The sequence below is a fragment of the Scyliorhinus torazame genome, chromosome 10, assembly GCF_047496885.1.
Source record: "Scyliorhinus torazame isolate Kashiwa2021f chromosome 10, sScyTor2.1, whole genome shotgun sequence".
Classification (NCBI taxonomy): Eukaryota; Metazoa; Chordata; class Chondrichthyes; order Carcharhiniformes; family Scyliorhinidae; genus Scyliorhinus; species Scyliorhinus torazame.
The window spans coordinates 34015218-34159396 of NC_092716.1; the positions used below are offsets into that span (position 1 = coordinate 34015218).

The 144179-nt window shown below is 47.2% G+C and overlaps 1 protein-coding gene across 1 annotated transcript; it reads left to right on the forward strand.

Annotated features, from left to right (window-relative positions):
- Positions 1 to 63176: 63176 nt before the first annotated feature.
- On the forward strand, positions 63177 to 100263 carry LOC140430457 (uncharacterized). Its single transcript, XM_072517937.1, has 6 exons — positions 63177 to 63605; positions 85872 to 85979; positions 87026 to 87165; positions 91075 to 91171; positions 96741 to 96865; positions 98188 to 100263. Exons 1-6 carry the CDS (start codon positions 63521 to 63523, stop codon positions 98362 to 98364), a joined length of 732 nt encoding a protein of 243 aa, XP_072374038.1. The 5' UTR covers positions 63177 to 63520; the 3' UTR covers positions 98365 to 100263.
- Positions 100264 to 144179: the final 43916 nt, after the last annotated feature.

The window sequence follows — 144179 nt, forward strand, 5'->3', positions numbered from 1 at the left end:
TGGTGATAGTGACCACATTTCGATTATGTTTACTTTAGTGATGGAAAGGGATAGGTATATACCGCAGGGCAAGAGTTATATCTGGGGGAAAGGCAATTATGATGTGATGAGGCAAGACTTAGGATGCATCAGATGTAGAGGAAAACTGCAGGGGATGGGCACAATGGAAATGGGGAGCTTTTTCAAGGAACAGCTACTGCGTGTCCTTGATAAGTATGTACCTGTCAGGCAGGGAGGAAGTGGTCGAGCAAGGGAACCGTGGTTTACTAAAGAGTCGAAACACTTGTGAAGAGGAAGAAGGAGGCTTATGTAAAGATGAGACACGAAGGTTCAGTTAGGGCGCTCGAGAGTTACAAGTTAGCTAGGAAGGACCTAAAGAGAGAGCTAAGAAGAGCCAGGAGGGGACATGAGAAGTCTTTGGCAGGTAGGATCAAGGATAACCCTAAAGCTTTCTCTAGATATGTCAGGAATAAACGAATGACTAAGGTAAGAGTAGGGCAAGTCAAGGACAGTAGTGGGAAGTTGTGCTGGGAGTCCGAGGAGGTGGGAGAGGTGCTAAATGAATATTTTTCATCAGTATTCACACAGGAAAAAGACAATGTTGTCGAGGAGAATACTGAGATTCAGGGTACTAGACTAGAAGGGCTTGAGGTTCATAAGGAGGAGGTGTTAGCAATTCTGGAAAGTGTGAAAATAGATAAGTCCCCTGGCCGGATGGGATTTATCCTAGGATATTCTGGGAAGCTAGGGAGGAGATTGCTGAGCCTTTGGCTTTGATCTTCAAGTCGTCTTTGTCTACAGGAATAGTGCCAGAAGACTGGAGGATAGCAAATGTTGTCTCTTTGTTCAAGAAGGGGAGTAGTTACCCCAGTAACTATAGACCAGTGAGCCTTACGTCTGTTGTGGGCAAAATCTTGGAAAGGTTTATAAGAGATAGGATGTATAATCATCTGGAAAGGAATAATTTGATTAGAGATAGTCAACACGGTTTTGTGAAGGGTAGGTCGTGCCTCACAAACCTTATTGAGTTCTTTGAGAAGGTGACCAAACAGGTGGATGAGGGTAAAGCAGTTGATGTGGTGTATATGGATTTCAGTAAAGTGTTTGATAAAGTTCCCCACGGTAGGCTACTGCAGAAAATACGGAGGCATGGGATTCAGGGTGATTTAGCAGTTTGGATCAGAAATTGGCTAGCTGGAAGAAGACAAAGGGTGGTGGTTGATGGGAAATGTTCAGACTGGAGTCCAGTTACTAGTGGTGTACCACAAGGATCTGTTTTGGGGCCACTGCTGTTTGTCATTTTTATAAATGACCTGGAGGAGGGCATAGAAGGATGGGTGAGTAAATTAGCAGATGACACTAAAGTCGGTGGAGTTGTGGACAGTGCGGAAGGATGTTACAAGTTACAGAGGGACATAGATAAGCTGCAGCGTTGGGCTGAGAGGTGGCAAATGGAGTTTAATGCAGAAAAGTGTGAGGTGATTCATTTTGGAAGGAATAACAGGAAGACAGAGTACTGGGCTAATGGTAAGATTCTTGGCAGTGTGGATGAGCAGAGAGATCTCGGTGTCCATGTCCATAGATCTCTGAAAGTTGCCCCCCAGGTTGAGAGGGTTGTTAAGTAGGCGTACGGTGTGTTAGCTTTTGTTGGTAGAGGGATTGAGTTTTGGAGTCATGAGGTCATGTTGCAGCTGTACAAAACTCTGTTGCGGCCGCATTTGGAGTATTGCGTGCAATTCTGGTCGCCGCATTATAGGAAGGATGTGGAAGCATTGGAAAGGGTGCAGAGGAGATTTACCAGAATGTTGCCTGGTATGGAGGGAAGATCTTATGAGGAAAGGCTGAGGGACTTGAGGCTGTTTTCGTTAGAGAGAAGAAGGTTAAGAGGTGGCTTAATTGAGGCATACAAGATGATCAGCGGATTGGATAGGGTGGACAGTGAGAGCCTTCTTCCTCGGATAGTGATGTCTAGCACGATGGGACATAGCTTTAAATTGAGGGGAGATAGATATAAGACAGATGTCAGAGGTAGGTTCTTTACTCAGAGAGTAGTAAGAGCGTGGAATGCCCTGCCTGCAACAATAGTGGTCTCGCCAACACTAATGTTATTCAAATGGTCATTGGATAGACATATGGATGATAAGGGAATAGTGTAGATGGGCTTTAGAGTGGTTTCACAGGTCGGCGCAACATCGAGGGCCGAAGGGCCTGTACTGCGCTGTAATGTTCTATGTGCGTGCAAAGTCCCTGAATTCCCTGGAGATGTACTGAGGGATGCTGTGTTGACAAAGTGTCTCTTGAGCTTGTCTATGGCTGAGTTGCTCTTCGTGTCTGGCATGTGCCAAAGTAGGGGAGCTATCCCACAGACTACTGGAACGATAGCCTGACATAGTCATACTGACTGAATCGGACACCAGGCACAATCACTATCAGAGGTGGAGGCACAATAGTATAAGGTTGGGAGGGAGTTGGCCTGGGAGCCCATTACATTGAACCCCATGAAGCCTCATGGCATCAGGTCAAATGTGGGCAAGGAAACCTCTTGTTGCTTACCAACTGCTGCTCCCTTCAGCTAATCGCTCAATAATCCATGTTGAACACCTCTTGTAAAAAACACTGAATATGGCAAAGGCACAGATTGTACTCTGGGTGGGGACTTCAGTCACCCCACACTGTCTTTGTAGCACCACTACTGACTGAGCTAGCTGAATCCTAAAGGATATAACAGCTAGACTGGGGGCAGCACGGTGGCGCAATGGTTAGCTCTGCTGCCTCACGGCGCCGAGGTCCCAGGTTCGATCCTGGCTCTGGGTCACTGTCCGTGTGGAGTTTGCACAGTCTCCCTGTGTTTACATGGGGTTCGCCCCCACAACATAAAGATGTGGAGGGTAGATGGATTGGCCACAGTAAATTGCCCCTTAATTGGAAAATAATAATTGGGTACTCTAAATTTTGAAAAAAATTGAAAAAATAAAAATATTTTTAGACTGGGTCTGTGGCAGTGATGAGGTCACCAACAAGAGGGAAAAACCTACTTGACCTCATCTTCAACAATCTACCTGTCACAGATACATCTGACCACAACAATATCGGTAGAAGTGACGATTATACCGTCCTTGTAGAGACAAAGTCCTGTCTCCATATTAAGCTCCACAATATTGTGTGGCACTACCACAATGCAAAATGGGACAGATTTCAAATAGATTTAGAAACTCAAAACGAGAATCCATGAGATTCTCGTGGGCCATCAGTAGCAGCAGAATTGCACTCAACCACAATTTGAAACCTCAAGGCCTGGCAGGGGAGGCAATGGCGTAGTGGTACTGACACTGGACGAGGAATCCAGAGACCCAGGGTAACATTCTGCGGACCTGGGTTCGAATCCTACCAGGGCAGATGGTGTCATTTGAATTCAATACATATTTGGAATATAAGTCTAATGATGACCATGAAACCATTGTTGATTGTCGTAAAAACTCATCTGGTTCACTAATGCCCTTTAGGGAAGGAAATGTGTCATCTTTACCAGGCCTGGCCTACACATGACTCCAGACCCACAGCAATTGGTTGACTCCGGAATCGAACCTGGGACCCTGGAGCTGTGATGCAATTGTGCTATCCACAATGCTACCGTGCTGCCCATAAATCAATCCTGGTTCAATGAAGGGTACAGGAGAGCATAATAATAATCTTTTATTCGTGTCACAAGTAGGCTTAGAGTAACACTACAATGAAGTTACTGTGAAAATCCCCAGGTTGCTACACTCTAGGTACATGGATGGAGAATTTTGAATGTCCAATTCACCTAACAGGTCGTCTTTCAGGACTTCTGGGAGGAATCCGGAGCACCGGGAGGAAATCCACGCAGACACGGGGAGAACGTGCAGACTCCGCACAGACAGTAATTCAAGCCAGGAATCGAACCCAGGACCCTGGCGCTGTGAAGGTACTGTGCCAACCACTGTGCTACCATGCCGCGCATGCCAGGAACAGTACCAGACATAACTAAAAATGAGGTGTCAACGGTGTCAACCTGGTGAGGCCGCAACACAGGTCTACTAGCATAAACAGTGGAAGCAACATGTGATAGACAGCTAAGTGATGCCACAACCAATGGATCAAGTGAAAGCCCTGGAGTTTGCCACATCCAGTCATGAATGGTGATAGACCACTCAAAGTGGTGCACAGAGGGCACCTGACCAGAACCCGAGTGAGCAGGTTCTTCCCGGAGGTGGAGGACAAATGATAGCGGTGCCAGAGGGGCCCGGCCAACCACACCCACATGTTTTGGGCTCGCCCCAAGCTTGCTGGGTTCTGGGCAGCCTTCTCCGATGCAATGTCCAAGGTTGTGGGGGTGAGGGTGACGCCATGCCCAATAGTGGCAATCTTCAGGGTATCGGAGCAGCCAGAGTTACACATGGCGAAGGGGGCCAACGCCCTTGCTTTCGCTTCCCTAATCGCACGCCGGAGAATCCTGCTCGGCTGGCGATCGGCAGCACCACACACAGCTGCAGACTGGCTCGCTGACCTCTCGGAATTTCTCCACCTGGAGAAGATTAAGTACACCCCCGAAGGTCAGAGGAAGGCTTCCTGGATACTTGGGGGCAGTTTGTCGGTCTGTTCCAAAACCTGTTCGAGGCCAACAACGAGGAGTAACTTAGTAAGAATTTTTTTTAAAACACCAAGTTAGAGGAGGTACCAAAAGAGTGCGCAACCCAGGGGGCAGGGGGGGGGGGGAGGGGGGGCGGAAGGAAGGTGGGGAAACCATGAGAGACTCCACTGTGTCCGGAAAATAAAATAAAAACATAGTCGAAGCCAGGAGGGCGGGGGGGGGGGGGGGGGGGGGGGTTGCAGTGTACAACTCTTGGGTATCATGTACGGTACTCTTTCAGAGGTTGGGTGGCGTTGAGTGTAGGGGGGGGGGGGGGGTGAGTGGACTCTATAGGTCAATGGTGACCATGGGCGGTCCCGGACTCCTTTTTCTTTTTCTCCTTTGTTTTTTGTTTCCACCGTGGGAGGGTTTGGTTTATTGGATGCATATATTGACAGGTGGGCCGTTGTTTGGGGTGGTGGGAGGATGGGATCATTGGTATTGTTAAGGGGATTGATTTTGTATTTGTTACCGTTTACTATTTGTGGGTGGGGTGTAAATTTTGAAGGAAAATGTGAAAATGAAGAATAAAAACTTTAAAAAACAATAAATAAATATGGGAAATGCCAATAAAAAGATTTGTTCAAAAAAAAAGAAAAGAAATTGGCAGTAGGAAGTCCTGCATTAGTAACCTTTGAATGTAAATAAAAGATTCCCTTTGTAACTATGTACACCATTGTAAATAAGGAAACGTGATTGTGAAAACTATGGTCACAGATGCGGGGACAACCTGTGATATATATGTTTTTGATGAGCTTGTTGGTCTTGTTCTGTTTTTTAAATTTTGTGGTTTGTAAATTTGGATATTGTGTTAAAATTCCAATAAAAATACTTTTAAATAAAAGTGAATGGTGGTAGACAACTCAAAAGCAAACTGGAGGAAAAGACTGCACAATATTCCCATCCTCAAATATATGGGAGCCCAGCATAACAGTGCAAAAGATAAGGCACTTGCAACCACCTTCAGCCGACTGAATGATCCATCGGGGCCTCCTCCAGAGGAGGACATAATAAATGTCAGCCTTTAGCCAAAGCACGAACCAGCTGAAGGCATTGAATACTGCAAAGGCTGTGAGCCCTGATAATATTCTGGCATAAGTTCTGAGGACTGAACACTGGCATCTACCCAGCAATATGGAAAGTTGCCCAGGCATGTCCTGCTACACAAAGTAGGACAAATCTAAATGGGCCAATTACCACCTCATTGGCTCCTTGACCTTATGCCAATCATCTTTAGCTCCTTCATCAATGTCATTCCTTCCATCATAAGGTAAGGAGTTGGGATGTTTACTGGTGATTGCACAATGTTCAGCACCATTTGTGACTCCTCAGGTACTGAATCAGTCCATGCTTAAATCAGCAAGACTTGGACAACATTCAGGTTTGGACTAATCAGCAGTAAGTATCATTCGCTCCACAATAGTGCCAGGTAATATTCATCTCTGACAATAGAGAATGCTGCTTGACTTTCAATGGCATTACCATCACTGAATCCCCTGCTATCAAGTTCCTAAGGGTTATGATTGAACAGAAACTGAACTGGACCAGCCAAATAAATACTGTGGCTACAAGAACAGGTCTGAGGCTGGGAATTCAATTGGGGTAACTCACCTCCTAACTCCCAAATCCTGTCCACCATCAATAAGGCACAAGTCAAGAGTGTTATGGGATACTCTCCAGTTTCCTGGATGAATGCAGCTCCAACAACACTCAAGAAGCTCAATATCATCCAGGACAAAGAAGTCCACTTGATCGACACCCAATCCATCATCTTCAATTTCATTCCTCCACCATTGGCACGCAGTGGCAACAGTGTGCATCATCTGCAAGATACACTGCAGCAACTCACTAAGGCTCCTTTAACAGCACTTTCCAAACCCACAAGCCCTACCATCTAGAAGGACAATGGCAGCAGATGCATGGGAATGCCACTGCCTGCAAGTTTCCCTCCAAGCTACACACATTCCTGATTTGGAACTCTCTTGCTGTTCTATCACTGTTGCTGGTGTTATGGGCCAGTGTTTAAAGAACCCCAAAGTGTATCATGGAGTTCACCTGATCCACAACTTTTAATAGATTGTGGTATGGGGAGCACACGGCCCACTCTACAGGTCTAGTACAACAGAAATGGAAAAGTATTTTTTAAAGCAAAACAATGTTTATTCTATGAACTCAAGTTAACCTTTTTAAAGCATACAGTGAACCTCTTAGCAATCATCAATTCAAATATAACCCCCAAAGAATACAACATTAAGTAATCCGTACGCTGTCCTTTTAACATCCAGAAGACTTAGCAAAAACCGTTCAACAGAAGCGCATCAGGTTAAAGTCACAACTGAGAGCAGTTATTAGTTTTAAATCACGAAAGGATCGATTTACAGTCTTTAGAATACAGAAAGAGAGTCTCATACACCTCCTGGCTGTGACTGCAGCTATCCAGCTCTGAAAACGAACCTGCAGGAAACAGCCTAAAATGAATGTAACAAGCTGACAGACAGCCCAGCTTCACCCACACACTGACATCACTGATAAACACCCATTTCTTAAAGGTACATTTCTTAAACGCTCATTTCTTAAAGGTACTCTCACATGACACCTCCCCCCAAGAAAAAAACCCCATCAACTTCAAGATGGTTTCATTTTTCACCTTTTCACCATCCTTGAAGAAATGCACACAGTAAATATACTTTTTTGTTTCAAAAGACAACACATGCAAACAGGTATAATAATATAGTCCATTTTTTTCATTCTTCTTCCTCCAACTGAAATCCTTCTCGATTGACAGTCTCTTTGAACAAGAAGGTCTCTGCACGATCCATCCATTTCTCTACACCTCGGCATTTCTCTGTAAAGTCAGATACTTTAGTTCAATTTGAACACAGAATTCCTTGTAATTCTGGAACACAGGAGCATTGGTTTTCACAGCTTTCAGGCAGTCAAATGCATGTTGAAATTCCGCTGTCCACTGAATTTTTCGAAGTTTCTTCAGCAAGTCTATCAGTGGAGCAACCACACTACAAATTTTTGCACAAATGTTCGATCAAATCCACTCATGCCAAGAAATCGCATTATTTCTCTTCGTCTTGAGGGTATGGCGGAAACTCCTCAAGGAAAGAGACTTGGGCTTTTCCAAATTCACTTTTGGCTAGGTTTACCACCAAACCCGCCTCCTGAAGTCGATCGAAAAACTCGATGTTTTAAATGTTCTTTCCATGTCTGGCTGAAAATTACTTTCCATGTCTGGCTGAAAATTACCAGATCGTCGATGTATACCGCACAATTGGAAAATCCTGAAACAACTTTGTTAGTTAACCGTTGAAATGTAGCTGGGGCGTTTTTCATGCCAAATGACATAACTTTGAATTGGTAGATACCATCTGCAGTCACAAAAGCTGAAATCTCCTTCACCCTTTCGGATAAAGGTAACCTTTAAGAAAATCCAATTTGGAAATAAAAGCTGATTGTCCCACTTTCTCAATGCAATCCTCCAAACGTGGGATAGGATAAGAGTCCGTTCTTGTAACTGCATTAACCTTTCTATAGTCCACACACAACCTTTGGGTACCATCTGGTTTAGGTACCATCACTATGGGTGAGCTCCATTGGCTGCAACCCACTTCAATTATGCCATTTTTAAGCATACTCTCAATCTCTTTGTTAACCTGTGCCAATTTTAAAGGGTTAAGTCTGTATGGAGGTTGTTTGATTGGAACAGCATTTCCCACATCTGCATCATGTATAGCCATTTTAGTACTTCCCAATTTATCTCTACAAACTTGCCCATGTGATATCAATAACTCTTTCAGGTCAGCTCATTTTTCCTCTGGAAGGTAACTCAACAATTTATCCCAATTTTTAAGAACATCCTCGTTTTCCAATTTAATTTGAGGTATGTCAAATTCACAGTCATCTGGATTTGGTTCGTCACTTTGAGTTACAATCATTAAAACCTCCTCCTTTTTCTCTCCTTTCCTTTCAAAGTACCTTTTAAGCATTCACATGACACACTAGGTGAGTTTTTCTTCTATCTGGTGTTTTTACCACATAATTCACCTCACTTTATTTCCTTTCAATCTGATAAGGTCCACAAAACCTTGCTTTTAAAGGTTCACCTATCACTGGTAATAACACTAGAACTTTATCTCCATTGGCAAAACTACGAATTTTGGATATTTTGTCCACGACCTGTATCACCACATTTTGTGCAACTTTTAAATGTTGACTTGCCAATTCACCTGCTCTATTTAATCGTTCCCTAAAATTTGACACGTAATCCAATAATGTAATTTCCGATTTCTCACTCACCAATTTTTCCTTAATCAATTTAAGTGGTCCTCATAACTCATGACCAAAAATTAGTTCAAAAGGACTGAATTTGGTTGACACATTAGGTGCATCCCAAATTGCAAACAGTACGAATGGAATTCCTTTATCCCAATCCTCTGGATAATCATGACAATAAACCCTCAACATTGTTTTTTATATCTGATGCCACCTTTCTAACGCTCCCTGCGATTCTGGATGGTACGCAGTTGATTTAAATTGTTTTATTCCTAAGCTATCCATAACTTCTTTGAACAACCTTGAAGTAAAATTTGATCCTTGATCCGATTGTATTTCTGTGGGTAGTCCATATCTAATAAAGAATTTAAGTAATTCCTCCACAATCTTTTTAGCTGTAATGTTACATACTGGAATGGCCTCTGGAAACTTAGTAGACACATCCATTATAGTCAAAAGATATTGATTCCCCCTTTTTGTTTTAGGAAGCGGTCCTACGCAATCAATTAGGACCCTTGTAAAAGGTTCCTCAAATGCTGGAATGGGTATTAAGGGTGCTGGTTTTATCACTGCTTGAGGTTTCCCTATCACTTAACATGTGTGACATGATTGACGAAATTTAATTACATCTTTATGTAGCCCAGGCCAATAAAAATGTTTCTGGATTTTAGATTGAGTTTTCCTTATTCCCAAATGATCTCCCACTGGTACCTCATGTGTAACTCGCAACACCTCCTTTCTATACCCTACCAGCAATACTACTTGATGAACGTCTGCCCACTTTTCATCCGCCTGCATATGTAAATGTCTCAATTTTCTCATCAAGACATTACTTTTACGGTAATAGCACTCTGGTATACACTCAGATTCCTCTTCTGAGTATGCTTTCTGATACATCCGGTTTATTTCTACATCTTTCTGTTGTAACTCTGCCAATTTTCCTCAACTAAAAATATCCACCTCATCCTCCACCTGCTCTTGTTCTTTTTCAACCATCTGATCAAAAATAGTTTCTGGTAATTGCACTTCAATGTCATCTTCACTCTTTGATTTCTCCTCTTGTCTTAATCTGTGACTTTGCGACCTTGTTACTACACAATCCGGAAAAATCCCAGGATATTAGTCCTTCAACACTTCAGTTGTCTGATTTTCCACTGGCTTATCAACCACAGTAGGCATCACCCCCACCTGCGATCCAGCTATATCATTACCCAAGATAAACTGTATTCCTGGACAAGATAGTTTCTCTAATACTCCTACTACCTCTTCACCACTCTTCACTGGACTTTCCAACCTTACCTTATATAACGGAACGTTACTCCTCTCACCCTGAATTCTGGCAACATTCTTCCCAAATGACATAACTCCTCATCTCTTACCATTAAAGATTGACTAGCTCCCGTATCTCTTAAAATTGTGACTTCTTTACCTGCTCCTCCTGATACACATGAGTAAACTTCACCCACCAAGTAAATTCTTTGAAGACATCTGGCACCTTCTTATCAATCACCTCTTGATCAGGCTGTGCAATCTTTTGCACCTCCTTCGCTTCACTTGGGCTTTCCTTTACCACTTTAACAAACCCCACTGTCTTATCCTGTTTTACCACATCAGCCTTGCCAATGTTTTTCTTTAACCACCAACACTGTGACTTTACATGGCCTAGTTTATTACAGTGATAACATTTGAAATTGTTCATGTCTCTTCCACCCTCCTGGATTTGTTTTTTAGTCTGAGGTACACTCTCCTTATTATCTCCCATCAGATCACCTTTACCTTTACCACTTGAGTATTTCTCATGCCCCCAGTTTCTATCCCTCACAGGCTGAAACTGATGTCCGAAACCAAACTTTGATTTATGAACTAATTCATAATCATCTGCCATTTCTGCTGCTAATCTCGCAGTTTTAACCCTTTGCTCTTCCACATGAGTTCTCACTACACCAGGAATTGAACTTTTAATCTCCTCCAAAAGTATAATTTCTCTGAGAGCTTCATACGTTTGGTCTATTTTCAAAGCTCTTATCCACCTATCAAAATTACTCTGTTTGATCCTTTCAAACTCCATGTATGTTTGACCAGGTTTTTTTCCTTACATTTCTAAACCTTTGTCTGTAGGCTTCAGGCACTAGTTCATATGCACCTAATAATGATTTTTTTCACCTCCTCATACGTCCCAGATACCTCCGCCGGTAGTGATGCAAACACTTCATTAGCCCTACCTACCAGCTTTGTTTGAATCAGTAATATCCACATGTCCTGTGGCCATTTAATTTGTTTCGCTACCTTCTCAAATGAAATGAAAAGGCTTCCATCTCCTTCTCATCAAACCTTGGCAATGTTTGGACATATTTAAATAGATCCCCACCATGCCTCCGACTATGACGCTCCTTCTCACCATCCATATCAATATCCTCCAACTGTACATTTCCCTTTACGTCTGCCAATTTTAACTGACTGTTATGTTTCATAGCCATTTTCTGAAGTTCAAACTCTCTCTCTCTTTCCCTTTCCTCTCTATCTATTTCCCTTTGTTCTGCTAGGGTTATTCTTTCTTTGTTTCTTTCTTCTCTCTCCTTTTCTTTTTCCCTGATCTGTATCTCCCTTTCTCTTTCTTTTTCTCTCATTGCATATTCAAGCTGCTTTAATTCTTTTTCATGTTCAAGTTGCTTAATCTGCAACTGGATCTTTGCCATTTCTAATGAGTCAAACTGTATCTTTAAATACTTAGCCACAGCCATAATTATCTCATCTTTTCACATTTTGTCAGGTAATGTTAACTGCAATGTTTTTGCCAAATCTAACAGTCTGCTTTTAGTCTATGTCCGTAAGGTACTGTGTGTGACCGTCTCCACTCCCAAAAACTTCAGAGCCTCTGAAAGAGCCAATGTCCGCAACACACTCCCTACTTAAACTAAAATACCACACCTGAAAAACAACCGTAATATGCTCACCCCTCCCCTATCTTTAAGTTCACTAAGCCAATCCAATAGATAGACTTTTATCCCCCTCGAGCCCCAATTTGTTATGGGCCAGGGTTTAGAGAACCCCAAAGTGTATCATGGAGTTCACCTGACTCACAACTTTTAATAGATTGTGGTATGGGGAGCACATGGCCCACTCTACAAGTGTAGTACAGCAGAAACGGAAAAGTATTTTTTGAAGCAAAACAATATTTATTCTATGAACTCAAGTTAAACTTTTTAAAACATACAGTGAACACCTTAGCAACCATCAATTCAAATATAACCCCCAAAGAATACAACACTAAGTAATCCTTAAGCTGTCCTTGTAACATCCAGAAGACTTTTTAAAAAACCTTTAAACAGAAGCACATCAGGTTAAAGTCACTACTGAAAGCAGTTATTAGTTTAAAATCAACAAAGGATCGATTTACAGTCTTTAGAATACAGAGAGAGAGACTCATACACCTCCTGGCTGTGACTGCAGCTATCCGCTCTGAAAACAAAACTAAAACACACCCTGCAGCAAACAGCCTAAAACGAAAGTAAAAAGCTGACAGACAGCTCAACTCCATCCACACTCTGACATCACTGATAAACACCCATTTCTTAAAGGTACATTTCTTAAACACCCATTTCTTAAAGGTACTCTCACATGACACTGGGTTAAAACCCTGGAACTCCATCCCTAACAGCACTATGGACTGCAGCGGTTCAAGAAGGTGGACCCCACCATCTTCCCAAAGGCAATTAGGATGTGCAATAAATGCTGGCTTTGTGCCACATCACGTGAAAGAATAAAAAAATTCAGTCCTCTTAAAGGCAGAGTTTCCAAGTTTGCTGGCACTAATCAAACAAAGCCGGCATTGTTGTCTAGGGCACTTTTGCAGGATGGAAGACAGTTGCATCGAAGGACTTTCTGTATGGTGAGGTAGCCAGAGTCAGCCACTCAATAGAATGCCCTTAAGTTCCATTTCAAGGATGCTTACAAGCTTGACATGAAGGCCCGAGACATTGATTATCGCACCTGGGAATCATTACCCGATGACAGAGTAATATGGTGGCACTTCCTGTGGGCTGGCACAGTGAAAAATACTTTTCACTGTACCTCTGTGTACGTAACAATAAACAAATCCAATCCACCACAATGACCAGTGGCTACAGCAACTTGGCAACAGATGCAAATGCCAAAAGCAATAACCCACAATGACACTTGGTAGTCTCATGTGCAGCTAGGGGCAGAAGCTGCCTCTCAAGGACTGGCCTCATCTGCAAAGCTGAAATGGATTGCTTGCTGCCTGTATGTCATCTTTCATAGATGGAAGGAAACTGAACTGCAGCTATCTGGGATGGTAGATTAATATTGACATACCTGTCACTAATGTAGTTTGACTTGCTGTCAGATATTGATTAACCTGCTATGAGTTGATGACAACCAAACCGCCCTCTAATTTCCCTGCACTGTGCAGAGCCTGTTTCCTGATCTTTGTGGTCTCTTTAAGACTGCGTCCCCAAGCATGCACACATCCTGAAAGGACTGCTGCATCTCTTAGCCTGTTTGTTCCCTTCACAACACATGTGTGACAGTCTTGCACCCATGCAGCTGAGAGGGAGCATTGATTGCAACATTTTCAACTTACAACATATGATGCAAATCTTAAAGCAGTGCTATAATTGTTGCAGTGATATATTAGTGTCAGATTTACACAGCTAATAGACCTTATTCCAAACAAAGTGTCTGGCAACAGAAGTCAGCATCAGTTCAGTTGCGGCACTCTTTCCTTTGAATAAGAAGGTTGTAGGTTCAAGTTGTCCAGAAACTTGTGTAGATAATTCAAGCCAACACTGCAGTAGAATATTGAGGGTGTACCAAATTGTCGGGAGACCTGCATCCCTCTCAAGGGAACATAAGAATTCTCGGCTAATTTTCAAAGAGAAGCAGCAGTGTTCTCTCCGTGTCTTGGCAATGTTTATCCCCAAATCAACTCGACTGAACAGGTTACCTGTAAAGCATTTTAAATCCCGACATCTCAAGACCAAATGGTTTCAAGTGTGTTTAGCGCGGTGTGGTTTCCCCCGCCGGCATCGCAGAGAATCAGGCATGGGTGGTCAGGCTTTTCATCTGCATCCCATTAACGAGATGCAAATGGAGTTCACACCAGCCTCCAGCGAATTTCCTGATTCGCCATGGCGGGTATCAACGGAAGGTCTCGCTATAAAATCATGCTGGCATAAAACTGATTTTTGGGCCTCCCGCCGAATTCCACCTCCCTCCCCAACTGCCTGCCATTGAACCCACTGGCGGGGTCTTGGGAGGATTCCTCCCGATGTGGTGTGCAGATATCCGGATTCATTAAACAATGCCCGGGGCTAACTCCAGAGTTCAGGATGGAGGCCGACATAAACCCTGGCCCCTGGAATATCACAGCGGTGGGTGTGGGGAGAATCTGCAGGTGGACAATCCTGAATCCGTCCCCTGGAGGAGGTCCGACTTCCGGCCTCAGAATGTTCCCAGAGACCCAGCTTCATTCTCAGGAGGTGCACCTTCTTCCTTCAGTAGTAGGTCAGCGATGTTGGGTGCCTTAACAATATGGCGGAGAGTACGTTCCACCAGGCGTGCCTCGCCACGGATACAGCGCAAAACAACCGGTTGGGTAATTAGTGAGGTTGGGGGTCAGGAGGTTTGGCGTATTTCCCCACCGGCCACTGCAGCGGGACAAACTCCACGTGTACGTCCCCCGCCACTAAACCTTGGGCTGGATTTACCGTTCCCCAACGTCGATTCCGTAATCGCCGACCGGGTGGAGAATCCCTTCTGACGCCGAAATCGGGGGCGGCGCCTGTTTGACGCAGGTTTTGTACCCTCCGTCCCCCCCAAAATGGCGTCGTCGCACTGCGTGCCGCACGCAGTTGGGATGGTGTTAGCGCGTGACCTGAAGGCCCTCCCCTGATGCTCCGCCCCCGATGGGCCGAATACCCGAATACAGTTAACGAGTGGTCTCAGCGGTCAGGAACCCAGCGTGGCGGCTGCGGATGTGTCCAGCGCCGCCACAGTTAGGCGGGAGCCGTGCTGCCGGCCGGTGGGGATTCCGCGAGGGCTGGGTGGACTGGCGGGGGGTGGCCAGGGGGACACTACCTGGCAGGTCGGGGCCGGGCACGGCTGGCACCATGTTTTATGGCGCGACCGCTGCAGGTCGTTGCCGTGCACAAGTGCGGCCATGGGCCCGGCCATTCTCCAGCTGTTTTTATCATGGGAGCCGGGTGTTTTACGCGGTGAGGCTGCTAGCCCCTTACCGGTCGCAGGATCAGTGAGGGATAGGTGCTGATTTTTTTGACATAAAACGCCATAGATCCTCCGGACGTAGGCTCAAAAACGGTGAAATCCAGCCCTTCCCGCAGTTGGGAAAATACCAGCCCCTAACTTTTGGATGTGGTGTGAAACTGAGGCCCCCTCTTTCAGATCTTCAGGTAGATGTTAAAGATCACATGGCGCTATTTCAAAGAAGGAGAGAGGGATTATCCCTGGTGCCCTGAACAATATTTATCCCTCAATCGACATCACAAAACCCGGTTCTCTGACCATTGTCATCCTGCAGTTTGTGGGAGTTTGCAGTGTTCTGATTTTCCCCTGTTTTCCGCTATTACAACAGGGATTACATTTGAAAAATACTTCATTGACTGTAAATTATTTTGCGACATCTTGAGGCTGTGAAAGGTGCTATGAAAATGCACGTCTTTCCTTCTTTCCAGATAGTTTCTATAAAAACAGTGACAGATATTTCCACACTACAGTGAAGAGGAACCATGGGGAGAGGAATTCTCCCATCCCAGCCGCAGCAGGTTTGGTGGCGGGCAGGAGCAGAAAATCTAGCAGGAGCCAAAAACGACAAAAACCCGCCAACGTAGAATCACGTTGCAATTCACCCAATGGGGGGTGAATGACGGGTCGGTCTTCCCGCTGGCATCCCGTCAGGCCTTCCAATCTTCCCAGTGGAAAATCTCGGCCAGGATTCTCTGAGCCCGTGTTGGCTCGGAGAATCGGAGTTGCTGCCGAGACGGACCGCGATGCCGGTCTGACGCCGGGACGTGATTGTACGGCGACCAGAGAATCGCCGCCAGCTGCGCGTGCGCGGTCGATGAGGCGTCGGTCGGGGGCCGTTGAAAGAGGCCCCCGCGGCGATTCTCCGCAGTCGACCAGCCGAGTTCCTACTGCCGTGGGTCACGTATGGTTCCACCGGGCGGGAACCCGGGGTCGCGACTGCACACTCTTTGTCCTGGTGGGGAGGGGGGGGGGGGCGGCGGGGCGATCAGTCACTTGGGGAGGCCTCCACGGCGGCCAGGCCCGCGATCGGGGGCCACCGATCGGCAGGCACGTGCTACCTTCCTCTGCGCTGGCCCGCTGTGTGGCTCCGCCATGTTGCACGGCGCCGGCCCGCAAGCAGCTGTCGCACGCGTGCGCGGACCCGCGGCGAGCAGTGCAGGGCCGCGTACGTCAGCTGGAGCAGCGCGGAGCACTCCAGCGCTGTGCTGGCCCCCTGTGGCCAACAGAATCGCCAAGATGCCCGTTGACGCCAGCGTGAAATACTCCATGTTTACACCGGTGCCAGATTGAAATGAGTGTGCTGGACTGGTATTTAAATATGGCGCCGCGACCTTCGAACCTACCAGCTGACGCGTGCGGATGAATCAGCTGCCAGCCCACCAGGGGATTCAGAGGATGTGTGTGTGTGGGTGCATGGGTGTCTGTGTGGGGACATGTGGGTATGTGTTTGTATGGATGAGAGGTGGGGATCTGTAGAGAGGGATGTGTGGGTGTGTGTGCGTGGTGGGGGGGGGGGGGGGGGGGGGGTCGTGGGTGCCTTGTGTTTGGGTTTACGTGTGTTTCAGGGGGTGTGTGGGTGTGCGTGTTCTTTTTTCATGTGTGTGTTCCTTTGTAAGTGTGTGGGGATGTTTCTTTGTGTGTGTGTGTGTATATATATGTGCGTGTCTATGTGAGTTCTCCATGTGCATCTGTGTGTGTATGTGTATGTGCGTATTTGTGCGTGTGCATTTCTTTTTCTGTGTGTGTATGTGTGTGTGTCTCAGTGTGTATGTATGTGTACATGTGAGCGTTACTGTCTAGGTTAGTAAAATTGCTTCAAGAAACAGTACTCCAGATGTAGGAAATATAATTACAGAAGAACAATTAAGAAGTAGAACTTTATATCTATTTAATGTTTATTTTGTTGCCTAATTAACTGCCAATCAACAAAATGTCATATTTACTGCAACTAGGTTTAGCCTTCTATCTTAACTGTTGGACCTGGTTGGTTAACATCCAATAGAGAGGACATAGACATAGAATTTACGGTGCAGAAGGAGGCCATTCGGCCCATCGATTCTACACTGGCCCTTGGAAAGAGCATCCCACTTAAACCCACACCTCCGCCCACACCCGTAACCCAGCAACTCCACCCAACCCCTTTGGACACTAAGAGCAATTTAGCATGGCCAATCCACCTAACCTGCACGTCTTTAGACTGTGGGAGGAAACCGGAGCTGCCGGAGGAAACCCAAGCAGATAGGAGGAGAACGTGCAGACTCCACAGATAGTGACCCAAGCCAGGAATCGAACCTGGACCCTGGAGCTGTGAAGCAACTGTGCTAACCACTGTGCTACCATGCCACCCATCACCTAACCTGCACATCTTTGGACTGTGGGAGGAAACCGGAGCTCCCGGAGGAAACCAACGCAGACACGAGGAGAACGTGCAGACTCCGCACAGACAGCGACCCAAACCGGGAATCGAACCTGGTATCCTGGAGCTGTGAAGCGACAGTGCTAACCACTGTGCTACCGTGCCGCCCAGAGTAGGAGTCTGCTAACTAGATGGTAGAATTACTTTTTTAAAAATGTATTTTATTACAAACATGTATCAAACCAGGTTACAGCGAATAAACACCCCGGAAAACATGAAATGAAATGAAAATCGCTTATTGTCACAAGTAGGCTTCAATGAAGTTACTGTGAAAAGCCCCTAGTCGCCACATTCCGGCACCTGTTCGCGGAGGCTGGAACGGGAATTGAACTGTGCTGCTGGCCTGCTTGGTCTGCTTTAAAAGCCAGCGATTTAGCCCAGTGTGCTAAACCAGCCCCTAACATACTTCCCAACAATCAATTACACAGTCTGTACAGATTTGTCCCCTTTTTCACGCCCCCCCCCCCCAATGAAAAACCCCTCAAACACGGTCACAAACATCCCACACCTTTTCTCAAACGTCCCTGAAGAGCCCCTTAACTCATACTTTGTCTTCTCTAATCACAAGAATCTTACAGGTCACCCAACCAAGCCGCTACTCCCGGTGGCGATGCCGACCCCCACTCCAGCAAAATTCGCCGACATGCAGTCAGAAAGGCGAAGGCCAAGACATCGGACTTCCTCCTCTCCATGAGCTCCAGCTTCTCTGAAACCCCAAATATCACTACCAAAGGTTCTGGGGTCCATCTCCTCCTCCACTACCCTGGCTAAGACCATGAACACACCCGCCCAGAATCCTCCCAATATTTCGCAATCCCAAAACATGTGTGCGTGATTCGCCTGCCCACACCTCTCACACTCATCTGCTACCCCCTGAAAGAACCCACTCATCCTTGCCCAAGTCCTGTGCACCCTGTGCACCATCTTAAACTGTATCAGGCTCATCCTTGCACAAGAGGAGATCCCGTTTACCCTTCGGAATGCCTCACTCCATATTTCCCAATTGATCTCCCCTCCCAACTCCGTTTCCCATTTCTCCTTGATCTTCACCAACCACTCACCTCCCTGCCCCCCCAGCCACTTGTATACTCCAGCAGGATGTATCCCGGCAATCTAGGGAACCCCCTCCAGACCTTTTGCGCAAAGTCCCTAATCTGCAGATACCTGAACTCACTCTCCTTCGGCAGTTCTATCCTCTCCCTTAGCTCCCCCAGACTGGCGAATCCTTCCTCCAAATACAGATCCCTCACCTTGACCAGCCCCACTTCACTCCACCTCCAGTATACACTATCCCCCCCCCCCCCACCCCCCACCCCCCAGCTCAAACTCATGATTCTCGCACAGCGGCATTAGCACCAACATCCCTTCCACCCTAAAATGCCTCCTCAGCTGATTCCATATCTTCACCGTGGACTGCACGACCGGACTCCCTGAATAATTACTCGGAGCCATTGGCAACGCTGCCATCACCCATAGCCCTCAAACTAGACCCCTGACAACATTCCTCCTTCATCCTAACCCACTCTACCCCTTCTCCTTCCCACCACCGCCGCACCTTGTCCACATTCGCCGCCCAATAGGTTCGGCAACGCCAACCCCCCCCTGTAGCAGGGGAGAGGAGTAGAATTATATTTGGGAAATAGGTCAACAATATTCTTTCCTACTTTTGAAAATATTGAACTCAAAGAAATCGACATCAACAATCATTAGTCACCATTAATGTTACACATCTTCCAAAGCACTTCATGTAACAGTACAGGAGATGGCGCACTCTGAACACTTTTCAGCAGGTTGGCTCAGCTGTTCTCAGCAGCCCACAGAATATCAAATTTGAAAATATTTATAAACCTGCAAATAAAGTCATTATCCATCGAATTTAAATTTGAAAAAGAAATCAAAATACTTTTCAATGTGTTTGCTACTTATTTGTTACTGTCTTGCGTGATTGATCCCGCCTTACACAAATCAGCCTGATCGTGTGAGAGAGCTTACAGCCAGTATGACAATACCAAACTACCAAACAGTACTTTTGTGTGCCAATGGAACAAGTTGTTCAGAGACTAATGACTTCTTAAAAATTTATATTTTCCATTAGTCACGGATGTGCATGTCCCAGGCAGGGACAGCATTTATTGCCCATTCCCTAATTACCCTTGAGAAGGCGATAGTGAGCAGCTTTCCTGAACTGCCACTGTCCACATGGAGTAGATGCGCACACAGTGGGGGAGGAAATTCCAGGACTTTGACCCAGTGACAAAGGAGGAACGGCGATATATTTCCGAGTCAGGGTGATGCACGATTTGGAAGGGGTGCATTGCCCATCTAGGCGACAGATGTTGAGGATTTGGGAAGTGCTGTAGGCGAAAAATTGGCAAGTTCGTGCAGTACATCTTGTCCATTGGACGCACTGCAGCCACGTTGCGCCAATGGTGGAGGGAGTAAATGTCGGTAAGTTGACATTATGGTGGTGGTACAGCCCATCAAATGTTACTCACCAGATGCCTCAATGAAGAGGAAAATTGGACAGTGTGGAGGAGCATTCGATTGCATCGGTTTCCTGCCAGGCCAATTTACTTATCTTTTGGCTTTACAAAAAGTGGGCAATGCAAACCACATGCCAGTAATGATCTTACTGCGTTCCCGTGACCGGAGTGGATTATTGGACAGCATCTTTGTTTTCAATATGATGCACAATGGAGCCCTTGTTGCAGGGTAGCCCTCTGATTTCCTTTTACAGAGCAACAAAATTTCAACTTTCATCATTAGCTAAATAAATAAATAAGATCAAAATTTAATTACAGGTGAGGAAGATGATTTGGCCCAGCCTATTTCATCCAAGCAGAGAGATCCTAACAACACTGGCACCTCGGACCCTCCATTGTAAAATTCTTTCTTTCCCTTACTCCAGTTAGAGGTTTATTCCATATATTGATCATTCTTTCTGTGAAGAAGACTGTCCTGATGTCGGTCCTTTGATTATCTTTTTAACAACTTGAGCATTTGTTTCCTAAGTGTACTCCCACAAATTAATTAGAAGTAATAATTCTGTATTAACCTTTCCTGCACCCTTAATGATTTATAAATCAGCATAACAGCACCTCTGACTCCTTTCCAGGTGGAAAAATGTATCCAGTTTTTCCTGGGGAGGTTGTCTTTCCCACTGCTTCCACAGCTTGTTTCTCGGTTTTCAGAACCGGAAACCACCTCATTCTGTGGTCTAACCAGGGGCAGTTATTTGGGACGCTGGTCATTTTGAACAAATGAATAGTTACTAACAAATACACAATTCAATGTGAGAAGATCAACACTCTGTTCTACGCGCTCAGCAATATGCACAGCTTCTCAACTATTCCAACCATTAAATTGTAAGACAATAATGATATGTGAAAGAAGCAACAAATTTGATGTTGCCCTTCATTAACAACAAATTCTGTTTATTTTTAGTGCATGCACAGAGACATTAATGGCCATTTGGCACCCATATATTAATGTTATCAGCAAAATGCCCTGTCAGTGCTCAAACAAAGAATTATCAGGATGTGATCTTCGTAGAATCCCTGCAGTGCAGAAGAAGGTCATTCAGCCCATCGAGACTACCGACCCTTGGAAAGAGCAGCCTACTTAAGCTTAAGCCCATGCCTCCACCCTATCCCCGTAACTCCACCTAACCCTTTTGGACACTAAGGGACAATTTTAGCATGGCCAATCAACCTAACCTGCACACCTTTGCACTGTGGGAGGAAACTGGAGCACCCGGAGGAAACCCACTCAGACTCGAGGAGAAATTGCAAACTCCACACAGACAGTCACCTGAGGCTGGAATTGAACCCGGGTCCCTGGAGCTGTGAAGGAACAGTGCTAACCACTGTGCCACCATGCCACCCGGAGTAGTTTGCAGAAAGTATTGACCGAGTTGGTTGCTTCACGCAGATATTACTAATCATCTTCCGCAAGAAAGGTAGGTTCTCAAAATTTCTTCAAATTCAGGCAATTTCTATGCAATGAATACCAAAGATTTTGGAGATGGGATTTTTAGAATATTCTCCCAGCATTTTTGTCATTAGATTAGTTTGACGTACGGTGTTACTGTGTTCGAAGTAATGGGATTACATTACAATGCAATAAATGCCCTGCTTTGATTCTCCATTGGCCTAGTTAACAGGAGAACAGGAACGAGAAAGATTATAGTCTCCCGAGTAAAACCAAGATGCCCAAGGAAAGGGAATGGGAGATCAAAGGCAGACAAGGCAATATTTAAATGACAAGGTACCATCTTTGTGCTTTCTTGAAGGCTACTTTGAAAAAAAAGTATTCTTTTGGTTCATTTTTAAGATGATCAAGCTTTTACTGTAGGCATCAGAATTGGATAATGTAAGTGTTGAAAAGCAGACAGCCTTTCTTTGTGTCTATTTTCTGGTTCTGTAATACAAACAGCAAGCATCTCATAACGATCTTGTGCTTTAAAAAAAATGGAATGTTTAGAAATGGATTATGTTTGAAACATAATACTTTCACAGGTAAACAATTTTGCACCTACATGAGGCAAATCAAAGGGATTATATAACACTGTGATTTATGTATTCTATCTCTGCATATAAAATTAACTCTCAAGTGGCCTGCAATGCAGAGCTGATAAATCTTGGAGCCTTCTACCATTGTATTTAGAGTGTACAATTATATGCAAGGAATAGATTTTAACCATCTCATGCTGGATGATGGTCACTATTTACTAATCAGTCTGACGTTCAAATAATATCCAGATTTTTCATTTTTATCAGCTGGGTTTGTTTCATAATAATCTGAAACATTTTCAAAGTAAAAGAGTGCATTCCCTCCCCTCCCGCCCCCCCCCCCCAACCCCAGCTGCCTACACCCCCCTCCCACCTAATTAGGTTCAGCTTTTGCATATTTCTGAATCTTAAATACTTTGTTAATACCCACCTGATTTTTGTTTTTACAAAGCATTGCATTATAATATTCAGCATCTTTTCTTGCTACCAAATTAAGCATCTCAAAAAGTCAGATTGGTACATGTGACAGACCATCATTTTGGACTATGATAGTTGATGATTGTCCTGCGTTCCATTCATTGGCTGACAGTGATTCAGAGGATGCGCTAAAGTGTGACAGTATGTGTGGCTTTGCCAAAAAGCAATTTTGTCCTGATAGTGCTAGTTTGAGAATTAGTTTCCTAATTCTACTCCCACAAATTAATTCATAGTAATATTCTGGATTAACTTTTCCTTAATGCTTTATTTATCTGTATGATTATCACCTCAGACTCCTTTGGAATGGAGTATCTGTAATATTTAATGTACAATATATGGTGACTTCATTTGATTGCAGGAGTTTACATCTTTGTCTTCTGCACCATATAAGCACAAAATATCATTGTATTTATTTAAAAGAACATTCAGTAAAAACTCATTCTTTGTGCACGCCAATCTCTCATTTTGATCCTTTAGGCCGGTTCCAGACCTCTCTAACCTGGGTAGCAAGAATAAAATAAAAATGAGAACATGGGAGCCATTATCATGTACAGGAGAAGCTGAGAGTTATCCTTCTGCAATAGTTTGAAACTCCTACGGAACACATAAACATGTTTTACTTTCCCTCTTTTTTTTTTTGATTTGCTGTTTTGTAAAACACCTCAGAATCTGGAGCCTAATTGCTTCAGGGAGTGAAATATTAACAACTTTTTTGTGGCTGGCATAAAGAGCATTGTGAACTACAGGAAAGATTTCCATCTGCCCATTATAAATATTTGGCTTGCCGCCGAAATAGGCACTCTAGTTCATGTTAGCAAATTGCACAACGGACTCCCAGAAGAAAAAAAAATTACGAAGGGCAGATGGTTTTGTTTTTAGTTAGGGCATCATGATCGGCAAGGGCTTGGAGGGCCGAAGGGCCTGTTCCTGTGCTGTACGTTTCTTTGTTCTTTGTTCTAAAATACTCCATAACAGTTAGAAAGTTAATTGGCCTCATAGTTCACAGTCCCTTGTCCACTCAGGCATATCGTTAAAAGTATCTGAAAGTGCTTGTATCAATTCACCTATTGGTTTAGCAAACATTTCATCTGCTCCCCTTTCCTGAGCTCCCTCCTCTATTCCCACATTCTCCAAGATTGTTGCTGATTCAGCCACTTAATTGGCTGTCAGGTGATGCACCGAAAGCCACGGGGGGGGGCACTTCCTAATGCGTATTGTAATAAAATCCTGTTTCAGGTAAGCACTTAGAACAACACTGAGAGTCAGGAAATCTCATGTGTGATTTTTCTAAATACACTCCAAACAAAAGATCAGGATAAAGCTGATAGTTGCAATCGTCTTGATTTATTTATTGTTTGCTGAGAGATGGTATAGTGGTAATGTCACTGGACTAGCAGTGCAGAAGCCTAGTGATCTGGTTACAAAAGTCAAATCCCACCACAGTGGCTGGGAACTTTAAATTCAGTTAATTAAAAGAAAATCGGGCTTAAAACGTTAGTGTCAGAAACGTTGATTATGAAACTACCAGATTGTTGTTAAAAGCCCCATCTGGTTCACGAGCACACTTTAGGAGAGGAAATGTGCTGCCCTTTACTCTCTAGTCTATATGTGACTCCAGAGCTCCAGGTTAGGTGGATTGGCCATGATAAATTGCCCCTAGTGTCCAAAATTGCCCTTAGTGTTGGGTGGGGTTACTGGGTTATGGGGATAGGGTGGAGGTGTTGACCAAGGGTAGGGTGCTCTTTCCAAGAACCGGTGCAGACTCGATGGGCCAAATGGCCTCCTTCTGCACTGTAAATTCTATGATTCTCTATGATTCTCAGAGCCACAGCAATGTAATTAACTATCCTCTGAAACAGCCTAACAGTACAGCCAGCATTGACTTAAGTACTGGATTTGGACATAACAACAGAACGTCAAGCTCAGTTGCTCAGACAAAGTCCACCGCACTAACACTTGCCACAATTGGGAGCACTGTCCCACAGATGAGCCAAACAACAGCCTGACATAGTCACAATCACACCCTTCAGCAACATCCTCTATCACCATCCCTGTATAAGTCATGTCCCCTGGTGACACGGTGATATACAGTCAGGAAGGAGTGGCCCAGTGTCTCCTCAATATTGACCCTGGACCTCATAAGTCTCATGATATCAGGGCAAGCATGGGCCAGGAATCTGCCTGATAATTACAACCTATTGCCTTCCCTCAGCTGATGAATCAGTGCTCCTCCATGATGAATACCACTTCAAAGGGACACTCGAGGGTTACAAGATTAACTCTGAGCGGGGATCTTCAATGTCTGTCGCTAAGACTAACTTAATAGCACCACTATTAATGAAGTTGGTGGAGTCCTGAAGGACAAAACTGCCTGACTGGGTCTCTGACAGGCGGTGAGTGAACCAACAAGAGAGAAAACATAACTGACCTGGTCCTTACCAACCCACCTGTCACAACCCATGACTGTATTAGTACGAGTGACCTCCTTCTGGAGACAGTCTCATCTTTACAAAGTTTCATGTTGTGTGATATTACAACAATCCTAAACGGAATAAATTCTTAACAGATCCAGCAGCTCAAAACTGGGCCACTGTGATGTGTTGTTGGCTATTCTCAACAGCAGAATTGTATTCAGCCACAGTCTGTAACCTCATAGCCCTGCATTTTCCCCACTCCACCATTACCATCAAGTCAGGGCATCGGCCTTCATTCAATGAGATGTGTATAAGAGCATGTCAGGAGCAGCATCAGGTGTACCTAAACATGAGGTGCCAATTTGGACGATACATGACTACAAACATAAATTCATAAAATAGTTATATATAGTATACAAGGAGGCCATTTTGCTCATTGTGTCAACCCCATTTCTCTGTAAGATCTGCTCAGCTAGCCTCACTTCCACGCCTCCCTTTTCCGACAATTATTTCTCTTCAGATAATTATCTAATTTCCTTTAGACAGCCCTGATTGAATCTTTCCCCACCACATGCTAAAGCAGTGCATTCCAAAACTATTTTCTTAAATGTTTTTTATTGGGTTTTTGAACATAGTATATTTACAGTTATGTACACAGAATGAAATATAAAGGAAAAACTTTTAGGATATTGTGCACCAGCTCAAAAACAGCAACTCTGTACAGTTAGCAATATTACGTTTAACAAATAAGTAGACACATGTTTGCGGGAGGGGGCGGGGTGGGGGGACGGGGACTGGGGAGGTATATATACATTTGGATGCCGGAGAAACATTTACTGTAGTTATGTCCAATACAGAAAGGGCAATACGAGAATGGATCTGATGTTGGTGTTGTTACTTGCTTCTCCCAGACGGTTTTCGTTGACGTTTTTTTTTTCTTTTTTATAAATTTAGATTACCCATTTAAGGGGCAATTTAGTGTGGCCAATCCACCTACTGTGCACATTTTTGGGTTGTGGGGGCGAAACCCACACAGACACGGGGAGAATGTGAGAATGTGCAAACTCCACACGGACAGTGACCCAGAGCAGGGATCGAACCTGGGACCTCAGCGCCGTGAGGCAGCTGTGCTAACCAATAGGCCACCGTGCTGCCCTTGTCGCTGACATTGTTGTTGCGCGTTCACCTCTGCTTCGGCCGTTCGTCCCGTTTTTCGCCCGTATTTTCTTGCTCTCTGCTACTGTATTTGTCGAGTTTGTTGTCATTTCCCGTGCTTTCCTTCCGGCTTTCATTCCCCCACCTTCTCCCCCTCTCTGGTTCCCCTCTATTGTTCCCTGTCCCCTCCTTCTTCCCGCTTCACCTCCCTTCCCCCTTCTGCCCCCCTCTCCCCCCCCCCCACCCCTTCTCCTGTGGTTCACCTTTCTTTTCTCCTAAGTTTAGCTGTTCCTGCACCCCCCCCCCCCCCCCCCCCCCCCCCCCCCCTCGCCCATCCCGGGTCCTTCCCACCATCTCACGCCTTGGCTACTTTCCCCTGATTCTTGGCTATTCTTCTGCTTGTTCGTTGGCCATAAACAGGTCCCGGAACAGTTGGGTGAATGGCTCCCACGTTCTGTGGAAGCCGTCGTCCGATCCTCGGATGGCAAATTTAATTTTCTCCATTTGGAGAGATTCTGAGAGGTTGGACAGCCAGTCTGCAGCTTTGGGTGGTGCTGCTGACCGCCAGCCGAACAGGATTCTACGGCAGACGATCAGGGAGGCAAGGGCGTCCGCCCTCCTCCCATGAATAGATCTGTCTGGTCTGATACCCTGAAGACCACCAGCCACTTTCGGGCATGGCTCCACCCTCATCCCCACCACTTTGGACATTGCCTCAAAGAAGGCTGTCCAGTACCCATCAAGTCTGGGGCAAGACCAGAACATGTGGGCGTGGTTGGCCGGGGCTCCTTGGCAACCCTCACATCTGTCCTCCACCTCCGGGAAGAACCTACTCATTCGAGTTCTTGTTAAGTGGGCTCACCTGTACTACTTTTAGTTGCGTCAGGCTGAGCCTTGCACATGTGGATATGGAGTTGACCTTATGCAGTGCTTCGCTCCAGAGTCCCCACCCTATTTAAATCCCCAGGTCTTCCTCCCATTTCTTTCTTGTTGCGTCCAGTACGGTCTCGGCCCTTTCTACCTGTCGTTCATACATATAGCTACAGTTTCCTTTATCTAGGATGCTTGCGTCCAGTAACTCTTCCAGTAATGCCTGTCATGGCGGTTGTGGGTACGTCCTTGTCTCCTTTTGTAGGAAGTTTTTGAGTTGCAGGTACATTAGCTCGGCTGGAATTCCTCCGTCAGTTCATCCAGTGTTGTGATCCTGCTGTCCGTGTATAGGTACCTGACTGTCAGTGTCCCTCTGTCCTGTCCCCACTTTGTAAAGGTGGCGCCAGTCAGCGCTGGTGTGAACCTATGGTTGTTGCAGCTTTGTCCGACATTTTGGTAAGGCCAAATTGCTGCCGTAGTTGGTTCCAGGACTGGAGGGTGGCTATCACCACTGGGCTGATGGAGTGTTTTTTTGGGTGAGGATGGGGCTGCCGCTGTGGCAAGGGCCCAGAGGGAGGTCCCCTTGCAGGAGGCCTCCTCCGCGCGCACCCACTCAGCTTCTGGCTCCTTGATCCATCCCCTTATTCGCTCGGCTGTCGCTGTCCAGTGGTAGAATTGTAGGTTTGGGAGGGCTAGCCCTGCCCCGGATTTTGTTTTTTGTAGGATCTTCTTTGGGATCCTAGCATTCTTCCCCTCCCCCATACGACGGCCATGATTAGTTTATCTAGTGCTTTGATAAAGGCCTTGGGGATGTAGGTCAGGATAGATCTAAGTAGGAAGAGGTACCTGCATTCCAAAACTTAAACCACACAGTGTAAAAATAGTTTTCTTCAGCCCCCATTGCTTCTTTTGTCAATCACTTTACATCAGCATCTTCTGGTTCTCAACACTCCTGCCAATAAGAACAGTTTGTTTTCATTCTGTCTGGGTTCCTCATGATTTCAAATCTTTCTATCAAATCTCTTCTTAACCTTCCCTAAGGAAAACAACCTTAATGTTATATTTCCCTTTCATCACTTAGATAAGTAACAACTGCAAGGATTCTTTACATGTAACTACAATGCAGAGGTTTGCAGCCTTGTGGCGTCATGTCAGCTTCCAGGATCAAACTGATACAGAAACCCGCGCTTGCTAGTGTGATGCCTCACCCTGGTCCCTGATTGGTTATACAGGTCACATGGCCCTCTTGGTGGATTGCCGCTTAAAAGGAGACAAACACCACACTCAGCTTCTCCAAGCTATCCACGTAACTGAAGACTCACATCCCGGGAACCATACTTGTAAATCTTTCTTGGACGCTTTCCAAAGCTTTCACAAGCTTTCACATCCTTCCTGAGGTGTGGTGCTATACTCCAGTTCAGGCTAAACAGTGTTTTATAAATGTTCATCAAAACCACCTGATTTTGGTACTCTTATACCTTTATTTATAAAGTCCGGTGTTTGACTTATTAACCACTTTCTCACCCTTCCCTATCACCTTCAGTGATTTGTGCACATATACCTCGAGGGTGCTCTGTTCCTGTTCCCCTTTAGAGTTGCATGTTTCCTTTAATATTGTTGTTCCTCCTCTTCCAACATGTTAAACATCAGAAGCAGCATGCTACAGCCAAGTGTTAAGTAATCCCACAGGAAAAGGATCATATCACATTTCTGGAGTTCTGACACATCCAGTCATGAATGGTAGTGGGCAATTAAATAACTATTGGGAGGAGGAGACTCCATGAACATTCCCATCCTCAGTGATGCTGGAGGTCAGCATCTGAGTGCAAAAGACAAGGCAGAAGCATCTGCAATCTCTTCGGCCAGAAATGTTGAATGGATAATCCATCTTGGATTTCTCCTGAGGTCCTCAGCAACGCAGATGCCAGTCCTCACCAATTTAATATACTCCACGTGATATAAAGAAATGACTGAACACACTGGATGCAGCAAAAGCAATGGACCCCAATAACAGTGGTAAAGATTTGTGCTTTGATACTGGGTGTGCCCCTAGCTGAGCTGTTCCAGTACATTACAGCATTGGCAGCTACCCAACAGTATTGAAGATTCCACAGGCATGTCCAGTCCACAAAAAGCAGGACAAATCCAATCTGGCCACTTACCACCCAATCTGTTTCCTTTCAACCATCACTAAAATCAGTGAAGGCGTGGTCAATTGTGCTATCAAGTGACACTTGCTCACCAATAACCTATGTTTGGGCTCCACCAGGATCACTCAATTCCAGCCGTCATTAAAGACTTGATCCTAAAATGGACAAAAGAGTGGAGTTCCAGAGGTGAGGCGAGAAGGATGCCCTTGACATCAAGGCAGCATTTGACTGTGCATGACATCAAGGAGCCCTAGTAAAGTCAATGGGAATCAGGGGGAAAGCTCTCCACTATTTGGAGTCATACCTAGCACAAAGGAAGATGGTTTTGGTTGTTGGTGGTCAATCATCTCAGCTACTGCATCCCAATCATCACTGCATCCCAATGGTCTCAGCTATTTCATCAATGAACGTTCCATCATAAGGTCAGAAGAGGGGATGTTAGCTCATGATTGCACATTGTTCAGTTCCACTCCCAACGCCTTAAGTATTGAAGTTGTCCAACATGACTCCGGGATTGTCTTCACCATAAGGACTGCAATAGTTCAAGAAGACATTTGGGGATGGGCAATAAATACTGGCCTTCCCAACATATCCTGTGAATGAATAAGACATAATATAGTGAGCCACATAAGGAAATATTTGATCAGATGACCAAAAGCTTGGCCCAAGCGCACATTCGGGGTTCCCACAATATATCAAATCATTTCTCACATTTTGGCAAATGTCAGGATGTCTGCTATCACTTCTGCTTTCATAGATTATCATAGAATTTACAGTGCAGAAGGAGGCCATTCAGCCCATCGAGTCTGCACCAGCTCTTGGAAAGAGCACCCTACCCAAGGTCAACACCTCCACCCTATCCCCACAACCCAGTAACCCCACACAACACAACAGCTTTATATTTTATGATGTCATTCTTTCCTGGGAGATCATCTTTAGTGAACGCCATCATTCTTAACCTGTTGCTCATTGGGGTCATGGACATAAAACTGTAAAATGTTGGTTTCAATTAGCTGGTGAGAAAGAAAACTATAATATTTCCATCATGTGGGTTGTCTTGGCTGGTGGTGAGAACTGCTGACTTTTTTACAAGACAGATACATGAAAATATTGTGATGGTTGCTGTGTTTAATACTGCTGATCTATCAATAAGAATGTTGATTATTATTGTAAGCATAAATCACCCCAGTAATTAACGTCAAGCAACCGAGTCTCTTTAAGGCTTAGTTGTCAACACTATTCATTCTTTCCCGAAGCTATCTGGAACTATACCAAAATATATTGTAACCCAGAGACAGCTTTGAACTCCAAGTGCCTGGTAAACAAAAGAGTGATATCACGAAGCTTTACTTTTAAACTGAGCTAAACCCTAAGCTTTCCTTCACCTTTTGCATCTGAACATTGTTATAATATTATGATGTGCAAAAAGAGACGGTATAATGATATCATGTTTCTATTTCATCTGTGCAACAATTCACAGCCCAATAGAGGAGTGAATTGGTGCTGCTTAGGGTATGCTAATTATACATAATTAATTTATGTTAATCAAGTCAGCGAAAAACTAGAGTTCCCCTAGGTATCGAAAGTCCTGTCACTGGAACCATGGAGAGTATAATTGTTATGTCATTATAAATGATTCTTTACCAATTATACTAATTGAACTTGATATAGATGTGTGCCTTTAGGTTAATCTGAAGAGAAGCATTCTCTACAATTCAAAAATGAACCAATTCAAAATATTCTGAACATAATTGAACAAAGGCAAAAACATATTAATATCTCTGTATATTGACATGTCTGTGGTAAGCCTAAGGTTTCTGAGCTCTGTGCGGTTCCCTTTTACATTTTTATCAGCCAGTTAAAATTTAAAGATGGTATTGCCACAGGTAAGTAGGATCACCATTGACCTAATTATAATGGATAGCATTGTGTGATACAACAGAGGCATTCAGTGCTCCTTAAACTCTACTATATCAAACTGGATCACTAATCAGTCTATTAAATAATGTCACTTAAACCAATCTCTCAAACTCCATTGCACTGAGGATATTTGGCTCTATAATATATTCCCAAGCCACACTGATGTTAAACATGTTAAAGACTTCACAATTAAAGACTGGCAATGAACAAGTTTCAGTTTGAGAAGTAACCTGTCTTCATTTTTATTCTTTGTTTTGTGTGTCCTCCCTCAGTCAGTACCCAGGTGAAAATGTTTTGTCGAGAAAATGTAATTATCGGCCTGTATTACAGTCAGCCTCATTTTCTGTCCCTCAAAATGAGGACGACATCTGTCAGGCTTCGTGACTTGGCAGGTTGATCCTGAAGCCCATTCAGGGTAGAGAGGAGGAGAGTTGCCCTGGGGGAAGGTGTGGGCGGTTTTCCAGTCTGGATTCCGCACTTTCCCCTTTCTGCTTTTATCGCTTCTCTGCAAGCAGTTTAAGGAGCCAGTTTGAAAATGAAGAATGAAATGAAAATCACTTATTGTCACAAGTAGGCTTCAAATGAAGTTATTGTGAAAAGCCCCGAGTCGCCACATTCCGGCGCCTGTTCGGGGAAGCTGGTACGGGAATTGAACCTGCGCTGCTGGCCTTTCTGACTATGTTGTGGCTTGTTGGATGAGACGCTGCCACATAGTACGGCAAATGGCAGGTTCCTTCCATGCACCAATGTCAATTTGTACCTTGTTCAGTGAGGCCTACATGGTGTCCTTAAAACATTTTCTCTATCCTCCTTGAGATCAGGTGCCATCCTTAAGTTCTGAAAAAGAGGATCTAATTCAGAGGGCAATTATTTGGCCTGTAGATGCAGTGCCCAGAGCAACAAGGTTGATTTAGTGTGATCACTGCTGGAGGAATTGGTCTCAGTGAGAATGCCAGAGTATGTTTGCCTTTCCATTCAACTATGAGCACCCTGCAGAAACACAGCTGGTAGTGCCCAACGTGTCTTTGGAGGTGACCCAAGTCTCACTGCCATATTGTCCCAACAATAGCATTTTAGACTAAAGCCTTTGTCTTTTTATGAAGATCTCTGTTTTTGAAAACCCGGTTGTGCAATTTTTGGAAGGTTGTGCGGGCACAGTTGATTCTGAGCTTGATGTTCTCTGCAACAAAGACCTTTTGAGAAAAGTAGCTGTTGCGATAGGGAAAGTGTTCATGATTTCTAAAGTCTCCCCATCAATAACAATAGCTGGAGGCGTAGGTGCTTGTCCAAGGGAGGACTGGTGGGGGATTTTGGTCTTGCTGATGTTGAGTATGCAGAGATGAAGAGGTTGAGGATGGTCTGAATGTCGTATGTAAGAGAAGCCACAACTGCACCATTATTAGCATGTTGTAAGTCTTGGTTGGATATGCTGGAGGTCACCTTAGTCTTGCCTCTCAGCCTCTTGAGGTTGAAAATCTTCCTACTGAGTCAAAACTCAATCATGACCCCTTGTGAAAGTTGGTGACGAATAAGTTCCATGCCCCCAGGCTTGGGTAGATAGTGAAGAGAGTTGGTGCAATCACACAAGCCTTCTTGGTGCTTACTTACGTCAGTTGGCTGGACATCTGGTTTGTGATTTACAGTGAGGCCAACAGCATGGGTTCAATTCCCATACCGGCTGAGTTTATCCTTGAAGGCCCCGTCTTCTCAAACTTGCCCCTCGCCTGAGGTGTGGTGATCCTCAGGTTAAATCACCACCAGTCAGCTCTCCCCCTCAAAGGGGAAAGCCGCTTATGGTCGTCATGAAGAGCGAAACAATCATGACACTGCACAAATTGGAAGGTGGTATCATTTCCCAGATCTTTGTAAAATGGCCTTAAAGTATGAGTGAGAGTTCATGACCAACAGCTTTATAAATCTCTGTACAAATGTTATCTGGACCATCGGATTGTTGTTCTTCATCTGTTGGATGGCTTTTTCTATCTGAGCAAGTGTTGGCAACATACCCAAATTTGATCTCTCAAGCTGTTGAGTGATTATTCAGATGGTTTTGTTCAATACTATTGACAAGGTTCCAGTGATGCTTCTTCCAATGGTCTCGGATGGCAGCTTCATCTTTGAAAGTGGAACAGCCAGTTTCTTAGGAGCTTGCAATGTATGATATCAATGTTGCTGTTCTCGGTAAAACCTGGGGCGTCATTCTCCGACTCCCCGCCGGGTCGGAGAATGGCCGTTGGCCGCCGTGAATCCCGCCCCCGCCGAAGTCTCCGAAGGGAGAAAAGTCGGCGGGGCGTTAATGGCGCCGCTGCCACGGAGAATGTCACGGGTCTGCGCAAGGCAGCCGATTTTCGGCCTGCCGATATTCTCCCTTCCGGATGGGCCGAAGTCCCGTCGACGTGATGACCGTTCACGTCGACGTGAATCAAACCTCCTTTTCATCGGCGTGACCCGGTGCTCCAGGCTCACGCCGACCAGCGAGGAGGTGAGTGACGGCCTGGGGGGTTGGCTTTGGGCAGGAAATGGCGTGGCCGCAGACTGATTGCGTGAGGAGAGGTGTGTCTCGGCTTGTGTGTGTGTGTGTGTGAGGCGGGGGGGGGGGGGTGGTTAGAGTAGCTGGGCTCCGGGGGAGTGCCGGGAGGGGGTCCGTGCCGGGGTGGAGGTTGGGGGTTGGGGGGGTCCGTGCTGGGGTGGAGGTTGGGGAGGGGGTCCGTGCCGGGGTGGAGGTTGGGGGGGGCGTCCGTGCTGGGGTGGAGGTTGGGGGGGGGGTCCGTGCCGGGGTGGAGGTTGGGGGGGGGTCCGTGCTGGGGTGGAGGTTGGGGGGGGTCCGTGCTGGGGTGGAGGTTGGGGAGGGGGTCCGTGCTGGGGTGGAGGTTGGGGGGGGGGTCCGTGCTGGGGTGGAGGTTGGGAGGGGGGGTCCGTGCTGGGGTGGAGGTTGGGGGGGGTCCGTGCTGGGGTGGAGGTTGGGGAGGGGGTCCGTGCCGGGGTGGAGGTTGAGGGGGGGGTCCGTGCTGGGGTGGAGGTTGGGGGGGGTCCGTGCTGGGGTGGAGGTTGGGAGGGGGGGTCCGTGCTGGGGTGGAGATTGGGGGTTGGGGGGGGGGGTCCGTGCTGGGGTGGAGGTTGGGGGGGGGTCCGTGCTGGGGTGGAGGTTGGGGGGGGTCCGTGCTGGGGTGTAGGTTGGGAGGGGGGGGTCCGTGCTGGGGTGGAGGTTGGGGAGGGGGTCCGTGCCGGGGTGGAGGTTGGGGGGGGGTCCGTGCCGGGGTGGAGGTTGGGGGGGGGGTCCGTTCTGGGGTGGAGGTTGGGGGGGGGTCCGTGCTGGGGTGGAGGTTGGGGAGGGGGTCCGTGCTGGGGTGGAGGTTGGGGAGGGGGTCCGTGCCGGGGTGGAGGTTGGGTGGGGGGGTCCGTGCTGGGGTGGAGGTTGGGGGGGGTCCGTGCTGGGGTGGAGGTTGGGAGGGGGGGTCCGTGCTGGGGTGGAGGTTGGGGGTTGGGGGGGTCCGTGCTGGGGTGGAGGTTGGGGGGGGGGGTCCGTGCTGGGGTGGAGGTTGGGGGGGGTCCGTGCTGGGGTGGAGGTTGGGGGTTGGGGAGGGGGTCCGTGCCGGGGTGGGTGATGGGAGGGCAAATGAGTTGGTCCACCTGGCCAGGTGCCAGCCTCCAACAGTTGGACCCATGCGGTCCATGCCACCTGGCTGGGGGGAGGAGGGGATATGGGCAATGATGACATGTCGTCGTTCCCCTCCCCCCCACCAGGCCGTCATGTTTTCAGACCATCCAGCGATGTTGGCCGCCGTGGTGGCAGCCGCTCATGTCTATGTTGCCCTGGATGAGGAGGAGGAGGAGGAGGAGGAGCGTGCCAGAGAGGCGGCGCAGGCTGCCGCAGAGGGGCAGGCGGCAGCCGCCCAGGCTGGAGGGACACCTGACCGACAGGACGAGGAGGGGGAGGAGGACGTCGCGGCCCCACGGCAACGGAGGCACCCGAGGGCGCCCCGTGTGTACCGGCCCCGGCAGTCATACCAGGACCTCACGGACCGGGAATGCAGGAGGAGACTCCGGATGAGCCGGGAAACCGTGGCACACATCTGCCACCTGCTGGCACACCTGTCACCGCATGGCACTGGCGGGGGACACCCTCTCCCCGTGTCCGTCAAGGTTACGGTGGCCCTGAACTTTTATGCAACGGGGTCATTCCAGGCACCGAGTGGCGACCTGTCTGGCATATCGCAGACATCGGTGCATCGGTGCATCCAGGCAGTGACAGATGCCCTTTATGCCATGGCGCACCGCTACATCCGCTTCCCCGTGGACCGGGCCAGCCAAGATGCCCGGGCCGTGGGCTTCTCTGCCGTTGCCGGGTTCCCCATGGTCCAGGGCGCGATCGATGGGATGCACGTCGCGGTGCGGCCACCTGCAGATAACAGGGCCGTGTTCACTAATAGGAAGGGGACCTATTCAATGAACGTACAGGTGGTCTGCGACCACAGCATGATGATCCTGCACGTCTGCGCCCGTCACCCAGGCAGTGTACACGACTCATTCGTGTTGTCACGGTCATCCATCCCCGGCATGTACGAGGGACGCCATCCCCGGCTGAGGGGCTGGTTGCTGGGCGACAGGGGCTACCCATTGCGATCGTGGCTGATGACGCCTATACGGAGGCCACGCAATGAGGCGGAGAACCGCTACAATGATGCCCATGTAGCGACAAGGGGAGTGATCGAGAGGTGCTTTGGCGTGCTGAAGATGCGTTTCAGGTGCCTGGACCTCTCTGGGGGCGCCCTCCAGTATCGGTCAGATAGGGTCGGCCGCATCATTGTGGTGTGCTGCGTCCTGCACAACATAGCCCAGCAGAAGGGCGATGTGCCGCAGGCAGAGGAGGGCGGAGTGGAGGAGCAGCAGGAAGAGGCCCAGTCCTCCCCAGATGAGGGGGATGGGGGCAATGGTCAGGGCAGACGGGGTAGACACAGGCGGGTGGCTGTCCACCGTTACCGGCTGACCCAGCGGGCACGGGACAGACTGATAGACGCCCGAGTCACTGACTAGATGGGCGTGGGAATCGGGTAGTATGGCCACAGACCGCACACCATGACAACAGCCGACCACCCACTCCCCCCACCCATCCACCCACCCAGCACCCTCACCCCCCTCCCCAACCCCACACACCCCACCCGCATGCACACCACCCCCCCCCAATTGCCGATCCACCGGCGGCACAACGGGCCGGGCTCACCCAGTTGCGGGTGGACGCGTGTCTATCGCAGGCCATGGAGGATGATGACAACCCGCCTCCGATGAGTTCCTGGCTCTACATCGTTGGACTATGTCTGACCCATGGCCACAGTACCACCATCCACCCGGACCATCCCTGCATGCGGCTGTGACACTGCAGCGCACGGTCCCGTCCTCTGCCCGGGGGATGTTGATGGCGGTCCAGGGGGAAGGGGGCAGGCTCACCTGGGGCTGAGGTAAGACCACCCGTCACACACACACTTGCGCTCAACGTACATGACACGCCCGCACACTTTGGACAGAGCACAAAGGCAGTTTCGGTAGGTGTAACATTGACTTTAATAACCAAAGGAGTTCATGCACGTGCCCTAGCCCCTAAAACTCATCTGTGCCCTGCACCCGTGCCAACTTACTCAGTGTCTAATTGTTTGGCCTTACGGGCCCTTTGACTACGTCTACGTGGTTCCCCAGACGGTACAGCAGAACTGGAGGTGGACTCCTGTGATTCCTGCCCTCTGACACTGGATCCCTTTGGCGGCCGTTTCCTGGGGCGTCCTGGCCTAGATGGGCCAGGCTGCGGCCCGGGCGACTGGGATGGCGAGCTGCCAGCCTGTCCTGCCCGTTGCCCACCCGATGCACCTGGGACGGAAGGGGGGGAGTCCGAGGTGTCGCGGTGTACCGGGACCTCCCCTACAGAGGGAGCCGGGACGGACCACACCACCTCCTCCTCCCTCGGGGTGCCCGATGGCCCCCAGGCCTCTACATGGGTGGGGGATGCGAACGGACTGGCCATCCGACGCGCCCCCGACATCTGGCGCTGCCAGTCCTGGAGGCCCGTGCTGGTATCGACAGGGGTCTGCAGGTTTGCAGCCATGGAGCCCAGGGGGTTGTCGAACCCTGTCTGTGACAGTGCGACGCCGGCTCGCACATGGCCACTGGCGCCGATGCCCTCAGCGATGGCCTGCAGAGACTGGGCCATGGCCTGCAGAGACTGGGCCATGGCCTGCAGAGACTGGGCTATGGCCTGCTGAGACTGGGCCATGGCCTGCTGAGACTGGGCTATGGCGTTGAGCGCCTCTGCCATCTGGCACTGGCACTGGCTCATGGCCTTCTGTGAGAGGGCAGCCATTTCCTGGGCCACAGACGCCGCCTGCACGGAAGGCCCCAGACCTCGCAAACCGTTCCCCATGTCTGACACCGTCGCACCCATTGCCTCCACCGCGGACGCCACCCGTGCGGTGTCAGCCTGGGTGGCACGCATGACCGGGACCACTCCCAGCTCCTGGACCCGGGTGGACTCCTCCACCTGCGACCGCAGCCGCCGCAAGCCACCGTCACCCTATTCGCTCGTCTCCGTGTCGGTGGTTGCATCGGATCTATGTGTGGGTGTGGTAACTGCAGGAACCCGGGATCCTTCTGGGCGGCAGATGTTCGCTTGGCCTGGGCTGCCCTCCGACCGCCCGGTCCCTCTGCTGCTCCTACCTCCACCTGCTGTACCGGGACGGCTGTGTTGTGCGCACCAGTGAGTGTACCAGACGCCTCATCACTAAAGTGCCCAACCGTGGTGAGTGTTTCTGCGATGGTGGAGGGTGTTGGTGACAGCAGTGGCGTTGTGTCGTGCTCTTCGTCCCACTCTGAGTCCATGGCACTTTGGGGTGGGGGTTCGTCTCCACCCATCCACTCTGAGTCACTGTCCGGTATTTCGTCTTCCCGGGTAGGGGTGTCCTGGGTAGTGCTGTCCCGGGTAGTGCTGTCCCGGGTAGTGCTGTCCCGGGTAGGGGTGTCCCGGGTAGTGGTGTCCCGGGTAGTGGTGTCCCGGGTAGTGCTGTCCCGGGTAGTGCTGTCCCGGGTAGGGGTGTCCTGGGTAGTGGTGTCCCGGGTAGGGGTGTCCTGGGTAGTGGTGTCCTGGGTAGTGGTGTCCTGGCTCGGGTGTGACGGGGGCCTGTGGCTGCCCCCCTCATCGCTGGGTGGTCGCTCCCGCACGTGACGGTGGTGTCGTCTCCCTGTTGCTCCAGGTCTCTCCGTCTCCCGTGGTGTGCGAGGGGCATCCTGCGGGCGTCGCATGCTGGAGGGTCCGGGTCTCTCCATCTCCCGTGGTCTCCGAGGGGCATCCTGCGGGCGTCGCATGCTGGAGGGTCCGGGTCTCTCCGTCTCCCGTGGTCTCCGAGGGGCATCCTGTGGGCGTCGCATGCTGGAGGGTCCGGGTCTCTCCGTCTCCCGTGGTCTCCGAGGGGCATCCTGCGGGCGTCGCATGCTGGAGGGTCCGGGTCTCTCCGTCTCCCGTGGTGTGCGAGGGGCATCCTGCGGGCGTCGCATGCTGGAGGGTGCGGGTCTCTCCGTCTCCCGTGGTGTGCGAGGGGCATCCTGCGGGCGTCGCATGCTGGAGGGTGCGGGTCTCTCCGTCTCCTGTGGTCTCCGAGGGGCATCCTGCGGGCGGTGTGCATCTGCGGGGATGGGTGCCTGGACGTTTGGTCCTGCGATACACAATGATGCATGCATGGTTAGACATCAGGCAGTGATCAGGTGATACGGGGAGGGGGATATAGGGGAGGGGGGATATGGGGACGGGCTGTTGGTGGCTCACTTGCTCGTGGTGCCCCGACCTCTGCATCAGCAACCTCCCGGTCCTCAGGTCCGCCAGCCAGTTCCAGGGCCCTTTCCTCGTGTACGGTCAGTGGCCTCTCATCAGCGGGCCCTCCTCCAGTCCTCACATGCTCCCTATTGTTGTGTGCGCGCTTCTCCTGTGGGGGGGGGGGGCGGGGGTGGTGGCAGGGGTAAAAGGCAACAGTGTTAGGCAGGTATATGAATGCACGCCATCGGTTGCGCGTGCATTGCAGAGGTTAAGGTTAGGGCTGGATTCACTTGGGGATATGGGGGATATGGGGGAGGGGGGATATGTGGGAGGGGGGATATGGGGGAGGGGGGATATGGGGGATATGGGGGAGGGGGGATATGGGGGAGGGGGGATATGGGGGATATGGGGAGGGGGGATATGGGGGAGGGGGGATATGGGGGATATGGGGGGATATGGGGGAGGGGGGATATGGGGGATATGGGGGAGGGGGGATATGGGGGAGGGGGGATATGGGGGAGGGGGGATATGGGGGAGGGGGGATATGGGGGAGGGGGGATATGGGGGAGGGGGGATATGGGGGAGGGGGGATACGGGGAGGGGGGATACGGGGAGGGGGATACGGGGGAGGGGGGTATATGGGGGATATGGGGGAGGGGGGATATGGGGATATGGGGGAGGGGGATATGGGGGAGGGGGGATATGGGGGACGGGGTATGGGGAGGGGTGATATGGGGGAGGGGGGATATGGGGGAGGGGGGATATGGGGGATATGGGGGAGGGGGGATATGGGGGAGGGGGGGATATGGGGGAGGGGGGATATGGGGAGGGGGGGATATGGGGAGGCTCACCCTGCCTGCTCTGACGAGGTCGTTCACCTTCTTGTGGCACTGGGTGCCTGTCCGTGGTGTTAGGGCCACAGCGGTGACGGCCTCTGCCACTTCCCTCCAAAGACGCCGGCTGTGGCGTGGGGAAACTCTGCGGCCGTGCCCGGGATACAGGGCGTCCCTCCTCTGCTCCACCGCGTCCAGGAGCGCCTCCACAGCGCGTGACTCGAACCTCGGGGCTGAGCGACGGCTAGCCATCCAGTCGGGTGTTGCGGTCGGGTGTTGCGGTCGGGTGGGGGGGAGCTGCGCGGCCTTATGAGCCGTCACGCCGTGCAGCGCGTATGACGCTGCACGGCGTGAACCATTGCGCAAGCGCGGATCCCGTCACGTCGCTGCTAGCCCATTTCGGGCCGGAGACTATCGGTCCATTTTTATGACGTGACGCAAGTGGGATTTGCGCCGTTTTTTGCGCCGATCGGCGGACTTTCCGCCGATAACGGAGAATTTCGCCCCTGATTCCCTGCTGAAGGCCACCTGAGAGAGGAAGTAGGAGAGGAAGCGGATGTATTTTTGCTGGAAGAGGTACCCAGAGAAGGATTGTCATATCCACTGAGTTGGGTTCACCATCAAAAACAGAATCACAGATATGTGTACAGAACTTCCAGTTGGCATTATTGAATGGCCTGAAGCCCTACATATTCAGCTTAGTGACAACCAATGGGTCACAATCATTGGTGTTTATGCTCCCACACTCATTTCCATTGGCAAAACTAAAGAGCTCTTTTACACAGATCTAGATTCTGTCCCAAAACACGGAAAATTGATTCTCCCAGGAGATTTTAACGACAGTGTTGAACGCAACTACACTGTATGGGAGGGCACTGTTGGAAAAGAAGCAGAGAAATAAAATACCAATAGTTGGATCCTCCTCAGAATGTTCACCATCAGAAACAGATTCTACCATTGGAAGATAAATACAAGAAAACGTGGAAACATCCCCAATCCAAGTATTGGCACCACCTGGACTACATTATTGTCCATGCCTGGGATAGGAAGAATGTGTCCATCACCCGAGCTGTACGGGGTGCAAACTACTGCTGGACAGGCCAGTTTGTACGCTCCCCCCTGAGCATACACCTTGTACCCAAGCAACCAGGATCTCCAAAGAAATCCAGCAGATTTAACATTCACATTCTGCAGGATATAAAAACAAAAGAAGAATTCCAGATACAACTCTCTTCCTATCGTGTTCTCACAGGCTCTAATGATACCAGTTCAAAAATGGCTTTGAGACATGCATCCAGATCATTGGGCTTAACCTTGCAGGCACCATGACTGGTTTAACTTGACTGGTAATAACATTTCTAGCTGCAGCCGATGAAGGGCTACCTCAGTGTGGCCCAAAAATAACTGTTAAGGGCCGGTGGTCAAACAGCGATGGAGGTGTCACGGTAGCACATTGGTTAGCACTGTTGCTTCATAGCGCCAGGGACACGGCTTCGATTCACGGCTTCGGCTTGGGTCACTGTCTGTGTGGAGTCTGCACATTCTCCCCGTGTCTGCGTGGATTGTCACCCCACCAGCCTACACATTTAAAGGATCATAATCTGCCAGTTCTGCCAACTCCAGTACATCTTCCCCTCACGCCCCCTGTCAGCATTCCACAGGGACCATTCCCTCTGATATACCCTGGTCTACTTCTCCATTACCCCCAACACCTCACTCTCCTCCCATGGCACCTTCCCAACAGCAGAAGTTGCAACACCTGTGTGATAAAGCCAGGGGAATCCAACGAGCTTCTGAAAAGTCCTTTATTTCAGCAACAGCATCATACATACACAGGGTCCAGTTCCCTTTCACCGGGTCCTCATTCCTTTTTAGCTGGCTCGACAGCTGCCTGCCTTTTATGCTAGTGTTGGGTTAACTCAGTCCAATTGAACACGGGGAACAATCATCCCCAGGTGGATGAGTCCTGTGCAGGTTATTACACCCCTCCCCCCCCCCAAAGCCCGAAACCCCTCACAAGGACGGCCATTTAAGAGGAGTGGATAGGAGAGGACCAAACGGGTGCAAGCCCCACAGTGACCAGACAACAAACCTAAAAAAAAAATGGTTCGGATAAGGTTCCACCGAGCGGGGAAGCAGGACAGGCAGGCGTGAATTCCACCAAGCATTACGTCTGGCCCACCACCCTCACCAGTCACACAGGGGGCGAAGCTGCCAACAGCCGAACCCGGGGACGGCGCGCGCCACAGCATCGGACCCATCAACCCAAGACCCAATCGGCGTGGCATGCTTTCCAGCCACAGAGGGAACAGGGGGGGGGAACATCAGACAACGTCCACCTCAAAGTCCCGCTACTCCCCTTAATTTTTAATATTGGGCACTCTAAATTCTACCCCCAAAAAATAAAACACCTACCAAAATGCCCAGAGAGCTGTCGCCCCGACATTCTTACAGTACACAGGCAAATAAATGCAGCGCAAATAAAAAAAAAAAAGCATGGTTCCGTGTAAGCTTCCACAGGACCAGAAGTCACATATGGAATGTCCAGTCAACTCCACACCAGAGTCTTCAGGCACAAAACCTGCAGTCGCACAATGACTGTCAGGTCGCAGGCAAAACATCACTGTTGCAAATCCCACAGTACAAGCTGCCGCAGAACAGTCTTCCAAACACAACGCTGCACTCACGACCAGAATGACGTTCCAAAACGGCGGCGGCAACTCGAGAACGGACTCCCCGATGGACCACTCTGCCAGCATCAGGAAACAACAGCAGACAGAGATGGACGAAACGCTACGCGACCCACACCAGAATGATACCGCATCTGGTACTGCCGGACACATCAGACTCCAGATCACTCCCAGCGGACACACTTCACAAGCCGGCAGAAAAAAAAACTCAACCCGGCTCTCGCCTTCCATAACATTAGAGGCTCTAAAAAAAACCCCACAGAAACAAACTCAGTACCGTAGTCCACTCTTTTTTTAAAAAAAAATTCCCGGGAGGTAGCTCAGCCGAACAAGCAGCACGCCGACAGCTCCAATTCATCCTCGTCGCCAATGTGATAAAGCCAGGGGAGTCCAACGAGCTTCTGAAAAGTCCTTTATTTCAGCAACAGCATCATATATACACAGGGCCCAGTTCCCTTTCACCAGGTCCTCATTCCTTTTTAGCTGGCTCTACAGCTGCCTGCCTTTTATGCTAGTGCTGGGTTAACTCAGTCCAATTGAACACGGGGAACAATCATCCCCAGGTGGATGAGTCCTGTGCAGGTTATTACAACCTGCCCCTTCACCTCCTCCCTGCTCTCCATCCAAGGGCCTAAACACTCTTTTCAGGTGAGGCAGTGCTTCAGTCTGGCCTATTGTATTTGCTGCTTCCAATGCGGTCTACTCTACATTGGAGAAACTAAACGCAGACTGGGTGATTACTTTGCAGAACACCTGCATTTCGTCTGCAAGCAGGACCCAGACCTTCCTGCTGCTTGACATTTCAACTCACCATCCTGCCCTCATGTCCACATGTCTGCCCCTGGCCTGCTGCAATGTTCCAATGAAGCCCAGTGCAAACGGGAGGAACAGCATCTCGCCTTCCCATTAGTCACGTTACAGCTGTCCGGACTTAACACTGAGTTCAGCAATTTCAGACTGTGAACTCTCTCCTCCACCTTCACCCCATTTCTATTTCTATCAATTTATCTTTGTTTCTTCCAACGATCCATTTCTCCCTCACCATTGTCTCCTCGCTTCCCACCCATCTTGCTAATCTAAAGAATGCTTTCTGTCCTAGATATTGCTTCCTGTATTATATAAATTGCCTGCCTTTACCTCTGTAAAGCGGGGACAATTGGAATGACTGTGGTCTCTCCAACCCCCCCCACAAACTTTGTGTTTAATTAAAGGACCTTTGGCGAAAACTCGAAATGCTGACTTATAATTTCTTCGACATAAAGGCAGGTGGTTAAGCTTCTGTTCATCGATAGCCTCAGGAGTTAGGAAGACGGCAGCCCTCTTCTTGACCTCCATTTTAATAGGTTGCCCATTCAACTTTGACACTACCCAAAAATAGTGTGACTCACCCTGGACTGATAGCACAATCAACTTTAATTTTTCATCAGAATGAATTGTTTTAGTTTCATTGTGGTTGTTATTCTTTTCTTCCACATTATGAATTTTCTTTGCTGAATTTGGTTTGTTTCTTCCTTCGGCTGAGTTCTGTGTCTTCCTTTGAGTGTCCTCCTCTGGAGAAATTATTTTACCCTTGCTGTGTGACCAGTTCTGCTACAATTTTTATGCTGCTGTCCTTGCTCCAGTAATCAGCCTGTGAATGGCCCATTTTGCTCAGTGATGACCTGCCTGGTGCTGGGTAGACTTCTTCTGACCAGCAGCCAGTTTATGGATTCTCGTGCTCGCACTGAGCCGAGAAACCTCCTTAGTCGCCAACTCTTTTGAAACAGCAATGTCTAATGCAATTTTCAGACCAAGATTACATTTCATTAAATAACATCCTTGAATGGCCTCATTTTTCAAACCACACTCTAATTGTGTCATCTAATGAATTGCCGGATTCACAAAATACTACAAGTCATTTGAGGGTCGCAACGCACTGCACAATATGTTCACCTTCTAACTGACTCCTTTGATGAAAATAAAATCTCTCTGCAATAATCAAGGGCTTTGTTGATTAATGACCTTCAAATATCTTCACCGTTCTTGATGTATATTATCTCTGAGGATCTCTGGCTGAACTGAACTTCTTAGCAAATTAAAAAGTTTTGCTGCCAATTGTACTTAAAAATACAGGGACCTTAATCTCTTCTGAAATGCTGTTGGCTTTAATATAATAATGGGTCAAATGGAAGTACCTCCTCGAGGTAGTGGAACGGTTTGGGCTAGGAGCAGAGTTCACCGCCTGTGTGAGACTCTTGTACAACGCTCACAGGGCGAGCGTTTGAACTAACATCTCCAGCTCTGAATACTTCCAACTACAAAGAGGCACAAGGCAGGGATGCCCACCGTCCCCGCTCCTGTTTGCATCAGCAATCGAACCCTTGGCGATAGCCCTTCGGGGTGCAAAAAACTGGAAGAGCATCCAAAGAGGAGATAGAGAGCACAGAGTTTTGCTCTATGCAGATGACCTGCTCCTATACGTCTCAAAGCCACAGAAATGAATGAAAGCAATCATGCGGATCCTAAAAGAGTTCAGAACCTTCTCAGAAACTCAACCTAGGCAAAAGCGAGGCATACCCAGTGAACCCAAATGGGGGAAGGACAGAGTTGGAGGGACTCCCATTCAAAATAGCACAAAACAGGTTCCAATACCTGGGGTTCCAAATAGCCAGAGACTGGACACAGATCCACAAATGGAACCAGACCAGCCTGGTGGAGGAAGTCAAAAAAGACCTATAGAGGTGGGACGCACTCCCACTCTCCCTGGCGGGAAGAGTGCAGATGATCAAAATGAACGTGCTGCCGAGGGTCCTCTTCCTGTTTAGGTCTATACTGATCTTTATCCCCAAGGCCTTCTTCCAGAGCCTAGATAGCTTAATTATGGTATTTGTGTGTGTGTGTTTTTTGGGGGGTGGAGGGGGGCAAGAGTCCAAGAATCCCCAAATCAACACTGCAAAGGAGGAAAATTAAGGGAGGTCTGGCACTGCCAAACCTGCAATATTACCACTGGGCAGTACATAAGAACATAAGAACTAGGAGCAGGAGTAGGCCGTCTGGCCCCTCGAGCCTGCTCCACCATTCAATGAGATCATGTATGATCTTTTGTGGACTCAGCTCCACTTTCCAGCCCAAACACCATAACCCTTAATCCCTTTATTCTTCAAAAAACGATCTATCTTTACCTTAGAAACATTTAATGAAGGAGCCTCAACTGCTTCACTGGGCAAGGAATTCCATAGATTCACAACCCTTTGGGTGAAGAAGTTCCTCCTAAACTTAGTCCTAAATCTACTTCCCCTTATTTTGAGGCTATGCCCCCTAGTTCTGCTTTCACCTGCCAGTAGAAACAACCTGCCCGCATCTATCCTATCTATTCCCTTCATAATTTTATATGTTTCTATAAGATCCCCCCTCATCCTTCTAAATTCCAACGAGTACAGTCCCAGTCTACTCAACCTCTCCTCGTAATCCAACCCCTTCAGCTCTGGGATTAACCTAGTAACAGCAGAAAGAGTGAGGGGATGGGTGCAAGGCCCAACTCGGAGTGGGTACAGATGGAGAAGGCCTCCTGCAAGGGAATGATCCACTGGGTCCCGGCCACGGCAGCATTCCCATACCCCTCAGTGAAATACACATCGAGCCCAGTGGTAATGGTGGTATTGGCCACACTGAAAACATGGGACCAGCTAAGACCACATTTCGGGCTGACCGGGATCTCCCCCATGATCCCCATCTGTGGTAACCACAGATTCCCGCCAGCCATACTAGACGCAAAGTTTAAAAAATGGAGACAGGACGGGGACGCTGACAGTTAGGGACTTCTACATAGGGCACGCTGAATGAACTGGCGGAGGAATGGGAATTGCCAACAGGACAGGAAATGAGACAACTACAAATAAAACATTTCCTCTGCAAAGAGACAGGAGGCTACCCCAGGGCCCCAGAGACTACACTATTAGAGGACCTGATGAGCATGGACAGTAAGGAGGGGGGACTCTGTGGGGAAATATACGAACAGCTACTGGGCAGAGCCCAAACACCACTAGACGAGACCAGACAGAATTGGGAGGATGAACTGGGGACAGAGGTGGGGTGGGGACTCTGGAGTGAAGCATTGAGAAGGGCCAACTCCACCTCCTCCTGTGCAAGGCTCAGACTCATGCAGTTTGAAGTGGTGCACAAAGCACACCTGACCAGAACCCGAATGAGCAGGTTCTTCCAGGAGGTGGAGGATAAATGTGAACGGTGCCAGAAGGGCCCGGCCAACCAAATCCACATGTTCTGGCCATGCCCCAAACTTGCCGGGTTCTGGATAGCCTTCTCTGAGGCAATATCCAAGGTTGTGGGGGTGAGGGTGAAGCCATGCCAAAATGTGTCAATCTTCGGAGGATCAGAGTAGTCAGACCTACACATGGGGAAGAGGGCTGACGCCCTTGCTTTCGCTTCCCTAATTGCACGCCGGAGAATCCTGCTTGGCTGGCGATCAGCAGCACCACCTGTAATGTTCCTTGTATTGTTCTCCAAGATAGCCACAGTCGTAGTGTTTACAAAGAACCTTGAGCTATATATTTAAACCAAAGGTAGTTTATTTTACACTACTTGAAATATTTCACAAACTCTACTCAGTATCAGTTAACAAAATAATAGTATTAAATTTATGTTACAGTAATTAATTATCTCTCTAATACAACCAACACTTTAACTCAACCTCACACTATTTTTCTCCATCAGCTTCTCCCAGAATGCTTAGAGACGCAGCCTTTTATACACCTACTCAGTGATGTCATCTAGTGTTGACATACATGAACATCATCTTGTTAACCCTTTACTCTCCTTAGATTATACATATCATTACACAAGGCTGCAGACTGGCTAGCTGACCTTTCGGAATGTCTCCACCTGGAGAAGATAAAATACGCCACGCGAGGGTCGGAGGAAGGCTTCCTTACTGCATGGGGGCAATTTGTCGGTCTGTTCCAAAACCTTTTTGAGGCCAACAACAGCCAGTAGAGGAAGAACTGGAAGGATCAGATAGGGGAAAAAAACAAAAGACAAGGAGCAATGCCAGGGATGCATAACCGAGGGGGGAGGGGTGGAAAAGGGGGCAGAGAGTCTGCGACAGGCAAAGAGGGACAACACGGGGGAACCCAAACCGTCCCCCCCGCTCCGCTCCCCCTCCCCCACTCATCCACAAAAAAAACCATTGCTGAAGCCGACAAAGGGAGAAGAGAAGGGGGGGGAGCAAGGAAAAGTGGGAGCACCCCCGGATCGACCAGGGGAGACGGGGAGTGGTTAGGGAAAGGGAGGCTAGGTGGGGTGCAGGGGGGTAGATACGCCGAACTAGACGGCAACAACCTGTAAATAAAGTAAAGTAACAAAGCCTTTTTGCGTTACAATGAACAATAAATAAACACGATCGTCAATGTGCATAAAGCTGAAAATGGCAATAAAAAAATTTAAGAAAAAGATTATCTCTGCACATCTCTTCTTGGACATAAAAGATATATGGCTGTGTGATTACGTACAGGAGAAGGCCACTTGGCAACTCAAGCATCTTACAAAAGAACCGGAGTGGGCCATTCATCCTCTTGAGCTTGTCCTGCCATTCAATTAGATTATGGATGATCACTTTGTCGACTCCATTTAGCTGCCTGCCTTGCCTGACCCTTGCCTCATCAATCTTAAGTTTGGAAAATGTCAAGTGACCCAGCATCCACAATCTTTTACAAGTTCCAGATTTCCATTACCATCTGTGTGAAAAGGTTATTTCTGATTTCACTCGTAATTGACCTAACTGTAGTTTTAAGACTAGGCCCTCCTGCTCTGCATTTCCCCACCAGAGAAAGTAGTTTCACACTAAATACACTGTTAGAGTGCGGCACGGTGGCGCAGTGGTTAGCACTGCTGCCTCATGGCACCGAGGACCGGGTTTCACATTCTCCCCGTGTATGAGTGGGTCTCACCCCCACAGCCCAAAAGATGTGCAGGGTAGGTGGATTGGGCACGCTAAATTGCCCCTTAGTTGGAAAGAAAATATAATTGGGCACTCTAAGCTTTAAAAAAAAGAAAAGAAAAGTACACTGTTAAATTCCTTAATTATTTTAAATACCTCAGTTAAATTACTCCACAACCTCCTTAAACTCAAGGGAGTACAAGCTAAATTTATACAAACCATCCTCTCAATTTAACTCATTAAGTGCTGATGGCAAACTGATGAATCTAATTCTTCAAAGACTAATATATCTTTCCTAAAATCTGGTGCACAAAAAAATGAATGCAGTATTTCTGTGTCGGGCTTCATCCATTGAACATATCAGTTCTTCATAAATATTACAAGCTCAAAAGTGGCTGAATGGGTGATCTGAGTAATCTCTAAATTTTAGTTTTAGTACTGAAACATTTTAGTTTGCATTATCGACAGTTATACCACATCCAGGGGTAAGCTGAAGAAACGGAGAAATAGCACGGAACGTGTCCCAACCTAAAGTAGTAATCAGGGTCCTTTTATTTTATTTATTTGTTCAGCGGATGTGTATGTCACTGACAAGACTGACATTTATTGTCAATGCCTGCATTCTTGAACCACTACAGTCCATGAGGTGCAGCAGAGGCAGTGGCCTAGTGATATTGTCACTAGACTAGTAATCCGGAGATGTAGGGTAATAGTCTCGAGACCTGGGTTTGAATCCCACCACAGCAGTTAGTAAAATTTGAATCTAATAAAAATATGGATTTAAAATTGTAATGATGACAATGAAACCCTTGTTGATTGTCGCAATAGCCCGTCTGGTTCACTAGTGTCCTTTTGGGGAAGGAAGTCTGCCATCCTTACCTGGCCTGGCCAACATGTGACTACAAGGCCACAGCAATTTTGTTGACTCTTAAATGCTCCACCTGTGAAATGGTTGAGCAAGCCACTCAGTTCAAGGGCAATTAGTGATGGGCAATAAATGTTGGCCAGCCAGTGATGCCTACAGCCCATGAATGAATATAAAGGTACACCCACAGTGCTTTTAGGAAGTGAGTTGCAGGATCCTGACCCAGCGACAGTGAAGGAAAGGCAATGTAGGATGGCAGGTGGCTTGGAGGCTTTCAGCTCTTGGTGTTCCCACACATCTGCTGCCCTTCTCCTGTGGTAAAGTTAATGGGTTTGGAAGCTGCTTTAAAGGAGCTTTGGTAAGTTTTCATTGATGGGACACACAGCTGATGGTAGAGGGATTGAACGCTCAAGGTGGTGAATGGGGCACCGATCAAGCAGCTGCCTTGTCCTGGATGGTGTCAACTTCTTGGCTGTTGTTGGAGCTGCACATATCCAGTCAAGTGGAGAACATTCAATCACTCTCTTGACTTGTGCCTTGTAGATGATGAACAGGCTTTGGGAAGTTAGGAGGTGAGTTACTTACCACATGATTTCCTGCATCTTTCCTGCTCTCATAGCCACAGTATTTATATGGTTGGTCTCATTAGGCTTCTGGTCAATGGCAACAATTTCTTTCCCTCCCACCAACCAGAATATTGATGGTGGAGGATTCAGTGATGGTAACGCTGAAGAAAGTGAAGGGCCGATTCTCTCTTGTTTGAGTTTGTCATTGCCTGACACTTCTGTGATGGGAATGTAACTTGCCACTTATCAGTACATGCCTGGATGTTGTCCAGGTCTTGCTGCATATATACACGGACTGCTTCATCATCTGAAGAGTTGCGAATGGAACTGAACATGGTGCAATTATCAACAAACATTCCCACTTCTGATCTTTGTGTTGGAGGGCAGATCATTGATGAAGCAGCAGCAGAAGATAGCTGGACCTAGTGCATTACCTTGAGAATTCCTCTACTGATGTCCTGTGGCTGAGACGTTTGGCCTCAAACAACCACAACCATCTTTTTTTATGCTAAGTATGATTCCAAATAATGGAGAGTTCTTCTGCTGATTTACATTGACTTTAATTTTGCTGGGGTTTGTTGATGCCACACTCGGTCAAATGCTGCCTTGATGTTAAAGGTAGTCACTCATCTCTGGAATTCAGCTCTTTTGACCCGGTTTTCTGGACCAAGGCTGTAATGAGGTCTGGAACTAAATAGCCCTGGCAGCCCTGCGTCTGGGGGCAGGTTTTTGATATCCAAGAATATTTTGCATATTATAAAGGACAAACCATCTGAAACAGGCAGGTGCTTTGGGCGCACAGCAGTAGGCCAGCTCAAAATGCCACTGACTATGTTGTTGGGATTAAAGAGCAGTTAGGCTATCAACCACATTTTGAGAGTGTTACTGCCCCATTATTTCCAGGCAAAATTAAGCTCCAACGATTATATCCAAAGTTAGATGGCACTAGATTTTGGATGCTCACTGTCTGCCACCAGATCTATTGGACCAACAAAATACTCACATATCGTACAAATTCTGAAAGTCCATTGACTTCGGAGGGAACTGAATGTTGGTGGGAGGGGCTATAAATTTCTACCCCAATCTTTGTCAACAGCAAGCGGCGTGATATAATGATCTGGGGATGATAGTTTACAGCAGTTCTTTGGATGATGGCACTTGTTTTAAATCTACTTGTTCCCATCTGCAGCATGACAACATGATCTGGTCATACGAAATTTGAAGTTTGATTTTCTTCTGTGGATGAAATTGTCAAAACACTCTTGTCTCAGAACCGTGCTCGCGAGGAATTTGTTGCTTGTTAAATGTAAGTTGATTCTACAGGCGAATGCTACCATTTCATTTCAGGGATTTGATTTTTAAAATGACAATTGTCTTCATTCAAATGGTTACTCCGTGGATTCCCATTGTCTCTGGGGTATGAAGGGTGACATTTGGCAATGTTAAACGATGGTGACGTGCTATGTATGGCCTTTTTTCCACGTTGCTGAGTATTCAACCAATGTTTTTTTTTAAGAGTACCCAATTCATTTTTTTCCAATTAAAGGGTAATTTAGCACGGACAATCCACCTACCCTGCACATCTTTGGGTTGTGAGGGGCGAAACCCACGCAAACACGGGGAGAATGTGCAAACTCAACACGGACAGTGACCCAGAGCCGGGATCGAACCTGGGACCTCGGTGCCGTGAGGCAACAGGACGAACCCTCTGCTCCACCGTGCTGCCCCTTCAACCAATGTTGAAGGTATTTCTGTTTTTTGCCACATTGAGTGGCAGAGATTTGTGGAGTTAGAAACTTGGAAAAGTTCAGTTTTCGTTTGTGCTGCATCATTTTTAATTCATCCTTCCTCAGTTTCTCTTGCCTCGTATTTTCTTTCATTTATGTTATTTAAGGATATCTATGGCTTTGGCTATGTGTTGTGGATGTCATACAAGGTTGCAGAGATTTACATATTATTGTGTCCACAGAGGAGTCCACACGAGGGGCTTAAAGCAACTGGTTATTTATTGTATAAGTAACTATTTACATGTTGCACACGGGTACCAGTCAAGAACAAAGAACAAAGAACAAAGAAATGTACAGCACAGGAACAGGCCGTTCGGCCCTCCAAGCCCGTGCCGACCATGCTGTAAAAAGCCTTGGGATTTTCCTTAACCCTATTTGCCAATGACTTTTCGTGACCCCTTCTAGCCCTCCTGACTCCTTGCTTAAGTTCCTTCCTACTTTTCTTATATTCCACACAGCATTCGTCTGTTCCCAGCCTTTTAGCCCTGACAAATGCCTCCTTTTTCTTTTTGACGAGGCCTACAATATCTCTCGTTATCCAAGGTCCCTGAAAATTGCCGTATTTATCCTTCTTCCTCACAGGAACATGCCGGTCCTGAATTCCTTTCAACTGACACTTGAAAGCCTCCCACATGTCAGATGTTGATTTGCCCTCAAACATCCGCCCCCAATCTATGTTCTTCAGTTCCCGCCTAATATTGTTATAATTAGCCTTCCCCCAATTTAGCACATTCATCCTAGGACCACTCTTATCCTTGTCCACCAGCACTTTAAAACTTACTGAATTGTGGTCACTGTTCCCGAAATGCTCCCCTACTGAAACATCTACCACCTGGCCGGGCTCATTCCCCAATACCAGGTCCAGTACCGCCCCTTCCCTAGTTGGACTGTCCACATATTGTTTTAAGAAGCCCTCCTGGATGCTCCTTACAAACTCCACCCCGTCTAAGCCCCTGGCACTAAGTGAGTCACAGTCAATATTGGGGAAGTTGAAGTCTCCCATCACCACAACCCTGTTGTTTTTACTCTTTTCCAAAATCTGTCTACCTATCTGCTCCTCTATCTCCCGCTGGCTGTTGGGAGGCCTGTAGTAAACCCCCAACATTGTGACTGCACCCTTCTTATTCCTGATCTCTACCCATATAGCCCCACTGCCCTCTGAGGTGTCCTCCCGCAGTACAGCTGTGATATTCTCCCTAACCAGTAGCGCAACTCCGCCACCCCTTTTACATCCCCCTCTATCCCGCCTGAAACATCTAAATCCTGGAACGTTTAGCTGCCAATCCTGCCCTTCCCTCAACCAGGTCTCTGTAATGGCAACAACATCATAGTTCCAAGTACTAATCCAAGCTCTAAGTTCATCTGCATTACCCGTAATACTTCTTGCATTAAAACATATACACTTCAGGCCACCAGATCCGCTGTGTTCAGCAACTTCTCCCTGTCTGCTCTGCCTCAGAGCCCCACTGTCCCTATTCCCTAGTTCTCCCTCAATGCTCTCACCTTCTGACCTATTGCTCCCGTGCCCACCCCCCTGCCATACTAGTTTAAACCCTCCCATGTGACACTAGCAAACCTCGCGGCCAGGATATTTATGCCTCTCCAGTTTAGATGCAACCCGTCCTTCTTATATAGGTCACACCTGCCCCGGAAGAGCTCCCAGTGGTCCAGATAACGGAAACTCTCCCTCCTACACCAGCTGTTTAGCCACGTGTTTAGCTGCTCTATCTTCCTATTTCTGGCACGTGGCACAGGGAGTAATCCCGAGATTACAACCCTAGAGGTCCTGTCTTTTAACTTTCTGCCTAGCTCCCTGAACTCCTGCTGCAGGACCTCATGCCCCTTCCTGCCTATGTCGTTAGTACCAATATGTACAACGACCTCTGCCTGTTTGCCCTCCCCCTTCAGGATGCCCTCTACCCGTTCGGAGACATCCTGGACCCTGGCACCAGGGAGGCAACATACCATCCTGGAGTCTCTTTCACATCCACAGAAGCGCCTATCTGTGCCCCTGACGATAGAGTCCCCTATTACTATTGCTCTTCTGCGCTTTGACCCTCCCTTCTGAACATCAGAGCCAGCTGTGGTGCCACTGCTCTGGCTGCTGCTGTTTTCCCCTAGGCTATCCCCCCCGACAGTATCCAAAGGGGTATACCTGTTCGAGAGGGGGACAACCACAGGGGATTCCTGCACTGACTGCCTGCCCTTTCTGGTGGTCACCCATTTCTCTGCCTGCACCTTGGGTGTGACCACATTTATATAACTGCGATCTATGACACTTTCTGCCACCTGCATGCTCCTAAGTGCATCCAATTGCTGCTCCAACCAAACCATGCGGTCTGTGAGGAGCTCCAGTTGGGTGCACTTTCTGCAGATGAAGCCATCCGGGATGCTGGAAACCTCCTGGACCTGCCACATCTCACAGTCAGAGCACTGCACCCCTCTAACTGACACTGCGTCAATTAATTAAAATAAAAAAATGTTTAAAAAATTTTTATATATTAAAAATTTGTTTTTTTAAAGTTACTGTTAACTATCTGTTTCCTAGCACTAGATTTCTAATATAAATGCGAAAACTAAATATAGTACTCTCCGATCTCTGGCTTAGATACCCCTCTAAATTATAATTAAGTAATTATGTTTAATTAGTTACCAATGCTTAATTTTTTTAATTTAGTGTAGATTCCCAACCAGCCACTCAGGTCACAGCTTTTCTGTGATGTCACTTCAGTTTCCCCCCGACACACACAATTTGAAAAAGGTATAAAAGTAAAAATGAGTAAAAATCACTTACTTACCTTCTTACCTTCTGAGTGTCTTAGATGTTCTCAGGTTCTCTCCCTGACAGAGACTGCTCCTCCTCCTCCGAACGGCTCCCGAAACTAGGCCGCGATCTTTTAAAATCTCCGCTCTGACTCGCAGCTCCTGTGCTTTTTACATTTCCCGCGCTTTTTAAATCTCCCGGGACCTCTCTGCTCTGCTACCACTCAGGCCAAGCTTTTATACACAGTGTCCATAACTCCGCTGATGGGACTCCCGCCTGTAGCGGGGAAGCTCGTACTCAACGAAACTCACAAGGAGACTAATTGGTCCGATCCCATAGGTCTCTTGCGGGTTATAACACATATTAACCTCAAATTAAGGAAAATGTTTGGCAGTTATATATTATCTTGTGAATTCTAATTTGAAGAGTTCTAAAACACCTCTGTGCTTCTGGATAGCAGCTGTTTGCCAAAATAAATAATTTAAAGAGGTGTCAATGCTTAGCACAGATTTATTTACACAGTGTTTTTTTGAAGACAAGTTTACCAATCAGAATCAACCTGCTCCAAATTTTGCGAGCAGACAACCGATGCGAGGGGAAGGCAAGTTCACACTAGCAAAAGCTATGTGCGCTGGTGCATCACTATGTCAATGCTATGGCATGTTCATGCTAGAAGAGTGCCCTTTGTCATGTTACCATGTTGATGCAGGGCCAGGTTTACAAGGCAACATTCAGTTATCCACGCAACCAAGCCACTGTCTGCAACACCACTAATTTGATATCGCGGCAACCAGCCATTACTGCAGGCGCTGTATCTGGTGCCTATGTCATGTTATGTCCAAGCTGCGACAATAGCTATATCTGTTAGCTTGCCACTATGTTGACAGCAGGACATAAGATGTAAGCAATCCTGCTGATGCCAGGCAAGCTCACAGGGTACTCTTATCTGCTGCCACATCACCATGCTAAACACATGCAGAGCAAATTTCTAGAAATATTGCAATAATATTGTTATCTTGATTTTTATGATGGTAAAATATATGATTGAAATTGTGATGACATAATTGTAACCCTGGCCCAATGGCATTATAAATTAGACAAATAATAGTACACTGTCTTCATTGGTCAGTGACACGCTAACCAGAGATTTATGACACGCTTACAAATAATTTTTTTAATGGTTGCAATATTCAGATGCCATTTCACATGCAAATTGTTTCCTCTATTGCTTCTGGTGTGGGCCCCAATGGATGCCATTTTGGGAGCTCAGTGTGTACAGGAAGTAGACAGAGTGAGACATTGCTCAACATGTAATGCTGATTTGACTGGGGTGGGACCAATTACAAGTTCTTCACTCCAGCTGATGTCCACTCTTAACCACGAAGGACAAAACGTGACTTCCAGTAGCCGGGATGTCACTCCCGCCCTGTGCTACTTATAAGGATCATCAACCATTTTCAGATTAGTTGCTGATTGCTTTTGACTGGTTGCTGTGGAGAAAGTAGAAATATTTTGTCATTTGCACTGCTCCTTAAAGTTGGCATGGTCTGCAGGGAGTGGTGTGGCATGTGCTAATGGTCTCAGCTTTCACTTCAAGGATTCTGCTCAGGTTATTTCCTCGCAGTCGTGGCACCTAGTCTTTTTATTCCCTTTGGCCTGCTGCATGACAGGATGAATGAGCAGAGTGGCACAGAGGAGGACAAGGTGTTCATTGAGGGAGGAGGATGAGGAAGAAGAGGGGGAGAAGGGCTCTCAACTTTATATACACAGAATATTGAGGGAGCAATTCCGCTTTCTCAGCCTAAGCCAAGAACAGTGTATGCAACATTGTCGTTCCACTCAGGAGGTGATCACTAAAATCTGCTACTTATTGCAGAGACATGGAACTTCAAAGTAGTAGAGGATAGCATTGCCAGTAGATGACTGTGACCATAAGCTTCTTTGCATCAGGTTTCTTCTAGGCTGAAGCAGAGGATGTATCTAATACCTTACAGTTCGCTGTCCACTGCCACATCAGGGAGGTGACATCTGTCCAGAATGCAAAAAGAGGGAAATACATTGCATTCTACTTTTCACAGTGAAGCAGATGGAATGTGCACATTAGCTGATGTCCCCATCCTTCTACTGACTACACACACTGGGCGGGATTCTCCATCCTCGTTCGCTCGGCGACAGGAGAATCCCGCCCGAGTCAATGGATTTTTCCATTGTCGGGGTCTCGCCAGTGGGGTTCTTGCAGCAGGCGAGGCGGAAGAATCCAGTCCACATTACTTTGCAGGCACTGCATGTGAATTCAGAGAGACATCACAGCCACAAAGGGATCCTTTGCAGCTGGTGGGCGACCAAATTCAGTGCACCGTGCAGGTAAATGTCTTCAGTTGCGGCAGCAGCCATAGTGCTTGTATTCAACACCAATCTGCTGTATCATCAGCATGTGAGTCACCATGCATAGAAACATATCAAATTATGAAGGGAATAGATAAGATAGAAGCAGAGAGGTTGTTTCCACTGGCGGGTGAAACTAGAACTAGGGGGCATAGCCTCAAAATAAAGGGGGGCATGTTTAGGACTGAGTTGAGAAGGAACTTCTTCACCCAAAGTGTTGTGAATCTGTGGAATTCCCTGCCCAGTGAAGCAGTTGAAGCTACCTCATTAAATGTTTTTAAGGAAAAGATAGATAGGTTTTTGAACAGTAAAGGAATTAAGGATTACGGTGAGCGGGCAAGTGGAGCTGAGTCCACAAAAAGATCAGCCGTGATCTTATTGAATGGCGGAGCAGGCGCAAGGGGCAAGATGGTCTACTGCTGCCCCTAGTTCTTTTGTTCTTATGCAAAACCAGAGCAAGGAAGTCGAGGGCTATCCACTGACCTTTTGGTTCTTGATTTGGTGTGCAGGTCACACGCACAGTGGGCAGCATGTGTATAATGAAAACCATGCTGCCACATAGAATACGATTGAGCAGCCAATCGGTGTGCTTAAGACATGCGTGGGCTGCCTGGGACGGCTCAGAAGAGCCGTGCAGTTCTCTCCACGACAGTGAGCCATGATGTGAGTCAGGAGTCAGTGAGTCAGGATTTGAATATAGGAATGGGGATGTTTTACTGCAGTTGTATAGAGCATTGGTGAGGCCACACCTGGAGTCTTATGTGCTGTTTTGGTGTCCTCATCTGAGGAAGGATGTTCATTCTATAGAGGGAGTGCGGCACAGGTTTACCAAGCTGGTTATTGGGATGGTGGGATTGTCATATGAGGAGAGATTAAGTCGTTTAGGATTATACTCATTGGAGTTTAGAAGAGTGAGAGGGGATCTCATAGAAACTTAGAAAATTCTAACAGGATTAAACAGGGTAGGGTCAGAAAGAATGTTCCCAATAGTGGGGGTGTCCAGAACTAGGGGTCATAGTTAGAGGATAGACTGAGGTGAGGAGAAATTTATTCACCCGGAGAGTGGTGAATCTGTGGAATTCACTACCACAGAAAGTAGTTGCAGCGAAAACGTTGTGTAATTTCAAGACGGAATTAAAGATAGCTCTTGGGGCTAATGGGATTAAGGGATATGGGGGAGGCAGGATGAAGGTATTGAACTTGATAATCAGCCATGGTCATAATGAATGGTGGAGCAGGCTCGAAGGGCTGAATGGCCTCCTCCTGCTTCTAGTTTCCATGTATGTTTCATTGTGTCTCGGGCAGGAAGAAGACGAGAGGGAGATGGAAGGGGAGGAAGAGGGGGAAAGGGATCAGGCAACCAGTCCATCTCCTTTCTGGCTGGATTAACTCTGATTGGTTCATCTGACTCTAGTACCACTGGATATAATCCCAATTCTCCATTTAACAACAGTCCCACACTTGACCATCCATCTGTTACAAAATATCCCAGCATTCTCTTGATCAGAACGCTGAAATAAATAACACCGAAATAAACTTTCCAATATTAACTTTCCATTCAGAAGTCAGCTAATCAACTTGAGCACTCCGTTTTTGACGATCTTTGGTGTGCCTTTACCTGTTCCAGTGTTCCTAACTAATGCTAGTCTCGAGGTTGTAGCATGGCTGGTGGATTGCACAGACGGCTGAACTGCTATGAGTGCCTGCAACCCCTTTGAACATTAGGATCCGCAGCAATGATGGCAGCCTTCTGAGCCTGCATAGCACCAGGCTGAGTGTTCATCACTTCAGTCGGAGCTTCATTGGGCTGGATTTTACACCCCCCACCAGGTGTGTTTTCAGCATGGTGGCTGAGGGCAGGTCTTTCTTCCCATTCCAGCGTGTTATGGGTTCAAGATGGGCTTGTTCCAATCATGTTCGGCTTCCAGCCAATTGTTCTTCCACCAGGGGTATGTGTGTGTGTGCGTGTGTGGGGGGTGGGGGGGTTGGGGGGGGGGGGGGGTCAAAGGTCAGTCACCCGCCCCATTAAATGCAGCCGATTGTGTGGCTTATGCTCATGCTGCAATGAAAGGTGAGACATTGACTGTCAGACACTGCGATATGGTTAGGTTCGCAGGGTGGGTTTGGTTTCATTTTAGTTTTGGAGAAGCTGAAATCACAGCAGGATGTGTATGAATCTCTGCAAGCTTATGAATGTTCATTTGGGGTTTTTGAAGTGGTAACTGCTCGCAGTAGTGAATTTAAACCTGATGTGCTTCTGTTAAAAGGTGTTTTTTATGTCTTATGGATGTTAAAAGGAAAGTAAAGATTACTTAGTGTTGTATTCTTTGGGGGTTGTATTTGAATTAATGGTTGCTAAGATGTTCACTGTATGTTTTAGAAAGGTTAACTTGAGTTCATCGAATAAACATTGTTTTGCTTTAAAAAATACTTTTCCATTTCTGCTGTACAACACCTGTAGAGTGGGCCGTGTGCTCCCCATACCACAATCTATTAAAAGTTTGGGTCAGGTTAACTCCATGATACACTTTGGGGTTCTCTGAACCCCGTCCCATGACAATGCACATCAATATTTCTCACCACTCTATCAAGGTCCTCGTCTCAGTCCTCTGCAACGGAACCACTGTGCAACCTCACCCTCCAGAAGCTGGCTGTCTCTGCCATCCTTTCCCTCTGCTCTGGCAGCAGGCCACTCATGTCCCGTGTCGCAACCGCATAGAAATCTCCCCTACAAGCTTCTTGAAAATTATTTGATGGGGTGTGAGCAACACTGGCAAAGCCAGCATTTGTTGTCCATATATGAATTGAATGGCTTACCAGGCCATTTCAGAGTTAATCACATCACTGGAGGTCTGGAGTCACATGTCGGCCAGACCAGGTAAGGATGGCAGATTTCCTTCCTTAAAGGACATTAGTGAACAAGATGGGTTTTTACAGCAATTTTATGTTCCAGATTTATTAATGAAATTCAAATTCCACCAGCTGACATAGTGGGATTTTGAACCTGTGCAGCCAGACCATTAACCTGGACCCCTGGAGTATTAAATTAGTGACATTACCACTATGCAACCATCCCCCCCTAGCTGTCCTCTAATGTACGTGCAGTATTAGTATATGAGCTGGTTACTGAGAGGCTCAGAATGAGTGATATCATTTTGATGCCATCAATCTCTTCTTCCTCTCTCACTCCTTGGTCCCTCACCAATGCCTGGCCAGGTCACAGTTCTTGAGTCTTTGAAAGGAGGAAAGCCCGTTGGTTGTGATGAGGGAAGTGGATGAAAGCCTTAGGCCATGTGCAGCTTGAAATCCAGAAGCCAGTTTGATATGAGTGGGCAGTGAGATGTGGGAAGCAGGGTTAGGTGTGAGCACAGAGTCATCTTCAATAGTTCCAGCCTTGCAACTGGTCCCGCTTCAGTGCAATGATAGCGAGCACCATCTCTTCCATCAGGACAGACAGCTGTGCCTGCCCCATGATGCCTGTCCCGTGTCGGTTATCTTCTGATGCCTCTGGTTGTGCAGCACCATGTCCTGCCAGAGAGGGAAGTGTGTCAGTGAGTGTGGTACAATCCGTTTGGGTGAAATGCCTGTCATGGTTAAATCGTTTGCAATGTTTTGGAAGCTGTGTGATGTGTGTGGGCAGCTTGCCACAGTGCTAAATGGGTGAGGTGAAGCTATGAATGTGACGCATAAGTTATGGTTCATAGAGATTGTTGGAAGATGAGTGAAAGGAGTGTGGTGAATTGAGCAATGAGTGAGGCTGTTGATTCATGTATAAGGATATGGCATTCAAAAATGCATCCATCAACCTGACCACTCAAATGAGTTGATTACACTTCTTCCTGAACTGCATCCAGGTGCTCTGGGTTACATTGCTTGCATCAACAGTGATTGCTTCCTTACCCCAGTACTTTGGTAGTCTGTCTGGGGAGCCTCTTGTGGATCGAGGGCCTCCCTCCTGCCAGCTCATTCACCCACCCTACCCCAGCCATTGCTCCTGCCAGAGAAAAGCTCCCCAGCAACCGCCACCCACCACCCCCCCCCTCCCCAATGTACACACACATTTTAAAGGGTGCAGTACTGCAGACTAACTTTAAGTGAATTAGTTATAGTTCTTTGGGCTAAAGGGATCGAGGAATATTGGGGACAAGGTGGGATCAGGGTATTGAACTTGGTGATCAGCCATGATCATAATGAATGGTGGAGCAGGCTCGAAGGGCCGAATGACCGTCTCCTGCTTCTATTTTCTATGTATGTTTCTATGTTGTGTTAGCCTTGGATGAACTTGGGCCCCCTGCTGAGACATGCAGCCAACTCAACAGCACATTCAGTATTGAGCTTCAGCAATGATGGTTAAAATTAGCAGGCAGTGCCAGGTATGTTTACCATCTCCAAAAGGAAGGGGGGGTTAATCGCGCATCACCATCCCAATGCCTGTTTTTGAAGGCTATCGAATTTTGCCCCAGTGTATTTGATTTTTGATTTGATTTATTATTGTCACATGTATTCGTATACAGTGAAAAGTACTGTTTCTTGCATGCTGTACAAACAATGCATACCGTACATAGGGAAGGAAATGAAATGAAAATCACTTTTGTCATAAGTAGGCTTCAATGAAGTTACTGTGAAAAGCCCCTAGTCGCCACACTCCGGCACCTGTTCGGGGCGGCTGGGAATTGAACCGTGTTGCTGGCCTGCCTGGGTCTGCTTTAAAAGCCAGCGATTTAGCCCAGTGTGCTAAACCAGCTTCTGGGAGAGACTGCAGAATATAATGTTACAGTTATAGCAAGGTGTAGAGAAAAGATCAACTTAATACGAGGTAGATCCATTCAAAAGTTTGATGGCAGTAGGGAAGAAGCTGTTCTTGAGTCCGCTGGTACGTGACCTCAAACTTTGGTATCTTTTTCCTGACGGAAGGAGGTGGAAGAGAGTATGTCCGGGGTGCATGGGGTAATTATGCTGGCTGCCTTTCCGAGGCAGCGGAATTATAGACAGAGTCAATGGATGGGAGGCTGGTTTGCGTGATGGATTGGGCTACATTCACAACCTTTTGTAATTTCCTATGGTCTTGGGCAGAGCAGGATCCATACCAGGCTGTGATACAACCAGAAAGAATGCTTTCTATGCTGCATCTGTAGAAGTTGGTGAGTGTCGTAGGCGACATGCCAAATTTCCTTAGCCTTCTGAGAAAGTAGAGTCGCTCTGAGACAGTAGAGTAGGCTTTCTTAACTATAGTGTCGGCATGTTGGTGATCTGGACACCAAAAACTTGAAGCTCTCGACCCTTTCTACTTCGTTCCCATTGATATAGACAGGGGCATGTTCTCCACTATGCTTCCTGAAGTTGATGACAATCTCCTTCATTTTGTTGACATTGAGGGAGAGATTATTGTCATTGCACCAGTTCACCAGATTCTCTCTCTCATTCATGCACTCTGTCTCGTCATTGTTTGAAATCCGACCCACTACTGTGGTGTCATCAGCAAATTTGAAAATCGAGTTGGAGGGGAATTTGGCCACACAGTCATAGGTGTATAAGGAGTATAGTAGGGGGCTGAAGAGACAGCCTTGTGGGGCACCGGCGTTGAGGATGATCGTGGAGGAGGTGTTGTTGCCTATCTTTACTGATTGTGGCCTGTGGGTTAGAAAGTTCAGGATCCAATCGCAGAGGGAGGAGCCGAGGCCAAGGCCACGGAGTTTGGAGGTGTGTTTCGTAGGAATGATGGTGTTGAAGGTGGATCTGTAGTCGATAAATAGGAGTTTGACATTGGTGTCTTTGTTATCTAGGTGTTCCAGGGTAGAGTGCAGGGCCATGGAGATGATGCCTGCCGTGGACCTGTTGCAGCGGTAGGCGAACTGTAGTGGATCAAGGCAATCCGGGAGGCTGGAGTTGATTCGTGCCATGACTAACCTTTCGAAGCACTTCATGATGATAGATGTCAGAGCCACTGGACGATAGTCATTAAGGCACGCTGCTTGGCATTTTTTTTGTACAGGGATGATGGGTACAGGGATATTTACACAGACATCAGGTCGAGTTTAGCATTGCCTCCACAAACTGTTGAAGCAGAGTTGATAAAATATTCAAAGGGCTGCATCCTGGAGTGCAAGACTTGACTGAAGTTGATAAGAGTGGGACTGGAGACCGAAATGAAGAATGGTTAGGAGGCATCAAGGCTTTGTTTTTGAAACTGCAGTCTGCAGAGGGAGGGGAGATTGAAGAATGATGGGAGACATGCTTATCAAACGGGCTTTCTTCACACAGCGTGAAGAAGTCAGCCTGTCTTCACATGTCAGGGCAAATCTCCGCAATCTTCGCTCTGATGAGGAATTCTGACTGCCTCCCACCAGAGCTCAGTCACATCTCTGGCACATCCAATCGGTGGTTGTCCAGGTGGCAGCTTTGAGATCGGTGTTTCAGAACCCGGGAATGAGCCGTTTGTAATCCCAAACATTCGGCTTGTTTAGTTTAGGGAGGGACTACCTCGGACGCAGCGTTCTCACTTCCCATTGAAAGGGACAGAGTTGATGATGGGTTTGTTGATGTGAGAGTTTGTTTCACCTTCTTCGTGCGATTGTGTCCCGGGAACGTCTGTCCCGCTCACTTTTTGTTTTGCCAACTGCAAATCTGAGCGGTGTTGTTGCCAGGTACAGGAGGGTGGAGCATTGTGCCCAGAGGGCGGAGCGCCCCCTGAACAGCCCGCTATAAGACCAGGCGCTCGCTCTGCTTCGCCGCTGGATCAATTTCAGTCCATTTCACTGCAAGACGCCCTGACCAGGATGTCTGCAGCCGATCGCACCGTCCTTGTGCTTGGGGGAGCCGGCACTGTTGGGTCGGGGATTGTCAAAGTCCTGCTGGAAAAAGGTAGGTGGCGAATATTGGTGGTACCTTCCCCTCCACTTGCGGGTGCTGAAGTAGCATCGAGAATCCTTCTGATGCCATTTATTTACCTTTGACCCGTGTTTAATGTAAACTTTGGTTTCCGCTCTCGTCTCCATTCTGCTGTGGTTTTTTTTAAAATCTCGGCACGTTTACTCCTGCAGCTTCATGTTATCTGGCAGCTTTGTTTATCTAATGAAAGAATCATGGATGTAAGGAACTGTGATCATGAACTGACTCAATTCGCTAACCTTTTCCACTGAGCAGTGGCATGTGAAAATGACGCCCCAAAAGGTAATTCATGAAATCACATGACCGAGAAGAAGGCCATTCGGCCCGTAGCATATTTGCCAGCCAGCTGAAAGAGGTCTCTAATCCACCCTAGGGTGGATGTGAAATATTCCATGGCATTATTCCGAAGAAGACTAGAGGAGTTATCCCCAGTGCCCTGGCCAATGTTTATCCCTCAATCAACATAACAAAAAATAGATTAGCTGGTCATTATCACATTGCTGTTTGTGGGAACTTGTTGTGGGCAAATAGGTTGTCCCATTTCAAACTTCTTGATGCGGAGATGCCGGCGTTGGACTGGGGTGAGCACAGTAAGAAGTCTTACAACACCAGGTTAAAGTCCAACAGGTTTGTTTCGATGTCACTAGCTTTCGGAGCACTGCTCCTTCCTCAGGTGAATCAGGTGAATTCACCTGAGGAAGGAGCAGTGCTCCGAAAGCTAGTGTTTGAAACAAACCTGTTGGACTTTAACCTGGTGTTGTAAGACTTCTTACTGTTCAAACTTCTTGTACTTCATTGGCTGTAACCTTCAAATGTCCAATAATCATCAAAAGTACAACATAAATAAAAGTCCTGACCCCGCTCCATAATCCTGCAAATGTTTGTTTTTCATGTGTATATATCCATTTAGCTCAGTTGGCTGGACAGTTGGTTTGTAAAGCAGAACAAGGCCAGCAGCCTTGGTTCAATTTCAGGTACCAGCCTCCCCGAACAGGCGCCGGAATGTGGCAACTAGGGGCTTTTCACAGTAACTTCATTTGAAGCCTACTTGTGACAATAAGCAATTTTCATTTCATTTTATTTCATTGTGATGAAGATCGAGGCCAGCAGCACGGGTTCAATTCCCGTACGCGCTGAGGTTAATGATGAAGGTCCTGCCTTCTCAACCTTGCCACCCGCTTGTGGTGTGGTGATCCTCGGGTGAAATCACAACCAGTCAGCTCTCCCCCTCAAAGGGGAATACAGCCTATGGTCATCTGGGACTATGGTGACTTTACTATATCCAATCCCTATTGGAAAGTTACTATTGAATCTGCTTTCAGCACCACTTTCAGGCAGTGCATTCCAGATCACAATGTCCTGTAAAAGAATCCCCCTCAAGGTCATTTCTCCAACTACCATACATCCATGTCCCCTGGTTACCCCATCTTGCCAATGGAGACTTTTACTCCAAGTTTACTCGATTACACTTCAGAAGTTTGGAAAATCATTATAAATCCTCTTTCGAATCTAAGGAGAACAGATCAAGTTTATTCACTCACTCACCCCTGTTATTATTGTAGTAAATTCCCTGTGCAGGTCTCCCCTCCTGCCCCCAAGGCTTTGATATCTATCCTAAATGACAGGCCACCCACGCCTGTGCCACACACGCTTGTGCAATACTGCAGGTCAAATCCGTGACTTAAAGACGTGCAAACAAGTAAATTCCAACATAAAAACAGAGAGGCAGGATTTATAGGACAGGCGGGTCTGCATCTGAGAAGGGGGGAGAAAAGTTGACACTCTCTCCTGTAAAATTTCCCTTTTAAGAATATATGAAGGACCTCACCTGGAAGTAAAAATGGAAAACTAACATGATTGGGACATAAATGGGTCTCCGACAAATTACTTACCTGCTCCACTCCACTGTGCCACCAGCATGTTTATTATTTAAAGGTTTTAAAAAGGTCTTCCATTCAGTTGTCTTCACGACAAAGCTAAGCTCCCGGCAGTTTCTAAAACTGATCATCCAGCTGCTCATGAATGTGACAAGTGTGTGTTTGGTTCTGTTTGCCTTTCAACCAGCCACGAGCGATCAATTACAGCACAAAAGGCAACGCACTGCTACAGACCTTCAAAGTTAGGCACCCAGAATGATTAGGGAATGGCCAAAGTGGATTTTTTTCTCTTTCTCTTGTTCATTACTTGCGGTTTTGCATTAAGTGTTAGGTCAAGGGAAAACAATTTAAGGGCACTGAATTAGAACAGTTTGCAAGACTTCAGTAATAACTGCCATGATAATAAGAATAATAACTTTTTATTGTCACAAGTATGAATTTACTGTGAAAAGCCCCTAATCGCCATATTCCGGAGCCTGTTCGGGTAAGCTGGTACAGGAATTGAACCCGTGCTGCTGGCCTTGTTCTGCATCGCAAACCAGCTGTCTAGTCCACTGAGCTAAACCAGCCCTTGATATCACAAGTCGCAGTGAATGTGGACTCCAACAGAGAAAATGCGTAAAACTATTCATCAAAACTTCAAATCGATTACATGTGGATCCTAAATGAGTGCATTAAGAGACAAATTACCTTTTCCTTATTTAACCCCTGGCCTTTTTAATTATAAGTTTAGTTGCCTGGGCTGCATTCTCTCCCACCTTGCTTTGCAGTAATGCCTGGGAGATGTCAGACAATACAGGAATGTTAGTGACCCTGTGTAAGTGGGGCTGGATTTTACTAACCCAATGAGAATGGGCTGGGAGGCAAGGGGAGTCCATAAAATTGCAAATGTTGAAGTGTTCGTCACCTTCCTGCCACCATGATATTAACCAACAGTGAGGCAGTTGCCCCCCCCCCCCCCCCCACCCCGCGCAGAGGCCAGTTCAGAGTCTCTTCCCTTTGTTGATGCCTTTTACCTACCTCGGGTGAGCCCTCCGAAGCCTGCCATGTAAACCCTGGCATCCTCTCTGTGAGTTCAATGGGGCATATTTTGGCATTCTTTAGGCCATTCAGGGGCCACTCCGTGGCAATGTCTGCCTCCAGGACAACAGCACCACCTACTCTCAGCAACCACGACTTCCCCCTCACCAGGGCTTGCCTGATTGTCTCTAGCACTCATCGTTGCAAAGGTGGCATCCTTCAAGCGCAGTCCCACCAGTGGCCACCACTCCTGGTGGCACTAATGAAACTGCTAAGCTCCCAGTCCTCTGATTGGCTGGCATCTCCTACAGTTGGGCGTATGTCCTTTAAAAGGACGGCAGCTACAATAGCAACCAGTTAACCGTTAGAGCTCCTTAAAATGCCCCTGGAGATTTCACAAATTCCTGAGGCAGTGTTTCCCCCAGTTTTATGGTCCATTGTGGGGCCCCCATTTTGACGATAAACGCCCAGTTATGATTTCCGGAACCTCATCCTTATTTTCAAAATGTTCTTTATCTATCCAGCTATTGTTAGCGGTAAAGCCCATTTTCTTAAGGTTAAGCTTCACTTAGCTTTCAGTAACATGCTTAATTTGTAGAAATTGAAATTACTCAATCTCTATTCTTAATTTACCTTGACATTTAGTTGAAAAAAAAACCACATTCTGTTCATCAGTTAGCATCAAATTAATGGAATTCCCCTTTTTGTTTCCTACAGTGCAATGTTATTGGCAAAAATCCAATGTATTCAGTTGCTATGTCATGGAATTCACTGTGGATCTATTTGGAACCCTTTGAAATGCTGTATATTCTGTATACAAATGCTGTATATTCTGTATACAAATGCTGTAAATGCTGTATACAAAAGTTGTATATTCTCAACAGCAGCAGATCATATGTGCATCTTCTAAATTTAACATTAATAGCACAGAACAAATCTCAACAATACTTTCACTTTTTAAAAAGAATTTGCCTTCTAGATACATTTTTTAATCTGTGTAAATCTTTGTAAAGTCGAAAGATGTGCAGGTGAGGACGATTGGCCATGCTAAAAGATTGCCCCTCAGTGTCAAAGATGTGCAGGTTAGGTGGGTTACAGGGATAGGGTGGGGTTGTGGATCTAGGTCGGGTGCTCTTTCAGAGGGTGGGTGCGGACTCGATGGGCCAAATGGCCCCCTTCTGCACTGTCGGAATTCTATGATTCCACTCTATGAAATGTGAAGTAAGACACTTTATGCATTCAGCATTATTAAAACAAAGTCTGACACTGAGCCATGCAAAGAGATATTAGGTCAAATAACCAAGAGCTTCTCAAAGAGGTAACTTTTAAGAAGTGTATTAAAGGGGTAAGCGAGGTAGAGGGGCGCAGGGAGTGAATTCCAAAACTTAGGTAAATGAAGGCACATCCACAAATGCTGGAGCAAATATAATTGGGAATACATAGGAGGACAAAATTAGAGAAGCACAGATAAGGAGGGTTATGGGTTTTGAGGAGATTACAGATGTAGGTAGCGTAAACACTGTGGAGGGATTTGAGTACAAGGGTGAGAATTTTAAAGTCAAGACGTTGCTTGACTGGGAGGCAGTGTAGGCCAGTGAGCACAGGGGTGATGGGTGAATGACACATGATGTGAATAAGAGGGCAGCACGGTGGCGCAGTGGGTTAGCCCTGCTGCCTCAAGGCACCAAGGTCCCAAGTTCAATCCTGGCTCTGGGTTACTGTCCGTGTGGAGTTTGCACATTCTCCCCGTGTTTGCGTGGGTTTCGCCCCCACAACCCAAAGATGTGCAGGCTAGGTGGATTGGCCACGTTAAATTGCCCCCTAATTGGAAAAAATTAATTGGGTACTCTAAATTTATTTATTTTTAAAAAATGATGTAAGGGCATGGGTTGCAGAATTCTGGGTGAACTGCGTAATACGGAAAGTAGAATGTGGGAGACCAGCCAGGAGTGCATTGGAATAGTTGAGTCCAGAGGTAAGAAAGGCAGAGATGAGGTCTTCTGCATGAAATGAGTTGAAACAGAAGTGAAGTTGAGCAATGTTACACTGGCCAAAATAGTGATGGTTCGAATATGAGGTTGGAAACTTATTTTTGGATCAAATGTGACACCAAGGTTCAGTCTCACTTTCTGCACTTGCTACCCTTTTGACCTCTCTGGTTGAAATTCAAAAACTGCTAAAGTTGTCAGTTTGTGTCAATTCTAAATGATCTCAACTAGCAGTCTCAATGGTACACTTGTCTTGATGTTTGTGCTTGCGATTATACTGCTATATAGTTTTGTACAGAATTCTCTTGTCTAAATAAATGCCAATAGATTCCACATAGAATCTTCGGGTTATCTGTTGGTATTCTGATCTTCAATTCTTCTTTGTGGATAAAATATTCCATCTGGCTTTTCAACTTTTTGAAGGAAGATCTTGAAGCTGATATATATCTCATCTTTTACCATAAGATGATTTAGCTTCACCACAAACACTGCAGCGGTTCAAGAAGGAAAGCCCCTCACCAACATTGGAAAGGAAAATGGGGAATGGACAAGAACCTCACTCGCAACGTGACCCATCATAGACGATACCGGATAATCCTGCCCCATGTGTTAACAAATCCAAGTGGTCACTGCCTCTGCCAGGGTGTCTAACATTAATCCCTCTCCAAAGCCACTTTGGAGCTAGACTTACTTACTTTTCTATACAAAAGTAGTATAACTGCAGTGAATTATGGTAGGATGAGTGGTTTCAATGTACATAACCACACCCCCACCTTTAAATCGCTCAAAACATTATTTAAAATGTTCTTAACTGTTATGAAAAAAACATAATGTTTATTCTTCTCTTCTGGTTGTTGGATAGCTGCCTGTTAGAAAAGGGCAGCTTAGAGGGCATCAGTGCAGGGTCTGTCAGGAAGTGATTTGTTCTAACAATAATGTGGATTAGATTCCTTCTCGGTTACAGAATGTGGTCTGAGAGATGTTGTTAATACTCAGTGGGAATTTTTGCAATATTGCTGACACCTCCTCTTCAGCATCCAGGACTGAGAATGATGCTACTTTGCTAAATCCATGAGAACTACATCAATGACATTAGCTGAGAGGCAGTTTCCCAGCTTGAGACACAACATATGCTGCTGGCAAGGAGATTAGATGTATGATGTCTCTTGACAACACTCTGAATCAAAAATCAATTTGTTTCAATTTTCGTTTTGGGGAATTAAAATATAAGTGTGCCTTTCACTCCCTCAAGCTACATGCTTTGGCTATAGGGACATGTATGTTCTATGCCTGCCTTTTCGTGGGATACATGGACCTTTCTTCCTTCCAACTCATTGGGGCCCCCTCTTTACCTCCTTTTCTGGTACATTGATTACTGTATTAGTGTCGTTTCCTGCTCTAGTTCTAAACTGGAAAATTTATCAAATTTGCTTCTAACTTCCTCTTTCCTTGCACATGGCCCAACCGTTACTCTTCCCCTCCCTTCCTTGACTTCTCTATCTGAATTTCCAGCGCTAGACTGTAGACCAATATCTACCATGAACCCACTGAATTTCACAACTATTTGTTTTCACCCTGCTTCCTGTAAGGACTCAATAGGTCCTAGTTTCTCCATCACATTGATACTAACAATGCCACCTACCAGTGTTTCTAATATAACTTCCGTTTTCCTTAACCGAGGACTCCCTGCATTTTCATTGACTGTGTCTGTCCAATTGCCTAGATCTGCCCGCACTCTTTCCCCCCCTCCCACCTTTCACCCTCCTCCCTCCCACTTTCCATTCTGTCAGCTTCAACGTTCAATGGGTCTATTTGGGCCACATCCAGCATGATGCCCCCCACCTTCCCCATCCCTTTTCACATTCCAAAGAGATGATTCCTTGGTTCACTATCCAATCACCGCCAAGATACTGTCCTGGTCCATGGCACTGTTCAATGCAAGTGCAGGAGATGCAACACCTGCCTTCTTACAGCCTCCCTTCCCTCGGACTAGGACCCTAAATCCTGCTCCCAGGTGAAACAATGATTTATTTGCATTTTCTTCAGTTTAGCACATTTACTGCTTAAAATGTGATTTCCTCTGCACTGGGGAATGGAAATGCAGATTAGGTGATCACTTTGGGAATACCTTTGTTTTGTCCACAAGTGTGACCCTGAGGTTTCAGTCATTTTAATTCCCCGCCTCACTACCTGTCCGACCTCTCTGTCCTCAAAGTCCTACAATGTTGGAATGAAGCCCAAGACAAGTTTGAGAGACAGCCTCCCGTCTTTCATTTAGAAACTTTACAGTCTTCCAAACTCCAACATTGAATTCAGCAGTTTTAATCCTAGGTACTGCTCTTATTTGTACCAGTGGCCATTGGTAATGATGCTGCTATTCTGACTTACATCTCCTCCTCACTCACCCCTACCATTTTGTTTCTTTATTTGTCCCATAGCCATTTCTTTTTGCTTCGCACCATCACCGCTTTTGTCATTGAATCACTCCTGTCTTTTGTCCTTAATTTTTGTTCTTTTCTCTATTTGCCCTTTGCTTGTCTCTGTATTTGTTTAAACATTTTTACAACTTGAACTTACTCTGGTCCTGATGAAAGATCACTAAACTGAAATATAAACCTTGGGCACGATCAGCTGGTCACGTTGTGCCCAAACGGTGGTGCAACACGGCTGGTAGATGCCAGGAGATCCCTCTTCCGGGATCTACCGAGCTCCCCATGCATCGCAGGAAGATCTCTCATGATCTGAATCCCGCCCATTGTGCTAGCCTCACAGCTAGCCTCACTCTAAAATGCAGCTTGCCTGATCTACCGAGGCCCTAGGATCTAATCCCTTCGCAATAGAGACCTGTTCAGAGCTGGTCCCCACAAAAATGTCACTTTGGGGGGGTCTACCAGGGGACCTGAGGCCCCAGGTGGTTGCCCTGGGGTTGCACCCTGGCAGTGCTGGTTGTACCTGTGCACCTTGGCACTGACATCCTTGCAGTGCCACCTGGATGCCAGCCTGGAACTGCCAAGGTGCCCAAATGGTATTGCCAGCTGGCAGGGGTCCTTCCCATGTGAGGGGTGCTGGGGGGGCCAAGGACCCCCTCAGAGGTGAGTTTGGGCTCTGGAGGGGTTTGAGAGATTGGACGCAATTTAATAGTGTCCTGATCTTTTCCTCCACTGAGGAGTATTGGTCAGTGGAGCTCCTCAGTGCAGGAAATGGGACTAAGTGTGACTTCAGTGGGGCGTTCTCTGCTGAGGCCCCGGATTGCACCAAAATCCAGGTCGATAGCACGGTATTTCTTGTGTGGTGTTAGTCGGCTAAACGCACTCATCACTGCCCTTGGTTGCATTTTGGTTAGATTATGACCTTTGTTTCTCTCTCCATAAATCCTGCTGAGTATTCCCAGCATTTTCTGGTTTGATACTAAGGCCTGAATTTTCACACGGACGGAGATGTTCTTTGGCTTTCAGAAAATGGCACCAGAGGCCTAAATCTAGAAATCCCGGCTCCCGCCATTTTTGGAGGGGGATGGATAGGGAAAGGAGCTGTTTGAACTTTGGATACCTGTGGTTCATGGAGCTGATCTGATATTAACAAGGAGGGAGTGCGAAATACGCCTTGTGCACATTAAACCTGACACGAGAGGGTGTAAACTTACCAAATTCTCTGGAGAGGTAGGATACCCCTTTTGAATATGGTCCCAGAACACCTTGAGAAGAGGTTTCCTTTGGGAGAGGTCAAGTGCCTGATGGCATTGTTGAAAGTAGACATGAATGTGTGTAAAAAACTGAATAAATTCATCGGAGCTGCCAAAGGGAACTGTCCAGCTCTCAAGGCCTAAACGTCCCCTGCCTGAAGCAGATACCTTTCTTGACATGTAATTTCAGTAGCTCAGGAACCATTATGTATTACCTTAATCTGTACTCATCATCCCTCAAAGTCATCCCTAACCAGACAATTGTCCAACTCTTTCTTCAGCTGAAAATCAATAGCTGAAGCGAAATTAATTTTGAGTCTATTCCACATATTCAGAAAGTGAAGATGGGGAGAATAACACTTTCCATCCTTGCTTGATGCCTGTTCATTTATCCTGCTGTCCCCTGGTTCTGACTTCTCAATGATTCCACAGTTCGCAGGATGGGAGCAGTTTTTTGTGTCAATTTATGGCAGCGTCATCTTAACAGAATCTTTCTTAAATCTGAGAGCTGAAATAACCGTGTCCCCTAGCAGTTACATCCATGCCCAGATTATGTAGAATTACATAGATAATGGGCTGGATTCTCCCAAAATGAGACTTTGTCCCCACGCTGGCGTAAAAACGGTGGGGTTTTACTCCCGAAATTCCTACCTAAAAGTTGAATGAATTCTCAGCCCTGCAGGGGGGTGGCAGGGACCCGGAGGGATTCTCACAGCTTTAGCTGCGGATAAGGGCCCCCGCACTTCCGGTTCGGAGTCCGTGCCAAGCTCCATGGCGGACTCGGACTGCGGAACCAGACAGGAAAAAGAGATCCCTCGATTGGTCGCGGGCCCGACCCCGAAACCGCGCAGGTTTAATCCCCGGCCGCCTATAAGCCCCCCCACCCCCCCGGTCTCCGATTCCCCCCCCCCCCCCGCCCCCGACCTCCGCAGCCCGGCAATAGGTGGTTAGTTCCACTCTGTTGGGAACTCGGCCAGTTGGGAGCAGAGGAATGCTGGGCGGGCCTGTGGCAATGGCCCCGCAGCGACGTGGCGTACTACGCAGTCATGCCGATTTCCGGGTCCCGGAGAATCGACGAACCGGCGCCAGGCCCGGTTACGGCGTGAAATTGGATTCTCTGCCCCTGCACTGGCCATGAGAAACCATCCCAATGCATATGTTATTTGGCCCAACAATTCTGTACTGATGTTTATATTCCAGCACGACGGTCCTCCCAGCTTTCTTCACCTACCAGTATAATCTTCAATTCCTTTCTCCCTCATATGTTAATCCAGCCTCCACTCAAATATATCTCTGGCCCCAAACTTCTCTTTCTGAGTAGGTCATACCCTGGAGGTGCTTCAGCAGATGCGCTGAGGAACCTCCGAGAAGTGCAAGGTTTGCACGGGAATTACATGGGAAGTTTAAAATTCTGCTGGACAACTCCATGTGCTGGATTCTCCCAAAATGGGACTATGTCCCCTCGACGGCGTAAAAACGCTGGCGTTTCACTCCCCGCACTTCCGGTTTCTAGTCCGCGCATGCGCACGCCGGCGGCCTCCAGCGGCCGCGTCGAGGGCCATGGAGGACTCGGACCGCGGAGGCAGCTGTAGGCCCGCCTGATCGGCCGCGCGCCCGAAGATCCGGCCGGCCCGATCTGTCCCCTGACTGCCCATAACGTCCCCCGCCGGTGCCCGATGCCCCTGCCCCCCCACTCGGGCGGCCATGGACTGAGTCCACAGCCGCTACGCAAGGTTCCCGAACGGCGATAGGTGGTTGGAACCGCGCCGTCGGGAACTCGGCTGGCCGGGAGCGAGAATTGCTGGGCGGGCCTCTGGCAATAGCCCCCCCCCCCGCCGCACTGAGTACTCCACGACACGTCGATTCTCGGGTCCCGAAGAATCGGCGAACTGGCGCCGGGCCCGATTTCGGCGTGAAAGTTGATTCTCCGCCCCCACGGTAAACATTTTGGAACGGCTCTGCAGAGAATCCAGCCCCCTGTACCTGGAACTCTCCCATATTCTGACTTAAATTGGACACTTCAGGCGGTTATGACTCTCCTAGCAGAATAGTTACCCAGGAGAAATTAGAAGGATTAAAACCACTTCTAACCCCTGGTTAACAAGACCGCACCCCTCCCCCCCACTCCCGTCTCCTCATCTCCGTCTCCTACCCCCACACTCTCTGTAGCACCGTCAATATGACGCGAGGCAGGTTGAGGTAATGTCAATTGAAGGCTTTATTAAGCAGAACTTTATCCCCAGCAGCGTGGTTACAGAATGCAGCTGCTGAGGGAAATGGAGGGAAAACTGGGTTCTTATACCGGCATTTCTGGGTGGAGTCCAGTAGGTGGCAGATCCTATCAGGACCTGGCATCCCTCCACCAATAGCCTGTCGACACTTGGTGTACCGTATTACCCCTAATACATACCACCACACTCTCTAATCTGCTTGCTATCCCCTGACGATACCCGCCACCCAGAACCACCAATCCTAGCTACCTATTGTGCATGTTTACCTTCTGTCCGGTCAGTGGCTAGGACCTTTAAACTTACTGCTTTGCGGCAGCCTTTTAAAAGCGGCATGGCTTCACTTTCCCTGGCACTACTGCCCTGTACTGGAAGACCTCAGGAACCAGCTGCCCTTCCCATATCGCACCAGGCCTGGTTCGGAAGTCTGGGAGAGAAATGTGATGCTCCTAAGAAGGGAGGGGGAGAGGAACGGAATGGCTAATCCGACCATAATCGTCACTCTACAGAAGATTCAGCCCCATACAATTAACCTCAACCACTCTCTGTGATATCAAATTCTATAGGGTTATCAGTCTGTGTTCCTTCTCAATTCTTTTGCACGTTCTCCCTGTGTCTGTGTGTGTTTCCTCCGGGTGCCCCGGTTTCCTCCCACAGTCCAAAGATGTGCAGGTTAGGTGGACTGGCCATGATAAATTGCCCCTTTATGTCCAAAAGGTATTGTGTTTCTATACTGCTGAAATATAACCTCCTTACTTTTCACATACACCACAGTGAAAAGGACGACATTTTCATTGCAATGAGCTGCAAAGCAATAAATATTTACTTCATTGGCAAATCTAAATACTTTAACAAATATTCCAGTGGTATCTTCAATAATTAAATAATTACATTTAGTTTGTAAGGTAAATTGTGCACCATGAAGTAAAATCTTTGCACATGATTTATTTTATTTATGTATCATTTGACTTTCATCAGTTGAGAATCAATTCTCATTTACAATAACGACCTGGTCAAGAGGCTAACGCCACAGCAACAGAAATTACACAATTCAATTCAATTTCTTCGCAAGATAAGTTTCCAATATTAGCCTTGCCATTGGGAAGATACAGTAAGTAGAGGGTCCCCGACAGTAAGAGGGGAAATAAGGGTGGCACGGTTGTATAATGGTTAGCACTGCTGCCGCACAGCACCAGGGACCTGGGTTCAATTCTAGCCTTGGGTAACAGTCTGTGTGGAGTTTGCAGTTCGCCGTGTCTACTTGGGTTTCCTCCGGGTGCTCTGGTTTCCTCCCACAGTCCAAAGAGGTGCGGGTTAGGTGGATTGGCTATGCTAAATTGCCCCTTAGTGCCCAGGGATGTGCAGGTTAAGGGGGTGGGGTGGATAGGGGAGTGGACATGGGTAGAGTGCTCTTTCCGAGGCTGGGTGCAAATTCAATGGGCTGAATGGCCTCCTTCTGCACTGTAGGGATTCTATGATTGATAACTACATAACCCAGAGTCACTCCTGCATTTGCAACAGCTTTCCTGGAGTAAAAGCATGGCAACACGCTCTTTCTGTTTATGACAGGCTATGACATCTAAAAAAAATGTGAAGTTTAAATTATATGACCCAAATTTTCATATACTCAGGGCATCCAAAGGCAGATTACTTTTCATGTAATCACTGTTCTTTTATAGGCAGCTGCAGCAATAACCTGCAAAAAGCCCCACAAATGGCAAATTTAAGGCCTGTTGATCTGCTGTTGGTGTTAATCGTTGTGGGATGAATGTTGACAAGGATGCTGGAAGTAGCATCTTCTACATCTAACTGAATGAGCAAGCCAGGTCTGGACTTAATGACTCAATCTAAAAGCCATAATTTCTAACCAAGCAGCATTCCCTTGTTATTACAATGAAGTATCAGGCTAGATTGCCAACAGAAGTCCTGGGGTGGAGTTTAAAATCCATGTCTTCTGATTACAGGCAACAAAGCATTGACTGAGACAGATAGAAATGTAGCCAGATAGGGTTTTCAGAACAATTATCGAGCTGAAACTGAAAGTTTGCCAGTTATAATAGGGGATACCAGATTTGAACATTGTGCAAGTCCAACAGACGGGAGTTCCCAATGGTTCCGTGAGTAACTGATATAATTAGTGTGGTACTGAATCATTTTACTCCGTGATATCCCAAGTCTGATCTCAAATCTGAGTTAATTGATCTCAATTAGCCTGAGCATCCCTGGATGACAGAGAGAGAGAGAGAGAAGAAATTGATTTGTGTTCCTGCTCCTGTTGCAATCCACTGACACCTACTATACAAAAACTGGGACACAAATTCTTCGTATCTGTTAATCTGTATGGTTGCCCAGATCTAGGTCGGGCTCAGTTCTGCTGGATCCCTGCAGATTTTGGGGGCCCACAGTTCTTGAACAGCAATTGATAACAGAGCAATTGATGGTCAACAGTGAAGTGGCAAATGCCAAATCTCTCACAGTTTGAAAACAAAAGTCAGGGATCTTCAGATGGAGCAATTCTTGTGAACGTGACAGGGTGCCATTCTGAGATTCCTTGCCCTTGGTGAGGAAGGCCCCCAGGGAGTATTGAGAATGGGGTGGAACCACCAACTTTATGCTAATTTCCCTGTCCCTGGGATTCGGGATAGTGTCTGTGATAAGTCTGACTGGTGATTACGAGGCCTGTCCAATCATATATTGCTTCACAGCTCCAGGGTCCCAGGTTCGATTCCGGCTTGGGTCACTGTCTGCGGAGTCTGCACATCCTTCCCGTGTGTGCGTGGGTTTCCTCCGGGTGCTCCGCTTTCCTCCCACAGTCCAAAGATGTGCAGGTTAGGTGCATTGGCCATGATAAATTGCCCTTAGTGTTCAAAATTGCCCTTAGTGTTGGGTGGGGTTACTGGGTTATGGGGATAGGGTGGAGGTGTTGACCTTGGGTAGGGTGCTCTTTCCAAGAGCCGGTGCAGACTCGATGGGCGGAATGGCCTCCTTCTGCACTGTAAATGCTATGATAAATCTATGATATATCTGCCACTGCAGCAGTCCAGCAAGAATGTTAAGGTTACTGAGTCAGTGTGGGGTGCGACTTTGCTCTCTTTCCCAAACACAGCCATTTGCGTGATGTACTCTGTGCATGTAATCACCTGCAGGCCTGGCAAGGATGGGCAGAAAAATGGATAGCAAACATGCCCAATTTTGATAATTTCACTGAAGTATTGCAAAAGGGTATGGTGGGTTAATGAATCATCAAACTTCTGAATCTGAGTATTAAATACAAGAATTTTGTAATTTTTATTTTTTTAAAAAGGAAACAAAAACAACAGAAAGACCACACTTCATTGTGGTGCAAGAAAGGTTTATCATTTCAGCACCTTAAAATAATTCTTCTTCAACGCTGAAAAGAGTTGTCTGTCTTTTAAAAAAATATTTTTATTGAAGTTTACATTTTTATACTGTCCAGTCGATGAATGATATGGTCATTATTTATAATTTGCACGCTGTTCCTTTTCACCACCGCCCCTCCTCTTTTCTACCGTCTCCAGATTCTATCTTAGGCCCTTTCCTTCGCCGTAGGCAGTTTGTTTCTCATTTGCCTTGCTCTTATAGCTTTGTGGGGGGGCCTCTAGCCCCCATGTCAGTCTCTCCTTGGGTTCCCTCCTGGCGTTTCTTCGAGTCTTGGGGGAGGAAATCGGAGTACCCGGAGGAAATGCACGCAGACATGAGGAGAACGTGCAGACTCCGCACAGACAGTGACCCAAGGCGGGAATCGAACCCGGGTCCCTGGTGTTGTGAAGCTACTGTGATGCCGTGCCACTGTGATATGAGCAGTCTAAATATAATTTGCTATATGATTAGAAGGTGGGCCCATGAACAGAACCAAACCTAGTTTGTTACTGTGAAGCTTGGGATAGAAGCTGCCTCGCAAGGAGTGGCCTCTGCAGCCATTAGCAAAGGTGAGCCAAATGGAGAATTTGGCTTGCTTGAATGAATTTGTTTGCTGCATGTCCGTCATCTTTCATAGATGGAGGTTGCCATTGACCATTCCAACATGATCTTAAAAGGACTCTTCTGTTAACAAGATTAAATGAGATTATGCCACTGACTCATCAAGGCTGATTTCTAAATTATTTCAACTGAAATCATGACCATCATACAAGTATCATTTTTTTCAAATGATGATATCGTGCTACAATGTTTGCACTGTTACCTTGATATGAACCTGTACCATGAAATATATATACCGGAATTCTCCAACTATTGGGATTCTCTTTTCCCACTGGCGGCACGCCCCTGCCCATGAGTGTCCTGGCGGCATGAGGTGGCTTCAATGGGAAAACCCACCGACAAGGGGCGGGAAGGGAGAATCCCACCGCCAGCGAACGGCGCGCCGCCAAGGACCACACGGCTAGGGGAACCGGAGAATCCCACCCATGATGTGGAATGTTAATGCACATAATGAGATGATATGGTAAATTTAGGGACGTATATATGATGTGCAGGAGTGTTTGCACCTTTGTTAACAGTGAAGTGTTTCATTGGTTTATGGAAGAGGAATCTATATTTCCAGTGCCCACGGCAAGGGAACCATGCAAAACAGCATTGCCTTCTTGCCAGCGGCCAATGACCAGTTGCCTCAGCCACCAGAAAACCCTCCGCAGGGGATGGGGGCAGGGGCAGTGATTCTTGTTCCCAGAAGTCTCACATAACATGATTACAGATTCAGACTAATGTTGCTTCGTGATTCATATGGACAGCAGTCTAAAATGACTTAAGCTCTGGGTTTTAATGCCGTCCTTCTGTTTAAGGCTGAGCTCGGGTGCTAGTCAATTATCGACCATTTCATCAGTCAGTCTGAGGCTGTTATCAACTAGATCAATCAAGGACTGGAATGTTTCTCAATGGACTCTGATTACAGGTCATTGTGCACAGTGTTGTACTTTCATTCTTCAAAACAACATTGATTTGTTAGAGGGTTCAGAACAGAATGGCAACGTTGATTTCACATGACAAATTCTAAAGGCTGTGGCATAATGGGTATGAGCACACAATTTATCTGTTTGAGACTCCTTTATTTTAGCGGAGGCTTTAATGTGCTTCAAATAATTGGCTTACACCTTGGTTAAGGAGACGAAAAAAGGAATTTAAGGCAGACATATTCAGGATTCACATTATGAACCCACAGTGTTATTTCAGGTCACTGTCCTTCACCCAGGTGACCATTTATCACGAGGGAGCTGGTGGGAAATGATAATGTCATTGGATTAGTAAACCAGAGATTCAGCCTAATGCACTGAGGACTTGGTTTCAAATCCTGTCACAGCAGCTGGTGCAATTAATAAACCAGAAAATTTATCATAGAAAACTAGTCTCTGTAATGGTGACCATGAAACCATTGCTGATTGAAGTAAATCTCACCCTCACCTGGTTTGGCTTATATATGAATCCAGATCTACAGTGGTTGACTCTTAACTACCTTCTGAAATGGCCCAGCAAGCCACTCCGATCAAGGGCAATTGAGGATGGGCAACAAATGATACCTGAATCCCATGAAAAAATAATAGAATATCTACAGTGCAGAAGGAGGCCATTCGACCCATTGAGTCTGCACCAACCCTCTGAAAGAGCTCCCTATCTAGGCACAGGCCCCCACCCTATTCCCGTAACACAGTAACCTCACCTAAGTGTTTGGACACCAGAGGCGGGATTCTCTGACCCCCCCGCCGCGTCGGAGAATCGCCGTTGGGGGGTGGGTGGGTGGGGGGGGGGGAGCGGCATGAATCCCGCTCCGCCAGTCCGACGCCGGCTGCCGAATTCTCCGCCGCCAGTTTGCGGGCAGGGGCGGGGTTCACCCTGCGCCGGTCGGAGGCGGTTGGCAGCGGCCCCCCCCCAGCAATTCTCCGGCCCCGATGGGCCGAGCGGCCGCCCATTTTCGGCCAGTCCCACCGGCGTGACATGGGCATGGTCCATCACGGCGGGACCTGGCTGGTAGTCCTCGGGAGGATCCGGCCCATGGTGGCCTAGCCCGCAATCAGGGCCCACCGATCTGCAGGCAGGCCTGTGCCGTGGGGGCACTCCTTCCCTCCGCGCTGGCCTCTGTAGGGCTCCGCCATGGCCGGCACAGAGAAGAAACCCCCTGCACATGCGCAAGAACACACCGGCGGTTCTGTGCATGCGTGGAACCACGGCGGCCCTTTGGTGGCAGTTGGTGCGGTGCTAACCCCTCCGGCGCCGACCTAGCCCCCAGAAGTGCGAAGGATTCCGCAACATTCGGGTGGACCGACGCTGGAGTTATTCGCTCTGCTCTTGGCGCCGGCGTCGGGCCACAACGCCGATTGCGGGAGAATCCCGCCCCATGGGTCAATTTAGCCTGGTGTGCACCTAATCTGCACATCTTTGGAGTGTGGGAGGAAACCAGAGCACCCAGTGGAAACCCAAGCAGTCACAGGGAGAACTCCACAGTCACCCAAAGCCGGAATTGAACCGGGGTCTCTGGTGCTGTCATGCAGCAGTGCTAACCACTGTGCAATCGTGCCAAGTAAATAATTAAAAATGTGCCAAGTGCAATGAGAGCCAAAGCTCTTGGAACAGATGCTAAACTAAATTCCAGTCTGCTCTTTCAGGCAGATAGAAAGATTCCTATGGCACTATTTGAAGATCAGTGAGTTCTTCTGGTAGTCTAACCAATGCCACAAAAGGTAGATTACAAGTCATTCATCTTGTTTAGATGCATTGGATATACAGGACGGAAACAGGTCATTCGACCTGCCAATCCATGCTCATAGTTATGCTCCACTCGAGTGTCTTCCCATCTTTGCTCACCTAAAACTATCATTGTAAACTTTTATTCCCATCTGTCTCAAATACTTGTCTGGTTTTCCCTAACGTGCATCCAAACTTTTCGCTTCAACCACTCCCTATGATAGCGAATTCCACATTTCACCACTCTTTGGGTAAAGAAATATCTTCAAGGATCCAATCAAAATTTCAGTTGATAGCCTCCACTGGAGGAAACAGCCTCTCAATAGCCACTCTATTATTTTAAGGACTTCTATTCATTTACCCTTGTGACAATAAGCGATTTTCATTTTTTCATTTTTCATTTCAGCCTGTTTTCTCAAGTCAAGAGATCCGACCTGTTTATTTTTCCTTACCCATGCATTTCTGGTATCATATCATTACTTGTAAATCTTTTAGGCACCTTCTCCAGTGCCTTTTGTATCTTGCTTCTAATGAGGTAACCAGAACTGTGTGATTTATCCAGGTCAATAAAGGTTCAGCATAACCTCCCGACTTTTCGCTTCTATCATTTTAGAAATAAAGAGTAGGATTTTACGGTCATTCCTGCTGGCGGGATCTTCTGGTCCCGCTGACAGCGGATCGCCATGGGGATGTGAACAAGAGCATTTTTTTAATGCTCTTCATTGCCTGTAGCACGTGATCGGTCTATTTCATAGAATCATTGAATCCCTACAGTGCAGAACGAGGTCATTCGGCCCATTGCATCTACACCAACCCCCTGAAAGAACACTCTATGTAGGCCAATTCACTCTCCTTATCCCTGCAACCTAACCTACACAACTTTGGATACTAGGGGGAAATTTAGCATGGCCAATCCACCTAACCTGGACTGTGGGAGGAAACCGGAGCACCCGGAGGAAACCCACGCTGACGCAGGGAGAAATGTGCAAACTCCACACAGTCACCCAAGGCCAGAATTGAACTCAGATCCCTGTTGCTGTGAGGCAGCAGTGCTAACCACTGTGCCACCACGCTGCCCTTTAGACTCTGAGATCCCTTTGTTTGTTTACCTCACAGAGAGTTGCACCTTCCAAGGAATACGTGACCTCTCTGTTCTTCTTATTAAAATGCACAACTGCACATTTATCTGTGTTAAACTTCATTTACCCAATCTGCAAGTTTATTATGTGAATTGTAAACAACAGTGGTCCCTTCACTAGTCCTTATGGAACAGCACTTTCCATCTTCAGCCATTCTGAATAACTACCCTTTACTCCCATTCTCTCCATTACAATCCTGGACCAGACCCCAACAGTTGGTAAGATACTGGACAGAAATCCCAATATTTTATTTTAATTTTGTAAGATTGTGAGAAAGGTTACCTCGCTCCAGGAGCAAAATAGGGTTATGGTATATTGAAACAAACGTTATTACTAACACAGTATTAATGTATCTATAACATCACACAAGAAAACAGCTTACAATTACCCCTTAAACAACACTATTCAATACAGTGACACAATAACCCTTAACTGCTATCTTTATTTCCAATCAAACAACAAAACCATCTCTGGTCCCAATCCACTTTTAAATACAATTAGCACTCAGGAATACTTGCTGTATAGAGATGTCTTGGATACTCCACTTTGAGAACGAGAGATCTTTTGAGACTGCTTGAAAGAACGAGACCTTATCCCCTGTCAGAATAATGCAGAATCTCTGGCTGCATTTCTTCTGAAACGTTCTCCGTGCACTTTTCAGCCAAAAAACTCAAGCTCTCTGAAAACTCTCAACATTCTGACTGCTTTAAGCCTTGGTTCCTCCCATTAACTACATCATCTTACTAAACTGTCTCTAATTAACTACTCTGCAGGGAATCCTCTTAGTATAAATAAAAGTCAATTCGCCCAAACTATTATGATGCTTTAAGTGCCCTTCTGGCTTTTTTAAAAGCACTACTGCAGCAGTCATACACACACTAACCCAAACTTTTAACCCTTACTGCACCAAATACATATAATATCTGAAATCCCTATATTCATCGCATCTGCATTCTGTCTTGAAGCCAGCTAGCAATCCATTCTGCTTCTTGTACCCTGGTTCAACATTCTCTGACCTCTGACACCGTATCAAAAGCCATTTGAAAATCTAGATAAATTACACCTACTGCAGTACCAATGTCTACTCTCGCTGTTACTCTGTAATAAAGTGAGATTTTCCCTTTTGAAATCCACACTGACTTTTCATCACCATACTTGGAGATGTCCTTCTACTCTATTCTTTTGTATGGATTCCATTAGTTTTCCGACTGGTGATGGTTAAGCTGGCTTGGCTTGCCTTCCCTATAATTCCCTTGATGCATTCTGTCATCCTTCTTGGTTGTAGGAATTATGTTAGCTATCTACTAATCCATTGGCATTACATTTTTCAAAAATGTGTCATTAAATCTGTGTAGTAATGTCTCTGTTATCTCTTACCAAGATTCTTTTTAAATGCGTGGTGTCAATCCACCCGGACCAGGGATTTTAGCCTCTTGGAGTTTGTTTTGTTTATTCAAGACATCAATTTTAAAAATGTAAAATGTACTTACCTTATTACTCATCTCATCATTCAATGTAATTCCACCTGTTCTACCTCAATGGTAATTAACAAATTTAAAAATTATTATTTCTACCATATCTCCATTGTTACCTCAGGTGTTTGTGTCTACCCATAATGGTCCTATTCCATCTCAGCTTTCTTTTTAAAAATTGACGTGCCTGTAAAATATTTGTTTGTTTTATGTTCCTTGACCATTTAATTTCATTGTTCCTTTTTGCCTTTCTAATTATTCTTTTGATTTTTCTCCTTACATTCTCTTATCCTGTATTCCTCTGCTGTCTGTCTACTTTATGCATACCTCTTTCCTAACTTTCAATTGTTCCTTCATGTCTTTACCATTCTCTCCAGTGTTTGGTTTGCTTCTTTCAATTAGCGAAATATACATTTCTACCACTTTGTAGAAAAATATTTCCCACCAATGGTCCATATTACTGTTTGTCAGTATCTTTGCCTATTTTATTTTCTCAAAATCTATTTTAATTTGCTTTTTCTGGGGTCTTCTGATTTGCAAATCGGCTGCTTGTTTGCCTACTCAACACTAGTGCTGTGATGTGCTATGAGGTTCTTGAGAATTTGGAATGTCTTGAGAATGTCATAAGAACATAAGAAGTAGGAGTAGGCTATTTGGCCCTTCGAGCCTGCTCCGCCATTCAATGAGATCATGGCTGATCTTTTGTGGATTCAGCTCCACTTTCCCGCCTGAACACCATAACCCTTAATCCCTTTATTCGTCAAAAAACGATCTATCTTTATCTTGAAAACATTTAATGAAGGAGCCTCAACTGCTTCACTGGGGGCAGGGAATTTTTAAGGTTCGTAAGGTTTTTCCTTTTGTGTCTCCTGAAGGTGCTTTTTGAATTGAAGTTTTTCCTTTTGTGACTCCTGAAAATTGATTAATTTAAAACAATATGTAATGGTCAGCTGTGTGGTGCAAGATAAACACTTTACCTGTGAGGTTCAGAATAGCTTGATCATAACATCCCATTCCCTCTGGTAAGTATTCCCAATCGCCACATGTGCTAATATCTGATCCAACGGATCATTCGGCCTTTGTGAAACCCATCTAATGGAAAGAAAACGGAATGAGCTTTGTAGCAGTGCTGGCCATTCAAACTGTTAGGTAAAATATATCCTCGGATTCTGGGCTCTTAGCAGTTCTGTCTAATGCTACATGTGAGTTGAAACAATGCTCTGACCAACAGTCACAACAGTATGTTCATATAAAACTTATATATCTGCTAAGATAAAATGCTGAAACAATTTTTTGTTAAATAGCAAAGTAACTTCACATGGATGCTTTAACTCATTTACTGCCGATGTTACACAGATCAATTCGCCTGCTTCAGTTCAATGCTCACATATTTGTTTGTAATCACACTATGACATAACAGTATTTTCTGAATCAATTTAGTCTGTCTACCACCGGTGTGTATTTAGTACCCCTTCGTGCAGTACTAATATGTTTGTACAAAACCTTTCACATGCTCTCCATGTCCCAAAGTGTTTCATATAAATTACTTTCAAAATGCAGTCACATTTATAATGCAGATCAATACAACAGCCAATTTTGTACCTGTCAAGGGCCCACAAAACATTAAATGGGGCCAATGACCATGTTTTGGGCAGCTTAATTATTTAACTTAATCACACTTTTCTTTTTAATTTTTTTCAAGTAAACTTTAATCCTTATGAAGGTGAAAGGAGCCAGAAATGAGGAGAACAGATTTAACGCTAATTAACATCCAAATGCGATATTTCAGAAACTCAAAAAGAAAAACACGTTTTACTCTGGCCCAACAATTTCTGGTTTAACTCCAAATCGTGGGTTTGAATTTCTCCACCACAAATATTTTTTGTACCAGTCTTTCGCGTGCTCTATTCTGGTAAGGATTGCCAGTTTAGTGTCAAACGTTCCAATTGGCAAAAATGTAGGAATTTGTGTTGAGACAGATCCAGGCTTGTTCATGTTTAGAGACGTTTTCCATCCTAACTGTCTGAGCTAGTTTCATTCCTTCCCCTTCACCCATCTGAAAGATAGGTTTTCCTGCTCGCAAGGGGGCTATGTTTGTGCCGTTGTTGCTGCATCCCTTTCTATTTGTGTTTTCTAGGTTTCCGGGTGGCAGCTATATCCAGAGATGCAGCCCGGTTGGAAAAACTGAAAAACTTTGTCCCAGCCGCCACCAGATCTAGGCTTTTTACATTGGTCGGAGATGTCGGTAAGTTATTTTCTTCAAACGGTGACTCAAAAAGGAACCAAAGGAAAACGATCTTACTCCACATTTGGTGGTAAAAAGAGGAAAGAGAAAGTTCAGCATGAAAATTCAACAAATTCTACTCAAGCCTGACAAAATACATTTCAGTTCAATTTGAATCGCCGTTGACACATTGATGAGGTTAGATGAGGAGAAGTGAAAGGGAGCTTGTAAACACTGGCTGAATCCATTGTGCCAAATGGTCTATTTCTGTGCTATTTCAGTGCAGGTTCATTCCTCTGCTCTTTGATGGGACGTGGGTGTAACTGGCAAGGCCGGCATTTGTTACCTATCCCTAATTGTCCTTGAACTAGGTGGCTTGCTAGGTTATTGCAGAGAGCATTTCAGAGCCAACCATGTTGCCATAGTACCGGAGACACATGCAGGTAGAGACGGCAAATTTCTTTCCCTAAAGTGAACCAGATGGCTTTTTACAACAATTGACTGCAATTTCATGGTGGTCTGTATTACTGAGACTAACTTTATATTCTAGATTTATTAACTGAATTTAAATTTCACCTGCTGCCATGGGTGGGATTTGAACCTATGATCCCAGAGCATTGGTCTGGGCCTCTGGATTAATGGCCAGTAACATTATATTAGATATGGCTCTTGGGGCTAAAAGGATATGGGAGGGAAGGCTGGATCAGGGTATTGAATTTGATGATCAGCCATGATCATAATGAATGGTGGAGCAGGCTTGGAGGGCAAAATGGCCTCCATCTGCTTCTATTTGCTATGTTACTACTGAGTCACCATCTCCCACATAGGAAGCATAATGTTGCTATCAGCATAAACAAGCTAATACTGCCCTTTCAGCCTTCAGATTTTTAATGTAAGCATACGAGAGGTCTGATTTAAATTGAAACATTAATAAAGAGATCAGAGGCGTCAAAAACCTTTTGCTATATTTAAGTAAAATGTGAAGGTAAGAGATAAATTTGAGGAGTGTTAGTGCATATTCCACTCTGCTTTGCTAGCAGTTGTTTAACTGTCTGAAATGCCTCCAGGTACCGAAGATGGTGCAGAGGCAGCTAAAAATGCACTCCTGCAAGCTGTTGGAAAAGTGACGGATATTGTATCATCCCTGGGGTTTAGCTGGTGGCAGGGTGGTCCTCCTCACACTCAAACACTCGAGGAACTGAATAAGGTAAGTGTCTGCATTAAACCTCAAACACAAAACCGTTCAACAACATTGTTCTTGGCCATTATGAACCATTCCTTGTCTGTGATTTATTAATGGGAGGTGTTATGATGCTGTGGTAGTGTCTCTATCTCAGGGCCAGAAGCCCTGGGTTCAAGTCCCACTTCAGGATTTGATGGTCGCAGAATGTGCATTCATAATGCAGACAAACAGGTTGATCACCAGCCTGTAGACATTCTAGTACACCTGATGGCAGGCAACAAGAGTGGCCGAGGCTCCTGGTCAGCCATAGAGCAGAAGGCACTGGCACAACACTGCCAAACATAATCAGAGCACAATCAAGTCCATGTCTGGCAACGGTCTCTTGGGTATTTGAAGGAGGAAGAAGATTTATTAGCCTTAAAAATCTTTCTACCGAGAAGTCCAACCAGCATCGTGATAAACATAGAGAGGCAGATTTATTTTACAGTTTTGTGCAGGAGAGTTAAACAACAAAAACTTCTATCTTTATGAACCCGTCCAATTCTGTAGACAGCTTGTCGTCAGAAGTACCCTTATTTACTAATGAGACTTGTGAACCTACATGTCGAGTAGATGCCTGTTACAAAATATGCATTCTTTCGGCTGTTGTTATGTTTGACATCAGTGTTGCTTGGTTGCTCTTGGTTGTTACACCAGGGCCGGGATTTTCCCCTACCCGGCGGGGCGGGGGGTTCCGGCATAATGGAATGGCGTGAAACACACCGGCGTCGGGCCGCCCCAAAGGTGTGGAATTCTCCGCACCTTTAGGGGCCAAGCCCTCACCTTGAGGGGCTAGGCCCGCGCCGGAGTGATTTCCGCCCCGCCGGCTGGCGGGAAAGGCCTTTGGCGCCACGCCAGCTGGCAGCGAAAGGACTTCGCCAACGCGATGCATGCGCGGGAGCGTCAGCGGCCGCTCACGGCACCCCCGCGCATGCGCAGTGGAGGGGGTCTCTTCCGCCGCCGCCATAGTGAAGACCATGGCAAAGGCGGAGGAAAAAGAGTGCCCCCACGGCACAGGCCCGCCTGCGTATCGGTGGGCCCCGATCGCGGGCCAGGCCACCGTGTGGCACCCTCCGGGGCCAGATCGCCCCGGCCCCCCCCAGGACCCTGGAGCCCACCCGCGCCGTCTGCTCCAGCCAGTAAGATAGGTGGTTCAATCCACGCCAGCTGGTGAAGGTTGTCAGCGGCGGGACTTCGGCCCATCGCGGGCCGGAAAATCGCCGGGGGAGCCCGCCGACCGGCGCTGCGCGATTCCCGCCCCCACCGGATCTCTGGTGGCGGAGAATTCGGGACACGGCGGGGGCGGGATTCACGCCAGCTTCCGGCGATTCTCCGACCAGGTGAAGAATCGCGCCCCAGATCTCTATTAACTGGAATATCACATTTTTCCTAAAGTGGATAGATTTTGTGCAAACAGCGCTGAAAAGAGTTACTTCAATAGAACAAATGTTCAAATTCTCTCCTCTGTGCCTGGAAATTTGTGGGGGCAATGACTGCAAAACTGTCAAAGTTTAGTGTCATTATGCTGTAAAACTAACAATGACTTCTGGCCACACAAGCTCAGTAAAATTTGAAAATCCAGGGGTTTCTCTCAGTAATTTCCTGCTCTTCCACAATGTACACTGCAAATAACAATGGTTCAGTGAATTGATGTGAACTTCAACATTTTATTCTCACTGTATAAACCATTGAAAATGTTAAATCTTGTTGAATGTTAAATCTTGTTTAAAACTAAGTTTTAAACAGCTTACGAATCATAAATACTTATGGTCCTGAAAAAATAATTTTGTAAGCATGGAGTCTTCCCACATTGGAGCATTTATGTATTGTATAATTTCCAAAATAATAACAAAAAACATTCACCCCATCTTGATTTTTCTTTCTATAAAATGATTAAGAGGTAAAGGATAATTCATGCTTTTTATTTCCTGCTTTGCTGGCTGTGAGAATCCTTCAATCTGATTGGCTGATTAGCCTGTCTGCTGCCTGCACTGTGGCTAGATGCCACGGATTGCAACAAATTCAGAGTCACGTCATGTCAAAATAGAGGAAATCAATGCTCAGAGCACTCAATACCTTTGGGCACTTTTTTCCAGGTCATTGATGAGTTCAGCCTTTTCATTGCTGACCACAATATCTGAGCCTTTGTGTTTTATGTGGCACTTCCTGGAATATGTGTGTCAGCTACATATTTAAGGATCTAGCTTAGACAGGAATGTTTACATGAAAACCTATTTATATAGGAATCTTCTATGGCCCTCAAAACTGTTTAATCTTTCGATTAAATGCCGATGAAAATTTTAGCAATATGAAATACTAAAAGCAAGTACACAGCTAAGACTGTCGATGCTCAAACTGAGTTGAAGTCAAAGCTGGAATTTGACAAAACCTACAACAGTTATGTTTTTAAAACTGATTTGAACTAAATGTTATACAATCAAATGACATGATTTGAACGCATTGTTTGTAAGCGTTGAATGATTACTCCACCCACAATCCTTTCCCCGCTTAAATTTTGTCTCCTTATTGCCCAACAACTAAAAGAATGGGTTCTAATGAATCTTTGTGCTTGATTTTAACTCCTGGATGGGAATATGACAATGTGAACTGTCTGCCTTCCAGGAGAGCCAGCAGGAGGTTTGACTTTTTGCTAACTTTCTGACCAGAATGCTGAGAGGTTGATAGGAAGTGGCTGTCCAGCCATTAAAAGTGTGCGTCAAGTGGTTGCTGCTGGGGGTCACAGGGTTCTGTCCGCAGTGTAAGGTTCAGAGAATCCTGGTGGAGGGAGGAAGCTGGGGCAATTGGTCAAGGCTTAGCCACGGGGCAAAGCGGGACACAGTCCTACTCCTTTTGACCCACAAGAATATTTTTAAGATGTAAAAAAAACCTTGTCGGGGTTCCTCTGGCACTGGCTGCCATTCCCTGCATGTTTGGCTGAGCCAGAGATGCCACCCCTCAGACCATGGGCTAAATTAGCAGATTACATTATTGGTTAAGTTCGGAGGTGATAGAGCAGATTGTGCCATGATAACACTATTAGACCCCACTGGTCAGGATGAGTGTGCATTGACCCTTGTTATTGGGGCGGCATGGTAGCACAGTGGTTAGCACTGTCGCTTCACAGCGCCAGGGTCCCAGGTTCGATTCTTGGCTTGGCCCACTGTCTGTGCGGAGTCTGCAAGTTCTCCCTGTGTCTGTGTGGGTTTCCTTCAGGTGCTCTGGTTTCCCCCTATAAGTCACGAAAGATGTGCTGTTAGGTAATTTGGACATTCTGAATTCTCCCTTTGTGTACCTGAACAGGCGCCGGAATGTGGCGACTATGGGCTTTTCACAGTAACTTTATTGCAGTGTTAATGTAAGCCTACTTGTGACAATAAAGATTATTACTATAATTTGAAATTACAGTCCCTTAATCCATTTTAACTGCCCTCAATTGCCCCCAGCCCTTGCTCAGTGTTCGCATAACATGAAGGTCAAAAGATTTCTTCTTTAATTAACTTAATAATTTGGAATAATAATGGGACAGTCATTGAATGATCTCCTCACTGCCAAAGCAGATGACCTTATGTTAGAACTCTTGTCAGAGCATAATGTTGTCAAAGGTTGTGCTAAGGCACTGCAACATCAAACCATCTAATCCCAGGAGGCCACTGCTTCACAAGGGTCCTATGTACACCTTTCCCCATGTATGATTTGAGTGAGGGAGATGAAGACTGGAAACTCCAGTGCCTCCAATGTAAAATTAATGATGGAAATCTACGTTGGGAAATAAGGAAGAGACAGATCTCACAGGTGATAATAGAAGAAAAGCTGCAGAACAATGAAAACTGTGCAACAACCTGCAGAGCAAATGATTTCCCATGGTGTTAAATATACGTGTATTATATACTGCAGGTTCTGAACACCCTGGTGTTCAGCACATTCACATCATGGAAGGCGTTCTTTCCTTTGGTTAAAGATGACTGTAATAGATCGTACACATTTATAACTGGTGAGTAGATTACTCCTGTCTCCACTGCGTGGCAATGTTTTAAAGAATCAATATTATTTTTAATTCTTCAGAATTTCTACATAACAGTCTTTTCATGCGCTGAACTTTTAAATTTACATCCGGTTACAAAATGGTTTCTAAATTGTAGAACATTCAGGCCCTCCATCTAGTTCCTTCTTGACTGCAGAGCCACTGTTCCATTGAATTGGAAAGGTGTGTTTGCATGAATCTTCTAGTTCTGAGTTAGAGAATAGTAAGGATAGTGTTGATAAAAAGAACACTTGGACACCCAATCAGCATCGATTAGAATGAACTGATAATTCAGTGGATTCAATGAGGGAGTTTCTGGATCCTTTTGAGTTACTTCACAGATATTTATATTGTTCCTTAAAAAGGTCCAAGGACGGAAATCTGAAGCACTGGGCAGGACTTTCCAACCCTTGCTGCCGATGGGATCTTCCGGTCCCGGCAAAGGCGACACCCCTGCGACGGGTTCCCCGTGTGGGCCACACAAAATACCATAGACATGGCAGGACTGGAAGATCTCGCTGCTGACCAATCCGCTGTCAGAAAACACATCATGGGGCGGGGGGGGGTGGAATTGCCCACGTTTAGATTTTGGGGGGGAATTTTAGACTTATGAACTAGTTTATGTGCCTCTTAATCAGTGGACGTACATGCAAAGTTAAACACGTGACTTAGCACCTATACTCTCACGATCACCCCATTCAGGATCAGTAGCAGGGCATTATCAGCATGCCTAAGGAAGGGATGTATACCACATAGCACTGGGTTAGTTTGACACTTTGAGCACCATCCCTCTAATTTTCCCAGTCCAAGGGCAAAAGAAGGAAATCAGTTAAGAGAAAGCAATTCAATTAACCAATTTATGGATTAAAGACCTTTCAACTGTATGGGACTGTTTTCCTGAGTGACAATTAGTAGCGACTTCTGAAATAAGAACAGCAAATGTCTCAAATATTCAGCAGGTCTGGCAGCAGCTGTGGACAGATCTTTCATCAGAACAGACCGATTTTGAAATGTCTCCCGCTCTCTTGCAGATGCTTCCAGATCTGTAGTTTCTGTTTTATTTTCAGTTTTCAGCAGCTATTGTATTTTGCTTTTTGGTGCAGCAGCCTCTGAACATATTCCTCACAGGTTGAACATGAAAGCTAGCTTTTTCTGTAATGTGGAAAACGTAGAACGTTAATTTTCCTCTGTGCCATAATGAATGATGAAAATTATACCTTGCACTGCAATGTCGTTTTCATCCTAAGTTATAGCAGATGGCGTGCCAGAGTTGGGAATAGTAGGAGAGCAGATTCGTCAGGCTGAATTCACATAGCCCCATAGAGACAGGTTGCAGGTGGAAGTGGCCAGGAAAGTAGTTGGAAGATGGGAGCCATCTTGCCAATGTATTCCTGTGGGACTCACCTGGGGCAAGCTGGGAACTAGGTTGGCTGCCCGCTCCACAGTAGTGGGCAGCCAGTTGGTGCAATTAATCTCCCATTTAGGGGCCAGGTTATGGCAGCGTCAGTATTTTATCAGTGTTGGAGTGGACCCCACCATGTGAGTGGAGGCCACCAGCTCATTTGATTTTGCTTCCTGGAGGCAGAGTAGAGGGCTCCATGCACAAAGATGGGGCCATGAGAATGAAACGCCATAGTCCCACCTGCCACTAATCCAGTGGAGGAGGTTTCCCTCCACCACGATGCCCCGATCAGCTTCGAGATTCTTGAATCTATCACTTCTATATAGGTAGATGGGAGCGTCTCCATCTTGAAGTTCATTTTGCTGTGCCACAAAGGTGCTGTCAGCTGGACAACACTGTAGGCCTCTAATTGGTCCCACAGTATTGAGAGGTCTGTGAGCAGACTATCCCCAAGCAACTTTTGCTGGTGTGTGTGGTGTGTGCCCCATATGGGCTCAACATTGGGGCCCAATGCCAACTGGATAAACCTATCCCATTGTTTCGCTGAATGAATACTCTTAAAAGGAATATTCTCCAACGTGACTGACCTGCAAATGGAACTAAGTTGTCTAATGCAGTGCAGCTGACAACAATAAAGATACTGCCGATAATAATTTCTTCTCAAAACCACCAAGATAGTTTCTCAATAATGTAAGACACATTACTGACTCCTGTTTGGTTGTGGCACATCATACAGTTGGCTGGCCGAAACTTTGTTTTTCATAAGTATACTGCCTGCTGAATTTTGTAAAGGCATCGAACAGAAAGACTGTAGTGACTGTACCAAAATGAAATCATCATTATGATTTGAAGTTTAGGCAAGGGGCACGGAATTACATTGGGTTGACAGCGAGAGGGAGTAATTATTTGTGTGCATTATAAAATAACATAACATAATACTGCTTGTTTTCCCCCCCATCGCATCTTTAAAAAGACTATGTTAATACACGTGATTTTTTTGACTGGCAGAAAGACCAGGGAAATGGCATTAATGGATTTGCACCATTCCCTCGGAGGCTCAACCAGCAGCCCCCGCCACCCCTTCCCCCACCCAACATACCCCACCACTGAGTTAAAAAAAAATATATTTTTTTCCTCCTCTTTACATTTTCATCAAATTTACACCCACCAACAAATAATCACCAATAACAAATACAATGGCCCAAATAATCACCAATAACAAATACAATGGCCCAAATAATCACCAATAACAAATACAATGGCCCAAATAATCACCAATAACAAATACAATGGCCCAAATAATCACCAATAACAAATACAATGGCCCAAATAATCACCAATAACAAATACAATGGCGCCAACAATCCCTTTATCCCACCCACCCTCAAACAGCCCCCAACATTTTAAATACAAAACACAAAAGATAAAGGGGGCGATTCTCCAAAATGGAGCCCAAGTGTTCGTGCCATCGTGTACGCCGCTCCAGCCTCCTTTCCCGGCGCCAAATGGGCGCCGCGCCAACCTGCGCATGCGCGGGGGATTTCTTTAGTGCGCCGGCCCCGACTCAAAATAGCGTCGGTGTTCAGGGGCCGGTCACGCAAGAAAGTGGGCCCGGGGGGGGAGAGGCCGGCCCGCCAATCGGTGGGCCCCGATCGCGGGCCATACCCCATCGGCAGCCCCCCCCCCCCCCCCCCCCCCGGGGACAGAGCCACCCTCCCCACAGGCTGCCCCTGACCGTTCACGCAGAGTTCCCGCCGGCAGTGACCAGGGGTGAACGGCGCCGGGGGCCAGAGAGTTACAGAAGAGATTGTGCTAATCGTAAGAGCTATGGGGCGCTTTTAACCAAATGGGAACAAAGTCCCATAACGAGTGTGTTTAGCCGTGTGTTTTGCGCTGCTCGCAGTGCTGAGAAATGCAACGCTATTCAACGGCACACAGGTTCGATAGGGGGCCTCAGTGGGGAACACGTGGCCGAGGCTGCACATCGCCCCGTTTTTATACTGAGGAGGTCCGCTGGCCGGAACTCCTCAGTGTAGTGAGAGATCGGGATGTCATTTAAAAATGGTGTCCCGATCCCTGGAGCCCCTGATGTGACTCTCAACAACCCCCCAAGCCCCAACCCACTATAGGAAGGACCCGGCACCCAGCCCAACACCTACGCAGGCCCCCCCAGCCTGATCGCCCCTGCGCATAAAATGCTAGCTTGGCACCTTGGCAGTGCTAGCCTGGCACCCTGGCATTGTCCTTGCCAGTTCACACGCAGGTACCTTGGCAGTGCCAGGCTGGCCCCCAGGTAGCACTGCTAAGGTGCCAGGCTGGCACTGCCAGGGTGTCGTGGCAGAACCATCAGAACCAAGGTACCACCCTGCCTAAAGGGCATGCACCTAGGGGTCTCCGATCCCCTCGGAGTCACCCACGAGTACGATTCGTCTCTTTCCTGTTTGTGGAGACCAGTACTGAATGGCGCTTGCCCGAGGTCTCCAAGGTGAAAGGGATAGGTCCCAGTGCCTCGGGAAGCTGAATATTAAAGTGAGACTAGCAGTCTCGCTTTAATGTGCAGATTTGCCAAAAAGTGATCTCGTCCAAAATGAATGAGATTTACATCGCCACATCTCACAAGATCATGTTAGATCCCACGAGGCATTGCGAGCCAGGTAGATCCCGGGAGCAGGGTCTCCCAGCTTCTTTCGGCAACGCTGCACCACTGCGAGCTGCTTTTCAGGTGCAGCTTGGCCGCTCGATCATGGTGTATAGCTGATTACTCTCTCATGCAGAAGTTAGATGAATCATTTCCACACAAAGGCATATAATCTGGATGGTCAATTCAGCTCAATCTGGAAAAGAGCTGAAGATTTTAATATTCAGGGTAAGTCTGAAATGGGGTTTCTCCACTTGTTTACATCTGTGGTTGAATCAAGGGGGAAAACAAGAGGCTTAAATATAAAGGTAAAAATAAAGTTGCCATAGGCTGCTTTCCCCTTTGAGGGGGAGAGCTAACTGGTGGTGTTTAACCTGAGGATCACCACACCTCGGGTGAAGGGCAAGGTTGAGAAGGCGGAGCCTTCACGAATAATAATTTTTTAAATTTAATGATGATTCATTGCTCAGTTTCTGCTCTGGTCATCAACAAAACTCAGAAAGATATTTTATCAAGATTTGAGATGGAATCTACGTCTTGGAGGATTTGTGGTTTGTTTAAATTCTGCCGCTTGAGGTTGAACGTGACAGGTTTGCCAAGCTTGCGTCTAAGATTGAAATTATGATCTTAGCCCACAGTTTAAGATCTCCATGGAATGCTTTGATTTTCATTCTTCCACTCGGCATCAGCAACTCTCTTGGAGACAGCAAATCTTCACACAGAGAGCGGGATATTATGGCGGTGGGATTTTCCAGTCCTGTCAAAAGTAAATGGACCTTTGAATGTCTCGTCGCGTTTCCCAACCCCGCCCCTTACCCTGACACGGCTGTGAAATTCCGCCATGATCTTGGGAGACAAACATATTTAAGGAAATCTCAATTTGTTTTCTAGCCCATTCTATTCCTGAGATATTTCCCAAAAGAGTTAGATTTCCTACATGAATCTAAGTATCAGCCATGATTTTCATTAATAGTTTTTCAGCTGAGTGTTCAGATTAGATGTGCCATATGCTGTGAGAGTGAACTCTATGGTTTATGGAAGCTCCAGGTTTGACCACTTGCCTATACTGAGTTAGCTCAATGTTGGACAACAGTTACAGCCTCTGTTGCTGGGCTACAGATCTGAAAAATCTGCTGTTGTTCATGTTCCATCCTTGTCTATGCCTAGTGATCTATGCTGGGTGTGCCCATGTATCCATGGTGGCTGTAGATAGCATTGGACTTGGATAAGATACAGGAATTCTCATAGTGTTGCACCTAAAATAATACTATTGTATTTTAGCAGTCACACAGTCTTGGTCCTTCTGTTGCTTGGCACTTAATCTTACCAGCCATGAGTGTAATGTATTTCGATATCTGAGAGCTAGATTAATGGGTGATGTACCTCAAGGTTCCAGTTTTGTAAGTGGAACGCCCTAATGAACCCACACCAAAAGTTCAAGATGTAATGTCAAATGGTTGATTTCACTCCTACACTGATACTTTCCCCCTTCTTTGTAGGTGGTGCAGGAGAGCGTCTGCTGATGCCTGGGACTGGCTTCTTGACTCTGGGAGCTGCAGGAGCTCTGGCATTCTGCCAGGTTGTCAGAGAGGAGTACCCTGATGTCCCATGCAAACTGAATGAGGTAAAGATTTTAATAAGAACTTGCTATACCCCAAATGAGGGAAACAGAGGAAATTACTTTCTAAATGTTACATTTCAACAAGATAAAATGAAAATAACATTGGATTCTAACTGCTTTCTATACAATCTTGAATATCAGTATTTTGAGAAAGTTCCTTTAGATTTTCTTCTACGTGTGAGATGCTTTAGATTGTGAATGAAATAGACATCTATATTTCTTATATTTGAGTTTGAACTTTGTCTGCTCTCTTGCATCAGAAAGAGTAGTTCCCAAACTTTTCAATTACTTCTGATATCAGTATTACTAATTGATCTTTAAGCTCAGCTTTTCATTGTCAATATTAGGACATCTGGAGTTGTGTTTTCACACAAAGTAACTTGCACTGAAAGAGTTAAACCTGAGTCTGCATAGAGGACTCCATATAACTATAGTTGGGGTAACGCTGGACAAACTCTTCCCAACTTTCATGTGAACATTTCAATGTCAGGATTGGCGATCTGCTATAAAAGAAAGACACTTTAAAAGTCCCTACAAATCAGTTTGTCATGTAAACATTTAGACATTTTATGGCCTGGATTTTGAATTAGAAATGACAGTGGAACATACACAATTAAACCTGGAAACCAAGAAGCTGACATCAGTGAATCTATAATTTGCCATAGCATGCGCTGTTAAAATCCTCACAGATTGCAATTGAGTAGGAATCACTGAACTGATGAGAACTTTCATTTTATTGAAAATGTCATGCCTTGTTGAATGAGGTATGGTTGGGTTTCTAATGATGCACTATGTTCATAGTTACTGCTGAACAACCTTGCTGTACCTGAAAAACTAATTTTATAATTGTGGAATGTCAAATTTCTTCATTTTCTCCATTAAGATAAAAAAATCATATTAAAATAAAAAAGTTTTTCATAATATTTCAGTTTCTACCTTAATCCCATGTGTATGTTCTAGTCATTTATTTTGCTCTCTGTAAGATTAAAGTGAAAAGAAGCAGTGCATTTTACTTCCAGGTTTGCTGTCTGTGAGAATACTTCAGTGTGATTGGTTGCTTACCCTGATTGATGACCTAATTTTTACTAGATGCCTGGAGATCCCCTTGGTGCCAGATTCAAACTGATGTCAGGAAAAGGGAAATTCATGTCGCAGAGATTGCCATGTCCCTGTGGGAAGCTTTCTTCCCGGTCAATTGCGCATTCTGTTGCTTTGTTGCTGATCACAAAATAGGGGCTGTCACGTTTACTTTTTAGAAACATGGAAATTCCAGTAATATGTGGTCTCAGTGGTTTAATTTCATTGCTTATTGTTCTATCTGACAGGTGAAACTAAACATGGGTGTTGCAACCCCGGACCGGCTTGCTCCTGGTTTTGTGAATCATTTGGACGTGGGTGAAGCAATAGCCACTGTTTTGGAGAAGAAATCTGTTTCACATCATGTGTTCTGTGTGAATACCCCAGCTGACCTCAAAACCTTGATTGTGGAAGGGAAAGTCTGAAAGTGAAGATATTCCAAGTTGACATGCCAAATCACCACTCCATTTTGCATGTATAGTTTATTTTAAAGTCCTATAATACTACAGTAGTGTGCACTTTACCATAGAACCAGTGATGTGTCTATTAGTGTGTGTACCCAATCTTAGCACTTAGAGCTAAAGAAAGTTAAGCTTCGCGTTTATATAGATGATATGTTTATTGTTACTGTATGACAGTTAGAATGCCAATAAAAACTTAAATTAGATCCCAAAGCCATATGTTGTGTTTGGCTAAATAGCCTGTTGGAATATAGCTCTACGTATGTCTCAAGAATATTCATGTTCCAAACTGATATCGGGTAGAAGACTAAAATTACATTTAACAATTTGTTTCGCTTTTCACTGTTGTTGTTCACATCAATGCCTACCAAAGTTCCAGAAATTTTATTTACACATCAAATAAGGAGGTGAAGCCAAATCTGATTTTTGCAATGGTTGAACAACATCTTTTTGTTTTGTGTTCAAAGATAGCACGCAGTCAGAATTAACATGTATTTTTGGCCGCAAGGGTTTGTAGTCGAATGAATGACTGATCAAAATTATTTTTTCACTCCCTCTTGTAAATGAGCAAATGGCATATTCACAGTTTGGATCTGTGTTTCAAATCCTGCCATACCAAAGTGGTCCAGGTTTGAATTGTTCTGAGCCACACTGGAATGCAGCATCCCTAGTGCTGTGTTGTATCCACCTGCTCTAGGTAAACACCAAATACGCAGTAAGACTGTGTTTAATTTCTCCAGCACTTTTAATGCTGATCACAACGACGTTTGACCAAGTCAGTTTCGTTCAAAGTGTACATGAAAGTTGTCAATTACTTGGGAAACAACATGTCCATGTGATAAGGTGAAAAGAGATATTGTGATGCCATTAATTCATCCTCCAACCTTACTTAAATGTGTATTGCACTTACCTGACAACATTGCCTAAAGGTACAGGTCTGTGGGCAGCTTAGCCAACTATTATTACCCTTGAATATTATTTCATAGTCTGGCTAGAATGCTAGGGGATCATCATGACTGCTTTTGAATTAATTGCCCTTTTCATGATACTCAGGAAAATGAAAAACTATGAATCATTGATTGATCTAAACAAAAATGATTTTGTTTTGATCATTAAAAGATTCTATAATAAGACTTGGCATAAGACTTGTTCCTTGCATGATTTGGAAAAAGCTTGACCAGTCATACAAATGTCACATCATTGGAATTTAGAAAATGTTTGAAGCTTGGCTAAAAGAAGTGCTATGTTTACAGCAAACTAATATAATCTTTTGGAAAGTCCCATATCTAGCATTGTTTTTATGCCATAGTTCCTGAACATTTTAAAGAACAGCAAAATCAAGAAACCTAGTATTGATGTCAGTACATATAAACACATTCTATTTCTAAGGCATCTTATGGGCAAATGTTAGAAATGATTAACACTCTCCCAAATGCACAAATAATCCCAAACATAAAAAGAACAAAGAACATGCATGTCAACACACAAGTTCAATCAGGAGTAAGAAAGGGACATTCAATTTCATTGTTCTAAAAGACACAGTTTGGATTAATGTGACAAGGTTCATCTTTGAAAGGCACATCTTCCCTTTCGGTATTTTGCAGTTTTAGTATCAAAGTAAGTTGCCCACTACTTTAGTTAACCTATAGGACTTTGGTCATTTGCCATTCTTAATGCGAGTTGTGTTTAACCAACATTACATATTCATTGCAGCAGATGAATAATTAGTCTAAGTGTTGTCTTGCAACTTTTAAAAATAATATTTCCTCTGTAATATGTGGCTAATGGTCATTATTATTTGATGTAAATTGCTATTTGTCAATTCTGTTGCATGTTTTAATAAATATAATTTATAAAGATAAATGTTTTTGTTTTAAATGTCGGTATGTTTATTGCTGGGTTACTATCTAATTTCCCGTTGCTGTAAAATTTATCTTTTAACTAATGCTTTGCACATTACACCAAGTGTGGGATTTTCCGACCCCTCCCACCGGTGGAATCTTCCATCCCGCCAAAAATGCCCCCCCCCCCCCCCCCATGGTGGGAATGTTTGGCAGTGGAAGGGACAAGCCATGCAAAATGCCGGACGATCCTCGGCGGGGGTGGAAATCCAGCTCCAAATAAACGTGATTCATCCTTGCACCAATCAGCAGCCTGTTACGATGGTCACATATTTTACCATGGGTATAATGGTACATAACTTACAACAACTGAAATGGAATCCGATCCTAAATCCACCTGATTTTTCGTCTCTCATGGCCTCGTATATCCAATTTTCGACCTTCTGATGAAGATCTTCATGCTGCTGGCCAAGTGGATCTCTACGACCCCTCCCCTTCCCACACATTCTGTTCCTCTGTATCTGGCCTTTTGTGCAATCCACACTTCCTTTACTCTCCCTTTAGCGGCTGTTTTTACCTTTTCAGGTCTCAACCCTGCTGATAAACTTTTAACAAAAGAAAGAAATTAAACATGAAAAATGAACTACATTACACCGGACACAATCGATGGAAATATCTCATTAAAATAAAAGAAAAATATTCACAGTTCTTTCACCCCAGTTATATTTTTACAGGCACTTACAAATGCAGAAAGATTAAACAATTTACCATATCTAACTTAAACTCTAATATACATGTGAACCAACAAGTGAAGTGTGTCAAAGACACTTCACTTCATTAAATTTGCTCTGACTAGAAAAAAGCAGGCGGAGCAATGATGAGAATCTGCAAGGCTTCCCCAATGTGCCATTGACATAGGAGGATGAGGAAAAGAGGAAGAAATCTAGCCAACCCCTTTCTGCCTGGACTCTCCACGGAGAACTCGGCTGTGTGTGACAGCAGGAATGACAACAACATATTCCCAATTCAAAACAGTTTCACACCTTCCCTTCCCTTTGTCACTGGCAACCACAGCATCTGTTTAGCCACAATTTAACAATAAACATTACTAACCAAATTTGTGAATGAAATCATGCCATATTGCATACAAAAGTCAGCGAATCACCCTTATAAATGTCCTTACTGTCAGTTCTCCGTGTGCTTTTTGCCCATCCTAGTGCTTCTAGGCAGTGCTACCTCCGTGGCTGTTCGATGCAGGAGATTGCAGATTGTCTTGAAGGCCAAACTCAAGCACCTCCGGGACCCCATTTCAGATGTACCACTACAGCAAGGAGGCAGCAGCTTGGGTTGTCTGACTGCCCAGCAACATCAAAGGCACAGAGCAGTCACAAGCGGCAGGAGTGGGATCACAAATCCTGGTACCCTGGGAGAGGACGCCAAAGATCCCATCGTCATTTTCGAAGATGTGCGGGGGAATGTTCCCGGGCCTCACAGAAAAACAGATTATCTGGGGATTTATCTTCTCATCGCTGTTTTGTGGGACCTAACTCGTGACATTTTTGTCACTACACTTCCTATATCACAGCGGTCACCACACGTTAAAAAATAGTCCGTTTGCTGTAAAATGCTTTGGAACATCCTGAAAGGTGCTATATAAATGCAATCTTTCAATTCCAACAATCGACACATTTGCAAATGATTAAACTGTAGGAACAATTGCCCTGCAAATATTAAAATTATTGGCTTAGTGATGGAACATAAAAATTGAGTTTTAGTTTCAGAAGAAAGTCCAACTAAGCATCAGGTTTATTATTAGCAGTATTAAAATGGACATTTTTTTTGATTATAGACAATTTTATTGAGGTATTTTTGGCATATAAAACAATGACATTGTATAGTACTGCACAAAAATGAAAAGAAAATAACGCATAGTACAAACCACAACTCCATTCTCGCAAGGACCTGCCTAAACCACCCCCTACTCTACTCTACCCTAGCCCCTCCCCCACTGCTGACGGTTAATTCTCCGCGAAGAAGTCAATGAATTGCTGCCACCTCCGGGCGAACCCCGATAGTGAACCTCTCAAGGCGAACTTAACTTTCTCTAGACCGAGAAAGCTCGCCATGTCCGATAGCCATACTTCGGTCTTCGGGGGCCTTGAGTCCCTCCATGCAGTATTCGTCGCCGGGCTACCAGGGAACCAAAGGCCAAGGCGTCGGCCTCCTTCTCCTCCTGGACTCCCGGGTCCTCCCACACTCCAAAGCCCAAGGGCAGCACGGTAGCATTGTGCAGGGCAGCACGGTAGCATTGTGAATAGCACAATTGCTTCACAGCTCCAGGGTCCCAGGTTCGATTCCGGCTTGGGTCACTGTCTGTGCGGAGTCTGCACATCCTCCCCGTGTGTGCGTGGGTTTCCTCCGGGTGCTCCGGTTTCCTCCCACAGTCCAAAGATGTGCAGGTTAGGTGGATTGGCCATGATAAATTGCCCTTAGTGTCCAAAATTGCCCTTAGTGTTGGGTGGGGTAACTGGGTTATGGAGATAGGGTGGAGGTGTTGACCTTGGGTAGGGTGCTCTTTCCAAGAGCCGGTGCAGACTTGATGGGCCGAATGGCCTCCTTCTGCACTGTAAATTCTATGATAATCTATGATTGCCATCTCAGGACTCATTACCACTCCAGTTTTCAAAACCCGGGACATGAGGTCTGCGAATCCCTGCCAACACCCCCTGAGTTTAGGGCACGACCAGAACATGTGCACATCGGCCCACTGGCACACTTGTCCTCCAGCCCGAAGAATTTACTCATCCGGGCCACCGTCATGTGGGCCCGGTGCATGACCTTAAACTGCATCAGACTGAGCCTGGCACATGTTGCGGTCGTGTTTACTCTGCTCAGAGCTTCTGCCCAAATACCGTCCTCCACCTCCCCCCCGAGCTCCTCTTCCCACTTAAGCTTCAGGTCCTCAGTCTGTGTATCCTCTGCTCCCATTAGTTCTTTGTAAATATCTGAGACTCTACCCTTATCTACCTCTCCCCTCGATACTACCCTGTCCTGCCCCCATTTGGCGGGAGGCATGGGAAGGACGGCAGCAGCCTGCACACGAAATCCCGCATCTGCAAGTATCTAAAGTCATTCCCTCCCGCCAGCCCAAACTTCTCCTCCAACGCCCTCATGCTCGGGAAGCTCCCTTCCAAGAACAGATCACCCACCCTCGCAATCCCCGCCCTCCGCCACAGCCGATACCCACTGTCCATGTTCCCCGGGGCAAATCGGTGATTGCCGCAGATTGGGGTCTACACCGATGCTCTCACTTCCCCTATATGCCTCCTCCACTGGCCCCAGATCCGAAGAGCCGCTACCACTATAGGGCTGGTGGAGTACCACCCCAGCGTGAGCGGCAGAGGCGCCGTAACCAGGGCTGCCAAACTGGTGCCCCTGCACAAAGCAACCTCCGTCCGCTCCCAAACCGACCCCGTACCCACCATCCATTTCCTTATCATCGTTATGTTGGCTGCCCAGTAGTAGCTGCTGAAGTTCGGCAACGCCAGCCCCCCTTCCCCTCTGTTCCTTTTGAGCATCACCTTCCTCACCCGCGGGGACTTCCCCGCCCAGACAAATCCCAGGATAATTTTATTCAGCCTCTTAAAGATGGACCTTGGGATGAAAACGGGGAGACACTGAAATATGAACACGAATCTCGGGCGAATCATCATCTTAACAGTCTGCACCATCCCCGCTAGTGATAGCGGGAGCGCATCCCAACTCCGAACCTCCTCCCTCACTCGTTCCACCAGTCGGGACAGGTTGAGCTTATGCAACTTGCCCCAGTCCCGTGCCACCTGTATCCCCAAGTATCTGAAGCTTTCTCCTACCAGCCTGAACGGCAACTCCTGCAGCCTACTGTCCTGCCCCCTCGCCTGAATTACGAACAACTCGCTCTTAGCCACGTGCAGTTTATATCGTGAAAACCGGCCAAAGTCCCTCAGGGTTTCCATGATACCGTCCATCCCCACCATTGGGTCCGATACGTATAACAGCAGGTCATCCGCATATAACGAGACTTTATGTTCCACTCCCCCCCCCCAGACCAGCCCTTTCCAGTCCCTTGAAGCTCTCAGAGCAAATGCCAGGGGCTCTATGGCCAGCGCGTACAGCAGTGGGGAGAGAGGGCAACCCTGTCTTGTCCCGCGGTGCAGTCTGAAATAATCTGATGTTGTCCTGTTCGTCCTTACACTAGCCTCTGGGGCCTGATATAACAGCCTAACCCAGTCAATGAAACCCTCCCCGAACCCAAACCGTCCCTGCACCTCCCACAGATAGTCCCACTCGATCCGGTCAAAAGCCTTTTCCGCATCCATAGCTACCTCTATCTCTGCCTCCCTGCTCTCCGGAGGCATCATAATAAGCAGCCTTCTTAGATTGGCCGCCAGTTGCCTACCCTTTACGAACCCGGTTTGGTCCTCCGCAATTACGACCGATACACAGTCCTCAATTCTAGTCGCCAAGATCTTGGCCAGTAATTTAGCGTCTACTTTGATCAAAGAGATCGGCCTGTAGGACCCTCAAACCTCCGGGTCTTTATCCCGTTTCAGAATAAGCGAAATAGTGGCCTGCGACATCGTCAGGGGTAGAACCCCTCTGTCTCTTGCCTCGTTAAAAACCCTGACCAGCACCGGCCCCACTATCTCGGCAAACTTTTAATAAAACTCCACCGGATACCCATCCAGCCCTGGGGCTTTACCCGACTGTATGACCTTCAGGCCCCCCAATACCTCTTCAATCCCGACCAGTGGCCCCAGTCCATCTACCACTCTCCCCCCTACCCCCTCTTGGGAAGGTCAGTCCGTCCAGGAATTGGCTCATCCCCTCCAGTCCCCTGGGGGGTTCCGAAGTGTATAGCTTACTATAAAAGTCCCTAAACACCTTGTTCAGCCCTGCCGGGTCCCCCACCAGATTTCCCTCCCCATCCGCTATCCTACCTATCTCCCTAGCCGCTTCTCTCTTCCTTAGTTGTTGCGCGAGCATTCTGCTGGCCTTCTCTCCATGCTCATATATCGCGGCTTTTGCCTTTCTAAGCTGCTCTACAGCCTTGCCTGTAGTCAGCACCCCGAACTCGGCCTGCAGCCTCTGTCATTTCCTGAGTAACTCTGGCCTCGGGGACCCCGCGTAGCTCCTGTCCGTCCGTAAAATGTCCTTAACCAGTCGGTCCGTTTCTGCCCTGTCTGTCCTGTCCCTATGAGCCCGGATTGAGATCAGCTTCCCTCTCACCACTGCCTTCAGCGCCTCCCAGAGCACCGCTGCCAAGACTTCTCCAGTATTATTTACCTGCAAATAATTCTGCATGCATCTCCTGAGTCTCTCACACATTGCCTCGTACGCGAGCAATCCAACTTCCAGCTTCCTTTGTGGGCGCTGAAACCTATCCTTGCAAATCTGTAGATCTACCCAGTGCGGAGCATGGTCCGATATGGCAATTGCTGAATATTCTGCCCCCACCATCCCGGCCAGCAAGTCCCTACTTATGACAAAAGAATCAATTCGGGAATACACCTTATGTACGTGGGAGTAGTAGAAAACTCCCTCGCCGATGGCCGGCTAAATCTCCACGGATCAGCTCCCCCCATTTGCTCTATGAACCCTCTCAGTTCCTTTGCCATCGCTGGCAACCTGCCCGTTTTTGAACACGACCGATCCAGGCTCGGGTCCAGGACTGTGTTAAAGGCCCCACCCATGATCAGTTTGCGTGAGTCCAAGTCGGGGATCATCCCTAGCAACCTCCTGATAAAATCCACATCGTCCCAATTAGGGGCATACACACTAACCAAGACTACTCTCACCCCTTCGAGCTTACCCCTAACCATAACAAATCTGCCGCCCCCATCCGCAACTGTACCCTACACCTCAAATTGAATCCTTTTCTTAATCAGGATGGTAACCCTCCTAGTCTTAGTGTCGAGCCCGAATGAAAGACCTGACTGACCCAGCCCTTCCTTAGCCTAACCTGGTCTGCCAATTTCAGGTGCGTCTCCTGCAGCATGACTACGTCCGCCTTCAGAACCCGCAAATGCGCGAACACACGCGCCCTCTTCACTGGCCCGTTTAACCCTCTAACATTCCAGGTGATCAGCCTGGTTGGGGGGCACTTCGCCCCCCCCCCTTTTCCGATCAGCCATCCCCTTTCCTTGGCCAGCCCCTCACCATGTGTTGGGCATCCTCTGGCCCTCCTCCTGGCTGGCTCCACCCATGACCTCCCCACTGTTGCCATGTCCAATTTCCATCCTTGTCAGCAGATCAATTTCCCCCCTCCCCCCCCCCTAGTAACACCATCCTACCACCTAACCCCTGCTCTAATCTAACTATATGAACACCCCCCACCTGGCTTCCGTTGACTAGCCCACAACCTCTGAATCTCCACGTCCGCCACCGTTTGAAAGCCGGCCTGCTCCTCCACCGTGATCTCAGCCTGATCATCCAGCCTTTTTTCCAATCGGTCCATTGACTTCTGGAGCAGCTCCAAGTTATCACGCTTCAGAGCTAAAAAGCCCTCCTGCATGGCCTTCTAGGCTGCTCCATTGTAGGCTGGGCTGTCGGCGCCTTGCTCTAGATATTGGCCATATTGGTCTCTCTCACAGCCTCCACCATGCCCTTCTGCTGTTTATGGTCCCTCCGGCTTCTTAAGTCCATACAATTCTGTATGGGTCCTGTGCCTGAGTACTATTGCTTTCCAGTTCCGCGCTCAAAAGCGCAAAAAAGTCAGGGGAACAGGTCCAAAAGTCCGACCGAAACGGGAGCCACCAAATGTGTGACCTACTCCCTCATAGCCGCCACCGGAAGTCCAAAATGGACATTTTCTAATACCGCCATACAATTATATGCCTTTACTTGGAATATTTAAGTAGAATATTTGACCTTTTTAATATTACTCATATATCACAAGATGCAGGATAACCATGGATAGCTAAGGCCTTTTGAAAGATTTTAGATCATTCATACACTCCCATGATAGTGACTCATTATTTCTTTCGCCTCACTGATGCTATTCCTAAATCCATACCATGTGCTTCTTAAATATGCATTTTACTAATTGTGAGCTGAATAATACATGGCAAAAACAGGCCTATCGCCTACCCGTGCCAACATATTAGCAGGCACGATGACATTAGATCACGTTCCTGACGTCATCACACCTGTTTGCGATAATGCGGCAAGCGGGCAGACTTAGAAATTGGCAGCCCGCCCACCTTATTTAAATTCAATTTAATTGCTTAGTTAAGCTTGTTAATGTGGCAATTGACTGGAATAATACATGCTGGGAGCAATAAAACGTTTCGAGACTTCCAATAGCACTCATCATGGGATGATTCTATACTCTGAGCCCGAGTGGTCACCCAGGCCATGTGACCCTTTACTTTGCTGTGTTGCCATTAAGGGGACAATCACCACAGATGGGTGTCTTGTTTTTATCATTGAAACGGTGGTGGGTTAAAAGTCGCCTTAGTTTTAGCCTCAGCAGTTCAGGCGGCTGCGTGTGCTGCTGGAAGTTATATTTTCAGCAGATCAGCCCTGTACGTCGATTAACAGTAAGGGCTGTCACTCTTTAAATATCCAGTTGGGCTGCGACCACAATCAAAGACTCATGGATGCATGCAACAGGTACCCAGGCAACAGTCTGACATCCTCCAGATCTTCCAGGTGCTTGACATGTCCAAGACACATTCAATGGGCCTGATGCCTTGGGTGGTTGCCTTCTGGGTGACCTTTGAAGAGATGGCTCATGGCACCTTTGAGGGCCCCCACAATAGAAACAGAGAGGAGCTACAAAGACCCAGCCACGGTACCTCCCGGGCCATGGACAGGCAGTCCATTGGACTGCTAAAGATCAGCTTCTGATGCCTGGATAGAAGACGAGGAGCACTGCAGTACACTCCATCCAGAGTCACAATGATGTTCATTATGTGCTGTGCTCTGCATAGCCTTACCATTCAGAGAGGGGATACCCTCGAGGAAGAGGAGATGGAAGATAGCTGTAATTGCTCTGATGATGAGTTCGATGAAGAGGTTAGGGAAGACAACAATGGAGAAATGCAAGGTCCTGCACAGGAGGGTATGGATGACCATGACAGAAGGGAGGCCTTGATTAAACAGATATTCTAGTAGGTCAAGTATTCTTGGCCTCAGAGATACTTTTACTGGCTGTACCTTGACGTCACTCCATCTAGACTATGAGCTCACTGAGAAAGCCCTGTCAGCACACTCACCACCTCAACACCTTAGGCATTGTTGCATCTTGAACAGTGTTCACTGCTTACAATTCAGGAATCATTTCCCCATTACCTCTCTTTGACGTTTTAAACATTGGGGTTTCAGCACTCAGAGTCACTCATCCATGAAGGGTGATGAATGAATCAAGGCTGCAGCTGTTTTGTGGAAGCTGTCAATCGCAGCCCAATAGAAATGACAGACTGGCTTGCAGCTACAGGATCTGTGGGGTTTAAACACAGGTCACAGCTGTTTTCCTTCCAGGAATGGACACATGGAGCTTCCAGGTAAGTGTTACAACTGTAACTTTCCTCATTATTCCTGTCTGGACTGCTCTCTAGCTTCCAGACAGGGGACTCTTTTCTGTGCGGGGGAAGGGGGGGGGACGGTATCTGGGCAGAGTTCCTTTTAGTCAGCGGGACCTTGGAGGGGGTCCTTTTGGTTTGCGGTCTCTTCAGTTAGGGGATTTCAGGGAGTCGCCCTATTAAGGGGAGGTTGGGGTGTGTCATTATTAAGGGGGTCCCTGTAGGGGGTCTCCCTAGTTAGGGAGTCCCTGCGGGGAGGGTGGGGGTTGGATCACCCCTGCATTTGGGGGAAGGGAGGCACCCAGGCAATTCGGGGGGGGGGGGGGGTGCTGCTTTGCAGTCTGGGGGGTGGCCAGGGGATGGGGGGACCGCTGTGGGGTGGCCAGGGGATGGTGAGGCGGTGTCCAGTGGGGCACTATCTGATAGGTTGGGTCCGCGCACAGCCGGCGCCATGTTGTACGATGTGACCGCTGCAAGTCATTGCCATACGCATGCATGTCCACGGACCTGCCAATTCGTTTATTACTTGGAGGCCGGAAGTTTTATGTGGCGCGGATGCTAGCCACTCAACGGTCGCAGCATCGGTGAGGGGGCACCGCCGATTTTGTCCACATAAAATGCCACAGATCCTCCGCACATAGCCTCAGAATTGAAGAATCTGGTCCATAATCTCCCAAAGGGAGAATCTTGCCCCCGATTCGACTTCTTAACGACGGTTTTAACTTCAGTTGGTTTTTTGAAAACCATTCTTGAAATATTTTATTCCAATTAAGGGGCAATTTAGCATGGCCAATCCACCTACCCTACACAACCTTGGGTTGTCGGGGTCAGACCCACACAGAAATGCTTCTTGAGTGGGCACAATTGTGCGACTAGTCTGATGACAAGCATGTCAATTGAGCTCAAGCTAAATGGTCTCAGCTGCAACAATGTGCTTATCTTCGCCATGTTCTTCCATTGTCCTTGCACTTGTCTTCATCCGGCCCCTGTGCACCCCACCACTGTGGTTGTGTGGCACCTTCAGTCTGTGATGATGCCCCCCCCCCACCCTCCAAGGCCACTGGAGCCTGTGACCTAGGCTTCCCTTCCCTTCCCTCAGTTCAGGCTGCACTTGAGCCCATGTCCCAGGCTTCCCTTCACCCCCACATTGTAGCCTGCATCCCAGCGCCACAAGGTAGCCAATAAGAAGCTGACTGTGTAGTCCTGTCTACGAACCCCCCACATCTCCCCAAAGATGCGAGCCACTCTGCGGGCGCTGTTGCAGCTTGCGTGCACTCACCTCTGAACTCTCCTCGGTGTTCTGCTGGCCAGCTGCATATCTTTTGAGTTCAGTCGTACATTATGCCATCTGCCATCATGCCGCCGTGGAAGCTTAATTTGATGTAGGGGCATGATTCTGGAGGGTGGGCCCGATATTGATCTGCTCATGTATTACAATGAGGTTCCTGAGGTTGAACGACAGGGAATACAGCCTGCCACTGAAGGGGTAAGGGGATGATCATGTCCTGCTTTTGTGGCGACGGGAAATGCATCTAAGATCTTCCCGCGATATTTACCTCTCTTGCCGCCAATGGAAATGGCAGCAGAAAATCCAAGACTCTGTGTCTAACAATACAATTTAATATCAAATTCTGTCGCGATCTCGACACAATTCTGTTTATGAGTGTATTGCAGCTTGAAATATTGCGTATAAGTATAGTTATCATTGTCTTCACCCCAAAAATCTGATAATAGCTGAAGCATTATTGCTTCTAATGCTGTAAATGTCATTTATACGTGTTTGTGTTTCCCACTATAAGAAGAATAAAAGGGAGAGCTCATTCTTCGAATAGAATGTAGTAGTCACCACTGTTTGTATATATTGCACATGTGAGAAGTAATACGGTAACGCCCCTGTACTACAGGTATAGGGGTAGATCCCTGCCTGCTGGCCCTGCCCAGTAGGCGGAGTATAAATGTGTGTGCTCACCGAGCTGCAGCCATTTCAGCAGCAGCTGTAGGAGGCAACACATCTCTGCTTAATAAAGCCTCGATTACTCTCTACTCTCATCTCGTTGTAATTGATAGTGCATCAATTTATTAAGCAGAGATTTTACAGCGATGGACCTACGCATCAAGCCAGATCGCCTGCAGCTGCACCCTCAAGCAGACAACGCCACGTTGGTTCGACCACTGTCTAGCTTACTTTGAAGCCTACATCGGATCAGCGACAGAACAACCCTCAGAGTCATAGAAACTACTGACCCTGTACACACGGTTTAGCTCCGATATCGTTCCCCTTATCCGGGACGTGCCCAACTACACTGAGGCCATGGCGCTTCTGAAAGAGAACTACACACGGCCGATCAACAAACTCTACGCCAGGCATCTCCTGTCCACGCGGCAACAACTCCCCGGTGAGTCATTGGAATATTTTTGGCGTGCCCTGCACGCCCTGCCGAGGAACTGCGATTGCCAGGCAGTTTCGGCCGTCAAAAATTCCGAACTCCTAATCAGGGACGCTTTTGTTATGGGCATAGGGTCGGCGTACATCCGCCAGCGCCTCTTAGAAGGGGGTACGCTCGACCTCGCGGCGATCAAGAAACCTGCGAAATCGCTAACGGTAGCTTCCCGTAATGTACAAGCATACAGTCCCGACCGCACGGCGACCCCCTCCTGGACATCATGGACCCCACCAGCGACCGCCCCCAGCAAACCCCAAGCCTGTGCTGCACGGCAGCCAGCCAACCACGGGGGGGCCCAAGTGCTATTTCTGCGGGCAGACAAAGCACCCCTGGCAGTACTGCCCAGCGTGGAGCGCACTCTGCCAGGCCTGCGGGAAGAAAGGACATTTCGCTGTGGTGTGCCAGGCCCGGTCGATCGCCGCTGTAACTAACCCCATTGTTCCTGCACCCCCCATGTGCGACCCGTGGGCGCCGCCATTTTCACCCCCGCAGCCCACGTGCGGCCCGTAGGCACCGCCATCTTCCCCCCATCAGACCTTGTGCGGCCTGTGGGTGCCGCCATCTTTAACGCTGCCCGCCACATGCACCCCGTGGGCGCCGCCATCTTCGGCGCCATTTTGGATGGTGCCTCAGGACCCCTGCTCATCGGGCACCTCATGGGCCACTCATCGCCCGCAACCACTGCTGACCAGCCCGGGGCCCACCAACACCAGCCGCAGCTCACCTCCATCACGCTCAACCAGTCCCGGCCACACAACCTCACAACCGCGACAACGGTGAACGTCGATGGCCACAAGACACCTTGCCTTCTCGACGCCGGGAGCACGGAGAGCTTCATCCACCCCGATACGGTAAGGCGCTGCTCCCTCGCGGTACACCCCATTACCCAACTATTCTCCCTGGCCTCCGGATCCCACTCATCAGAGATCCGGGGGTACTGCACCGCCACCCTCACCGTCCAGGGCTTAGAGTTCAGCAACTTCTGGCTCTACGTCCTCCCCAACCTCTGCGCTGCCTTGTACTCGGCCTGGACTTCCAATGCAACCTCCAAAGTCTAACTCTGAAATTCGGCGGACCCCTACCACCCCTTACTGTATGCGGCCTCATGACCCTTAAGGTCGACCCACCTTCCCTGTTTGCAAACCTCACCCCAGATTGCAAACTTGTCGCCACCAGGAGCAGACGGTACAGTGCCCAGGACAGGACCTTCATCAGGTTGGAGGTCCAGCAACAGCCCCTGGAGAGCCCAAGTTGTAGTCGTAAAGACTGGGGAGAAACACAGGATGGTCATTGACTACAGGCAGACCATCAATCAGTACACGCAGCTCGACGTGTACCCCCTCCCACGCATATCTGATATGGTCAATCAGATTGCACAGTACCGGGACTTCTCTACAGTGGACCTGAAATCTGCCTACTACCAGCTCCCCATCCGCAAGGCGGACCGCCAATACATTGCGTTCAAAGCAGACGGCCGCCTTTACCACTTCCTTAGGGTTCCCTTCGGCGCCACTAATGGGGTCTCGGTCTTCCAACGGGAGATGGACCGAATGGTTGACCGGTACGGACTGTGGGCCACCTTCCCGTACCTGGATAACGTCACCATCTGTGGCCACGACCAGCAGGACCACGACGCTAACCTTTTCAAATTTCTCCACACCGCCAAACCCCTGACCCTAATGTATAACAAGGAGAAGTGTGTGTTCAGCACCAACCACTTAGCCATCCTTGGCTATGTGGTGCAAAATGGAGTTCTAGGGCCCGACCCCGACCGCATGCGCCCCCGCATGGAACTCCCCCTCCCCACTGCCCCAATGCCCTCAAATGATGCCTGGGGTTCTTCTCATACTATGCCCAGTCGTTCCCTAACTATGCGGACAAGGCCCACCCACACATTCACTCCACAGTTTTCCCCTCACCGCCGAGGCTCACCAGGCCTTCGACCGTATCAAGGCCGACACCGCCAAGGCCGCAATGCACGCGGTCGACGAGACCCTCCCTTTCAAGTCGAGAGCGATGCATCAGACGTTGCTCTGGCCGCCACCCTCAACCAGGCAGGCAAACCCGTGGCCTTCTTTTCCCGTACCCTCCATGCCTCTGAAATTCGGCACCCCTCCGTCGAAAAGGAGGCCCAAGCCATCGTTGAAGCTGTGCGGCATTGGAGGCATTACCTGGCCGGCCGGAGATTCACTCTCCTCACTGACCAACGGTCGGTAGCCTTCATGTTCAACAACACACAGCGGGGCAAGATCAAAAATGATAAAATCTTGAGGTGAAGGATCGAGCTCTCCACCTACAATTACGAGATTTTGTATCGCCCCGGTAATCTCAAAGAGCCCCCCCGATGCCCTATCCCGAGGTACATGTGCCAGCGCACGAGTGGACCGGCTCCGGGCCCTACATGATGGTCTCTGTCACCCAGGGGTCACCCGGTTCTTTCACTTCATAAAGGCCAGCAACCTACTCTACTCCATTGCCGAAGTCAGGGCGGTCACCAAAGATTGCCAGGCCTGCGCGGAGTGCAAACCACACTTCTACCAGCCAGACCGGGTGCACCTGGTGAAGGCCTCCCGTCCCTTTGAACGCCTCAGCATGGACTTCAAAGGGCCCCTACCCTCCTCCGACCGAAACACGTACTTCCTTAACGTGGTCGACGAATACTCCAGATTCCCTTATGCCATTCCATACCCTGATATGACGTCCGCCACAGTCATCAAAGCCCTCAATAGCATCTTCACTCTGTTCGGTTTCCCCGCTTACGTCCACAGCGACTGGGGATCCTCCTTTATGAGTGGTGAGCTGCGTCAATTCCTGCTCAGCAAGGGCATTGCCTCGAGCAGGACGACCAGCTACAACCCCCGGGGAAATGGGCAGGTGGAGAGGGAGAACGGGACGGTCTGGAAGGCCGTCCTGCTGGCCCTACATAGAACATAGAACATAGAAAATACAGCACAGAACAGGCCTTTCGGCCCACGATGTTGTGCCGAACCTTTGTCCTAGATTAATCATAGATTATCATTGAATTTACAGTGCAGAAGGAGGCCATTCGGCCCTTTGAGTCTGCACCAGCTCTTGGAAAGAGCACCCTACCCAACCTCAACACCTCCACCCAACACCAAGGGCAATTTTGGACATTAAGGGCAATTTATCATTGGCCAATTCACCTAACCTGCACATCTTTGGACTGTGGGAGGAAACCGGAGCACCCGGAGGAAACCCACGCACACACGGGGAGGACGTGCAGACTCCGCACCGACAGTGACCCAAGCCGGAATCGAACCTGGGACCCTGGAGCTGTGAAGCAATTGTGCTATCCACAATGCTACCGTGCTGCCCTTAAGAACAAATAAATCTACACTATATCATTTTACCGTAATCCATGTACCTATCCAATAGCTACTTGAAGGTCCCTAATGTTTCCGACTCATCTACTTCCACAGGCAGTGCATTCCATGCCCCCACTACTCTCTGGGTAAAGAACCTACCTCTGACATCCCCCCTATATCTTCCACCATTCACCTTAAATTTATGTCCCCTTGTAATGGTTTGTTCCACCCGGGGAAAAAGTCTCTGACTGTCTACTCTATCTATTGCCCTGATTATCTTATAAACCTCTATCAAGTCGCCCCTCATCCTTCTCCGTTCTAATGAGAAAAGGCCTAGCACCCTCAACCTTTCCTGGTAAGACCTACTCTCCATTCCAGGCAACATCCTGGTAAATCTTCTTTGCACCTTTTCCAAAGCTTCAAATCTTTTCCAAAGGTTTAAAAATCTCCCGGTCTCCCGCTGGCAGGATGTCCTCCCCGACGCCCTCCACTCCATCCGATCGCTACTTTGCATTGCGACTAATGCAACCCCTCATGAACGTCTCCTTGCCTTCCCTAGGAGGTCCACCTCCGGGGTTTCGCTCCCAACGTGGCTGGCAGCTCCAGGACCCGTTCTCCTCCGCAAGCACGTGCGGCTCCACAATGTGGACCCGTTGCTTGAGAGGGTGCAGCTACTCCATGCAAACCCGCAGTACGCCTACGTGGCGTAGCCCGACGGCCGCCAAGACACAGTCTCCTCCCCACCCCCCAACTGCCCCGGTGCCACCCATCCTCCCCCCAGCGCACCTCATCACAACTCCCACTCCAGGATGATCCATCGTCCCATTGGTTCCACCCGGGGATGAAGATGAGGACTACACACTCCCGGAGTCACCGGCGACCAAGCCACCGCCTGCATTGCCACCGGGACTGCAGCGCTCACAACGGAGGTTCAAGGCACCCGACCGGCTAAATTTGTGAACTTTTCCCGAACTGTACATTTTAAGAATGCTCACATACATGTAAATAGTTTTTCCACCACCCCCACTGGACTCTTTCTTAACAGGGGGTGAATATGGTAGTCACCACTGTTTGTATATATTGCACAAATGAGAAGTAATACGGTAAGGCTCCTGTACTACAGGTACGGGGGTAGATCCCTGCCTGCTGGCCCCGCCCAATAGGCGGAGCATAAATGTGTGTGCTCACCGAGCTGCAGCCATTTCGGCAGCAGCTGGAGGAGGCAACACATCTCTGCTTAATAAAGCCTCGATTACTCTCTACTCTCGTCTCGTCGGAATTGATAGTGCATCATAGAATTCGTACAGGTAGTTAATTGTTTTTTAAATATTAAGATTTGTCCCAAATTGTGACAGGTTATGTATGAGAGAGTTGATCAGTACATTTCTGATACAGAATTGTCTTGCTGCTCTCTTTGTGTATGTAGCAGTAGTTGATGAATAAGATGTATCTGTAATTAATCGATGTAGATTCTAATTAAATTGCAGAATTAATGCATATGTGTGCAACAAAAGATTACATAGCCAAAATTTCATAACCTATTTTTTGTTCTTTACAGATGCTGAATGACTTACAGTGAATAATTATTGTACTACAGCAATTTATACTTTAATACCATCCTTCTCATTCGTTGAGGTGCCCCTGAGCATTTTACAGGATGGTGAACAACAAGCGCACCTTAAGCATGTGGGAGGAAAGGAAGGGTGAAACGTTGAAAGAGGTTTTTGGGCAGCACGGTGGCGCAGTGGTTAGCATTGCTGCCTCACGGCACGGAGGTCCCAGGTTCGATCCCGGCTCTGGGTCACTGTCTGTGTGGAGTTTGCACATTCTCCCCGTGTTTGCATGGGTTTCGCCCCTATAACCCAAAGATGTGCAGGGTAGGTGGATTGGCCATGCTAAATTGCCCCTTAATTGGAAAAAAATGAATTAGTACTCTAAATTTATCAACAAAAATAAGAAAGAGATGTTTTTGAGGAGTGGAGGTTAGAGGCTGAGGGTGTTCTAGAAGTTGGGGAAATCATGACTGTGATAACACGGTCCTTTTAAAGGGGCAGGTCTGGTGGACCATGTGACTAGCTCGGGGTCAATCATGGGGGAGTGTGCGAACCCTGGCCAATAGCGAGTTTGCATGGGGCTCCAGGAACAGGGGCCTGGGCAGCGTGGACTCCTAAGCCGAAGAGACAAGAACCATCCTATTGTGTTTTGTGCTTGTATGTATACCAGCCGTTGCTTTTCATTAATAAACCCCTTTATTACCACCTCCAATGTATGTCTCGAGCCACCACAGTGGCGACGAGGTAAAAGCAGCCTGCATTGTTTTATGATTCAAGGAGGGGTGGGGAGGAAGCAACGATTGGAAAAAGAAAGAAGGACCAACGAGTGTGATACTTCTGGCAGCTTTTGGACCGCAAGCTTATAATGTAATTAGGAACCTCATGTCTTCAGAGGCACACGACTCAAAGACCGATGATCAGATAGTTTAATTGGTCAAGGAACACTGTAACTCAAGGCCCTTGATTATCATCCAACTTGTAAATTCAATTCTGGGGTTAGGGACCCTGCAGAGTCCATCTCAGCCTTCATAGCAGGCTTCATCAGCTCGTTGAGCACTACATGTTCGGGGCTGCACTTAGTGACAAAGTTTATGAATGCTTGATGTGCGCAAAAACTATTTTTGGTCTTCTGCATTCAGGTTTTGTTGTTACCATTCCTAACCATGGACTCATATAGACTATTGGCCGTAGCATTTGTTTTTCTATTTGTCATGATGTTTAGGAAATAACTGGAGCTACAATCTGCCCAAAGGCTCAGCAGATGAATCCATCACATTGTGTAGTTCAAGTAGTGAGTGTAGAAAGTAGAATTCAGACTACAGTATTATAGTCCCCGCTCTCATGGATATCCATGCAAATGGTGGACGGTCCCGCAGATATGTACTTTTCACTTTAAACAGCTATGATAGGGTTACCAGCTCAATAAATTGCACCATTAATTTACATCACAGCTGAAAGGTTTCTCAATGAACAAATCTGTTTTATTCAAAAGTCCTATTGCATATTAGTTACATTGTAGACCGATTCCATTATGTTGTTTCTAAGTGTAGTGCTGACTCAGTATCTTGCGGAATTATTTTACTTCTGTACAATATTTCAACTGCAAATGAACACACAACCAATTAATTTTTACTTGTATACATTAGTCTGCTGGCATGTATTTTCCCAGCTTTTGGAAGAGTCAGGCGAATGAGATTGGCAAACCCTCAGTGAGCAATAATGTGCAATTAAAGTTTTCTTCAAAGCATCTGGACACGCTGAGACATTTGCGGCACTTAAAGAGATTTGAGCTTCAGTTCAGAGTGTCGGGTAATGGAGACTGCTTTTCAATCATGAACACAAGTCTCGGAGTTGGAAAATATCCTGAATGGTAACTTCTTTAAACCTGGCTGATGAGCTGTGAACTCTGCAGTTCCCTCGGTACTGGTTTATTTTCCCCTACTATAGCGAGATATCTTACATGCCACTGTCTGTGCAGAGTCTGCACGTTCTCCCTGTGTCTGTGCGGGTTTCCTCCGGGTGCTCTGGTTTCCTCCCACAGGCCAAAGATGTGCAGGTTAGGTGGATTGGCTATGCTAAATTACCATTCTTGTCCAAAAAAGGTTAGGTGGGGTTACGGTGATAGGGTAGAGGTTTGGGGTTAGGGTGGAGGTATGGGCTTAGGTAGGGTGTGTTTCTAACTTTTGGTTGGTTCAATTGGCTCTGTTTTATAACCTTTGCTCTCGAGTCGCCAGGTATCTTTATGATGCCGCCACGAGGTTCAAGTTCAAGTAATGATCACTAACTCAACACACCAATTAATAAGATTCAAATCAAAACACATTTATTATACACAGTCAATCGCTACTCATGCATAAATTCTACTTAATAAACTATCTCTATAACTAACAGGCCTATACTTAGCTTCGGACCGGCCCACCAGGTCAGGGGAGCAAATGGCCTTTCGTTCAGGTCCTGAGTCTATGGGATTCAAAACTGGTATGGATTGGTAGCTAGGAGCGCCTATCTCATAGCGAGCGTTGACTTGAGACTTACTTGCTTGGAGGCAGCTTGGGCAATTCACTCTCAAGGGTTGATTCGCTGCTGAGCGACCCTGCCAAGAAGGACGATTTCAACTTGGGGGCATTACTTTATAGTCCCCAGGTACTTCCCGCCCTTCGGGGCGGACCCCGTACCTGGTTCCAAGTGATTGGTCTATTTTCCGATCACTTGGATCGATTTCTCCAATGCTGGAGCGGTTCCCTGATCGCTAGGCGGTCCCTAAATGTCCGTTGGCCTTCCTTTGTTTTGGCTCCTGCTGGCACCGAGGAGTCTGGCTTGGCTTTGTTTACCTTAACTGTTGCCATTGTGCCTGGGAATCGCACATTACTATGCAGATGGCTGCTGGTTTCAGTGCTGTCTGGTTCCTTACAGGTCTCAATACACATGATTTCTGTATTTGCTATTCTTTGCCTGTGTTGGCTGAATTTCCCTTCAGCCTTTGCGGTTCTCCATTTTAAGTTGGGAAGTGGCCAACTCAGGTGGCTACAGGTGCTCTTTCCAAGGGCCGGTGCAGACTCGATGGGCCGAATGGCCTCCCTCTGCATTGTAAATTCTACAATTCTATGATCTATGATTGTCTCAGTGATTTCAAAAGTTTGGGATCTGGCTGATCATGCTATTATCACTCATAGTTGTCCTCCTCAGCTCTATGAAGGATTAAGTAATATTGGTGTACTTTCTTTAGACAATATGTATCTTATATAATGATCTTTATGAGGTTGGTCCTTTGGGCAATAATGTTTCATTTTATTCCTAACATGCAAAATATGGACAAGTCGATCTATTTAGAAGTGTATATGAAATAAGCAAATGACCTCCATCATGGACAATGGAATGCACTCCCCATAAGAAAGTTAAAATTAATTGAAATAACAATGAAAATGAGTTGAAGGAAATGCAGGCATGAAGGAAGTTTACCACATGGAGTGCAGTGGTTGAAGAAGGTGGCTCAACATCACCTTCTCAGGGGTAATTAGGAATGGGCAATCAATGCATTTGTTTTTCTATTTGTCATGGTGTGTAGGAAATAACAACAGCTACAACCAGTGCGATGGCTCAGCAGATGAATTCATCAGACCGTGTAGCTCTAGTAGTGAGTGGAGAAAGTAGAATTCAGATTATAGTACTATCTTCACAGCGCCAGAGGCCCGGGTTCGATTCCCGGCTTGGGTCACTGTCTGTGCAGAGTCTGCACGTTCTCCCCGTGTCTGCGTGGGTTTCCTCCGGGTGCTCCGGTTTCCCCCTAAAAGTCCCGAAAGACGTGCTTGTTAGGTGAATTGGACATTCTGAATTCTCCCTCAGTGTACCCGAACAGGCGCTCTAGTGTGGCAACTAGGGGCTTTTCACAGTAACTTCATTGCAGTGTTAATGTAAGTCTACTTGTGACAATAATAAAGATTATTATTATTATTATAATAGTCCCTGCTCATACTCAGATTTATATCTAGTGGAAATCCACACAAATCTTGTTAGGTCTCTCAGACGCTCACGCCAATGAAAGAAGAAGAAAAGCAATCAGCCTCTCTGTCACTTACATAATCACTAAACTATTGACTTTAGCTTTTACTTGAACAATGCATGTCAATTTCTAAAATTGAGAACAATACATTTGTGTCCCAGGGCATATTTATTTTTAAAATTCTTTTCTCTTGCTTTCATTCTTCATTTCCTAACTGTGTTCTGACATTCTGTGAGCAAATTGTATTAATGGCAGGGTCCAACATTTGTTTAATTTTCATCCATGTCAGTTTTACAATCATGATTAGTTCAAAGAGTAAATCTCAAATGAACACGCCTGTCTCTTGGGGGAAAACAGCCCGAGACAGGACAACAAAACAACAGCAGGGGATGAGGATTTTTGATCTTTGTAGCTTCTAAACTGATCTGGTGATTTGGGTGGGAAACAGCGCTAATGGGCAGCCGGCGATGCTCTAAGCTACAGAGTGATTTTAGAAACTGTCTGGCTGTGTGTACTCAACCCATTGACATTTCACCCCTGGATTAGCATTTAAACACCCTGCTGTTTAACATGGCTGGATTGCCATGCAGCTCCAGATTAGTCAGAGAATGCTGTCTGATTAAAAGACAAAAGGATGCACTGAAAAACACCCCTTGTATAATTACTATCGTCCAAGCCCCTAAAACCTTCTCTTCATCAGCATCGTTCCATCTACAAAAGATGATGGACTTGTAGCAAACCAATCTCAGATCCCCTCCAAGCCACACACCATCCTAACGTGGAACTATGGCCGGATGTTTCCAGCAATTCTCGCCAACGGTGTACCCCTGCCATGGGTTTACGGCGGCATGGGATGCATAAAATGGGAAATCCCGCTGACAGCGGCGGGATCTTCTCCACCACTGGCCAATAACGGGAGGCCTCCCTCTGCTGCGAAACACACTGCGCGGGGGTCCGGAAATTCCTGCCCTATATCATTGCTCTCTCTGTCATTGGCTCAGAATCCTGGAACTCCCTTTCGAACAGCATTGTGAGTGGATGTACACCAGATGGACTGCACTGGTTCAAGAAAGCGGTTCACCACTACCTTCAGATGGGTAAAAAATGCTTGCGTTGCCAGCAATGCTCACATGAAGAAAAAATGAAGACCTTGCAGCGGCGGCCATGGACTTAGCGGTCGCACACAGGGCGACTCCGGCTCAAAGGCACTTTGGGCACTTTATAGCCGCTAGTGGGGTAGCTCCGGCAGAAAAGTGATGTGTAAGGTGCAGAAGAAGAGGTTCTCCCCAAGATTCGCAGACCCAGCAAAAAACAATTAAAGAGCTGGCTAAGGAACTGGAGGGGACCTGTGGCGCAGTAACAATTGCAAGAATGGCAGGGGGGAGGAAGGGTCATTGGCAGTGGGAAAGCCCCAGGTGGAGCAGTTGATGACCTTCATCAAGGAGGAATTTCGCCAGCAAAGGAAGGAGATGCATGGCGATTGGTCGAGGGCGATTGAGTGAGCAGCAGCACCTCTGTGAGGATCGCTGGACTGGGTGGAAAAGCGCCTCAAGGTGCAAGGGGGTTGATGTGTGAGGTGGAGAAGGTGGAGTCCGACCAGAGCGATCGAATTGCGCCCTTGGAATCGGAGACGGGGATCTTGGGGATCTAGGCCAGCTGCTGCGAGTGAAGGTGGAGGAGCAGGAGAACAGGTCCACGCGACAGAATTTGCGAATTGTGGGTCTTCCAGAGGATGTGGAAGGAACGAGTGCCACAACGTATGTGTCGAAGATGCTGGCTGGGCTGGTGGAGGAGAAGGTGCTGGACACAACCCCAGAGGTGGACTGGGCTCACAGGTCCTTAACGCAGAGGCCGAGCGTGGGGAGCGCTACAGGTGCTGATTGTGCGATTGCACAAGTTTGTGGAGAAGGAGAAGATTCGAAGGTGGGCCGGGGGGAACCGAGACTGCGAATGGGAGGGAAATTGTGTACCAGGACATTGGTACAGAGCTGGCGAAGAGGCGTGCTGAATTCAACAGGACTGAGGCCGAGCTGTATTGAAGGAAGACTCGTTTTGGGGTCCTGGACCCGGCGAGACTTTGGGTCACGATTGAAGGCTGAGACGCCAGAAGAGGCCCATGACTTTCTAAGGGACCATAAACTCAGGGAGAAATGAGAGTTGGTGTGAGATGGAGGAGTTAAATCTGCAAAAGTTGGATGGCATGCCTGTTTTGTGTTGCAGGAGGGTTGGAATTTTTTTGGGGTGCTGTAAGTTTGTAAGAGGGTGATCATTCCCCCCCACCCCCCGCCCCCGCCCCCCCCCCCCCCCCACCCTCCCATCTTCGCTTTTTTGGGAGGAGGTGATTTGTGACTTTGAGTATTCTGTTTTTTTGTTTAATGTCATGGGGGGGTGGTCACTTTGTTGAACAAAAGGATGAGGTTCGTGGGGGCCAAAGAAGTGCGTGACTCGGGGGGAAGATATGTGATCGTGAATGGGGTTCTGGAGGGGACACCGGTGGTGCTGGTCAATGTGCCTAATTGGGACGGCAAAGGAACTGGAGTGTTTATGGAACGTATGGGAATGGTTGATCCGTGAAGATTCAGGTTTCTAGTGGGGAAGGAGTACACCTTCTTCTCACACATGCCCAACGTGTACTCTAGAACTGATTTCTTTATGGTGAGTTGGGCGGTGTTGATGGGGGTAGTGGGGGCATGGCATGTGGGAATTGTGATTTTGGATCTTGCACCGCATTGGCTGGAGGTGAGGCTTAGCTCAGGGCAGGTGCAGAGGCCGGGGATGGAGGCTAGATTCGGATCTTTTGGCAGATACGGGGTTTTGAGGAAAAGTGAGGCTCGCAATTGGGGATTCCGTGAAGCTTAATCTGAATGGGGAGTGTTGGCAGCCACATTCTGGGAGGCGTTAAAAGAAGTGGTCTGAGGGGAGATTATCTCATTCAAGGTGCACAGGGATAGAAGGCGGAGGGAGGTGCAAGAACGGTTGCTGGACGAGATAGTCGAGGTGGACAGAAGATAATCAGTGGCTCCCAATAAGGAGTTGTTGGCGGAGAAGAAGAGGTTGCTGGGGTAGTTTGATAGGTTGACGATAGGAAAGGCAGTGGGGCAGTTACAGAGGGCGAGGGGATACAATATGAGTATGGAAAGTAGGCGAGTCGTATGCTGGCCCACTAGCTATGGAGCCAGGTGGTATCTAAGGAAATTCTAAGGATGCGGACAGAGAAGGGTAAGGGGATGTTAGAGCTGGAGAGGATAAATGAGGTGTTCTGGGATATTCTGAGAAGTCGTATAGGGCCGAAATGGGTGGAGAGGAAGAGGATATGGGGCAGCTTTTGGACGGGTTGGAGTTTTCAAGGTTGGAAGAAGAGAGGAGGCAGGCATTGGAAGAGCCACTGGGGCTGTGGGAGGTGATTGATGGTATCAGGGGAATGCAGCCGAGGAAGGCCCCAGGACCAGATGGCTTTGCAGCGGAGTTTTATAAGGCGTTTGTGGCAGAGTTGGCGCTGCATTTGTTGGGCATATTTGGTGAGGCATTGGAGAAGGGGGAACTGCCAGAGACACTGACGCAGGCGTCGTTCACACTAATCCCAAAGAATGGGAAGAATCCGCTGGAGTGTGGATCGTATAGGCCCATTTTGTTGTTGAATATGGATGTGAAAGTACTGGCGGGGAGGATTGAAGGATGTGCACCTGGGGTGGTCTCTGAGGATCAAATGTTGTTTGTAAAGGGCCGAAAGCTCTCTAGCAACATCAGGAGGCTGTTAAATGTGGTTATGACTCCATCAAGGGGGTGGGTACCAGAGATTATTATTTCTATGGATGCAGAGAAGGCCATCGGTTGGGTGGAGTGGAGGTCCTTATTTGATATTTTAGGTAGGTTTGGTTTGGCCCAAAACTTGTGGCATGTATTGGCATGTCCATTGGTGGCAAGTGTATGTACAAATGAGATAAGTTCACAGAGTTTTGAACTGCACAGGGCAACGAGACAGGAGTGTACCCCCGGATCGCCACGGAGTGGGACCTGGAGGCCAGGGAGATTCTCTGGGTGGCGGGGTGTACCGCGAGGGAGCAGCGTCTTACTGTATCAGGATGGATGAAGCTCTCGGTGCTGCCGGAGTCCAGCAGGAAGGGAAACTCATGCCCATTGATTTTCACGTTGGTAGAGGCCGTTGCTAGGTTGCGTGGGCGGGTCTGGTCATTTGTGACCGAGGCGAGACGCAGCTGGTCATCGATGATGGCAGACAATGGGGTGCCCGGGGGGCATGGGTCCTGGTAAGATGGCGGCGCCCAGGGGCCGCAAGTGTCGTGGGGCAAACAAGATGGCGGTGCCCAATGATCCTGGGGAGGACACGATGGCAGCACCCCACGGGCCGCACGTGGTGGAGGTCGAACAAGATGGCGGCGCCCACGGGCCACATGTGGTGGGGGTCGAACAAGATGGCGGCGTCCACGGGCCGCACGTGGCTCGGGGAGGGGAAGATGGCGGCACCCACTGGCTGTACATGGGGAGGGGCCGGAACAATAGCGGCGACTGCGCGGGCCTGGCACACCGCAGCGAAGTGTCCCTTCTTGTCGCAGGCCTTGCAAAGGGCGCTCCGGGCCGGGCAGCGTTGTTGGGGGTGTTTTGGCTGCCCACAGAAGTAACATTTGGGGCCCCTGGGGTTGGTTGGCTGCCGCGCGGCACAGGCGTGGGGTTGGCTGAGGGGGGTCCCCGATGGGTCGGCCACCTGCGGAGCCCACGATGCGTAGGAGGGGTGGGCCACGCGGCCAGGAGTGTAGGCCTGGACGTTGTGCGAAGCGACCGTCAGCGAGAGTGCTAGCTTTTTGGTTGCCGCGAGGTCGAGCGTGGCCCCTTCTAAGAGGCGCTGGCGGATGTAATCCGACCCTATATCTGTAACAAAAGCGTCTCTCATGAGCAAGTTTGAGTGTTCCATGGCCGTGATGGCCTGACAGTCACAGTCTCTGACTAGGGGAATTACAGCTCGCCAGAAATCTTCCACTGACTCACCAGGAAGTTGACTATGAGTGGAAAGGATGTGTCTGGCGTAGAGCGTGATAGTCAGCTGAGCGTAGTTTTCCTTCAGTAGCGCCATGGCGTCTTCGTAGGTCGGCATGTCCTGGATAAGTGGAAAGACGTTGGAGCTCAGCCGCGTGTAGAGGATCTGAATCTTCTGAGCTTCCGGAATTGGGTCTGGTGCAGACCTGATGTCAGCTTCGAAACAGGCTAGCCAATGTTCAAAGTCCTTTTTGGCGTTGCCTGATTGCGGATCCAGCTGCAGGCGATCTGGCTTGATGCGGAGGTCCATCTTCTGAAAATTTTAGTGTAATATATTGATGCACGATCAGTTACACAAAGATGAGAGTTGGATGCAATCGAGGCTTTATTACACTAAGTTGCGTGGCCTCCTACAGCAGCTGGCAAAATGGCTGCTGTACGAGGAGCACACATATTTATACTCCACCTACTGGGCGGAGCCAGCAAGCAGGGAACTACCCCTGTATCTGTACGAGGACCTGCACCAGACCGAATTCCGGAAGCTCAGAAGTTTCAGATCCTCTACACGTGGCTGAACTCCAGCGTCTTTCCACTTATCCAGTACACTACGACCTACGAAGACGCCATGGCGCTACTGAAGAAAAACTACGCTCAGCGGACTAACATGCTCTACAGGGCCTTACCACAAAGCACCTAATATATACATCAGTGGTGACTACCACAGTCCGTTGTTGTCACTGCTGTTTGTACTGGCGATTGAGACCTAGATGATGGTTCTCAGGGGGTCAGTGGAGTGGGGGGATTGCAAGGGGAAGCAGAGAGCACCCGGTGTCATTGCACGTGGACAACCTGTTGTTGTTTGTGTCGGACCTGCTGGAGAGTATGGGTAAGATCATGGGAATATTAGAGAGGATTAGGGCCTTCTCCGGGTATGTTAAATGTTGGGAAGATTGAGGTGTTTCCGGCGAAGGCGGCAGGTCATCAACTTGGAGGTGTTGCCGTTCAAGGCAGATGGGAAAGGTTCAGGTATTTGGTGATTCAGGTGACGAGGGAACGGGCTACAGGGTGGAGTGTGTCAGGCTGGAGGAGGAGTCCTGTTGGGGATCCAGTCTGAGGGCCTCTGTGGCAGCTCCTCTGCCGTTAGCTCTGGGGAGGTATACAGGGAGCCCGGTGGTACAGTCGACAGTCAGGGTGAGGAATCAGCTGAGGAGACATTTTAAGTTGGAGATGTCGATGTTAACGTCACTTTGTGGGAACCACAGGTTTAAGCTGGGGGAGATGGGTGGAATGTATGGGAAATGGAGGGAGGCGGAGCTTAAGAGGATTAGAGATGTATTCAGAAGGGAAGTTTGCATGTCTGGATGAGCTGTGGGAGAGGTCTGAGTTTACGAGAGGGAGTGAATTTAGATATATGCAGGAGCGGACGGTGCGCGAAAAGGGTGGATGGCATTTCCCAGGTTGCGCCAGATTACATGCTATTGGAGCAACTGCTGCTCCCGGATGAGTTGGGGGAGGGTAGGATTGGAGATATAACGGGTGGTTGGGGGAGTGAGGGTGGGGGGGCGTAAGCGGTGAGGATCAAGAACAAATGGGAGGAGCAGTTGGTGGGGGGGAATAGGTTGGGGACTGTGGTGTGAGGTGACGCAGTGGGTGAATTCAGCCTCCTCCTGCACGAGGATGAGCTTGATTCAGTTCAAGGTGGCGCATAGGGTACATGTGATTTGGGCAAGGATAAGTGGGTTTTTCTAAAACCCCCCCGAACTTGAAAAAAAAATGAGTAAAATAAATGAAAAAAATTAAATTAAATGAATAAAATAAATGAATAAAATGAATAAAACCCCCCCCCCGAACTTGTAAAACAAAAAGCTGCAACCGTTTTTAAAAAATGTGGCCACACTGTGCATGCGTGCCAGATCATCAGCGCACATGCGCATAGTTTTGGCACGCGCAGTACCGCTGCATTTTTTAACATGTTTGCGGCCATTTTGAAGGCCGCTTGCAGCGAGCGTTATAAACAGCCGGCTGCTGCGTGCAGATTTGTGCGATTGGGAGCGCCGCGACGGATGGCTCTGTGACCCTCCCGACACCCGCCCGCAACCCACCCGCGGATTACGCCCCCGAGTTTGACAATGCCTGGTCTATAGAACTTGATGGGTGAAATTGCCTGTGCCTCTGATACCTTGGGAACCCCCCACAAGTGCCGGTCCATCTGGTCCCCACTGAACGGCGCTTGCCTGGGGTCGCTAAGGTGAAGGGGGATAGATCCCAACGCCTCAGTTACCTCGGGAATCTGCACTTTAAAGTGACACTAGCTGTCTCGCTCTAATATGCAGATTTCCTAAAATATGATCCTGCCCATAATGAGAAGGAATTATATCACAACGTCTTGCGAGATTGCGTTAGATCTTAGAGGAATTGCGGGCCATTTAGATTCCGGGAGCGGAGTCTTCCGACTTTTATCAGCCACGCTGCGCCCAGTGAGCTGTTTTTCGGGCGCAGCGTGGCCATTGGATCACGTACCTAGTTTCACTTTTCACCATCTGGCTTGGGATCTAATTAACACTCCCCTCCAAAACTGTCTCCAATGCCTTGGTATAACATATATTACTCATGTTCACCATAAAACTCAAGATCAAAAATGTCCAGAAGTTAAAAATATGTAATCCATATGAAAAAGCTATCACGTGCACTGGGTTTTTTGGCACTCCAGTAATGTAATTCCCCAGTTAGCAGCAACCATCCTGAAGGTTTTTTTAGACTTGGCTAATCCACCAATTTGTGTGGATCAATTATAATTCCAGCAACCTGCTAACATGGGAAAATTACTGTCTTTTCATTTAATGTTAATAATGACTTAATGACTATAATGGATGATTTAATACACATATTATTGTTGACTATCTTAATTCCCCTATCAATTACTTAACCTAGGTCCCCAGGCAAAGAGACAAGCGTAATTCCCCTGTTAGTAATCTCAGTAATTTAAGACTGAAACTTGCACAAGGGCCAAGAGAGATATTTCAGTTGCATACCTAGTGACTCTGCGTGACAATGGAAAAGTGCTTTAGTTATGAGGCGAGGTTGGAGAAACTTGATTTGTTCTCACTGGAACGACGGAGGTTCAGGGCCGACCTGAAAGAAGTCTTCAAGATTATGAAGGGCATGGACAGAGTGGATAGTCAGAAGCTTTTTCCAGGGTGGAAGAGTCAATTACTAGGGAGCATAGGTTAAAGATGAGAGGGGCAAGGTTTAAAGGAGATGTACGAGGCAGGTTTTTTACTCAGAGGGTGGTGGGAGCCTGGGACCCGTTGCCGGGGAGGTAGTGGAAGCAGATATGATGGTGACTTTTAAGGGGCATTTTGACAAATGGATGGATAGGAATAGAGGGCTATGGTCCCCGGAAGGGTAGGGGATTTTAGTTCAGGCAGGCAGCATGGTCAGTGCAGGTTTGGAAGGTTGAAGGACCTTTTCCTGTGCTGTAATATTCTTTGTTCTTTGTTCAAACATCCTACAGCCATACTATGTGTGGTGGGCTTTCTTGGATTAAGCTACTTGTATATCTCATATAAGAGCATGAGAACTAGGAGCAGGAATAGGCCATCTGGCCCCTCGAGCCTGCTCTGCCATGCAATGAGATCATGTCTGACATTTTTGTGGACTCAGCTCCACTTACCAGCCCGCTCACCGTAACTTTTAATTTTTTGCTGTTCAAAAATCTATCTACCTCTGCCTTAAAAACATTTAATGAGGTAGCCTCAACTGCTTCATTGGCAGGGAATTCCACAGATTCATGACCCATTTGGTGAAGAAGTTCCTCCTCAACTCAGTCCTAAATCTGCTCTCCCTTATTGTGAGGCTATGCCCCCTAGATCTAGTTTCACCCGCCAGTGGAACCAACCTCCCTGCTTCTATCTTATCTATTCCATTCATAATTTTATATGTTTCTGTAAGATCCCCCCTCATTCTTCTGAATTCCAATGAGTATAGTCCCAGTCTACTTAGTCTCTCCTCATAAGCTAATCCTCTCAACTCCGTAATAGAACATACAGTGCAGAAAGAGGCAATTCGGCCCATCGAGTCTGCACCGACCCACTTAAGTCCTCACTTCAACCCTATCCCCCTAACCCAATAATCCCTCCTAACCTTTTTTTGGACACTAAGGGCAATTTAGCATGGCCAATCCACCTAAACTTCACATCTTTGGACTGTGGGAGGAAACCGGAGCGCCCAGAGAAAACCCACGCAGACACGGGGGAGAACGTGCAGACTCCGCACAGGCAGTGACCCAGCAGGGAATCGAACCTGGGACCCTGGCGCTGTGAAGCCACAGTGCTAACTACTATGCTGCCGTGCTGCCCATGGCCATCACCACATCCAAGTGGTTGGCACATTACTAAATCTTTCCATCATACTGAAGGCAGACACAAGTGTGTGGTTGATGAGAAACTTTGGCATTTGGAATGACAGCTAGTGGATGGCATTTATCTGGAAGTTTCACATGAGAATATATGCTCAAATATCAATGATCTGGTGCCCACTATGATTAAGTTGCAAAAAGGCAAATCATTGATGTTTAAGATCGGCATATCCAATTGATAGAACCAGAGTTCAATGGAGGATGTGAGGCCAATCTATCTTTAAGAAATGGTAACCATGTACCCACAAATAATGTACTGCTCAGCTTGCCTCTTGTGAGGAACTGCTGGTACCTGGTCGCTGTTTTGTGAGATTTCAATGCCCAGTTTGTCAGTTGTCTAGTGACTGACTAGTGACCGTCCTTCTGGAGAACTGGGTGGAACTGTAAGATATCTCGGCAGGCAATGCATGGCAAACTTGATAAATCAAGATCAGAATTGGGCAGGTCCACAGTACTTCAGTATGTTCCTGGTGATTCAATAAAGGGATCTCAAAAGGTAAATCTGTCACTAAATCTAAGATTCTTCTCACTTAGAGATAAAACTGTATGACAATTTCCGAATGGGTGAGGAAGTCTTATCTAATATAATATAATAATCTTTATTGTCACAAGTAGGCTTACATTAACACTGCAATGAAGTTACTGTGAAAAGCCCCTAGTCGCCACATTCCGGCACCTGTTCGGGTACACGGAGGGAGAATTCAGAATGTCCAAATTACCTAACAGCACGTCTTTCATAACAACATAAGACCATAAGACATAGGAGCCGAATTAGGCCACTCGGCCCATCGTGTCTGCTCCGCCATTCAATCATGGCTGATATTTTCTCATCCCCATTCTCCTGTCTTCTCCCCATAACCCCTGATCCCCTTATTAATCAAGAACCTATCTATCTCTGTCTTAAAGACACTTCCGGGACTTGTGGGAGGAAACCGGAGCACTCGGAGGAAACCCATGCAAATAGAGGGAGTACATGTAGACTCCGCACAGACAGTGACCCAAGCCGGGAATCAAATCTTAGCTTAGACAACCGCAACCTACCTAGTTTTCATCAGTATATCTATAATCATTATTTCAATTTTTAAAATACTTGTTTCCAACAGCATTGCAACCTAAATTCCAGGCACCCACCACCCTCTGCATAAAAAAACTTTTCCTCGTGTCCCCTCTAATCTTTCTGCCACATAGCTTGAATCTATAACCCCTGGTTTTTGAACTCTGTGATAAGAGAAACATGCTCCTCTGTCTACTCTATCTCTATCCCTCACAATTGTGAATACCTCAATCATGTCACCCCTCAGCCTTCTCTGTTCCAAGTGAAACAAGCCCAACCTCTCCTCATTGCTACTTGAACTATTTAAAGAAAACTTAATTAAAATAAAATACAAGAAAAGACACTAATCAAAATATGGCTGCCACTAGTCATCCGATGTCTGATGCTGTAAGTTGACCAATTCCCTGAAAAGTTTTGAGATGAATTGCACTGCCGACATATTGCATGTCATTTCATAGCTAGGGGTGTCAAGATCTACTCTCTTGAAACAAAGGCAAAACATGCAACGTGCTAGACTTTGATCAGCTTAGTTCTGTCAAGACAATGGGAACTGCTAACCAACCAGAAAGTTATAAGACATTGAAAACGCCCCATGTAGGATGAAATAACCCTATCTCCTGTGGAATTGTCTCAAAGGTTCCAGACATCAAAAGATCATAAAATGGGATTACTTAGACCAGGATTCTCCATTAACCTCTGCTCCAAACGGAAATCCTGATTGGGTGGAGAATGGAGCGACCTACGAAAAACAGGTTTCGCACCCACCCCGTGGCTATCCTCCCATCCCCCGGTGGCAGTGGCAGTCCGCTATCGGCCCCGCGCTGAAGTAACATGTGAATTAAAGTAAAGCTTGCATATGCATGCAATTAACAGGCTTGAAGCCCGAGTCTCTCCACTCCCCCCCCCTCTCCCCACCGAGATGCTCTGACCCCCCTCATTGGGGACTCCAGCAGGAAGGCTTTGGTGTGAGGTTTGCCTAGTCCAGTGATGGTGGAGGCCCAGGGGGTGAGGGCACTGATGAAGTGCCTCTCTGCTCCTGCCAGGCTACAGATAGGGGAATTTTATCAACTACAATGTTCCATTTCGTATTCTATCTGCATAACAGGCCAAACATTCAGCAATCTAAATTAATATTACATATATTCAGAAGTTACTTATTACTTTTTACATTATGTTGTAATAACGGAATTGTCATCTCAAAAGCGATGTCAAAAAACAAAATGTAGTTGAACAGAATAATCAACTGAAGTAAAAAGCAAAAACATTATTCAAGAGACTGTAATATTACACTAGCATGTAAAATCTAAGATTCTATGGATGTCTCCAAGTGGAGGGTGCGGCATCTCAGTTTTGGACTCATGCTTCACTCATCTTTCCCTGCATTTGGGAGCCTTCCTTCAGCTGTTCCAGGGAGTAGCAATTGTAGAAGAAATCTTCCTTACTCACTGGATGTATAACAAACAGTTTAAAGCGGTAATAGGAATACATTGGGGATGTGTGGAAAACTGTTAAAAATCTAATTTAATTATTTTACTCCACCATTTTCCAGAATTGCTCCTGAGTTTAGTGTTGAACTATGGTAATAGTTGGCTTAGGTAATAGATAAAAATCCTAGACATTTTTAGTTAGACCCTAACAAATTTAACGCGCTGAATAATTTAAGTAACCAGGTGCAGCCGTAGTAGAGACATATCCGAGCAGAAAAGCTAGAATGTATCTTCATTCAGCTTTATCTGACGATTTTACGTAAATGATTTCTGGTTGTCAAATTCTTTAACGTTCCATAAATCTCAGTACTGGGGTTATCCAGAAATGCAGCAAAGATGTAACAACTTCATCAAATATTTAGTCAGCTCATGTTAGTGGTCCAAACCAAAGCCTATTGAAGGCCGTGTCATTATTAATACATGAATATCGCCACAAAACAAATGAATGGAAAATCTAGTCCAAATCTTTAAGAGCACCTGTTTCACAATCCATCCATCAGTTTTAAAATGCTTTCTCTTCTGTAATTTTGAGGAGCTGCTGGCTACAAAATAACTTGGTAGCTTTAACACAATGCCGTTCCTTGGTTTCAATAGGATGTGTCTTCAATACGTGCTCTTTTCATAGACAAGACTTGAGGAAGGGTCCATGCCTGAAATGTTTTGACTGCTCTCTCCACAGATGCTATTTGGCCCGTTGAGTGTTTTCAGTGATTGATCATGTTTTTATCCTTTGCTTATTGTTAAACTTGAATTTGCTGGAGAGACGACGCTCTTCATTTTCATGTTGGCAGTGAATAAATGAAAGCAGTGAGGTTGGCAACTTAGTTCTTTCCTGAAATTAGGTAAAAAATTTATGGGGATTGATTTCCACATCCCTTTGTTCTGTATGTGAGATAAACATGTACTTTCCTTGGAATGCTAACAGTCCCAAAGTATTTAATATATTTGAAGCTTATAATCAACCAAAGGAAACATCCACCTGTCAGCAGCCTTTTTCAAATAATATTGACTCTATTTCGTCAAACAATATCATCAATGTTGTTGTGTTATGTACTCTGGGATAACACAGGCTGCAACTCGATGCAGCTTTGACCAAAAGATACTCCAGACGTTGAAGTAAGTTCAATGTGATTTATTGAACCATTAGGACAGTTCTCTATGAGTTCAACTCTCCTGCTAATCTTGCTATAGTAACTCAGTCTAACTAACCAGTCTGCTCTAAGCCACATGGTGGGTGTGATGTTTCTGATCTGCCTCTGTCCTACTCTCTAAGTGTCGCCTGTGGAAAGAGACAGAGCATGTGTGCCCTGTCCTTATATATGGGTTGTGTAATGCCCCCTTGTGGTAGTGTCACTTCTGGGTGTCTTGATTGCCCATTGGTCGTGTCCTATTCTATGTGTTCATTAGTGAAAAGTGAAAATTGCTTATTGTCACAAGTAGGCTTCCAATGAAGTTACTGTGAAAAGCCCCTAGTCGCCACATTCTGGCGCCTGTTCAGGGAGGCTGTTACGGGAATCGAACCGTGCTGCTGGCCTGCCTTGGTCTGCTTTCAAAGCCAGCGATTTAGCCCTGTGCTAAACAGCCCCAGCCATTAGCTGTATGTCTGGTGCTCCCTCTAGTGTTTACTTAGTTGTAGTGTATTTACATTAACCCCTTGTGTATTTACAATGATGCATATCACCACATCCCCCTTTTTTTGTGCTACATATTTTCTGTACAGTGTTAAAGAAAAATTGAACAAAAACAGGTAAATAAGTGATGACATGTACAAGTTATGATGACAGTGATGACAATACAAGATCAAAGAATAGTTATGATGACATTGAGGATTATACAATACCAAATAATAGTTATGATGACGTTGAGGATTATACAATACCAAATAATAGTGATGAGTCCAAAGTTCATGAATTTACATGGTCGAGTGGCTTTCTTGTGCTGTTATGGAAGTGTCGATGTTGATGTTGTCATTCCCTTGTGAATGCCGTCAGTGTCCTGGTGCTGAAGGAACCAAGAAGTCATCAGGAGGTGTGCAAATGGTCAAGTCACTTCTTTGTCTGAGGTGGACTCTTTTTTTTATGCTTGTGGTAGCAATTCTTGATGACATCTTTCCTGAAAGTCCATAGTGTCGCAAACGTGAATTGGTAAGATGCGTTGACATGCCATGGTATGTTTACACTCTCGCCATTGTTCTGTGCTGAACAGTAACATTGTCCCTCATGGGCAGAGTTTTACCATGTCGTACCAGTTGTTGTTCTATTGTTGTTGTCATTGTTGTTATTAACGTGCTTGTTGTTGTGTTTGTTGCCTCTGGTACGCTTCTTGTTATTGTCTTTGTTGTTGTCTTTGTAGGTTTTGTTGTCGTGTTTGTTGCGCTCAATGACCACACCGAGTGGAGAATTCGAGTCCTTCACAAAGTTACTGTGAAATGAAAATTAAATGAAATTAAATGAAAATCGCTTATTGTCACAAGTAGGCTTCAAATGAAGTTACTGTGAAAAGCCCCTCGTCGCCACAGTCAGGTGCCTGCAGTGTCCTTTGTGGCATCTGCTGTTTCATTGAGCGTGCCGTCTCTGATTCCTCGGCGCTCCCCGTCTGGAGTCATGTCCGGTTCACTTGAATCAACTTTGGCTTGTCGATGCTCCCCGTCTGGAGCCCTTTCTGGTTCACCTGAATCACCTTTGGTTTCTTGATGCTCCCCGTCTGGAGTCATTCCAGGTTCTTGTGGAGAGGCTCGAGTAGATGAGGTTTGAATTAACATGGTGTCACTGGAGTCACTAGTAACCTCACTTTGATTGTCGAGTGCCTCTGTACATACTAGCTGAGATCTGTCAGTCTCGATGAGATGTCGCACATCTTGTATGGGAATTGTGAAGCCTTTGTCACTTGTCGCACATACAGTGGGTAGACCTTCAGTGTCTTCTTGTCGGTTAGATGAGCTGGGTAGACTGTCAGAGTCTTCTTCTGGTGGCTCAAATAATCTGGGTAGATTGTCATAGTCTTTCTGTTGTTCACGTGAGCATGGTAGACTGTCATAGTCGTCTTGCTGTGCACTTGAGCATGGCAGACTTGCATTGTCTACAGCTGGTTGCTCAGATAAGGTTGCTAGACCTTCATGGTCTTGTTCATGCAAGGACTGCGCTCTGGAGTCTTGCGTTGCTTCCATTGTGGAGTCTGTCAGCGAGCTCGCTGTGGAGGCTTGTATTGCTCTCTCTGTGGAGTCTGGCATCGTTGCCTGTGTGGAGTCATGCAGTGGTCTCGCTGTGGAGTCGATCTGTGCACTCTCAACGGAGTGGTGCAGTGGTCTTGCTGTGGAGTCAGTCATCACATTCTGTGCGGAGTCGGGGACTCTTCGTGGTGCGTGGACCACTCTCTGTCTCTTGGCGTCAGGCCGTAGCAGAATCCTGTACTCATGGGTCGGGATGTCGTCTATGCTGGGCTGAGGATCCTTGAATCAGAAGAATTTGTCCATGACTGTGTCGGATGCTTCAATGTACAACACATCTCGTTGCGGTTCGGATTTGGTACCTAGGTCGCCACGTCCAATGATGAAATCATCGTCTGAGTCGTTGCAGGGTTCTGCGGAGGTTACTTTCAGCTACTGGTCGAAGTTCAGGCATTGTGCTGTCTTTCCAGGTGAAAGAATTGTGTTTTCTGGCTTTAACATTTTGTTACACTATTTTCAGACATTTCCCCATTATATGGGCATGGCCTAGGGCCTCTGACGTCACGATGCTCATGACGTAAAGCGTAGGAATGGATTGCGCATGCGCAAATTGTTTTTCCTTTACTGTGTGCTCTTTTCACAACTGCGCATGCCCGGCTTCTCGTGCATGCGCAAAACACTGTTTCGCCGGTTCACGTCTTCTCGGGAACTCCTGTTGCTAATTTTGCCTTAGTTCAATTGCTCCGTTTTATTACCTTTGCTCTTGGGTCGCCAGGTATCTTTATGATACCGGCACGTGGTTCAAGTCCGAGTAATGATCAATAATCCAATACACCGCTCAGTAAGGTTTAAATCAAAGCACATTTATTATACACAGTAATCGCTACTCATGCACAAATTGTATGTCTAAGCTACTTCTACGACTAGCAGGCCTATACTTAACTTGGAACTGGCCCACCAGGTCAGGGAAACAAATGGCCTTTCGTTCGGGTTCTGAGCCTGCGGGATTCGAAGTTGATACAGATTGGTAGCTAGGAGCGCCTATCTCGTAGCGAGCGTTGAATTAAGACTTACAGTTTCGACGAGCGGCTGAAGAGTGAAGAGCTGGAGAAGCGGTGGAGAAGAGAACGACTTGAATTTGGGGCTCAATTCTCATAGTCCCCAGGGGCTTCCCGCCTTAGTGGGGGGACGGGGACCCTGTACCTGGTCCCAAGTGATTGGACTTTGTCCCAAGCGCTTGGTTCGATTTTCTCCAATGCTGGAGCGGTTCCCTGATCGATGGGCGGTCTTGAGGTGGTCGTTCACCTCCTTTTGTGTAGGCGTCTGCTGGCGCCGAAGAGTCTGGTTTTGCTTTGTGTGTCTAAATGTTGTTTATTGTTCCCGGGGATTGCTCATTAGTATGCAGGTGGCTGTTGTTTTGTTATGCTGGTGGTTGCTGGTATCGACAGTGTCTGGCCTTTCCAGAGGTAAATACACAGCCAACTTGCAGCTGCTCATTTGTGTGTTGTTGGCTGACTTTCCCATCAGCCTTTGCCGTTCGCCATTTTAAATCGGGAGTTGGCCATTTTAAGTGGCTACACTCCACCTATGCGGCTTCTTGCGCAAGATGGCTGCCAATCAAAATTGCAGTTTGCTTCTGTTGTGAGCCTACCTTTGCCTTGTGGTGAGTATAGGCGCCAGTTTTACCGATTTCTGTTGTGTTCACCTCACAATAGTTTTCAAACTTGTCCAGGACTGTCTGGAAGTCTCTCTTGTCCGGCCCTTTGGAGTACTTGAAGGAGTTGAAAATTATAGCGCGCACTTTTCTTAATTCATGCTGCTCAGTGAATTAAATTTGGTCTGTTAGTTACATTTTATTTGGCTACTGCTGACCTCAGGGGGTTAAGGTATTCGTCAGCTGTATTGTCAGATGTCAGCAAGAAGAAAATAGGTCAGTGTTGGGCCTTATTATTGGGCATGATATCCAAACCAAGGACACTGGCTGCAGAGAATGTGCAATTTAGTAGTAGTTGCACAGCAAATTACATTTTAACAAAGTCAAATGAGAGCCGATCGTGTTTCGCCTGACGTGGATCGGGGCACAATGGGTGAATCATGCAAGAGCCCCAAATTGAGTTCATTAGGCTGATTTAAGTCTCCAGACACCGGATTCACCCAGCACCCGAGAGTCAACGGCAACACCTGCGAAACCTCGACAGGGCGATATTTTGCACTGGTTTTCACAAACCTGAATCAGGCATGACAGCACATTGAGGTGTATCGCAGGCCAGGAGGGGACATGAGAAGTCTTTGGCAGGTAGGATCAAGGATAACCCTAAAGCTTTCTATAGATATGTCAGGAATAAAAGAATGACGAGGGTAAGAATGGGGCCAGTCAAGGACAGTAGTGGGAAGTTGTGCTTGGAGTCCGAGGAGATAGGAGAGGTGCTAAATGAATATTTTTCGTCAGTATTCACACAGGAAAAAGACAATGTTGTCGAGGAGAATACTGAGATTTAGGCTACTAGACTAGAAGGGCTTGAGGTTCATAAGGAGGAGGTGTTAACAATTCTGGAAAGGGTGAAAATAGATAAGTCCCCTGGGCTGGATGGGATTTATCCTTGGAGTCTCTGGGAAGCTAGGGAGGAGATTGTTGAGCCTATGGCTTTGATCATTAAGTCGTCTTTGTCAACAGGAATAGTGCCAGAAGACTGGAGGATAGCAAATGTTGTCCCCTTGTTCAAGAAGGGGAGTAGATACAACCCCGGTAACTATAGACCAGTGAGCCTTACTTCTGTTGTGGGCAAAATCTTGGAACGGTTTATAAGAGATAGGGTGTATAATCATCTGGAAAGGAATAATTTGATTAGACATAGTCAACACGGTTTCGTGAAGGGTAGGTCGTGCCTCACAAACCTTATTGAGTTCTTTGAGAAGGTGACCAAACAGGTGGATGAGAGTAAAGCAGTTGATGTGGTGTATATGGATTTCAGTAAAGCATTTGATAAGGTCCCCCACGGTAGGCACTGCAGAAAATACGGAAGGATTTGAGATTCAGGAAGATTTAGCAGTTTGGATCAGAAATTGGCTAGCTGGAAGAAGACAAAGGGTGGTGGTTGATGGGAAGTGTTCAGACTGGAGTCCAGTTACTAGTGGTGTACCACAAGGATCTGTTTTGGGGCCACTGCTGTTTGTCATTTTTATAAAGGACCTGGAGGAGGGTGTAGAAGGATGGGTGAGTAAATTTGCAGATGACACTAAAGTCGGTGGAGTTGTGGACAGTGCGGAAGGATGTTACAAGTTACAGAGGGACATAGATAAGCTGCAGCGCTGGGCTGAGAGGTGGCAAATAGAGTTTAATGCAGAAAAGTGTGAGGTGATTCATTTTGGAAGGAATAACAGGAAGACAGAGTACTGGGCTAATGGTAAGATTCTTGGCAGTGTGGATGAGCAGAGAGATTTCGGTGTCCATGTACATAGATCCCTGAAAGTTGCCACTCAGGTTGAGACGGTTGTTAAGAAGGTGTACGGTGTGTTAGCTTTTATTGGTAGAGGGATTGAGTTTCGGAGCCATGAGGTCATGTTGCAGCTGTACAAAACTCTGGTGCGGCCGCATTTGGAGTATTGTGTGCAATTCTGGTCGCCGCATTATAGGAAGGATGTGGAAGCATTGGAAAGGGTGCAGAGGAGATTTACCAGAATGTTGCCTGGTATGGAGGGAAGATCTTATGAGGAAAGGCTGAGGGACTTGAGGCTGTTTTCGTTAGAGAGAAGAAGGTTAAGAGGTGACTTAATTGAGGCATACAAGATGATCAAAGGATTGGATAGGGTAGACAGTGAGAGCCTTTTTCCTCGGATGGTGATGTCTAGCACGAGGGGGCATAGCTTTAAATTGAGGGGAGATAGATATAAGATGGATGTCAGAGGTAGGTTCTTTACTCAGAGAGTATTAAGGGTGTGGTATGCCCTGCCTGCAACAGTAGTGGACTCGCCAACACTAAGGGTATTCAAATGGTCATTGGATAGACATATGGACGATAAGGGAATAGTGTAGATGGGCTTTAGAGTGGTTTCACAGGTCAGCGCAACATCAAGGGCCGAAGGGCCTGTACTGCGCTGTAATGTTCTATGTTCTAGGTTCTATTAGAGACCCCTGGGTGGTCAAGGGCAGGGCAGGGTAGTACCCTGCCACTCCCCTGGTACATGGGCACCTTGGCGCTGTCAGCCTGGCACTCTGGCAGTGCCACACTGGCACAGCCAGGGTGCCCAGGTGGCACTGCCAGAGTGCCAGGAACACTGTCAGGGCATCAAGGGAACTGCCCTGGTGCCAGGGTTCCCAGGTTTCAGGTTGGCACTGCCAAGCTTGAGCCTGAGGACGCCTTACCATTGGAGGGAGGTGAGGGGGAATTCGAGGGGCTTCAACAAGGTTGAGGGGGTAAAGGGGGGGTCAATAAAATGGAGAGGGCCTGAAAGTGTGTGGGCGGGGAGAAAGACCGGGGCTGCCCTTCAAAATGGCGCCCCGATCTGTAAGGAGTCATTCCTGCTGGCGAGATTAGCTATCCAGCAGGAAATCAACTACAGTTTTTCCTCAGCGGGGAAAAACTGTCCCAGCTCACTGAATCATGCCCATCAGCTCCGACCTAATTTCTTCCATTCCTTTCAATGGCATTTGCTTCGTGAGCCATTTCATCAACGAGTAAACCTTTTTTTAAGTACCCCACACTACAAGTGTCCTTTTAACCTGTATTCCATACACTGCAGCAATAACCATCCTTCACCAACCCAGCGTCAAATAAGAAATACCCCTGTAACTGTTTATATCCAATATGTTAAAAATATTTTTTTAAGGTTTACCTCAGAGCTATAGACTTGTGTGTCCCCATATGCTATCTGTCAGCTATTATATATAGATTCCTTGCTTCCCCTCAGGATTACCCGCCATTCCCTAATCTGGAGACTATTGTACACAGTTATGGCCATCTTCTCCTAAAAAGGGTATGGTTCCTCTGGAAAGATGTGTTAGATTTTTGGCTTCACAGCTTCAGGGTCCCAGGTTCGATTCCCGGCTTGGGTCACTGTCTGTGTGGAGCCTGCACATTCTCCCCATGTCTGTATGGGTTTCCTCCGGGTGCTCCGGTTTCCTCCCACAGTCCAAAGATGGGCAGGTTAGGTGGATTGGCCATGCTAAATTGCCCCTTAGTGTCCAAAAAAGATTAGATGGGGTTACTGGGTTATGGGGATAGAGTGGAGGGGTGGGCTTGGGTGGGGTGCTCTTTTCAAGGGCCGGTGCAGACTTGATGAGCCGGATGGCTACCTTCTGCACTGTAAATTCTATGATTCTATTAACAGTGCTCAAACTTTCTCAGGAAACTAAGGAAATTCGGCATGTCCACATTGACTCTTACCAACTTTTACAGATGCGTAACAGAAAGCATCCTATCTGGCTGCATTACAGTCTGGTATGGCAACTGCTCGGCCCAAGACGGTAAGAAACTACAGAGAGTCGTGACTACAGCCCAGCCCATCACACAAACCCGCCTCCCATCCACTGACTCTGTTTACACCTCCCATTGCCTTGGGAAAGCAGGCAGCAAAATCAAAGACTCCTCCCACCCAGCTTACTCACTCTTCCAACCTCTTCCATTGGGCATGAGATACAAAAGTCTGAGAACATGCACTAACAGGTTCACAAACAGCTTCTTCCCTGCTGTTAGCAGACTCCTAAATGATCCTCTTATCTACTGATCTCATCTCTTCACACATCTTCTCTACTGAGTAGTGCTCTAGTAAGCTTTACCCGATGCATGTGTCTATGTATTTACATTGTGTATTTTATGTTTGCCCTATGTACTTTCTTTCCATGTACAGAATGATCTGTTTGAGCTGCACGCAGAACAATACATTTCACTGTACCTGGGTAAACGTGACAATAAACAAATCCAATCCAGTCCAATTCAATACTAGCGGCAGGAAAATACAAGCGGCATGGGCTGTAAAGCCCAGCGCTTGTTTGGCATAACACCTGCTCCAGAGGCTTGGGTTTCTGGATTATGGGGCTCCAGATTGTAAGGGTCCCAACCTCGTACTATGTGGGAAACGGTCACCCAGCAGCGATTTTCCCCACATTGGCTAATTAGTGGCTTGAGAGGAGCTTGCCTTTTGATTAAGGAAAGGTTCTGAAAACAGGAGGACCAAAAGAGGCCCTCCAGTTTGGAAAAGGCAGCAGTCTACAGTTCAGGTAAGCACTTCATTCTTGAGGCCTGTTGCCTCCAACCTTTTAAACATTTACATGTAAAAATGGCTTCAGCTACTGGGCCATCATAAAGGAACCGCTCCACTGGACAACCTGTTGTCACAGCTGCAGTCAAACATGTGGGGAGGGTCTCCAAACTTGTGTTGGGCACTGGCCCCACTCCTGGTCTGGTGCCAGGTGCTCATCGCCAGGCAACACAGCTGCCCTGGTCCCTGATGCCTCGGGGAGACCAGGGAACAACGGAAAAAGTTCCAGTCGAACTCTATTAATTGACCCTATGTGGTCATCTACCTATCTCAATTGGCTACCTGATGCATGCGGGTGGGTAGCCCTACCACCACCAATCCTTTCTCTGGTAAAATGCCCCCTCAGGTGGGATGGTGTGAATTTGCCTGCATGCCTACCTCCATACTCATGCCCATAAGTGGGCACCTCTAAGCGGGGACTCCAGTGCAGCACTGAGGGACTGCACTGTCAGAGGGGCTATCTTTTGGAGGAGGCATTAACCCAAGCCCCCCTCTATCGTCTTGCATAAATCTGTAGGGGAGTCTCCAATGACTGGAATTTATTCCTCAACTAATCACTAAACCAGATTACTTGGAGTGGATAAAATATGTTTGTGCAAACTGGCACAACAACTTACATTTATATGGATGGTAAAACATCCCAAGGTGCTTACCAAGAGCACTGTGAATTTTTAAAAAATGTTGAAGTGGAAATAAAATGCTTTGGAATGTCCCGAGATAGTAAAAATTGCACACAAATCCATGGTTTCTCTCTTTAATGTCAGAAGAGATGCCTCTGATGAGCTTATAGGATTGAACTTGCCAGCTCTATCTTCATTGGCCCTCCCTCATACAAGATACGCCAACAAGATCTACAGATAGAAGACAGCCAAATTCTTTGCTCTCACCTTTTGCAATTAACATAGAGACAGAAGCTATCTCTAAGAGTATATTTCGTATATGAAAAACACGAAAGCCTGAAGCTTATGCACTGACTGGACAGTCTCAAATATCTTCTCAGAGAAATACAGGGAAGAAATCGGTTAATGTTGTTGGCTCTTGATGGATTCAAGATTAGTTTGCTGAGAGTTTTCAAATTTGGATGTTAATCAAAGGTCTGCGGTTTGTTATCCTTGTATTTTGACCCGCAATACTTATTGGGTTAAAAAAAAAACTGATGAGTTTCACCGCCTATGGTAGTCTGTGTGGAGGTATTACAGTACCTGGTAATGCTGGAACACCATTGGTAGATATTGTATGTTTCCTATTGGTCAAGCTGTATGGTAGCTCCGCCCTGCAAGGCGGGGTATAAGAGCCCGTGCTGCCCCAGCAGCCTTCAGTCTATACCTGAGCTGCTGGGGGAAACATCTAGCTTATTAAAGCCTTCATTTGGACTACAACCTCGCTTTAGTGGTCATTGATCGTGTATCAATTTAATAAGCTAGATTTAAAAGGATGGAGCTCCGAATCAAGCCGGAGTGTCTGCAACTCAGCCCCCACGGTGCAAACTCAGTGGCATCCTTCAAGCACTGGCTGGCGTGTTTCAACGGATATCTCGGAACGGCCGAAAACACACCCACGGGAGAACAGAAATTGCAAGTCCTGCACTCGAGGGCGAGGCCGGAAATGTACACCCTCATCGAGGACGCGGACAACTTCGATGCAGCAATGGAGCTGCTAAAAGGTCATTATATTCGTCCGGTAAACCAGGTCAACGCCCGACATCTGCTAGCGACAAGGCGACAAATCCCTGGGGAATCGCTGGAAGAATTCTACCGTGCGCTCCTGGTGTTGGGGAGAAACTGCAGCTGCCCACAAGTTTCGGTGAGCGACCACACAGAACTTTTGATCCGGGACTCTTTCGTTGCAGGTATGCTGTCCTCCCAAATCCGCCTGCAATTGCTGGAGAAAGACACCCTAGGCCTCAAGGAGGCATGTGTCCTTGTCGGTTCCCTGGATGTGGCCTCCTGAATCGCCCGCGCTTACGTCCCCGACCGCGCGGCAGCCCCCTGGGCAGCGTGGAACCCCCCCCCCCGCGGCCGACCCCGAGACATTGCCCATCCCCCCACAAGCTTGTGCTGCAAGATGGCCTGGCAACGCCGGGGGGCCCCGCTACTAATTTTGCGGGCAGGCCAAGCACCCCGGCAGTGCTGTCCGGCCCGCGCATCCATCTGCAAGGGATGCGGTAAAAAGGGCCACTTTGTGGCGGTATGCCAGGCCCGGGCGGTCGCTGCGGTCTCCGATGGCAAATGCGGACCACCACCACAATCCTCTCCATGGTCCCCGTGCGGCCAGCGGGCGCCGCCATCTTCCTCCTCCAGGGCCACGAGCGGCCTCCGGGCCCCGCCATTTTGTGCACCCCCAGCCATGTGCAACCAATGGGCGCTGCCATCTTGGATGGACTCCCAGGACCCCAGCTCGGCTAACCACTCACCGCCCGAAGAGAACATTCAACTGCTGCCGCGATTAGCCTCGGTGACCCTGGGCCAGTCCCGGCCTCGAACACTCTCAACTGCTACAACAACGGTACTAATCAACGGGCACGAGACGTCCTGCTTAATTGTCTCTGGGAGCACGGAGAGCTTCATACACCCCGACACGGTAAGGCGCAGTTCTCTCCCCGTCCACCCCGTTAATCAAAAAATCTCCCTGGCTTCCGGTTCCCACTCAGTAGAGATAAAGGGGTTTTGTGCAGCAAATC

Coding starts and splice junctions, on each gene's coding strand:
- LOC140430457 (XM_072517937.1), top strand. CDS start 63,521: ATGTCTGCAGCCGATCGCACCGTCCTTGTGCTTGGGGGAGCCGGCACT. Junction 63,606..85,871: donor CAAAGTCCTGCTGGAAAAAG/GTAGGTGGCGAA, acceptor TGTGTTTTCTAG/GTTTCCGGGTGGCAGCTATA. Junction 96,866..98,187: donor TCCCATGCAAACTGAATGAG/GTAAAGATTTTA, acceptor TCTATCTGACAG/GTGAAACTAAACATGGGTGT.